The sequence below is a fragment of the Arvicanthis niloticus genome, chromosome 20, assembly GCF_011762505.2.
Source record: "Arvicanthis niloticus isolate mArvNil1 chromosome 20, mArvNil1.pat.X, whole genome shotgun sequence".
Taxonomy (NCBI): Eukaryota; Metazoa; Chordata; class Mammalia; order Rodentia; family Muridae; genus Arvicanthis; species Arvicanthis niloticus.
In genome coordinates, this window is record NC_047677.1 from 47,582,963 (window position 1) to 47,724,683 (window position 141,721).

General features: G+C 53.9%; 1 protein-coding gene across 1 annotated transcript; it reads left to right on the forward strand.

The window, feature by feature from the left end:
* Positions 1–16,199: 16,199 nt before the first annotated feature.
* On the forward strand, positions 16,200–104,668 carry Grm4 (glutamate metabotropic receptor 4). The gene is made up of 11 exons (XM_034524803.2): positions 16,200–16,772; positions 26,047–26,935; positions 58,201–58,417; positions 74,397–74,532; positions 76,872–77,026; positions 78,908–79,048; positions 91,279–91,479; positions 91,682–91,818; positions 94,695–95,630; positions 98,622–98,868; positions 103,698–104,668. The coding sequence occupies exons 2-11, from the start codon at positions 26,417–26,419 to the stop codon at positions 103,745–103,747; spliced, it is 2,739 nt and encodes a 912-aa protein (XP_034380694.1). The 5' UTR covers positions 16,200–16,772; positions 26,047–26,416; the 3' UTR covers positions 103,748–104,668.
* The last annotated feature ends 37,053 nt before the right edge of the window (positions 104,669–141,721 follow it).

Below are 141,721 nucleotides of genomic sequence, written 5' to 3' on the forward strand. Positions count from 1 at the left end.
AGACAAAGATCAGTGAAGACTTGAGACCAAGAAGTGTGGCAAAGCTATGCAAGCTTCCTTCACTGACCACTGACTTCCATTTGTGTGTGTGTGTGGGAAAACACCTTTATTTATTTATTTTATGTATGTGAGTACACTGTCGCTCTCTTCAGACACACAAATGGTTGTGAGCCACCATGTGGTTGCTGGGAATTGAACTCAGGTCCTCTGGAAGAGCAGTCAGTGCTCTTAACCACTGAGCCATCTCTCCAGCCCTTGAGCCCCATTGAATACCCCCTCCAAACATCACCTCGTGTCTGTATCTGACATCATTCTGCCAATCGGCCCGAGCTGTGGAAGTGGCAAGAAGACACCAGAACACAACTGGAAGGTTTTTTTTGGTGTGTTTCTGTCTGTGGAGTCACAACAAACAGCTCAGCTACACAATGCACACCAACACCTGTGTGTCGTTAGCGAAGACTCCTTCATCACGAGTCCTCCTTACACGTGCTTGCTTTCACCGGTGTCTGCTTCAGCCCAACCTTTGTGTCTGCTTCAGCAGAGTATCCTTTCACCTGTGTCTGACTCGGGAAAACACTCCTTCGAGTGTTTGTCCCAGCAAAACACCATCCAGCACAACTGACTTACCAAAGAAACTAAGTTTCCATTTTAACAGGGTCTCACTGTGTAGCCTTGGCTGGTTTCGAACTTGCTTTGCAGACCAGGCTGACCTTGAACTCACAGAAATCCCGTCTCCCTCTGCCTTCCCAGTGCTGTGTTAAAGGCATGGGCCACCACATCCGGCTTTATTAAGCAAATACAGATATAGCATTACATTTTTTTTCTACCCCGGGGCTGAGGATGCAGCTTAGTTAGTAGACATCTTGGCTAGAAAGCATGAACTCTGGATTCAGCCCCCGGCACTTGATAAATGGAGAGAGGTGCAGGCATCTTAGCACTTGAGAAGTGGAGGCAGGAAAATCAGAAGTTCAAGGTTACCCTGGGCTACATAGTGGTTTGGAGGCCAACCTGGGCTACCTGAGACCTATCTGAAAAAGATAGTGAAGAAAGATCTTTCTTAATGTCTAAGGCAGATCGACCAGTGGGCTGCTAGGATCTGGATCAACAGGCCTGGGGAACCTGAGGACTTAATCCCTTGTGCCAGTGCCATGAAGGTGTGCCTTCACTGATGGTGCCAGCCCCAACCGGCCTCTCGGAGCTGTACTGGTTGAGGAACAACTTAGTGTTTGTGAGCCTATCACTGAACTGGCAAGAACTGGCTCTAATGAAGTAAGTTATGCCGGATGGTGAGCCCGGGTCCCTTATCCTTTCCGGAAGCTTCCTCGGACACTGCCAAGCTGCGTGTTCGTGTTCTTTGAGCAAGAACTCCCCTGGGCCTCAGTTTCCTTATCTGTAAGATGGGCATCATAACAGATCTCCTCTGGTGCCACAGCGCAAGCATTCAGTGACCTACGGTGGGGACAACAAAGATGGGCAGCTAGCATGGATGTTGGATGGGGCCTCTCCTGTCACTTATGAATCACTTTTGAGAAAGAAGTGCTAAGGATGCCTAGGTGTGACGATACCTAGGGTATGAAGGCGCCGCAGGTCGGCCAGCTCTCCCCTGGGCCTGCGGAAAGTGGCTCAGCGCCCTTCCGGTTCATCGCAGGGTGCTAGGTAGTAGCAGAGGCGGTGTGTGGCTCAGTGTGGCTCACTTCCCGGAGTAGGTGTCCGGCCCGCAGAGAGGGCTTTGTCATGGTGCTGCTTCTGGGACACTGGGATCTGGTGTCTCACCAGTGTATCGAGGGTGATGATGGGGAGCCAGGGGCTGTCGCTGTTGGTGCTGTCACCCCAGTCCCTTCCTGCGCATGGGCAGGAGTGAGAAAATCTGTGTGGCAGAGGCTCCTCCCACTCCCACAGCCCCTCCCACCCGAAGCCCCTCCCACCCACAACCCCTCCCATTCCTACAGCCCCTCCCACCCACAGCCCCTTCCCTCTTGGAGCTCAAGTACAGAGAAGTGAGAAGGAGGGTGGCGAGGGGCAGCAGGGGCAGATGACCTGGCCTTAGAGGGCTGTGAGAGGGACCAAGAGCAGCAGGCTCGATCCGCAGGGTACCTGGGACAGGAGTGCCAGGACCTCGTCCTCCGCCTGGCTCCTCCCAGTGTGGACTCAGGGCTGCCGCGGGCCAGGTGTCAGTTGGGTAGTGGCTGTGTGTGGGGGTGTCTGGCTGGACACAGCTGCTAAAGCTGGCACTTCTGGGACAAATGGGCTTTTGTGTATGTGACAATGGCCAGGGCAGGGCAGCTTCCCTGGGGCAGTCCAGAACTAACTCTCTCTCTCTCTGTTTATTTTTATGAATTTCCTCGGAGGTAAGACGAGAGCCTTGGATCCCCTGGAGCTGATATTACAGGAGACCAACTAACATGGGTGTTAGGAACCAAAGCTTGGTCTCCGGCAAGACTTGAGCCATCTCTCCACCCCCATGGGTCTTTTTGTTGCGTCCTCCGTCCCTGGTGGGCACAGTGAATAGCGGTGAATGACGCTGGGGTGAAGGTCAGCCTCCTGACCTTGCCGGATGTGTCCTGGGTCCTGCAGAACTGGAAGTTCAGGTCATGTCTTGACCCCGCCTCCAGCTGTGACTCAGGACAATGCAATGCCACTCAGCAAGCCCCGCGGTGGGTGCTGAGCTGGAGGAACGCCATTAAATGGAACCAGCTGGGCTTGGACCAAGGCCAGGCTGCCCTGCATTCTCCCTCTGGAGGAGTCAGGACCAAGTGCAGCTGCCAGCTTCAGGCCTTGGTGACCCAGAGGCTGGAGGCCAGGGCAGGGCAGGCAGTGGATCCCCCACAGTAGCTCCCCCAGGTGGCTCTTAGCTCAGGCTGAGGCCACAGAATGGCCCCAGAGAGGGTTAAGCTGGGACCAGGCCCAAGTCACCTTGTGGCCAGGATCCCCACAGGGTCTGGCCACAGCGTTGTGGCAGCAGGCCTCGTGGAACTGCCTACAGCTTCCGTTCCTCAGGGCTCGCTGGTTTGGGTTGTTCCCTGGTCTGCTTTCTTTCTCCTGTAAGCCAGGTGGCTTCTAACACACAGAGATCTGCTCATCTCTGCTGGGATTAAAGGTGCGACACCAGGCCTGGCTCACTTCTTGTTTTCCAGGGGTTCGGCCTCTTCCCCAGGAACTGCCCCCTTGGGGGAGACCCCAACCCTTGCCCCATCATGGTAAGGAAAACTCAACAGGACTGTAGGGGCCCTCTCCTCTCTTCTTCCTGTCCTCTCTTCCTTCCTCTTATTTCTCTTCCATCCCCTTGATCTCTGTCCCCTGTCTACACTATCTTGCCTGGAGGAAACTTTTTTCTGGTTACAATGGAAGGTAAAGCCAGGGAAAGGAAATGACCCCAGGCTATGACCAAAAGGGCTGCCGGAGCGCCCTCTGCTGGCCAGCGGAGGTCAGAGCCTTACCAGAAACTCCCACCAGCCCCCTGTGGGCAGTTCCGTAGTGGGCGCAGGGCTGTTGGATTACCAAGGAAGGAGGGAACAGTTTCACTCCTCATGGGGAAGGATGTCATAGCTGCCTGGGTTCATGTGACCTGGCCAAGCCACTCCCACTTAAACACTCTTGCACCTAGGGACCCAGCTGACAGCTCTGATGTGGCTGGACCGGGTGCAGCTGGAGCCAGATACCAGGAGCCTGGGTCCTGCTCCACCTTATCTCGCCGCTCCACCGCATCCTGCCGTTTCTTCAGCCGCCCGCTGAGCTGTTCTCATGTGACTGGGTCAGTGAGCAGTACATTTAAAGAACACCCAGTGGCCCCTGCGCGTCGCCTGTGGCAGCTGCCTCGTCTTCAAGTGGCAACCTCCATATATTCTTTTGGTCAGTGTTCCTTCTCTTCCTAGCATAAGAATCTTGGATGCTTGAGCATGTCTATCATCTGGGCTGACCAATCACAGTCGTCCCTGGGAGTTTGCACTCTGCCCAGCGGTAGACGGGGTGCACAGCTGGGGTTCCTCAGCCTTGCAGTTTCTTAGGTGGCAGCTCTTGGAAGGACAGTGTAGCAAACACTAACGGGGTGCCTGGACTTACATACACGGGCACACAGCCACACGTGTGCACACACATGCACGTGCGCACCACACACAAGTTTATTATGTGTGAATTATGTGTGAACAACAATACCTCATCCCCGAGTCCCTTAGCAGATTCTCCTGAGAACATGGCTGCTGCTTCTCAAAAACCACCATGTGGCTCCAGTCTCCAACAGGCCAAAGATATTTCAATTCTATGGCTTAGCTGGTGGCTCTGGCGGCATCTCTTATGGCTGCAGGCAGGTGGCTGAGGCCTGTCTCATATCTGTTTGCCTCTTTCACATGCCATGGCTGCCTGTGATCTGGGCCAATAGCTGGCCGCTGGCCAGATCATATTTGAGTCACTTGCCGTGTGGTCAGGCCAAGACTTCCTCCCAACATGCAGCTGCATTCCAAGAAGCAGGAAGGGGAAGTGGCTGGCCCCTAGCACTGGCTTGGAGACACTCTGTCCTTATACAAAACTGTCACAGAGCCCAGATTCAGAGGCCCACTCAATCAGCTGGACTGCCAATTAGAGTTCCCCTGGGAATTAAGGTAGCTGGGGCCTTACTTTGAAAGATACCATATTCTCTATACATTTATTACACAACCATATCATCATTGTCATCTTGTGTGCAGGGTATGCACTTGTGTATCCCTTGGGGGAAATAATAGGTATTTTTCTCTATTGCTTCTGCCTCCTTCTTGTTGTTCGAGACAGGGTTTCTCTGTGTAGCCCTGGCTGTCATGGAACTCACTCTGTAGACCAGGCTGGCCTCAAACTCAAGAGATCCTCCTGTCTCTGTCTCCCGAGTGCTGGGATTAAAGGCGTTCGCCAGCTCTCTGAACACAGATTCTTAACACAGAATCTCTCACTGAACTGAGAACTGACTGTTTTCCAGCGAGGCCAGCAGCCAGCAAGCTGCAGTAAGCCACCCCACACCTGTCCCCAGCACTGGTGTCACAGGTCTGAACAGTCACCCAGCTTTTTCTGTGGGTGTGCAGAATCCAAACGCGGGTCTTTATGATTGCACAGGTTGCTACCCGCCAGCCATCTCATCAGCTATACTGCTGAAAAGGTGGTCCGTCATGAAGTGTGTTTCAGTATTGACCCTATGACTGTTGGTGATTCAAGGGACAGCTCGGTGGTTAAGAGTGCACACTGCGGGTAACACCGTGCCACACACCTTTAACCCAGCACTTGCAAGAGTCTGGCGGATCTCTGTGAGTTTGAGGTCATCCTGATTTACATATTGAGAAGCTGTTTCAAAAAAGAGGGTGGCTGAAGTGGAAACTTAAGGATTCCCTAGAAGGTGAGTTGTGTCGGATGGTGTTTTGCTGGGGTGAACACGTGACGGAGTGTGTCAATGAACACAGATGAAAGGCTAAGGCAGACCCATGAAGGAATGCTTGGCTGAAGCAGACACAGGAGAGAGGATGTTCTGCTGAAGCAAGTATGTGAAAGGACACGTGATGAAGGATTCTTTGCTTATGACAGGCATGTACTGAGTAGTTGAGCTGCATCTGTCGGGACTCTATAGAGAGAAACACACCAAAAAACTTCTGGTGGTGTGCTGCAGCTTCTTGTTGCTTTCTCAGACTCAGGCTGATTGGCAGAGTGATGTCAGCTGAGAGAGATTCTTGTGGAATTTTGTTAAGACTCGTGTGTCGTGTCAAGACCAGTGGAGGACACGTGGTATTTGGAGGGTGTATAAAAAGGACTCCACGGAGTGACAGAAGCTGAACTTGGCCTTGCCTGTGGAGAGCTAGCTGTGCAGTGCCTGTTGGTCTGGAGTCTTTGCTGATCTTCCCTTTGCTGAGAGAGGCAAAGCTGAGAACTTCTGGTGTCCCTCCTGTTGATTTGTACCGATTCAGCTGAGGCCTGGCTGTTCCTGCTGGGTTGACCCATGGCTGCTGCTATCCCAACACTACTGAACGGGACTGCTGGTGTATCTGTGAAGTGTTTGCGAGTGGATCGAGTTGACGCTGACTCCTGTGAACTGAACTGCTGATTTCCTGACAATGCAGACGGGATTTGCTCCAAGGAACAATTTCTAAACAGGTCCACTTCCCCCTTGTCCTTTCTTTCCCACTACCTCTGGTGGGTGGTGAGCTAAAAGGGAGGTTAAAGCGTTTAAGAACCATCATTAAAAATAAGGTTTGAAAAAAAAATTAAAGTTACAGGTGGCGGTGCTGGAGAGGTGGCAAACTGATTAAGGGCACTGGGTGCTGTTGCAGAGGACCTGGGTTCGATACCCAGCTCCCATCTGATGGCTCAGTTCTAGGGATTCTAACACCGTCTTCTGGCCTCCAAGGGCACTTGGCCTTCATTTGATACACAGACAGACATGCACACAGAACACCCACACACATTAAAACAAAGAAACTCAAGAGGGCTGGGGTCATGTGCCCGTGACACATGCAAAGACTCAGGCTTGACCCCAGCAGCACACGCAGAGAGCTGTCTTCTGCTTGAAGTCTGGTTGCTATGACGAACTACTCAGAGCTGCAGAGACTTGCAGCTGCCAGGCTCACTGGCAACCAAGACAGAAGATACAGACAAAGGCAGTTTCAGGGAAGAAGCGCTTGCTTGGCTCACAGTTGAAGGGGGTCATTCTACCACGGCAGGATGGTGGTGCCAGCATTGTAGGCTCACATCGTATCTACAGCAGAAAAAGCAGAGCCACGTGACCAGGACCAGTCCCAAGGGATGGTACTTCCTAATCTAACCTTATCTAGATGGTCCCTCACAGGCACACCCGAAGGTTCATCTCCTAGGTGATTCCTGAGGCTGTCAAGCTGGTGCCACTATTAACCTTCGTGAAGTCACATCTGTAACAGTGGCCTGAGAGGATGCAGGGTAGGCCAGACTGCCATGCTTACTCCTTTACTGGGGAAGAAGTCTCCTCACGTGAGTGTGATCACACGGTAATCCTGACTTATCTGTTCTGTCCATATAAAGCCCCCTGTTCCTTGTCTGAGGGCAGACCCTGGAACACCCAAGCCCCTCTGCCTACCTTCCCCATCCCGACTTCTGTTATTTGTACGTCTCTGTTAGTTCAAAGCCAGGTGGACCCGCATAATGAGATGGTGTCTCGACAAAACAACCAATTAATTAAAATAAAAACATGCCACAGTTAAAACCAAGAGGTGCGTGCAGGGGTGGTGGTGGTGGTACACACCTTTAATCCCAGCCCTTGGGAGGCAGAGTCAGGTGAGTTTGAAGCCAGCCTTGTCTACAGAGTGAGTTCCAGGACAGCCAGAGCTACACAGGGAAACCCCCGTCTCGAAACCGCTGCCTTCCCCATACACACACAAAAGAGAGCACTCAAAGAAGACATATTGAACCTCTGGCTTTAGGTGTGCACACCTACACAGGCACGTGGCTCTGGCTTTAGGTGTGCACACATACACAGGCACGTGGCACACGTGTACACACAGAGGCACGTGGCACATCTTTCTTGGGAATATCAGCCTGGCTTTGCTGGGACTGACAATGCCCAGGAGACTGAGTTCTCTGTCGCCTCCCCTGTCACCCCATGCATCTCTGGCGTTGCTGAAGGAGGGGGCTACCTCACAGCCTCACAGCCTGCCTTCCTGGCTCTGATAGCACAGCTGTGTGCACTGGGTCCCTGCTCCAAGGAGAGTTCGAGACTGGAGCTTTGTGTAAGTTTGCTGTCTGTGGCTGTGATAAAGACGGCGACCAAAAGCAACTTGGAGAACACAGGTTGGACTTGACTCAGGCACCTCATCAGAGCCATTGCTGATGGAAACCTAGTTAGGAGTCAACACAGAGACACAGAGGAGCGCTGCTCATCCTCCATGCCCAGACATTCACTGCCTGGCTGCCTTTTCTTTTTAGACATGTCTCCCTGGGTAGCTCTGGCTGGTCTGGAGATCTTTAAGTTCCCTGTCTCTGTTGGGATTGAACCCGTGCTTACTACCATGCCTGGGTCCAGCTTACATTCTTACACAAGTCCAGAGCACTTGTCTCGGGATGAAACTGGGCTGAGCCCTCAACACCAATCATTGATCAAGAGAATTGCCCCCCACCCCCCACCTTTCCTATAGGCCACACTGATGCTGGTTCCCCCCCTCCCCCGCCTTTCCTATAGGCCACACTGATGCTGGTTTTCCTCAATCGAGTTTGCTTGTTTCCAAATGACTGTAACTTGGGTTAAACGTACAAAAATGAACCCACGGGCCTTTTGCACAGATCTGAATTTGGCTGGTTTGAAGTGCGGCTTCAAACTTAAGAGTCCTTGTAGCTCGAATGTGTAGCAAGGGTGAAAACCCCGGGGCCTTGCCCAGGAGGAGGACTGGGGTTGAGAAAGGTTGAAGGTTACAACTTTCTGTCCGTCCTTGTTGGCTTCTACACCTCAGCATCGCAGCCCACTCAAGAAACCGGGGACCCGCACGGGTCTCTCTCAAAGGGCGCATGTGGATTAGAAAAGGCTGTCGTCATTGCAGGTGAGTGGCTGCGCACGAATCTGAGGGCGGCGGCCCAGCTGGGAAAATGGTCCTGAAATAGGGCCCCTGCCACCCCCGCGGCCTCCTCCCGGAATCTGTTCAGGTGAAAACAACTCTCTGCATCCGGGCGTCTCCCCCTCCTCCCGCTCCTGCCAGCTCACACCTGAGCCTGGGTCCCGCTCAGATCTGCGGACTTCCCAGCGGCCGGCCAGCGCGTGCAGTGAGGACGCTCGGCCACAGGGCGGCGCTGCAGGCCCGCGATGGAAGCGCACCCAGGCTCTTGCTCGCCAGCTCCTGAGAGCCCATCTCTATTTTGAGGGTGGTGGAAACGGAACTTCATCCTGTAGAGGACCCTTAGGACAATTCACATACGCTGCTACAGGTGCAGGGGGAGATTGGGGTCCTTCAGGGTCCCCCCACTCCACCCTAGGCCTCTTATGTTCTTTGCTGTCCGGCTGCTAGTTTTTCCCACACTTTATGAAGTCTAAACTTGGTGGTGCTAGCCCACTGATCATGTGCTCAGGTAACGTTAGTTACGCACCACAAGCCATAGAAATGGGGGAGGCACATAACTCCATCTTTGGGAGGAGGACCACGGATCTGGGTACCCTAAAATTCTCCACTTGGGCTTTTAAGGTTGGGGAGGAATTGGGGGGGGGGGTGAAGAAGGGGTCTGGACAGAGGGTGAGGGGAGCCCATGTGGTGCTGTGGGACTGTGAGGGTGTGGGAGTCCATGGGTGCTGCCCCAGATCAGCCCAGCCTGAGCTGTAGAGCAGTGCTTCTCCTTAGAGGAGACTAAGGTCTGAGAGAGAAGGAAGAGACACTTAGAACGGTTGGCCTGAGTGCATTATGTCTGTGGCTTGGGTGTGAACCTTGCAACATGTTAGCTTGGGGCAACTACACCCTCCTGTGGTCCTGAACTGGTGCTGTTTTGAGATAGGGTTTCCTTATGTAGGCCAGGCTGGCCTCAAAGTAGGTGCTTCTTGAGCCCTGAGCCCATAGAGGTGTACAAAGTGGTTTTACCCTGGGTGACTTATCCCAGGCTCCTTGGTCTCTGTTCTTGGGCCATGGTGTGGCTCATTCCTTACCCCTGCTCTTGGGAGGAAACCTGTGACAGCCTGCTCCTGGGCAGTGTGGAGGGAGAGCAGCTCTCTTCTGGGATAGCATCTTTGATATCAGGTGGGGATCCTCCCTTGGGATCTGCAAGACTCCTGCATTCCCAGGGTGCTGGGTGGTCTGAGCGCTGTGCTAAGCTGATGCGGCTTCTCTGGGTCCAGCCACTTCGCTAAACCAGGGTGGGCTGTGCAATCTGAGGCAGAAGGGATGTCGCTAGCTCAGGTGTGGGAAGTCAGGGATGAGCCGGTGTGTGGTACGGGAGGGAAGGTCCCGGTGCCTGGCTGGACCCCTTCTTCAGGGATCTGCATGCCACATGGGCCTAGTGACTTCGACTTGCCTTCTAAGTGTCCCCTGATCCCCTTGTTGCGGCAGTGACTGACTCATGTGGTCTTGGAGCCCACCTGAAAGCTCGCAAACTTTCTCTTCCCACACCCAGTGACACAACCCCTCCCTGGGGCATCTCCTCTCCTCCTCAGCCGTTCCTACCTTCTCCTGCCTGTCCCCCTCTTTTTCCATTGTGGGGGCCTCACGACCCACTCCAGCTGGTTGAAAGTCTATTAATATTTCAGTTTGATGAATTAAAGATTCTTCCCTACCCTCCTTCTGATGTCCCAGGAGGGAATTAAGAGTGCATCCGATCCAATCAAACACCATTAGAATGCAGCCCACGAGGGTAGGGCTGGTTGTGTAAGCTTTTCTTCCCCAGCCTGCTTTGTCCTCTTTGGGGGGTCTGTGCAGGGGTGAGGTGACTGAAAGGCAGCACCTGCAGGAAGGAGGGGCGGAGACAGAGGTAACCAGGGACTGGGGGGGGTGTCCTTGCAGCTGTGACCTTTGCCCCCTGCCAAGGCACAAGACCCCACTACCCCCTCCCATGCTACCTCTGTGGGGATTTTTTTTTTCTGGGTCAGTCCAGCCTTCCTGATGTTGTGTGCTCCATCTGAAGATAACCTCGGAGAAGCCTTTGGATCAATGGCCTCCTCTGGCGGCTGGCACTGAGCTGTCCCACAGTGTTCCCACTTTCTGTCCATCCTGGTCCCCTACAGGAAGGGGGCGTCTGTTAGTTCTATGGCCTCTGTCCAGCAGCTCTCTAAACAGGCCAGGGCTGTAGTGTGTGGTGGGGGTGGCTGACAGAGGGGCACCCCAATCATCTATCAGTTAGGCTGTGTGTCTGGGAGACAAAAACCACCAGCCCCAATCATGGGGGTCCTGTACTCCTGGTCCTTCCTTTTCTCCCCATGCAGGCCAGAGTGAGTGGCAGGCCATATTATGATTCACAGTTGATGGCCAGGCTGGGATAGCACCAGATGGGACAGCAGGCCTAGAAGTGTTGACAAGACAGAGGCAGAGTGTCCTGAGATGTGGGCAGCAGATAAGGTCCAGCAGGAAGACAGGATGGAGGGGACTTAGTGTGTGTGTTGGGGGGGGGGAGTCTGACATTGGGGGTATGTATGTGGGGTGGGGGAAAGCCTGACATTGTTCCAGGCCTCCTCTCCTCTGACCCCCTGGTAGGCCTGTGCATCCGTTCACCTAGACAGCTGGATGGTGTCCTCTCCTGTGCCTGTCACCTGGCAGCTCTTCTTGGTGCTCAGGGGCCCTGCCACTCAGCCAAGGAGCCTCGGAGTGTCTGGCCACCAGGCTGAGGGCGGGAGAAGCTTTTAAATGTTAATTGTATTTTGACATCTGGGCTTGTGACATCCATCCTAATGACATTTGGCTCGCGGCTGACAGCCCCTGGACGTGCGGGGAGAGCGAGAGAGATGATAAGTAGTTCTAAATTGCAGAGTGGCAAAGAAGCCGAAAAACCCTGAGTCTTAAGAAAAGAAAAAAAAGACAGGGAAGGCGGAGGAGAGGGTAGGAAGGAGCAGGGGAGGAGGCAGCCTTTCTTGTCAGGGAGATCAGCCACTCACTGGTTGGTTGGCAGAGTCAGAGGCCTTTGGAGGATCCAGGTGTGCCCAGCTATGTTACATCCCTCACAGCTGGATCTTTTGGTTTTTAAACCCTTCAAGGCCCTCGTTCAAAAGCTTCCTGCTCTGGAGGCCTGTCTGTCTGGGCCGTCCCCATTCCCAGCCCCCCTGAGGCTCCATATGTACTAGCTTTCCCGGTCCTTGGGTGCATGGGGCCACTTCCTCGGGGGGCAGGACAGATCTTCGTCCTCTAGGATTTCATGTCATGGCTTGCCATTGGAGCCAACAGTTTCCCAGCCTCCCCTGCTTTTCTTTCCTCACTACTGGGAAACTGAGGCTGACAAAGGAAATCCCTTTCAGACCAGGCAAAACTCAGGAGCAGCACTTGAGAAACAATGTTGACCTGGGAGCCCCCTTGCTTCCTTCTCCCCGCTGTCTGATATTCCTCCTGCCCTGGCCCCTGTGTGCAGTCTTCATGCTAGTGGCAAGGAGCCGAGAGACAGACCCTGTCACCCCTGACCTCTTGACCTGTATCCTCTTCCCGTGATGCAGTACACTGCTGAATGCACTCCATTGCGCACCCTCCTGTAGCGGGCGCTGTGGCTCAGCCGAGCTGTGCCTGACACCTGCCCTCACCTGTGCTGTTTGCCCGTCAGGACAGAACAGTGTTGATCTAGAGAGATAGCTAAGCCTTGTCCCTTCCTGTCCCTAAGACCGAGTGAGAAAATTTGCCAGTGTTTATGCCCTTGAGACTTGGTTTCTGCCTCTTACACGAAAGGGCTGTGTGACTCCAGGAACAGCAGGCACCGATTTCCCTGCGATCTTGCAACCCCAGGCCAAGGAGACCTCTGACCCCTGGGTACCTGCACAGTGGCTTGGCTCTCGGTCTTCCGCCAGGGGAAGTGCATTTAAATAGACATTTCTGCCTGAACGGCTGGTCCAGGGGAAACAAGATGGAAACCCTCCGGTGCAGAGGGTGAGGCGTGGCTGTGCCCTCAGCCATTTGTCGGATAGTGGAGTCTGTAAGTCTTCCCAGGGCCAAGCTCACCGTGACTCACTGTAATGAACCCCAAACACAGGACTTTCAAAGACAATCTCTCTCTCCTATTGGATTCCTCTGAATGCAGAAGTCCCAGGATGGCTTTGCGACTCCAGCTATGTGGCTGGCACGGTGGACAAACTCTTCTTTCTGTTTGGAGGTCAGGATGCAAGCACGAAGAAAGAGTTGAGGGACAGGCCAGCTACAGTGCTCAGTGGACAAAGGTGTTTGCTGCCAAGACTGAGCCCTACAGTCTGACCAGGACCCACACCGTGGAAAGAGAACCGATTTCCACACACAGATGGTGGCACATATTATTTAAAAATATTAAAAGAATAATTTTTAGGTTCATGGGTATTTTGTCTGTCTGTATGTCTGTGTACCATGTATGTGCTTGGGTACCCAGGAGACCAGAAGAGGGTGTCAGATCCCCTGTTACAGACTCAAGTTACAGACAGTTATGTGGCATCATGTGGGTGCTGGGAATTGAACCTGGGTCTCTGGATGAGCAGCCAGTTTTCTTAAGCACTGAACCATCTTTCCAGCCCCTTAAAATACATTTTTTAAAAAGGAGGCATGAGTTGGGCGTGGCAGCACACACCTTTAATCCCAGCACTTGGGAGGCAGAGGCAGGCGGATTTCTGAGTTCTTTCTGAGTTCGAGGCCAGCCTGGTCTACAGAGTGAGTTCCAGGACAGCCAGGGCTACACAGAGAAACCCTGTCTCGAAAAACCAAACCAAACCAAAGCCAAGCCAAAACCTATACCAAAACCAAAACCAAAACCAAAACCCAAACAAAACAAAACAAAACACAAAAACCAAAGAAAGACAAAAAACAAGTGAAGGACTTGCTTGGCACACATGAAGTCCTAAGTTCAAACCCCAGCACTGCAAAAACCAGGTGACAGTACCAGTGTCGTGCTGGGCATGTGGCTCTCTTAGTGAAGTGTTTTACTAGCATGCATGAAACCTGGGTGGATCCCCCCAGTGCTGCCCAAACAGTTGGATGCCTGCAACCCTACTATGCGGGGAGCTGGAGGCAGAAGGCCAGGAGTTCAATGCCATCTCTGTCTCAAAAACAAAACAAAATAGTGGGTATAGGTCCAGTACCCAGGAGGCTGAGCCAGGAAAATTGTTATGAGTTTCAGGAAGCTTGAGGAAGGAAAAAATCTGCTGTAGCAGGAGGCAGTTAAGTCAGATCTCAGGAACAACTTCCTGAGTCTACAGGGCAGAGCTGGGCTCCCTTCCTCAGCATCCAGAGGGCTCAGGGCTGGGTCCCTGGGGCCTCTTCTACCAGAGGGTAGCCTCTTGGAAAGGGTCCTTGTGGCCTCCCCACCTCCTCAAAAGGTATTGGAATGAGGTTTCACCCACTCTGGAATCTTGAGAGGCACCTCAGCCCAGCCATAGGTCTGACAGATGGAGAACCCCATGCTCACAAAGGTTGGGGACTTCATAATCCGGTGGCTCTCAGCACAGAGGATCCAGTCCTGTCCCTCTTCCCTTCTGCCTGAACCAGCTCTGAGGTCCAGGGTCTGCAGTTTGTTCTCATGAGACAGTGGTTTGAATGAGGAACTGGGAAAGCAGGTCCAGGCAGGACCCTGCATGACCCCTTGGAGGTCACTTCCGGCTACCACTCCTCCACAGGGGCAGGCTCCCTGTCAGAAGACACCATGGGAGGGCACGTGTGTTTGTCCATTCCTCTCCATGATGGGGCACCAAGAGCAAACTGGACGAGGAGTCAGGCCATCCAGGGCATGTGGCTAAGGGCTGATGGGGGAGCAAACCGGGCTTCCGTGGCGGTCTGAGGTGTCATGGCTACCTGGCAGATCTAGGTCTCGGCTGGGGACCTACAGGCTCTCCGGCCCAACCACAGGCTCAACATCTGCCAACAACAGTTTCTTTTTTTAATCGCTGAAAAACACAGCCTTTAGAACACACAGCTGGTGGGGGGTGGGGGATAATTATGGGCAATACTGAGGGGCAGGGGTAGGGAGGGCCCAATGTGATCATTTTGGGTCTCAGTAAACCAGGACCCGTGTAATTTTCAGTTTCCATCTATCCAGCCAACCAAAGGATGCTGGGGATCATGTTCTATACGGGAAGTGCCCCGGCTCCCACTTACAGGAGCCCAGAAAGGCAGCCCAATTCCATTATGTTGATTTGGTAGGAGGACCCGGGGGCTGGACTGCTACGTGGTGTTCAGCCACAGCCTGAGGATAGCACCGTGAGTGGGGCTGGCCCCGTGGTGTCAGTTACACACGCCAAAGCATAGATGAACGAACAATCTGCACACTTCCGTCAGCAACCGCAGGCTGACTTGGTAAAGGAGACATGAATTTGGGTCATTCCGTGTGACAGCAACGAGAGTACACAGTTTGTCAACAGTCATTCATTCACCAAACACTCCTAAGCTCACTGGGGTCCAGGCACGGTGCCAGGCACTGCATGAAAGATGGTCAACAGTCGCCGCGCTGGCCTTCATGGTCTGGAGAGCTGGTGATGGGGCCTGCATTGGTAGGGGACCAGGGAGAGAACCAGACAGACAGCTCAGTCCTTGCTATCCCCAGAGTCTCCCAAGCATTCCTCTAGATTCTCTGGAAATCAGGGGGTTTAGCAGCCAGCATGGCTGAGTGTCTCAGGCCTGGGCACAGTGAACACCAGGTGGCACTCTGTGCCCTAGCCCCAGCTGTTATCAGTTACCCTCTCCCCTGTTTCCCTGGCACTGTAGCATCTCCCCTGGACGAGGCTGGCCACTCCTCGGGGCTCCCAGGGAAGCCACTTCTGCAGTGTGAGCCTGTTTGCAGCTCTACAAGGATTGCATGGTCTGTCCCTGCCTTCCTCGTGGCCTGCCTCGAAGGCGCCTTTCCGGGATCACCAAAGCCCACGCGAGGGGAAGGGGCCAGCTAGCTGCCAACCTCTTGGGCTGAGGAACTCTTCTTGGGGCTAGTTGCAGGCCACCTGTTACACCGTGTTCAGTGGGTCCGAGGGTGAATTGCTCCCCTAGTTTGGGGGACGCGGGGTGTTAAGAGTTTCAGGGTGAGAGCGCTCTTCCCCACAAGCCGTGAGTCCTCGGGCAGGTGGATTCACGTCTCTGGGCCTCAGTTTCCTTCCTCGGCATGCTTGTGACAGAAGTGTGCAAATGAGCATGCCGCAGGGGGCACACGCCACGTGTGTGCATGAGGCTATGAGAAGCGGCTCCGAGGGTGGGGGGTTTCCAGTGACGCACCGCACCGAGTAGGTACAGCTCGCCCCTAAGGGTCCCTGTGCTCTGCTGTACTTTGCAGGGTGTGCGACAGGAAGCTGGGTTCTCTGACCCTCGACTTGTGAGGGTGAGGAGGGGTCTCCTCCACGTCTTTGGGGTGCCAGGGTAGTGAGCTGGCGCGCGCACGGGGCTGATTGGGGGCGGGGGGAGTGTAAGAGGGGAGGCTTCCCGGAGCGGGCGACAACGGGGTGCGGAGGGAGCGGGAGCCGCTGACGGGGAGGGCGTGGAGGGGTGGCGAGTCCCTGCTTCCGGAGGTGGAGGTGCGGGTGTGTGGGGGTGGACCCGGGCTCTCGCTCTTTAAAAGGCCGGCGGAAGCGTGGCGCGCTCGCCCCGCACTCGCGGCGCAAACTTGCGGGCTGGGCTCGCCCGTGCGGTGCGGCAGGGCGGTGGGCGCCGGGAGCCGTGCGGCCCCCTCGGCCCTCGGCCCGCGCTCCCGGCGCTCGCGCCCCTCCCGCGCCGCCCGGCTCCCCGTGCCAGGCTCGCACGCTCTCATTTTCTCCCCGCCGCTGCCGCCGCCGCCGCCGCCACCACCGTCAGGTGCCCGCACCCCGGCCGGCTGTGCTCGCTCCCCAGCCCCGAGCCTCGGCGCACGCAGCGCCCCGCACTGCCTCGCCCGCGCTCTTGGGCTCCGCGGTGGTGGCGGCGGCGGCAGCAGCAGCAGCACGGGCACCGTGGCGGCCGCTCCCAGCTCCAGCTTCCCGGGAGCAGCCGCCGAGCGCCACCGCTCGCTGCTCCGAGGCTCCGGCCAAAGCAGCCGCCAGCTCCTCCCCGCCGCGCCCGGGACCGCCGGCGGCTCGGCGCCCGGTTTGGTCCGCAGCGTCAGCGCCGCCCGCCGCGGCCCGGGCTCCCGGCACCGCGAGCAGCTAAGGGCTGGCCGCCGCCTCCCTGCGCTCCCCGGGCGCAGGCGACCCCTGGCCACGGCGTTCACCTCGCCGATGCGCGGTGAGTTGTGGCCCGAGGGGCACGGGCGGAGGGGACGATGCCTTCCGGCCTCTGGGAGCGCGGGCTGCGGCGGGGACCCCGGCGTTTGAGGAGGTGGCCTCCGTGAGCTCCCTAGTTCCGGGAGGAGGGCGCGGGACACGGGGACAGGGGCTTCCCTCCGGGCTGGGGCCGCCCCTCTGATGCCCCCTCGGGGATGGAGCACTGCTGTCTGTGGGTCTGGGGGCAAGTAGGATGGGAGCTGTGATGGGGCTGCACTGGTGACAGGTGGAGTTGGCCCCGATGGGGACAGTGACACCCGCGCGCCCCCTCTGCAGAGAGGCTAGGTTGTGGGGGCGCGGGGCGCGGTGTGCGCCTTTGCCCCGTGGCCAGAGGGCAGCGCCAGCCCCGCGTTGAGCCTCCCTGCTCTGAGAACCGCGTCCAGCCCCGGCACCACCTTCGCCACTGGCTGGAGCCGAAGCGCCTCCCGCCCGCAGCCGCCGCCGTGGTTTGCGGTGGCGCTGCAGGTCTGGGGTCTCTCCGCAGCCCCGGGACCTGGGGTCAGGCTTTCTCTGGACACTTGGGACCATACCCTCTCTGAAACCCTGGTGAACCGAGCGTCTCTAAGGGCTCTGTGTGAGCGCGCGTGTGGCGGGGGAGGTCCCTGCTCTGGGGTCGGTTCCCTGAGCCCGCGGGCGACCGTGTCCCCTCCCCGCGCGGGGGCGGGGCCGAGGTGGAGGCCTGACTGTGCGCTGCGCCCCCGCACCCCGCACCCGGCGCTGCGTGGCTGTTTGTGCTGAGCTGGGGCAGCAGCACAGCGGCGGGGAGTCCTGAGCCCAAAGGACGAGCGCCCTCTGCCCCTAGGCCCTGAGCTGACACTAGTCAAGACAATCCTTTCTGCAGGGGGTACCTGGTTTCTTTTCCTTGCTCTCCTCACTCTAGGCTGCTCCTAGCTAGGGAGAAAGCTGGCTTTTGGGGACACCCTCTGAACTGGCTTTCAGGGCGAGGGTTCGGCAAGCCACATGTGTGGAGTGTGATGCCACCCTTGCTGTGAGTCTGGCGGGAGGTGTGTGTGTGCGCGCGCGCGTGTGCGTGCTTACAGCCCAGCACCTACCCCCCCCCCCCGTCCCAGCACCTACCCCCCCCCCTGGATTCTGGATAGGATTTAGGGCAGGCAGGAAGGCCAGTACTCTGAGGGTGACCCCGCTGAGCACCTCAGGTTGCTAGAACTGTCTCTCTAGCTCAGCCTAACACCTAAGCAGTCCAGGTGGCTTGGTCTTGGCCCTTTCCCCTGGGCTCAGTTCCCTGTGCACGGGAGGAGGTGGCAGGCCTTTGGTGAAGAGCTGAGAACTTGGGAGCTTTCCTGGGCTGCTCCTATAGACTCAGAGACTCCTGTGGAGGTTGGGGGGGGGGGACACAGAGGACCAGCGCAGGCCCTGGGCAGGCAGTAGCCTACTGTGGGTGTTAGTTCTGAGTAGAAGATTGCTTTGAAGGACCCCCCTCACCCTCCAGCCTTGGTCAGATTCCTGTCTTGGGTGAGACCTTTGGGATCTGTGCTGAGTCTCTGCTCAGCCCTGAGTTGCACGTCTGCCCTCCTGAGTGAGGAATGCCGTTCTCATCTGCTTTATACCATCCAGGGACAAAACACCCCCAGAAATGATCCTTTGCCCTGGAAGCTGGCAGTGTTTAGCCTAGAGGAACATTCCATGAATGGTGGATTTTCAGGCATGTTCAGAGAGGGCAACCGGGAGCTACTCGGTCTCCCACAGAAAAGGCCCCGAGCAAGCCGCAAGATAGGACCAGGCCAGGAAGCTGAACAGCTTGCCTGGTCTCTAGTCTCTTCATCCCCTCCTCCTGTAATCTGTGTCAGTGGCTTCTGCATGCTTCTGCTGGAGGTGTGATTTCTCAGGAGCTTGGCAGTGAGCCTGTGAGTGAATAGTTTGCTGGTCAGAAGAGCCTGGAAGGCTATGCAGCCTTGTCCCTGTCCTGAGGGCCCCACAGCTGGTGAGAAGACATGGAGCAGAACCTATGGACTCCAGAGCCTTGTAATTATAGCTGACAGACCCATCCTCTCCCCACAAGCATGGAGCAGCAGCAGCCCCTAATTACCACCCACCCCAAGACATCTGCCCACCCTGTTGTCCTCCTCCCGGCCCGGAACCCAACTTTCCGGTGGGCAGGCCCTGCCTGGGGACCGGGCAGCTGGGCTGTCAGCTCCTGTCACAGGAAGGTTTGTGCACTTCTGCAGAACGGCACCTCCTGCCACCTGGAGAAGGCGTGAGGGAGCTGGCAGCCAGGCCCCTGCCCTGCTCCTGGTTTGACAGAAGACCTGCTAGCTGAGCAGGCCCAGCCGAAGAAGAAGCAGAGGGGCTTGGTGTAGGGACAAGAGCTTCATGCTACTCCCTACCGGACCCCTTATTTCCAAGAATGTCAGCTCTGCCCTAGTCAGCTAGGATTGCCAGAGGAATGCACTGAGAGGAAGCTGGAGGAAGCTGGTTATCCGGCAAGCACCAGGGCCCCTGAGTTTTGGGAGCCCTGTGTGAGAAGGCAATGTGCCTGTGATCCAGCACTGTGGAGGGAGAGACGGCCTCAGCCGGCCTGAGCCGGCCTGGCCTAGTGAGTGAGCTTTCTGCTTAGTGAGTAGACCTCTCTCAACAAACAGGGTAGAAAGAAACTGAGGGAGACACCTGTCTACTTCTGGTCTCCATATGTGTGCAAGCATGCATGTGTGTGTGCACCATATGCACACACAAAGATTACACTCCTATCCCATGCACACAGCTGCATTAAGACATGTCCCTGCCTGGGGTCCTCAGAGGGCAGGCTGGCTCCTCAGCCGCCCTTACCTGCTCTCTTGCTCCTCCCTCCTGAGCCTGTGGTTCCCCCTTCCCCAGCCAGCTTTGCTCCTGCAGAGAAGCAACTGCGGGGCTCCAAGCTGGCCTAGCTCAGAGCTTCTCCCACCTCTGAGCTCCATGAACCCACAGGCTGAGAGGCGGTTCTAGCGCCTCCCTGTCCTCAGGTTTCTTGGTAAAAGCAGCACACCGAGGACAGTCATCCCTTAAATGAAAGCTGATGTCCCCCATCAACGTATCATCTCATGAACGTCTCTGCACATCAGTCTCGTGGTGGCAGTCAGGTGCTAATGTGTGTACATGCATATATTAAATGAATTGGGTAACTCGGTGCATAATGGCATTATCGGGACCCTGTTCAATTAAAGTAGATATTATCTGCGGTAATTGGGAAATGACAGCTCATAATGACAGCCTGTGCCATTTTAGGCCCAAGTGAGACAATCTAGTTAAGCCACCACTCTCCTAGAGAAGGCAAGGCCACGGTCATTGTAACTGTTGGACCAGGAGAGCCCAGCTGCTCCTGTGGGTCAGACCAAGGCATTGTGAGGGGGACACGGGCCAGAGTTTTGGCCTCTCTGGCTACCCTTATATTCTTGAGTGACAGAAACCAGCCCTTGTACCTACTGTTTGGGGTAGGGCTTCTAGTTAAAACAAACCACTGCCCCGATGCAGGGCTGTCAATACAGAGATGAGAGTCAGGGACTTGAATTCTGCAGCTCCTGGCAGGCCCTGTCTGTCACAGACAGCATGGCCACTTCTGGCTCATGGCCTTTGTGTGGCCGTCGTAGGGATGGAGTCCTGTTCTCAGATGTGGCTGTGTCCACAGCTCTGCGGCAGGAGGCACTGGGTAGGGCTAAGACCCTGCTTCAGGCAGTGCTGGGGTGGGGGTGAGGGTGGGGGTGGGGGGAGGTGTTGGGTTTAGGAGGAGGGCAAGACAGGGCGGGAGCAAGAGCTGAGGGAGAAGCCCTGGCAGCACCAGCTGTCAGACACTCCTGGGCTTGGTCTTGTGCAGGGAAGCTGGGACCATGGCAGTGTTGAGGGGTGGGGAGAAGAGAGGGAGAGGTTTGGGCTGTGAACTCCAAGCCTGAAGGTTGGAGGAGGCAGTGTGAACTTTGATGCCCCAGAGAAGGCAGGCGGGGGTGGGGTGGGGGGGGAGGGCGTGTTTCTGACCTAGAGTTGGTGGGATGGATGGCTGAGACCCTGAGCTTTGGTGGGGAGACTTTCTGCTGACCTGTGACCTACGCAGGTGCCTGTCCTTCTGGGCTTCAGGTTTGTATTGTTACTGAGATCAAAGCTCCCATGTCTCTGTCTGCACAGTGGTCACGGAGTCAGACTTGACCTTAGCCAGTTACCCTCTCTGCCCTCTTCCCTCTGCTCCTTCCCTGTCCTCTGGATCTGCTGTCCAGACACAAAGGTTAAGCGCCAACCTCAGGGCCCCTGCCCCTGTGGTCCCCTACTGGCTTCTGCTCTAGAATGGAGCAGGTATCCTTCTCCGCTCTGCTTTCTGTTTCACAGCAACTAATCAGAGAAGCCTTCCCCAGTGACCCCTCTCCCTAAAGGGCTCCTCTGGGTACCTTCCCCTCCCTGCCCCTCCTGCAGTGCTACATGGCTTTTGGGCCCTCCATCATCCCCAGTGTCGGCTGCACAGGTGTATATCTCTGAGGCATAGCAGGGCAGGGGACAGTGTAGGATCACAGTCACATTTGATTGAATGGTCCCAGCAAAAGGGAGTGTTCCCTGCCCGAGCACACCCGAGGGTCTCAGGAGTTTGGTTCGAGGGCCGAGTCCTTCCCTGTGGACTGCAGACACTGCTGCTGGCTGTCTGTCCTCGGTCTGCCTCATCGGCGCTGCATGACTGGCTCTGGGAGGGACCTGTCTCTCTTCCTGTCATTGATTGAGCGTGTTATTCTGTGTCCTGAACCGTGGATGACTCTCAGATGTAAAGGAGTTGCTCACACGGGGCCCCAAGGTGCCACCCCCTCCCCACCCCTGGCACCAGCTTTAACATTGTTGAGACCAGTATTTGCTGTAGGTTTCCTGGGGGAGGAGGGGTCGTCACCGTCACTGGTAGGGCACAAGTAGAGGGCAATGGGTGGGTGCCATGTTTTCTTCTTCCTGGTTTCCATCAATATCAGGGTGAAGTTATTTCCTGTGTCCTCTCTACCTCCTGTCCCCTTCTCTCCTTCCGAACACATTTCTCCAGTCACCTCCGAGTCAGGACACATTTCTCCAGTCACCTCCGAGTCAGGCCTATGCTCTGGTAGAACCTGAAAGCTTGTCTGGGGGTATTGGATGTGAGTTTCCGGTTTGGTGGATTCCCAGTCTGGGAGCTTCAGTTATCTGGCTTATGGGGCTTCCAGAGCTGGGTACCAGCACCATACCCTCTGTCCCCAGCCTGTGCCTGTGGAACTCCAAGCTCCTGCTCTTTAATAAGTCTGATCAGCTGCGTGTGGGAAAGTTCCAGATGCCTCAATGCCTTGGGTCTGCCAGGCAGTCCTGTTTGCAGCCGGAAACCCCCAAGTTCCACCTTTAGAACCACTCTGTGTGTTATAAAGTCTTGTAAATGCAATGCCCGGCCCCTGGGGAGCGGTGCTGGCCCCCTTGTCCCTCCTTGGCATCCACTCTCCACATCGTGCTGAGGATGTGTGGGTGGCATACAGGGTGCAGAGTCTATGGAAGACATAGCCTGTTGTCCTGTGGGAGGTTGTAGGCCCGTGGGTCTGCAGTGCTGGTCTCAGGCAGGCAGGGTTGTTTTAGGCTTTCCCACTGTGGGTCAGGGGAGGTTTCGAGTGACCCACTTCCCATGTCCGGGCACTGGCCACGTCCCTTTGGTAGGATCCTTTGCTGGGCGTTGGGGTCCTGGGAGTGGCAGAGAGGTGCTTAGGCATGACGAGGAGAGAGGTCCCTGGTTCCCTTGTCCTCTTGCCTTTTAGGGTGTGAGATATGAGCCAAGAGGTGTCTACTCAGCTGAGGTATAGGACAGTCTCCTCTCAGACATCCACAGTCCCAGTTTGATGAGCACCTGGCTGGCCGGGAACACAAGGTATCCAAGATGGCACAAGCCACTAAGCTGAGGATCTGGAGCAAGGCTCAGGAGGATGTGGTCCGGGCTCGAGCTCTCCCTATAGCATCCCAGTGATGGCTTGGTCCTCCCCGAGCGCCCACATCTCTCCCAGGGCACACCCTCAGAGGATGGGGTCTAATGGCTGTCACCTCATCCTGTGCCAAGATACAAGGCCACTCCCTGTATTATTGGGTTGGTTTTGGAAGAATAAAGTCAGCTCAATGAAAGATGATGGAGTTTCGGTGAATCACGGATTTCCAGGCCTGGTTATTGCTCCGTGCTTAGTCTGGTTCATTCTGGATTGGGCCATGCCTGGGGAGGAGCAATTGAGGTCAGAAAGGCATGAAGGACCTGGGTGAGGGAGCTGTGCATTGCCAATGTGACAGGTTCCCGAGCCCTCCCACACTACTCTCGGGTGACACAGGCCCTCTGGGGCCTCACCCCTCCCAGACTGCAGCCCATTTCAAGTTCCCCTTACAAGCTCACCAGTGAAGAGAACACTCTAGAACATGCCTTGCCGTTGGCTTGTGAGCGCATGCTATGCTGGGAAGGCTGCTCTGAACCTCCTCTGTGCTGTCGCTGTCCACCCTGAAGCCAGTGGCTGGGATTAAGGAGGTAGACCAAGGCAGAGGCAGTGGTAGTGGTGGGGGGAGCAGGAGGAGGAGGAGAGGAGGGAGATGCAGCCGTCCTGGGGGCTCCTTCTGAGGAGAGTTGCCCCTAGTTGCTCTATTTGAACTTCCGTGACTATTTTGAAATTAGTTGGGGGAGAGAGTCTGGGGCCTGGGGGATGGACATCAAAGATTTCCCCCTTTCCCTGCAGGTGGAGACCGGCATTCCCAGGGCTGTTTTCACTTTTTCTTGTTCCTATTACAGCATCAAAAGACGGGGTTGGGGGGTGGGGGCTGGAGGAGGCTTGTCTGCCAAACCTTTGGAGGAGTGAGGCCGTCAGGCCTGCCAGGGGAACCAGGGGACTTGTTATGGTCAGGGACTGGGATCCAGCCCCAGGAGAAAGGCCTGTGGGAGGTTCGGAAGTGCTTTCAGGGCTCCTGATTCTGGCCCTGCATGTTGGGCTTCCTTCCCTCCATGCCCTGACGTTTCCCACATGTGGGCCGTGGGCTGAGTCTGTAGGAGAAGCTGTCAGCGAACCCCTGGAAAGGGCTGCAGGCTGTGTAGGTCCACTGTCAAAAGCTGTTTTATGCAAGCTCTCTGTACCAGCTGGCCCTGAGGTAGCTCATGCTCTGTCAGGGTGCAAACCCCACCCTCCCATGTGACACCCGTGGCACCATGTGACACCATGTGACACCATGTGACAGCTGTGAACTCAGAAGGCCTGAGCGACTGCCCACCGAAGCAGCGAGGGTGAGCAGACGGCAGGGCAGCCTGCACATACACTGGGTCCTTACGCTCTGTGTGGCTGAACCACTTAGTGCGACAGCTGCTGCCTCTGTGGGACAGGGCTGGACATTCCACACACCCCCAGGGCAGTGTGTCATGTTTCTCCACCGCCCTCATCATTGTCTGAACCATTCAGTAACCCCTTGCCACATGTATGGCACGTCCATGCCCTGGCTGTACACACACCATTTTAGTGATGGCTTCAGATGTGTCTGAGAGGCCAGCCTGCTGCCTAGACTGGAGCCTCCCCCAACTTACACAACTTACACGTATCTGAACAAGAGACCCAGAAGAGGGTAGGGCAGGGCTCTGGGACCCTCATGGTGACCCCAATCTCTTTCCAACTGCCTGTGATCTGTCTATTGCCCAACCCAGCAGTTCCCAGAGAGTCACCCAGAAAGCGATACCATAAAGTCACTCCTGAGAGGCAAGAGATGACAGACCACTGACCAACCCTAAGACACTGGCTGTTGTTCTAGTGCCAGGTCCCTGAGTCTTGGAGAAGGCGGTTCTTCCGGACCTCCATTTGCTAGACCTGACACGTCTTGATCTGCTGGGTGACTCTGGGAGAGTTATGGGATGCCCCGGGCTACCAGCTTGCCGGCAGAGCGAGGCAAAGTGGAATCTATCTTGGCTGTTGAGGGGCTGATGCAGATGGATCATTTGAGGTCTAGCCTTGTAGCTCAGTGGTGGAGAGCTTGCTTAGGTTGTGCTAGACCTTGGGTTCAACCCCCTAGCCCCTGCAACACTTAGTGTGAGGCCTCCATAGCCAGAGAAGCCCAGAGACTGAGGCTGTAATCAGGTCTGGCATCCTTCCCTCTTCTTGGGCTTTCAGTAGGACTGGCAAGTTGGGGAGGGTTGGTTACCAGAACCCTGCTGGACCTTGATGGAGGTACCCCATTACTAGAGGGAGGTTTTCAATTCAGACTCCAACTCTGTTTCTACTTGCACGGGAAACTGAGGAACAGCATAAGCTAAATAGCTAGCTGGCCTTCACTTGAGACACCATGCAGAAGGGGCCATGGGGTCATGGGGTCACCTCTTAGCCCAGCCCTGACTCAGCTACCAGCCATTTTCCTGGTGTCCTCTGAAGTGGAGGGAGACAGCTGCTGGCTTCAGGGGGGGAAGTTGGGTGGGAGAGGCAGAATCCCCAGGGGAAATTAGCCCAAATTAGCTGTGAGAATGAGGAAAGATCTTTGTTTTCTTCTCTACCCCTGCAGATAAATATTTAATCGCAACAACAATAACAATGAGAGTGGTGATATGCCCAGGCCCAGGGCGCAACCCGAGCCCCACTGGGGCAGACAGAGACGGAGGGAAGCTGGAGGAGGCTGGGGCAGGGGGACACGAGGGACAGGAGGAAGGAGCCTGGCTTTGCTCTCTGCCTGGGCACTTGTGCAGCTGGGGTGAACATGTGGAAGTGGGGGACCACCTCTGAATCCCAGATTCCCACTTCTTCCCAGCCTTTAGAGTTACAGCTCTTGGCCTGGGCGCAGCCAGTACCACATACATTACAGTCTTATGGGGCAGGCTGCCTTCGTCTCCTAGGTCCTAGGTTCCCCAAACAGCTCTGTTTCTTGTTCAGATCTATGAGCTAGAAACTATCTGTGGACTAGAGGTCTCCCAGGGTCTCAGTCTCCTCGTTTTCTCTCATGAGGTTGGACTGGCAGGGTTGGTATTTTACTACAACGTCTGAGGGTGGGGGTCCATTTCTTCCCAGCCATGGTTGCCGTCCCTAGGAGTATTCTCTTGGAGGCTTGGCCTCTGGGGACAGTGGGCCCTGACCAGCAAAGGTCTTCAAACGTGACCCAGTTTCTGCTTCCAGCTCTGCGTTCCCCCCCACCCCCGCACTGAAAAATCAAGAAGAGATTTATGGCAGCTTTGGTGATAACCTCTGAGCTCCCTCTGCCAGGCTCCCGATGAGAAATCACAATAGAGAATGTCTGTTTCCGGGCTGGGTTGATCGTCTCTCTCTCTTTCCCAGGTTGGTAGGAGTGACCGGCGCTGTTTTCTCCTTGATGCTAAGATCCTCTACCAGGATAGGAGTGTACCTCCTTTTCCACAGACAGACACAGAAATCTGGCCTTCAGGACATGGGGACAAGGATCTGAGATCTCCTGTAGCTCCAACCACTGGCTATCATCAGTGGGCTTGGCCTGTGTGGACCGCTGAGCTCGACTCAAGTATCAAAGCGGAGGAGGGGAGATCTCTCTGGAATGGGTCACCTCATCGTCCCTCATTGGTCATCCTGCTGCTGAAGCCACTCTGTTCATGTATACCCAGATCATGGGACCCAGGGCCTGCTAGTGCTAGGAGTGGGGCCCACTATTCATGGGTCTCTAGGCCTTTCCGAAATGTCCGGGAAGGGAGGCTGGGCCTGGTGGTGGGCTCGGCTGCCCCTCTGCCTACTCCTCAGCCTTTATGGCCCCTGGGTACCTTCCTCCCTAGGAAAGCCCAAGGGCCACCCCCACATGAATTCTATCCGCATAGATGGAGACATCACACTGGGAGGCCTGTTTCCGGTCCACGGCCGTGGCTCCGAGGGCAAGGCCTGCGGGGAGCTGAAGAAGGAGAAGGGTATTCACAGACTGGAGGCCATGCTCTTTGCCCTGGACCGCATCAACAACGACCCGGACCTACTGCCCAACATCACGTTGGGCGCCCGCATCCTGGACACCTGCTCGAGGGACACCCACGCCTTGGAGCAGTCACTCACCTTTGTGCAGGCGCTCATCGAGAAGGATGGCACGGAGGTCCGTTGTGGCAGCGGGGGCCCACCCATCATCACCAAGCCTGAACGAGTGGTGGGTGTCATCGGAGCTTCGGGGAGCTCTGTCTCCATCATGGTGGCTAACATCCTCCGACTCTTCAAGGTCAGTGGGTCTAGGGTGCCTGGATGATGACTCCTTCCGCCTCCTCTTCCTGATTGTGGGAGAACGTTCGAGAATGGGACAGCTTGGCAACTGATCCTGTGTTTGGAGCTGGAGCTTGGACTGAGGGTGGGCTGAGAACCCGGGGTTTGGTGCTGACCATGGTTCTGAAGCAGAACCCGCCCAGGCTCCTCCTTTATAGACCCTGAACCTGGAGGGGGCTGAAAGTATGTGAAAGAACCTTAATGAGAGGTAGACAGACAGACGGAAGACAGGCGGATCGATGGGAGGGCAGACAGACAAGATTCAGAATGGAAACCGCAGTGTTACAGATTGCCAGGGGAGGAAAAGCAAGACTTCTGTTTTGACATTGTTTTCAAATAATTGCAATTCCCAAGAAAGATGCGCTTTCTTCTGGTTAGTCCAGGAAGCCCCTGGTGGCCCTCCCAGCCCATCCTTCAGTTCCGGCTGGGGAAGAGTGTCCTGGTTTTCAGATGGGGGCGGGGTTGTGGGTCAGGAGAATGAGGAGAGAAGGGAGTTCAGCTAAACTCCAGACCCAGCCCTGCTACCTGAACACCCTCCCCTCCACCCTCCTCCTCTACGTCGCCCTCCTCTCCCTTCCTAGCCCCGCCCTGCCCCCTCCACCACCTCCCTTTCTTCTCTTCCCGGGGCAAGAGCTGCTGATTTGCAATTCAATAGAAGCCAAGTGCTTGGTAAGCTGCTAAAACAACTGAAAGCTACTGGGGAGAAGGGAAAAAAAAAACGGTACAAGCATTTTACCAATAATTATGCACCAGCTGCCCCCACCCCCAAGCCTGCCTCTTTTGCTCTGTACGTGGTCTGAGTGTGTGGGGGGTGGGGGTGGGGGTGGTGGAGGGAGAGTGGGAGGAAGAGGAAGGATCTGAGGAGGCTGCTGGTCCCCCTCCTTCCCCTCTGACTCTGACCTCCGGAGCCCCTTTGTTGTGGTCTCCAGAGCTTGCTGAGGTCTGGAAGAGGCTGCCTGAGCCACTAGGGGTAGGAGGAGAGGAGCAGGTCCCTCTCTCTCACCGGGAGCTCATTTGTCTAACTCCACGATGCGTCAGTACTGGGGGTGGTGTGTGTGCCTCTAAGGAGGGGATGAAAAAGAGGAAGGTTCCTGTCTGATGAGGTAGAACTAAGTAAGCCATGGTGAGTCTCAGGTAACCCCTCACTACAAAGTGTGCCCTGCCAGCATCTGCAGCCATTATAAGTGTGTGTGTACATGCATTATGCGTGTGTGCACATACGTGTGTGCTCCTGCTGTGACCTACTCCTGGGCCGTTGGTTTGACTTGATTTGGGTGTAGGAGCAGCAGGAACCTCTGAGGAGATGCGGCCCCCCTGCGGTGGACATTTCAAGGAGTCTCTGGGGGACCCTGTGATCCTGATGGCTCATGGGCTCTCAAAGTGCCCCACAGCACTGGAGTGAGCAGCCTGGTTGGGTCCTCCTGTGGAGAGGAGGGGACAATGGGAAAACTGGGGCTGGCTGTCCCAGGCCTGCTTCAGTGGTGGTTGGGACTGCTGAGTCACCCAGGCCCTGCCAGGCCTGGGAGGGAGGCAGCCTGGGCCACCCCAGTGTGTTGTTCCCAGTGACGTTGGCCCAGCCTCCAGCTCATGGCAGGCGAGCCTTGCATGGAACCCTCAGATTCTTCTCCCAGTGCTCTAGAATAAAGGGCCTTCCCGGTATCTACTTCATATGGGGGAGACCCTTTGTGATGGGGGTGTCACTCGCCCCCTGACATTCTCGGTGTTGAGGCTCAAGGTCCCTGAGATGGGGGTAGCTAGGATTTTGGTGATTATTTTATCCAAGGACAGACACAGTTGGCATGATAAGAGCCAGGGCTCAGGGCCTCCTTTTCTTCTGTCTCTGTGTCCCTCTTTCCCTCTGGTCAGATGTGAAGGTCCCTAAGACCACAGGGATTGATGTGTGTTGTGAGGTAGGCAGGTCACACTGACTGATGGTCTGGAAAGATGGGGGCGGGGAGGGCAGAAGGCTGTGGTCTGTGTTCCCTGGGTCTTTTTAGTAATATTAATGGTCAAGCTGGGGACAAGAGGCTTCTTCACTAATGAAACTGAGAGAGAGAGAGAAGAGAGATTGAACCGGAAATTCAAAAGCCATTTATGGAGGCAAGAGTGTTAACTTGGGGAGAGCAGAAGGAGAGCTGGAGAGCCAGCTCTGGGGTGTGTGGATGTCTGTTCCCCTGTGTCTGTGTGTGTGGGGTGAGGGTGGGGTCACCACCCAGTTCTGCCTCCCAGCCCTGATGGAGATGGATTCTTGCAGGGGGTTTGTGTTCTGCTGTCAGGATTGCTGCTTTCCTTTGAGGGGATTCCAGGGGGACAGCCCACCTGGAGGGTAATTTATTGGGATGCAGTCAGGTTTAGGGCGGTGTGCTGTAGCTGTCAGGGGCCAGGTCTCCTCGCTTCCTTTAGACTGTGTGCTCACACAATCACACTATGAGCAAAGTGGATGGAAACCCAGGCCATCTTTGGGGAGCATGTGCCTGACTCTGGGGATCTGCAGGTCTAGCAACTCCATCCTGTTCTCGAAAGAGAGGGAGGTTGCGTGTGTGGAGAACACCTTGCTGAGGGTCCAGAGTCGCTGAGGAGGTTGTTCATGCCATGTGGTGGTGACAGCACTGGACAGGGTCAGGCTTGAAGTTTAGTCCTGGGTCATTACCACTCCACTTACTGTATCAGGCATTGACATCTGTGTGTGAATGGATCTGGTGTTCAGGGTGGTCCCAACAGACTGTAGGTTCCAACCTGTGCCCCTGTAAGAACTCAGAAGAAGACAGACTCCCTGAGTCACTATTCCTTTTGCATGGCATGGAGGAGACGCCAGCCAGAGGCCTTGGTGGGCTTGGGCTCACCACATGGTCAGCCTTATCCTGTCTTAGTATCTTCGTTTGCAAGATGAATGACAACTGCAGCCTCCTTGGCCAGGTGGAGGGAATTAGGAGGTGGGGTCTGAGCAAGGGCAGCTCAGTGCCTGGCACACAGTCAGCCCGCAGGAAATGTCACACCCAGCTTGGAGCCGGGCTTCAAGTCAGCGTGAGACACTCCACCGAGGCAGAAGAGCCGGGAGCAGGCAGGCTGTAACAGACGGTGACCTTTGAGGCTGATCCCGGAGAGTTCCCGCCATCTGCCTGGCCTCTCTTCCTTCCTGTGGGGGCTTCGAGCTAAGTCCTGGCTGAGCAGCCAGTGTCTCCATGGGTAGTGACAGTGCTCTGGTTGGGTCTAGTGAAGGAGGCAGAGCCTTTGAGCTTCCCCAGCCTGGCCATTGCCTGTGGGGCTTTTTTTTTTTTTTTTTTTTGGTCAACTTGACACAAGTTAGTTGTCTGGCAGAGGGAATTTTCCTGATTGATGATTGGTGTGTGTGTGTGGGTTGTCCAGCACATGGTGGGCAGAGGTACCCCTGGGCTGGTAGTCCCAGGGTGTTTAAGAAAGCGGGCTGAGTGAGCTACGGGGAGCAGGCCAGCATGCAGCTTTCTTCCATGGCCTCTCCATCACTTTCTCCCCACCTTGAGTTCCTGCCCCAGCTTCCCTCAGTGGTGGACTGTTGTTACCTGGAAGTGTAAGGTGAAATAAACCCCTTACCTCCCCCCTACACCCCCCAAGTTCGTTTTGGTCATGGTCTTTATCACAGCAACGGGCACCCAAGACACACCGTGGTACCCAGCTTACGTACCGCTGATCATGGAATCTGGGCTTCTTGGACGCTAGGTGGCACCGGCCCACCCACTGCAACACACCCCAGCCCCTGGGGCTATCTCCTGCCTCAGCTACTCAAACCTGGTGCAGACTTCGCACTTGCCCAGCAGGGTCAAGTCCTGCTGTAGGCCTGTGGCCTCTGATACCCCCACCCACTTCCTGTTCTCTTGGGGCGCCCTCCATACCAGCCATGCTGTTCTCGTCACGCCCCTGAAGACATTGAGCTGTCTGCAAACCAAGAGCCTTTGCCCCCATTCTCCCTTGGGCCTGGGATCTTCCCGCTCTTATTTGGATACACACCTCTCTGTGTAGTCCTGGCTGGCCTCAAACTCACAAAGATCTGCCTGTGTTATCTCTTGAGTCCTGGGGTTAAAGGTGTGCTCTTCTGGCTCCTTCTCACACAGTCCTCAGCCTGGGGGGGTGGGGGGTGGGGATTCTGACCTGATTTCAGCCTCTCCTCATGGCTCCCTTTGTAGCTGCATTCACTGTTCATGTCCATCACATACATGTGGACATCTCTGTCTTCTCTCTCCCTTGGCTCGTCCCGATATGACGTCATATGTAGCCTGCTCCTGTTATTATATGGTCTCTGAGGTACAGGAGGTCTCGAGGGTCCAGCCGTGTCCAGTCCGGGCCTATGGGCTGTGCATGCCCCAGGAGAGATGAATCATAAGCTTACTTAAACCTGTTGAGGGGCCAGAGAGATGGATCGGTAACAAGAGCATTTGCTGTTCCTGCAGAGGACCCAGCTCAGTTCCTAGCACCCACACCAGGCAGATCTCATTCACCTGAAACTGTCTCCAAGGGATGCAATGCCTCTGTGGAAACATATACACACACACACACAGACACACATCCCACACCAAACACCATGCGCACACACCACTGACATGTAAATAAGTAATACAAATAATTTTTTAAAAATTATGGTATTTTGGGCCAGTAAGATGGCTCAGTGGGTATACAGGCACCTGTGGCTAAGCCTAATGGCCTGAGTTCAGATCCCCAAGATCCACATGGTAGGAGAGAACTGACTCTCACAAGCTCTGGTGCACGCACACTATCACACATACATACAAAGACACATACACACACAAATACATAAATAAGATAGTATAACATTTTTTTTTTAATTAGGTAAATTGCCTAGTTACAAAGTGTGAATTCTGTTGTGTTATCATGTCAAAAGTTTGAGTATACCTGGAATTTTAAAATGTTTTTTTTTGGGGGGGCAACCCCTCAAAATATAATGTGTCTTGATGTGAGAAAGTCCATGGAGGACACAGCCACACCTGCCTGCTTCCTGCTGTTGACCTACAGCTTCAAGAGCTGATCCAGGGACGGTGTCTGTCCTGGTGGGGTTTGACTATCTGCAGGGTTCTGGGTGGAGGCCAGAATAGTAGGTCCTGAAGGGTGGGGGCAGCTGATGCAGGCGAGGTCTTGGGGTCCCCTGTAAGTTTCTGCAACAGGAGGGAATGGCTGGGTCAAACTGGTGCCACTATCTGGATGTGGCCCCCCTCCTTTACTTTCTTCAAATTCTTAACGTCTCAGCTAACACCTCCTTGCTGTGAAAGGGACTGGTGGCCATCATCATGAGAGGTTTGTTTCGATAGATTTGCGCAGCCTTAGCCTGGGGTGAGCGAGGTAGATGAAGGGAGGCCCGAGAGAGGGGAGTGGAATGATTCAGCAGCAGGCACCAGCCTCAGCCTGGCCCTTCTCCCTGACATTCTCCCTGTGCCCCTAGTGGCAGGTGCTCGCTGTCCATCCTCTGTTTGCAGACATGGGGACTGGGCATGGTCAGCTAAAGAACATGCTCACAGTCACACAGGTGAGCTGTGGACCCAGGGTGTGAATCGGGCACCTGGACCCAATCCACCTCCTCCTCACCCCTCCCTGCTGTCTCTCGTCCCTCGAAGCGGGCATGGGGCTGCTCCCTGGTGGAAACCCCCAGTGTACACATAGAGTTCGCATGCGCCCTTCATCGCAGGAAGCATGGCGTCAGGCAAGCATGGCTTCGGAGCAGGAGCTGAGAGTCCACACCTACCTGATCCACAAACAGGCAGAATGTGTGTTCTGAAAGTTTTGAAACCTCAGAGCCCACCCCCAGTGACACACCTCCTCCAGCAAGGCCACACTCTCTAGTCCTTCCCAAACAGTTCCACCAACTGGCGACCTGGCATTCAACTATATGAGCCTATGGGGGGGGGGTCGTTTTTATTCATACCGACACAGTGGGCACCAGGGCACTTGTTAGGTTCTGCAGGAGGGGGCAGCAGAGCGTGAGGTGCAGGCCAAGCTGGCCTGAAGACTGACATCTGCTCTTCTGAGGTTCCAGTGCATGTTAATGTTACTCTTTTAGTCCCAGGAACTGGAGAGTCACTTGGGCTATGAGCCTGGCACAGGTAATCTCTGGACTAGGTGTACAGGATGTGGCAACTGGGGTGCAGTTGCAGCCCGAGAGGCTCGGGATGCCAACACTTCCTTTGGTCCCTCCCCCTGCCACCCCTGGGCTGAGAGGTTTTAATAGCTTTGCTCTGTCAGGAGGATTCCTGGCAAGGCATCACAGGTGTCCTGTATCTAGGGAACACTCCAGTTCTGGTTCCCAGAGGCTGTAGCCCTGTGTTGGGGTCAGAGGAAGTGTTGCAACAGCTTCCTCTTGGATCCCGGTGCTGCGGGCATCTGGAGACTGAGCCGGAAGTAGTTTCAGTTCCTGTGTACTCTGTGCTGAGTAAGAGGAAGCCAAGCCTCCTGGAGAGGCTGGTGGGGGAGCTATCAAGGCCAGGACGTGCTGGAGCTCAGGGGAGGGGCTAAGGGCCCCTGCTTCTGTCTTCTAGCTCCCGCTCTGCCTCAGTTTACTGAGCTGTAAGCATTCACCCGCACACCATATTTGTTATAACATCTTGTCTTGTATGCCTCAGTGGCTGTTGTCACCCTTAGCTTGGCTTTGGCACCTTGTGGCTCCTGACACGGAGGCCCTGCCCTGCGGTCTGACACGTGTGCTCCAGGTGAGCATGCCGCTCCAAGCAGGAGCCAAGTGGATGACGCCCCCGTCAGGGGGAAGCAGGCAAGGGATAGATGAACTGCTCCAACAAATCGTGCCGGGGTGGTGTGACCCATGGGAAAGTAAAGCAGGGAAGTACCATGGAGGCTTCAGTGGGCAGGAGAATGGCCGTTTTAGAGAGGGGACCTTTCTGTAGGCAGGTGGGGGAACGTGTTCTGGAGAGCGGTAACGGTGAGTGGAAAGGCCCCAGGCCCTCAGACTTGAAGGGTGGTGGCTGAGGCCTCAGAAACCCACGGTGGTTCCTTTTGGCTGTGGAGGTGGCAGGTGAGAAGGGTCCGGTCTCTAAGCTTGTCGGGACCTCTGTCCTCTCAGTGACAAAGTGCAGTGGTAAGTCTGTCTTGCGGTCTTGCTGTCTTGCTGTCTTGTACCCCAGCAGTGCCTCTGATGCTGGGGAAGTTTCTCTATGCTCCTCATCCTCCTTGTCCGTGAAGGGCCGAGTGAGTGAGACGCACGGGAAGCACCCAGGCCCTCAGGCTGTGACTCAGTGTCACCTGGACATCGGAACCAGGCATGTCACATCTTGCCCCACACTGAGGTCCCTGTGTCTTCAGGGGGTTGATGGGAACCAGTGGGGGCTGGCGGGTGGGATGGACAATGAACTTAGTGACATTGGTCTTTGGTCTCCTGCTCACAACTCTCAGATGGGCTCCATGATGCCTCTGTTCAGGTGAGCATGTGGTCTGAGCGGGAAGACAGGCAGTTTAGGCGTGGGAGGGGCGGGCTCGTCAAGCTGGAGAGGGTATCCTGAGGCCCCTGCAAGGGGACCTGCTTACAGGGACTCTGCTGTGTTTCCCATAGTGGCTGGCCCTGTGAGGGGATGGTTTCTTGGGAATGGCTTTTGGTCCTCTTGACAGTGAAGCCCTGGGCCTGGGGAGCCTGGCATCTCACTGCGGGGCCTCTGCTGGGTCAGCAGCTGTCTCACTAACTGAGGTTGTCTCTCTAGGTGGGCTATTACCCTGCTCCTTAGCTAATCAGGGATAGTGTTTCTTAAAACCAACCTTGGCAGTTGTCTCTTCTGCCCGAGGCCTTTCAAGGTTCATCAGCCTGCTACAGTTTTTCCGACTCTTCTGACCCAGCATATTAGGCAGCAGGGTGGAGGCAGCTTCTCTTGGCTGTTCCTCATGTTCAAGCACCTGACCAGAGACGAGCAGATCAGGGAACAGGCAGTGTGGAGCTGGCTGACAGACGGGTCAGTGCCTGGCCTAGGTCTTCAAGGTTAGGTCCAGTGCCTCCCCCGCCTGACTCCCTCTAAAGAGCTATGAATGTTTCACGTCCCCAGTTTATTAAACTAGCATTTTTATGACCCACACACGCTGGAAAGAATAAGAAGCAAAGGTCTGCTTGATATAATATTTGACCTTTCCCAGTGTGCCCCTGGGGGCCTGGCGGGGTGAGGGAGATGTCTGAGAGCCTCTGGGAGATGTTTGGGAGGGGCAGGGACTCCTTGGCCTGCCCCTCCTCTGTGTGTGTACAGGCTTATGCCTGCTCCTGCTCTCACCCCCACCCCCCATCCGCCTACTAGTTAGGTGGCTCAGTTCTAAGCCCTTTTCTGTGGCTCAGGACACCCCCTGGTTCTTGTAGCTCCAGAGGTTGCCCCTGGCTGGTGCCTTTCGGGTCAGCTGGATGGCTGTGGGTGGTAAGACTGAGTTGCAGCCTGGGTTTGAATCCTGGCTCTGATACCAGTTTTCAGAGCCTCAGCCTCGGAAGGATGTTGTGACTCACTGAGCAGTGGAGAGGGACAGGCCCAGCACCCAGGTGCACAGGAGTCATCCTGGTTGAAAGGCCAGCAGGCTGGTTCCCCCCACCCCACCTTCTCCTTCTAAAGTTCCTGGAGCTCAGACCTTCCCAGGACTCAGTTTCCCTGTGGTGTTGGCTGGAAGTAGATGCTCTGTTCGGCCCACTCTGGCCCTGCTTAGGTCCAGGAAGGGTGGGATGGGCCAGTGGCAGCAGGCGGCCCATTCTGTAGCCTTTCTCATGGGCACTGAAGCGTATCACAGGCAAGCAGTCCTGTAGGGTCAGGAGGCCTGCCCTGGAGGAGGGTGACAGGATCTAGTGGGGACTGTGGGGCTCTAGATGGCAATTACCTCTTATATTCTCTGATGTCCCCAAGGTAGTCTAGGTGGGGGAGGGGCAGCACCAACTTCTGCCAGGACCTGGGATAGCATGGGTGCTTCTAGATCTCTCTCTGTCTCTGTCTCTCTCTGTCTCTCTCTGTCTCTGTCTTTCTCTCTCTCTCTCTCTCTCTCTCTCTCTCACACACACACACACACACACACAGAGCAAAGTCTCCCTACATAGTCCTAGCTGTCCTAGAACTCACTATATAGACCAAAATGGCTTCGAATTCACAGAGATAAGCCTGCCTCTGCCTCTGCTTCTTGAGTGCTGGGACTAAAGGCATGTGTCACCACCAGGCTGGCTTCTGCTCTATCCCCTTGAGCCTAGGTGTCTTCATGTGTGACTGGTGACATGAGGCTTCAAGGTGTCCCACCTGTGGGAGGCTGCTTGGGCTTGGGGTGACTCTGGCCATGACGTGTGGGGAACTTGGGGACATCACAGGCAGCCCTGCTCTTACCAAGGGCTTGTGGAGCCTGAAGTGTGAGGACCAGCCGAGCGCTTTGTAAGTGCTTTGATTATTTTAAATTGCTTAAGTGGCTAAGATGGCCCTGAGAAACCCGAGTGCCCGGGGACACAGACATAAAATCAATTAGGAAGGTCCAACAGAGCTAGCAGGGCCTTCAGCTGCCCCCCCCCCCCCGCCCTGTTCTCCCCACAGGCCAGTCCTATCACTTCCTTGGCCCTGCTAGGATCTCTGCCGGCCCCTGCCGGCTTCCAGCATGGCGGGCCGCTGGGGTAGCCTAGAGGGTCTCCTGAAAGACTGTCCAACCAGCAGGCAGCTTGCAGTGTTACTTCAGCATTCCGGATTCCACAGGAGGGGCTGGTCTCATGGATCCTTACTCAAAAATCTCACCCCCCCGGGGGGTATTGCGTGGAGTCTTTCTGTGTTGTCAGGGCCTGAGTGGACTGGGTACTACCCATTTCACCTGTGTGGTTTCTGGGTACTGGTTATGATAGGCCCCTTTTCTTTGTGTGGCAATGTGACACTCCTGGCTTCTGTGTCTTCTCTGAACAAGATTTTCTGTCATGTGTATTGGGTGGTCTTGTCTCCCTGCTGTGCCTATTTCTGTGGGGCAGGCTCCTCTTCACAGGGTCCAGGCTGGACCAGATGGTACCCTTTGGTGGGCCTCACATCTGCATCCAGCCACATGCTTTCATAGGTGCCAGTCCTAGCCTGGCCTCCATGTGGCCAGGTCCTTATAGAATCTAGAGAGGAGAAAGGAGACAGCTGAAGAGATGAGCCAGGAAAATCCTGTCTGTTCTTGGAAGATTCCTGGTACAGAGACGGGCTCGCTCAGACTGCTGGTGGCTCCGCAGCCACAGCAGGGCAGACAAGCAGCCTGATTTGGGTGGTTGCCCTCATATACATCTCTGAAGCTGTCCACAGTCCTTGTGCTTGCTGTCAGGCAGGGCTCAGACACAGCACACAGCCCTAACATGACCCTGCGGTTCACGGTTTTCTTTTAAAAAAATAAAAATAAAAAGAAATCGACCACTATTGAAAAAAAATTATTTTATATGCTCTGAGTGTTCTGTCTATTTCTGTTCACCGAGTGTGCCTGGTGTCCAGAGAGCCAAAGGGGAAGGTATCAGGGTCCCCGGGAGTGAAGTTAAACCTGATTACAAACCTCATGTGGTCGCTGGGAACTGAGACTCGCTCGCAACCACCTGAGCCATCTGTCTGTGTTTTAAAAGCATAGACATAAAACATATCTGTGTATGTTTTAAAAAGAGCTATTATTTCGCTCTTAATTGTGTGTATTGTGTCTGGGTCTGTGCACACCAGAGCATCATCTAGGGGTGCTGGATCCCCAGGAGCCGGAGTTCCAGGCCATGTGTGCCGCCTGAAGTGGGTGCTGCAAACCGAACCCAGGTCCTCAGTAAGAACAGTATGTGCTTGTGTCACTGAGGCGTCTCCTCAGCCAGGGCTCAGGGATTGATTGCTAATGGCTGCTGTTGTAAATATCTAGGACTGCATAGGGCCTTTCTTTCTTCCTGACCACACAGGGCATGCCTTTATTTATTTATTTATTTATTTATTTATTTATTTATAGATAGGGTCTCTCACTCTATAGTTCTGGCTGTCCTGGAGTTTGCTATGTAAATCAGGCTGGCCTCAAACCCAGAGACTCCCACAGCGTTCTGGGATTGAAGGCGCGCACTACCACGCTTGGAAAAATTGTTTGTTTGAGACAGGCTATTATGTACCCCAGACGGGCCTTGAACTCACTGTTTAGCTAAGGATAACCCCGACTTTTAAGCTTTCTGCCTCCACCACCTGAGTGCTGAGATGACAGGTGTGTGCCACAGCAGCTGCTCTATGTCACATGTCTTGATCATTCCCACAACCCGCAGAGTCATCAAGACACTGGCCCCATTTTACAGATGAGAAAACAGAGGCTTGTAGAAAATGAGGAAGCCACACAGCCAGTTAGAGCCACAGCGGGGCCGAGTTGGGTTTCTTCCTGCTGCTCTGCCTCTGCAAGCCCAGAAGTCAAGAGGAGAGCCTCTCAAATCCAGCAGCTCTGTGTACGTGTATCTGCCTGAGACGGGACAGCCAGCTCAGAACTCTCTGTGTCTGCATAGCCAATGTTCCCTGGCTCCTTCCTGCTGGGGTTTTAAAAGCTGACAAGTTCGTTGTAGGTTTGCAGGAACACAGAGAAACAGCTGTCGGTGAAGTAATCGCCTGTGTGAGGACCCGGGTTTGGATTGTTAGCGTGCATGTGAAAAGCACATCTGTAATCCCTGCACTGGGGAGGCAGAGGCGGGCGGCTCCCCGGCTGGCCAACTAGTTAAGCTGAGTCTGTGAGCTGTGGACGCAGCGGGAGACTCTGTCCCAAGAGCTTAGGTGGCATGTCTGAGAGATGGTCAGCAGAGCTTTGGTTGCCCTTTCAGAAGACCCGGGTTCAAGTCCCAGCACTTACATGGCCTACAACTATCCCTAAGTCCAGTTTCAGAGGATCCGACGCACTCTGCTGGCCATTGTGAGCACTGCATGTGCTTGGTGCAATACGTATATTCATTCATACATACATACATACATACATACATACATACATACATACACACACACATACAACATTAGATGCATAAAATAAAGCTTAAAAAACTTTTACAAATTTGAGAGATTGATTGAGGAAGACACCTGGTATTGATCTCTGACATTAATAAGTGCGTATGTGCACACACACACACAAATATGCATGAACACATGAAAGCACGCATGCATGAAAAATAACATAAGGAGTCAAGGAGAGGGCTGGAGAGGTGGCTGGTTGGTTTAGGGCCCTGGCTGCTCTTCCAAAGGGGCTGGATTCCCAGCATCTGCATGGCAGCTCATAGCCAGCCATAACTCCAGCGCCTGGGGACCCAACATGTTCATCTGGCCAAGCAAGCATGTACAGATATCTACGCAGACAAAACACTCTTGTACATTAAAGCACATAAAATAGGCAAATAAAAATTGCCAGTTCCCTTGCCAGGTGGCAACCTGTCTTTCCCACAGCTCTCTATTAACTTAGCAGGTTGAGCTCACATCTGTGGCTCGTGTTTGCACAGACCACGGTGGTGAGCTCACATCTGTGGCTAGTGTTTGCACAGACCACGGTGGTGAGCTCACATCTGTGGCTAGTGTTTGCACAGACCACGGTGGTGAGCATTTCCTAACGTCCTTAACTAATCTTTGAAACATGTTGTCTGCTGGCTACATAGTCGCCACCTACTTGGTGGCCCTGGCTATTCCTGGTTCAAATCCTACTGGTGGCTGGTTTGATCTGTCATTTGGGGGTTGCGACACATGTCTGTTTTTCCAGTGGGCCGTCTCTCTACAAGGAAACGTGACAGAGTGGCTCCCGCATGGCTGGGGAAAGTGGCTGTGGGAGGGCATTTACCTCAGGAGAGCCTCGAGTCTGGGAAGGACAGGTGCTCAGGAGCGGGGTGTGGTGATAGAAACGGTGGGTGGAGCTAGAAACGGTGGGTGGAGCTAGAAACGGTGGGTGGAGCTAGAAACGGTGGGTGGAGCTAGAAACACTGGGTGGAGCTAGAAACACTGGGTGGAGCTAGAAACACTGGGTAGAGCTAGAAACACTGGGTGGAGCTTGGGAGTAGAGCATGGTGTCTCTGGCATTGTGGGGATGGGGTGGGGGTGGGGGTGGAGGGGTAGGGTATGGGGGCAGGATGTGGGCGATGAGGGCCAGTGAGAGGGTTGAGGGACATACTCAGCTCCTCTTGCAGCATGGGGGCTGACCTTAGGCTGGTGTTGAGGGAGATGAGCTGAGGGAAGGGTGTCTTGCTCGGCTGGACAGATGAGGAGGAAGTGAAGCCTCATGGGAAGGAAGCCTTCTCAGAATGGGCTAATATGTGGGGCACCCCACCTCCCTCCCGCCTGGCCCTTGTCTCTCTCCACGAGGCTCATCTTTTGCTGGACTTCTCTCCAAGCTTCACATGCACACAGTGGGGCCTCTGCTGTGTGTGTGTGAGATCCGTCCGTGGAGCCTCTGCTGTGTGTGTGTGAGATCCGTCCGTGGGGCCTCTGCTGTGTGTGTGTGTGAGATCCGTCCGTGGAGCCTCTGCTGTGTGTGTGTGAGATCCGTCCGTGAGGCAGGGTATGTAAGGAGTTCCCTCTTTTTATAATGGCTCGGGTACTATTTCACTGTGTCTTTGTTTGGATAATTCATAATTCATGTATCCATTCTGCTGCTTCTGAGCATTTGGGATGAACCCAATGTTTGGCTCGCATGAAGAACCCTGGACGTGTGTGTTTCTCTGGACTTCAAGGCTCCTTTCCCAGACTGGCTAGGTTGCTGGAAGTGCCAGCTCCAGAGCTGCACGTGCCCCTGTCAGCTTTAGGGATGCTGTCCATCATTTTCCCAAACAGATGATATCCTCTCGCTACCTTGTAACTTCCTCTCGTGTCCAGAGGCCCCTCTCAGGCGCCAGCTCCTGCGCTGGTCCTCAGGCAGCGCTGGGCTCTGAGGTCAGCTCTATGCATTGCGTCTGTTTTCCCCCAGCTCTAACGGCTGCTGTCTGGGAGGCAGCATCTTAGGAGAGGGAACTGGGTTTCTGTGCTGGATATGTTAAAATAGAAACATCCCAAGGAAACATCGCAAGGCCGGGAGACGGCTCAGGGTTAAAGTTCTCCTTTAGCTTAGCCCAAGAGTACGGATCTGAGCTCGGATCCCCAAATTCTACATTAGTGCTGAGTAGGCGTAATGGTAAGGATCCCCCCCCCCACCCCCCATGTCAGCTACAAAGAGCAGCCATATTGGTGAACTCTGGGTTTGATTAGAAGGGCCTGCCTCAGGCGGTTTTCTGAGTTCAAGGCCAGCCTGGTCTACAGAGTGAGTTCCAGGACAGCCAGAGCTACACAGAGAAACCCTGTCCCGAAAAACCAAAACCAACCAAACAAACAACAAAAGAAGGGCCTGCCTCAAGGAATAGGCAGGAAAAGGATGGAGGGAGACACCTGACTTCAGTCTTGGGTCTTCACACAGGAGCACACACATGTGCTTGTGCCCTCAAACACACGTGAAAAGTGTGCATCAACACATACATGCACACACCATATACAGTGAAAGAAGGTTGAAGAGCATGAAGGACCTCGGAGGACTTGGGGCCTGTAGCACTACCCACAGGTTTTCCCTCTGCTCCTCGCTCTCCCTGGGCACGTGGTGGCCACGCTGCTCTTAGATTTCACTTGGCCTCATGTTCTGATCTGGGGCCTAGTGAAGTAGAACTGGTGGGTGACCCAGTTAGTGTATGACCACAGTGTGTGTCCACGATGGTTCTCGTCATCTGAGTCTCTGCCCCAGAGAGTCAGGGGTGTTGAAGGTGCAGAAACCCACCTGTGTGTAAGTTCGCTTCTCCGCTGTGGCTGACTTTTTCCTGTTTTTTTTTTTTTTGTTTGTTTGTTTGTTTTGTTTTTTTTTACCTTTTCAAAGTCTTGTCCCAGGGGCCTGGGCCTGGGATGTGGCTCAGTTTGGTAGAGTGATGGCTAACACGATGAAGCCCGGGGCTCAGTTCCATACACCACATAAACCAGGCTCAGTGGCACACGGTTGTAATCCCAGCACTCAAAAGACAGGAAGACCAGAAATTCAAGCTCATTCTGGCTGTAAGCCTGCAGATAAAGACATTAGGAACTATCCAAATTATACCTCAGTGCTTAGTGGAATAGTACAAACCCATAAGAAAGAGCCATTTAAAGGACAGGATAAAATCTTGTTTAGTATTTTTTTTGAAGTTAATTCTCATTGACTGTGACCACCTCTGGGTGCAGGGAATGCCGCAGCTGGCCGTGGTCACTTGCTCCTTCTGGTGTCTGGGGTTGGTGTGTTGGGGCTGAATGCCTCCTGGAGTCCCTGATGTAGCAATGCTTTAGGAGATCCAACTGAGAGTTGGATCAGCTCCACCTCAAGGCTGGTTGGTCCCAGCCCCCTTTGGGAGTCGAGAAGGGCTCCATAAGACAGTGGTTGACGGCTCCTGGAGGAAAAAAGACAGAAATGTTTCAGCAGCCAGTGGGCTGAGTCCAGGGCAGCTCCTGAGAATGTTGTTCAGAAACCTATGCTTCTGAAGAAGCTCTGCTGAGAGGCAGAGGCGGGGCCTCGCGCAGGGCTCTCTCGTGCCTGTGTCGGTGGGCATGTGGCTAGACAGACGGTCTGGGTGCCTTGATATTTTAATTGAAGCCTGGAGAAACAGTTGCTCTCTCTACTGTGCTAACAATGTACAGAATAAATAATTCAACCGTGGCTGTGTTTTGCCTGCCGTCCTCGCCCATGGGGGTGGCCACACGTGAGCGCGTGGGTACACATACACACACACACACACACACACAGAGAGAGAGAGAGAGAGAGAGAGAGAGAGAGAGAGAGAACCAGGAGTAGACCGAGCTGCTATTAGGGGTCAGTGCTTGGACTGGAGGCTGAACATTTCCATGTTAACTGGACACTGGGCAGCTCTCACTTTAGAGCAGTGACTTCTGTCCAGATAGCCACTGAAGGCAGGTTATGTCTGGCAGGGCAGGGCAGGGCAGGGCTCCTGTGTGCTGTCCTCTGATGGCCTGAGATGTCAGTAACCAGGAGACAGGGACCCTCTTAGTGACCACACTCTCTGGTCCTGTTCCTGACCTGGCCTCCTTAGATTTGGCAAACCTCACAGAGCTCCAAAATGGTGGAAGGTGCACGCAGAGCAGGCATTGGGGCAGAGCGGGCATTGGGCGGGGGTGGCCAGAGCAAAGGAATCTGGTCTTCTGGGAATGAAGAGGTGACATGCTCCTGGTTGGTCACTGTGTTAGGTAGGGTAAGGATGGCTGTGACGGAGGTACAGGTGACAATCTGGACACTCAGAAGCAGAGAGCAGATCTGATGAGGGGGTGCATGGAGGTAGCTTCCTAGAGAAGGTGGCTACTGTCCCTAGACAGGGCTAGGGCCATGACAGGGTTGAGTAAGGATGGCATGTGTGGGTGTCTGCAGGGGACAAAACAGGGCTGCCAGGGAAACCTCCAGGAAGGGACATTCAAAAATAGACTCAGGGGAGGGTGGAGCTGGTGCAAAGGCCCTGTGGCTGGAGGATGCCTGACCCAGCCGAGAAGCAACAGGCAGCTGTTGAGGGATGAAGGGACCTAGTGGCGGGCCTAAGCCAGCCATGCCAGTGGGATCTGAGGCCCACTTTGACTTTGGGTTCCAACGGAGACTTTGGAAGTTTTAAGCACAGACTATGAGCAGATTTATGTGCTTTTTGGTTGTTTTTATTTATTTTCTTCTTTTCATGAGTCTGTGTGTGCAGTATGACTGCATACATTGTGCCTGCTCACATGCATGTGGGCACATGAGGATATGTGTGCCCATGTGGTTCTGGGGATTCCATGTCATGTGGCTTGTTCAGCATATAGTTTAACATTTGAGTCATCTTACCAGCCCATGGTGGTTTATTTATTTATTTTTTTTGAGACAGCCTTACACTGTAGCCCAGGCTAGCCCAGAGCTCATTCTGTAGCCCACCCTCTGATATTAGGGCATGACCCCAAATGCCCTGCTTCAGATTTATACTTTTATTTGGTTGGATTTTTTTTTTTTTTTTTTTTTTTTTTGAGACTGACATGCTATATAGCCCAGGCTGGCCCTGATTCCCTAGACCTCCTGCCTATACCTCCGGAGTCCTGGGATTACAGGTACACATCCCTTCAGGGAGATCATCTGCTTGGAGAAGTTTACCTGTGGTCACCTTTCTCCTCTACTCCCCTTTTTCCTTCTCCTTCCAGGGGGTCATCTGTCCCCAAACCTGCCACACAGAAAGCCCCAGGGGAGGCTGGAACTTTGACTCCCCCCCCCCACACCCCAAAAGCTGGGCCTGCAGCTGCTGACAGACAGGCCCTGCGCAGGGCTCCTCCAAGCTGTGACTCTCCTAAATATGTCTTTTGAAGCTGATGTGAGGTCGGTCTGAACTGTCAAAGTGTGGGGTGGAGGGACTGGCGGGGACAGACTGAGAGTCGTTGTTAGGCCACCGGTGACGACTCCGAAGGTGAGCGGGCTGAAGGTACCCAAGGGTCCAAAAGCTGCAAGAGGACAGGCTTGAGAGGTCAGAGGTGAGGGAGTGGGTACACCCAAGGCCTAGAGGGCGACACTCTGAAGGACTGGGTACTCTGGGCAGGGGAGACAAGGAGGGGGTGGATTCCAGTTTGCACGGCAGTCTTCCTCAGCTGTGCCTCCCAGAAGTTTCCCACCATGAGGCTGGGGCCCAAGGTGATGGTTCATGTATTCTTCCCTCACTGGGACCTTGGTGAGCACCAGCCCTGCCCCTGGTATCACCAGCAGCAGCAGGGCCCTCATCCCCCTCCCGCCTCCCCTGTCTGTGGCTATACGTGAGTGAACCTTTTGTTTGTTTGTTTTTAGTTTTGGCTAAGCATTAGAGATGGAAGTCGGTGTATATGAGTTGGGGGAGCCCTGACTCCTGCCTGGTGTCGCTGTCCCCATAGTCGGCAGCTGGCACAGTTATAGAGTTGTAGAAGGGCCATTGCCTCCCCGGGGTGGGGAGAGGCGGGAACAGAGAGCCTGTTTAATTTAATCCTCTGTTTTATTGCTTGTTGGATAAATAACCTTCATTAAGACAGAAGAGCGCGGGGCAGGCGGGGAGGGGGACACGGACAGGGAAAAGTTTGATTAATTTTGAGCTGTTTTCTCATCTGTTAATTTTCTTCCGGTACAGCAGGATTATTTAAACAAATGACAGACATTACTGTTCCCTTCTTCTCCCCCTGCAGGACTGTGGTCCTCAGGGAGGGTCCTGGCTCCTTTTTCTACTGTGGTTATTTAAGGACAACTTGGGGCAAGAAAGGAGGCTCCCCCATCCCACTGGCTGGTGAGGGTCCCCGAGTTCCTCACGCAGTATTTGGGGATGGGATGGAGAGGTGGCTGGCGAGGCAGGGCGGTTACACAGTCTAGGCTGCTCCAGAGCCCACCCTGCGCCTCTGGCCACTGCCCTCTTGGCTCTGCCCACCCCTGCCCTTCTTCTGCCCTGAGTTCTGCTGTCCCCTGCTGGGGCGCTCATGTGAGAAAGCAGGCTGGCAGCTGCCAGGCTGGGAGAGGAGACTGGGGAAATTAGCATCTCTCTCTCTCTCTCTCTCTCTCTCTCTCTCTCTCTCTCTCTCTTTGCATGGTATGTGTGCAGCACATATGCAGAACAGAGGTGTGTTTGCATGCATAGATTGTGTTGGTATAATCAAGGGCACCTCACCCCGAGCCCCTGCACCCTGTGTCGAGGTTAGCACATGTGGGACTTAGCATGCAGTGTGTGTACACACCTGTATCCTCACATGCGTAGGGGCAGAGTCTTGGGTGCCCTGTGTGCATGAACCCTTGTATTGTTGAATGTATGGGGGTGGTGTCTTAGGCGCCACTATGTCCCCAGGCATGCTCTGTGTCACACATACAGGCCTGGTTCACAGGGCAGGTACTGGCCAGGCTGGAGAGAGGGATGAACACGGAGCAGAGCTAGGGAGTGCCATGCCCGTCAGTGCAGAGCTATGCTCCCAATGCTGGGGGCACCATGCTTATCAGAACAGGGCACAGCCATGCTCCCAATGCCAGGGAGTACCATGCCCGTGAGCACAGGGCACAGCCATGTCGATGTCAGATCTAGAACTTCTGAAAGTAAGGAGAACTCAGCTCTGTGCTGCCTCATGGTGCCTATGAGTTACCCACTTGGAAAACCCTGTCAGAGACACAGTGGTGGAGGAGTCCGTGGTCAAGGGTGTGTGGGAAGAGGTTCTGTCCAGGGACACAGATGGGTCTGACACCAGGATGGGAACTTCAGACAGGCCACAGGTCCTAGGAAGAGCAGAGGGACCGGACAGGGCCTTGGGTACTGTAGCTTCTGCTGTGCTGAGGGTGAACTCAGGGCCCCGTGCATGCAGAGCGGGCTCTTACCGCTAAGCTATACAGCTCCTGTTTTCGGGGAGCTCAGGCTGGCCTCAAACATGTGATGCTCCTGCCTCAGCCTGAGTGCTGTATTCAGCTCTCACTCTCTTGTGATTATCCCACTGTCTGCTGTCCCTGGAAGACCTTGTCCTGCCTGCTGACAGCTCCTCTTAGCTCTGCTTCTTGAGCTGGCTTTGGAGACCCACTTGAACTGTATGGAGATTTTGGGGGCCCACAGAATGGAAAAGGCTCCCCTTTCTGCAGGAGGTGTCAGCTCATACCACTGATCGTTGGAGCCTGTGGGCACTTCCTGCCCACTCCCAGGAGGTTGGGACAAGACTCGGATGTGCTGGTGGTCCTCACAGACTTGGGAGGGGTGTGTGTCAGGGACTGCATGTCTGCATTTGGTGCCTGCGGGCCCAGATTTCAGCGGCAGCTGCTGAATGGCAGCCTGGGAACCTCTGAGTCTTGCCCTGGGGTTATCAAGTTATCGAGGGGAGATAACATCGGCCATAGCAGGGTGGGTCCCTAGGGCAGGCCTGAGATGAAATTGTGTTGCTTTATGTGGGTGGTGACCTCTGGATGTTTTGGAGAAGAGCAGTGTCTTGGGAAAGCCCTGCCCAGGGTCTTAATAAGCTTGGCCACTAAGTCCTTCTCTGCATTAGAGAGGGGCTGTCTCATACTCTACCATGTCCCAGTGTCTGGTGGGCACGTGGAATGTGGTGGCAGTGTTGAGTGGCACTGGTGGCAGTTTCTGCAGCAGAAGAAGGGGTTGGCAACAAAAGGCTGGGGCAGCCCACTCCCTGTGGCACCTGCTGTCCAGCAGCAGGTGTGGCCTCCTTGGCGTTTCTGGGCCGAGGACCTTTGGAGGCTGTTCCTCTCTGGGTCCCTGGGGTTCAGAGGTGACAGAGGCTCAAGCTTGTTCCCTGTGGAGATGGCAGATTTTGCTGGCATGTAGAATAGAAGTGCAGTTGGCTCAGCCACTCACCACCTGGGTGACATTAAACATGACCCTGCACCCTGGAGGGATGAGGAGCACCTGTCCCCTTGGAGAGATGAGAAGCACCTGTCCACTTAGGGAGATGGGGAGCCCCTATTCCCTTGGAGGGTTGGGGAGCATCTGTCCCCTTGGATGGGGAGCACCTGTCCCCTTGGAGAGCTGGCAGCAGCCTGTTCTGATTATTGGATGAGCCTGTGTGAGGAAGTTCTGAGGGCATGGATACCCTCAGGGCACACGGTGAGCAACAGAGGATTCCAGTTCTGTGAGTGGAGGTCTGAAGAACACCCGCAGGGGTGGGTTCTCTCTCTCCACTGTGTGGGTCTCGGGGAGTTTAGGCTGACAGTCTTCGCAACAGGTGCCTTTACCCACTAAGCCATCTTGAGGACCACTGTATAAACTTTCCTCCGACAGAATCTTGATGGGACCTGCGTAGGAGAGTCAGTGTCCATGGACAGCAGCTCCTTACTGGTCAATAGCTGTTCATATCCATGGTCTACATCCTGGGGCCATGGGAGGCTGGGGGAGGCAGACAGCATGTTCCCCTCAGGGTCCGAGGGCAGTGTGTGATGTTTTAAGCGAGTCAGTGAAGTAAGGGAGCATCAGGAATGAGGCCTGGGGATGCGGGGAAAGCACAGACCAGAGCTGGGGATCAAGGGAAAGGTCAGACTTGGGCAGAGCCCAGGAGGAAGAGACTGAGCTAGCTAGCTTAGGGTTTTGTTATGTCCTTCTGTGCAAATGCTTATGTGTGCAAGGGGGTGAGTGTGTGGGGTGAGTGTGTGTGTGTGAGTATGGGTGACTGTATGGGGTAAATGTGTGAGTGTGCGTGTGTGTGGTTATGAGTGTGTGTATGGAGGTGTATGTGGTGTGTTTGGGGTGTGTGTAAGTGTGCATGTGTATGGGTGTGCACATGTGTGTGTACGTTAGTTTGGGACTGTGTGTGAGTGTGTGGATGAGTGTGTGAGAGCATTGTGTGAGTGAGTGAGTGTGTGAGCATGTGTGTGAGTGAGTGGGTGTGTGACTATGTGAGTGTGTGTGTGTGAATCTGTGTGGGTGAGTGGAGCTGAGTGTGTGTGTGTGTGTGAGCATGTGTGAGTGTGTGTATGAGTGTGAGTTTGTGGATGAGTGTGTGAGCATGTGTGTGAGTGTGTGTGAGTGTGGATGTGTGTGAGCATGTGTGTGAGTGAGTGTGTGTGAATGTGTGTGGGTGAGTGGAGCTGAGTGTGGGGGTGAGAGTGTGAGCATGTGTGTGAGTGTGTATGAGTATGTGTGAGTGTGTGAGTGTGTGTGAGTGGATGTGTGTGAGTGAGTGTGTGTATGTGAATATGTGTGTGAATGTGTGTGTGTGAATGTGTGTGTGTGAATGTGTGTGAGTGTGTGTGTGAGTGTGGATGTGTGTGAGTGAGTGTGTGTGAGTGTGTGTGGGTAAGTGGAGCTAAGTGTGGGGGTGAGTATATGTGGGTTCTGGATGTTTCCAGAAGAAAGCCAGCAGCCTCAGATGATAAGCCAGGCTCAGGCAGTGACAAAGACTTGAGGTCTTGAAGATCCTCTGGCCTGGACACAGGAAGGACTTAGTGGCTCTTCTGAGGCTGCTCCTGCTCTGGACCTGCAGTCTGACACGTCCACGTGTTGGTGTCCCAGAGGTGGTCAGCTGGGTGGGAGTGCGAGGGGGAGTGCCCTGACCCTTGGGGTGCAGGGTTGAGGCAGGATGTGCTAGTTGAGGAGGCACTGGACGCAGAAGGAGACCACAGTGAGGTGGCATGGCGGGGATAAGCACACAAGAGAGGCCAGTTTGGGGAGAGCTGCTGGAGGCTGCAGCTGGACACCTGGCCTGTGCTTTTTTTTCTGCTTCTGGCTGCACCCCGAGTCCCTTCTCCCAGACAAACCCCAGAGCCCCAGTGGGGCTTCCTCTTGGCTGCCAGACCAGTCTGATTGTGGCCTGGCTGTGGTATAAATCACGGGGAGTGCTGGTGGTGTGACTTTTATCGTCTCGTGTGTTCAATGATGTTAATACATCCCATTATATCATTTTATATTAATATGGTGCAGTTCATCACATGCACACGTGCGCACGCACACACAGAGCCTGGTGGACAGCAGAGTGGCTCAACTCCTTGAAGGCCAGCCACGCCCTCGGTCGCTTGCGCTCTGCAGCTAAGAGAACCTCAGGGCACCTGTGCAATGACAACCACTTTGGGCATTGAACCGGGAGGTCCTCCTGGCCCTGCCCTCACTCCTGTAGCTCATGGAGGGTCACCAGATTTGGGACAGGTTTCCATGAGATCCTGCTTACTGGAGAGGCCCCTCCCTCTGTTCTGGATGAGAGCCAGGCAGCTCATTAAATTCTCACTAAACAGAGCAGGTGCAGTTGCGTGAAGCTGACTCCTCAGGGGCGCCAGGGAAGCGGCAAGAGCAATCCTGACCCTTATTTATGCTGCCTCCCAGGCTGGGACACAGGGCGGGTAAAAGGCCTGAGGCTGTGTATGAACCTGGGCAGGGTCTGTGGGCTGAGACTACTCAGGCAAAGCCAGCAGACCTGGGTTCAAATCCTGCCTTACAATTTGCTGTTTGAACTCAGGATCTATTTCCTCATCTGAAAAAGAGTTAACAAACAGTGATGCTATTTTGTGAGGAAGTAACAAGACGGTCCGTGTGTGTGTGTGTGTGTGTGTGTGTGTGTGTGTGTGCAGGACAGAGTTGATTCTTAGTGTGTCACAAACCCTGAGACTTGACTCACCTGTTCCCAGGGCTGCCGGGGTCAGGTGTAGGCAAACCCCATCCCTGTGCCATCCTCCTCCTCTTCCTGCTCAACTCCCAGCTCAAGCGCCGGGGTCCTGAGGTCACCTGGGCTGATCTAGTAGAACCTGGTGACCTGGGTGAGCCTTCCATGTCTCTAAGCTGGGCAAAGCTTTCTTTCCTCAGTTTATAGGGGTTAGAGCAAGAGAGTAGAGAGGTCCCACACTCGGTCATCCACACCCCAGACAGGCAGACACCTCTGCCTCTCCTACCTAGCCTCTTGGATGCCCCTCACTGTGACCTCCACAAAGACTCAATCTCATTACCATACCCACTTCGCAGATAAAGAAACTGAGGCTCTGTTACCAGCATCTCATCTCTGGGAGCTTGGTTCTAGCCCTCCTTGTACAGAGCACAAGGACTGTGGTCCTGGGCAAGCTGAGCTTGGCTCTGGCCTTCCCTGCCCACCTCCCCTCAGACTGACACCGACGAGGGGCACAGTCAGCACGTAAACCTGCTACCCTGAGTGTAATTGATGGATCTACATTTTGCTTGTGAAGTTGGCAAGTGCTGATTTGAGGATCTTGTTCACTCTCGGGCCCAGGGCCCGCTCCCCGCCCGCCTGCTCAAACAGTCTTATCTGTCTCCAGGCCCTTCCTCCAACGCACTGGTGCGGCTCCTTTGTCAGCCGATGCCAGGAGATGCCAAGAGAGCCGGGTTCCCTCCTCCCCCGATACCCCACCCTCCACATCCCATTCTTCTCCAGCTCCCAAGCCTCATGGTGGGGGTGTGTGCTGGGTTCCTAAGAAAATATGTACCGCTTAAAAGGGCAAGCGGGGACTGAGCACGCGCCTTCCAGGGACATATCTGCCCAGGGCCGGTTGCCTGTGCTGCCTGATTCCATCCAGGAAAACAATTCAGAACAGGAAATTAATCCAAGCGCAAGTTTCCTGTCTTGATAGGATGCTGGGAAGCTGGAGCAGAGGCAGGGGTGTCAGACAGAGTGTCACCGTGGGATCAGAGAGACAAAGGTCCGGCAGAGCCCTGGAGGATAGAGGCGCTGTGGAACTAAGGGAGTCAGTATTGGTTTTTGTGGGTACTGTCATAGGTGGCCACTTCCTGCAGTGACGGGGCATCGGGCAGGCGGAGTGAGGCCTCCTGGCAGCTGCCTATGCTGTAAATGAGAGGGACTAGGGCAGGTCACGTGACCTGCCCTGGGGCGCGTATCCTGCAGCAGGGGTGACCACTGCGAGGTCCTGAGGCACAATGTGCCTACAGGGCTCAAGGTAAAGAGAGAGGCCGGGGTGGCAGGAGCTGTTGGGAGGCCAAGGTGGGCGTGGGAAGAGATGGGGTCAGAGGTCATGCGTGTGAAAACACTCCAGATTAATTATTCTGATGGACTGCCTTGCTCTGAGCCGGAAGGGTACCTGGTATGGTTCACAGAGGAAAGCCAGTTGGGCATTCTTTAGGATATGTGGCTTGAGGCCCACGTGAGCACCCAGACCCCAGACAGGGTGTCTCTGTAGCCCAGGCTGTCCCAAAACTCACTCTGTAGACCAGGCTGGTCTCACAGAAATCCACCCCCTCTGCCTCCCAAGTGCTAGGATTAAAGCTGTGCCGATGGTGTGGACTGATGGTGTGGACTCTTGCCGAGCTATTCCCTCCGTGTGCTGCTGTGGCGGTTTGAATATGAGGTCCCTGGAGGCTCATATATTTGCATACTTGGTTTGAGAATACTCCGGAACTGTTTGAGAAGGATTTGGAGGCGTGGCCTTCTTGGAGGATGCTTGCCACCCGAGGTGGGCATTGAGATTTCAAAAGCTCAAGCCATGAACCATGTATTAAAGATACAGCCCTCGGGAGGCAGAGGCAGGCGGATTTCTGAGTTCGAGGCCAGCCTGGTCTACAGAGTGAGTTCCAGGACAGCCAGGGCTACACAGAGAAACCCTGTCTCAACAAACTAAACCAAACCAAACCAAACCAAACCAAACCAAATTAAACCAAACCAAACCAAACCCATCCGATGCCGTTTGCAGTTAGCTCTCTCTGTCTCATGCTCATGGCTGAGATGTCCTCTCTCAGTCCAGCGCCATGCCTGTGTGCCTGCTGCCACATCCCTGGCTAGGATAGTCATGGGTTCTAACCCTCTGGAACTGTACCCAGCTTAACTCTTCTAGAAGTTGCCTTGGTTTCGGTGTCTCATCACAGCAATAGAAAAGTAACTAAGACAGTTGCTAAGGGAAAAGAGAGGCCCACCCATAGCTCAGGCTGTGCTGTGAGGGACAGGTGCTGTCCTGACCTGTGGGACACTAGCAGCTGTAGACAGTGTCCTCCTAGGGAACAGCCCCCCCCCCCGGCAGCCTGGGGGGCAGGGTGCTTCTGAAGACCCTAATTAAATGCTCAGATCCAAATGGCCTGATGGTGGAATTTCTAATTAAATCAATTTCATCTCGTCTGGGAAGCAGAGGTTTGCATACGATAAGCATGAAATTAATAATTACGTTTAGAAATTAGCTGTTGCTCAAAGCAGGCCGTTTGCACAGCCCTCTGGGGCCCAGGGCCAGCCTTGCCCTGTCCTCTGTGTTAGAGACAGATGGACCACTTCAGCCAATAGATTGATGGGCAGGAGAGGTGGAGCTGAACACAGGAGGGCAGCTTCTCTCCTCTGTTGCCCACTCGCTAGCCCATGGGAGATTCCGGAAGCCACTTGTCGCTGGAGGCTATGGGCCTCTCACTAGCTGTGTAGACCAGGCTGGCCTAAAACAGAGATATGGCTTCCTCTGCCTCCCAAGCGCTGGGACTAAAGACTTGTACCACCTCGTTCAGCTCTATTTTTATTTACCTTGCAAATTACTTATTTGTGCTTTATGCCTGCATGCTTGCCTGTGTATTCCACGTGCACAGTGCCCATGGAGGCCAGAAGGGGGCGCCAGATCCCTTGGAACTGGAATTACAGACACTTGTGAGCCACCCCATGGGTGCCGGGAACTGAACCCAGCTCCTGTGGCTGAACAGCCCAGCATTTTTTTTTTTTTTTTTTTTTTTTTTTTTTTGGTTTTTTTGGTTTTTTCGAGACAAGGTTTCTCTGTGTAGTCCTGGCTATCCTGGAACTCACTCTGTAGACCAGGCTGGCCTTGAACTCAGAAATCCGCCTGCCTCTGCCTCCCAAGTGCTGGGATTAAAGGTGTGCGCCACCAGGCCAGCCCAGCATTCTTAATTGCTGAGCCACTTCTCGAGCCCCAGCCTCAGATTCTACAGGGGCATGCATGTTCTGTGTGTGGGTACATGTGTGTTAGGCACATTGTACAGAGGAGACTGAAGTCTTACGTGGCAATTACTGGTGTGGGTTCTGGAGTAAGTGGGTTCAAATCCTGCCTTGGCTTGTCAAGAGCTGTGGGACGTTGGGTAAGTAACTTGACCTTTCTGGATTAGTTTTAGATAAGTGAAGATTTAAATAGGCGATTGAAGGTGTTACACATAGAAGCCCTCTTAGGGCAGTAAGATATATGTAGGTATCTAAGCAGCGTTGGTTCTGATAATGCTTATGAGTCGTGTGCTCCTGAACGAACCTAATTCAATCTGGTCTGTCTCCCACTAGCAGAGAAGTATGCTAAGAGTGAGCCTGACACATCCAAGTTCTGGAGCAGAGGTAAATGCCAACCGCTGATTAGTGCCAACCGCTATTAGTGTCTGAGAGTCGGAGAATCATGTCACTGCCGACCGTACAAGTCAACATGGGCGTGGGGGGCGGTGCTTTGGTAACAACCACCCCTCAGACCTGTTTCAAGTGAAGGGGGTGCTCTGGTAAAACCCAGTCCTCAGATCTGTCCCCTGTATCAGTCGGCACAAGCGAGGGGATGCCGTAGGAGCAACCGTCCTGCCAACCTCTGGGATTTGCATGGACATAAACTCAGTCCATTGCTGACCCAAACGTCAAGTGGAGTGCTTTGTCCTGCCGCAGGAACCCACGTCAGGCTGGGACCTTGCTGGTGACAATAGCAGGGGGTACATATACCATGGGGTGTCTCCTACCTGCGGTGACACGCTCTGGCCCAGAGGCAACATACATCCCCTGCTCCGGACTCACTCAGCGAGCAGGGCATGTCATGTGACCTGGCCACCACAGGATCAGGGAGTTGTAAAGGTGACGTGTACCACAGGGTGAGAGTTGGCGCCGTGGGCAGTAGATTGTGAGCAACTCCTGGCGTTAGATACCTGTGTTTTTATTGCTCAGGTAATTGTCTCTGTCTCCAGTGCTGGGATCAACTTCACTGAGGTCTCCATGTCTCCCAAAGCTTGGCAGGTAAAGCACACGGCAGGGCCTCGGGAAGCCATTACGGAGAGAGCGGGTTAATGAAGAGCCACCAGGGTGTGCGAGAGCGTGGCAGCCACAGAGGCAAAGGACAAAATTTACTTGCCATGACACTGTGGCAGTTTGAAAATTCTCACGCGTGCTCCTGGTCACAGCGGGGATACTCTGCAGGCCCCCAGAGGAGCGAAAGGCACCTGCGTGATGCAGTTTCTGGTTCCTGGGGAAGAGGAGACAAGGATACCTTGGAGTTTGCACTAGTGAGCTGAGCAGGAGAGCTTTGTGCTCTGGGTCTGGCTCCCAGGAATTGCCTTGGATAGAGGCCAGGCAGAGCAGCCTGGTAGAGGCAGCCTGGGCCAGGCAGAGTGTGTAACTGGACCCAAAGTGGCCAGAGCTGGGGCTGGCCTTTGTGTGTGGAGGTTCAAAAAAACTTCCATGTGGCCTGGTGTGCCAGAGCCAAGTGACCAGCCGTGCAAGACCCTCACTGCAGATCCTTCAGGGGCTACCCAACAGGAATGATTGCTGTTGCAGACAAGCCAGCCCCCTGTGGAGCTAGTCTTGGGCTAAGATTTCACCCTCACTGCTCCGAATGGTTTCAGAGACTCTGGGGACTGCGCCTTAGGTGTGGCTCTGAGACTCATCTCATGTCCTAATTTAGCAGCCCTCTGGGCACCAGTGGCCACTTCCCTGGGCCTCTGAGTCTGACACTTTGGAGCCTTTTTCTTGGGCTCGAGCTGTGGTGTGCTGAGCCCCCTGTGTACTGGGCAGGGTCGGATTGCCTAGACTATTGGGGTGAGAGCGTGCTGAAGTCCTAAGGACACGTAAGCACCCCAGTGCAAGCACATGTGCATAAATACTGTCTTTGGTCTCCCTAGGTAGATCACCATCCTTAAATACACCTGCAGCTCCTTAGAATTTGACACTAATGTCACCCTGGCAGGGACCTCAGTCTCTTCTCTTTATACTCTGTCTTCTCATCCCCCTTTTGCTGCCTCCTTCTCTTCTTCTTCTTCCCCTCCTCCCCTCCTTCTCCTCTTCCCCTCCTCCCCTTCTTCCCTCTACTCTTCAACAGGATGCCACTATGTAGCCTAGACTAACCTGGAACTCATAGCAATCCTCCTGCCTCTGCCTCCCAAGTGCTGGGGTTTCAGGAGTGCCTCCATGCCCAGCTCCTCCCACTCCAGATCTGTCTGTCCCTCCCCTGGCTAGGCAGGTGACCCAGGGACAGGTGTCCACTGACCTAGTGACACTCTGCAGCCTACAGTGCAGAGTCTGTGTGACGTAGCGTGACATAGCCATGTGCTCAGGTGACTCAGCACGTTTTCTGGGACATGCGTGCATGCACAGAAACACCGGATTCCTGCTTGATTGTCACTGAAGCCGGAAGTAGCTTTTCAATTGTCTTGTGGAATGGACATCCTAGTCACTCCAGGAAGGCAGAGGGCACAGAGAATAGAATTTTCACACTCTTCCTTCTTGGTCACCTGCATGAATCAAAGCTTTCCTGGGGACTAGTAGCAGACACACTGTGTGTCTCCTGAGCACACTAACTCTAACATTAACTCTCAAGACTTAGCTAAGTGGCACTTGGCCACCTCCTGTCTCCCACGGAGCAGGGATATCCGCTAGAGCTCAGGGCTGGGTGGTCAGAGCTCAGTGGCTGATGGCACAGGTGACTTGAACAGGGGACATGTGGTGCTATGGGAGGTTGAGGAGAACCTGGAGGAGCCCGGAGGGCTGCCTGGAAGAGGTGAGGTCAGACCATGCAGAGCGTGGAGAAGGGTTGGGTCTGTGAGTCAGTCCGTGAATTACAGCGACTGAGCCCTGGGAGTGGAAATGGGCCAGTGATCCTGGTGACTGCGATGCTGGTCCTCACTCCAGGGCAGCATCCTCAGACACAGAGCAGGGCAAGCCTCATATCCAGTGGGTATTTTGTGTATGGCTAGGGCAGGGGGAGGCTGAGGGGACTGGCTGGAGTCTTTTTGGGGCTGCTGTGCTGAGAAGGGTCACCTGTGAGGAGAATTCTAACCGAGCATCCATCCTGTCCATCTTCAGGCTGAGACAGAGGAGCTAAGGACAAGGGCACACAGCCCATGAATCGGCATGCATGAGTCACTTGCCATTGCAGACTCTAAGATGGGGTGGGGGGGCTTTGCCCCTGCCCCTCCCCCACAGCAGGTTGGGGCCACTGGAAGAGAGGGAGCCTCTGGGAGGCCACATACCTGGACCAATCCTGTTGACTCTGGGGGGAGGGGCTCACAGGGGGTGTGTCCCAGCCTAACAGCAGGATACTGGGGGGGGTCTGTCACTCATAGTCTGGTTGGGAGGGTGTGAGCAGCAGCCTAGCTGGAGCAGGCATGAAGAAAGGGTGGGGTCCCAGGATGCCCACCTGGAGGAAGCATTGGACGGGTCCCAGCTGCCTGCACTCCAGTGTAGCCCCAGATTCATGGTGTTCTGTTGGGTTGGTGATGGGTGGCAGGGATTTGATTTTATTCTGTATAACACTCTTTTTAGGAAAATGGCTATTGTAAACATGTGCGAAGGCCCTGTAGAGAATGGGGCAGCAAGGTCCACAGACCTGCTGTCACAGAGCTAACAGTGATCAGCTCTGTGCTAATTGGGTTGTTCTTCCTGTCTCATAAAGCTCCCGTGAGGCAGACCCTAGATGTCACCTTGTTATCTCCTCTCTGGCATCTCCCCTCTCCGCCCCCACCCAAGACAGGGTTTCTCTGCATAGCCCCGGCTGGCCTTGAACTCACAGAGATCCACCTGCCTCTGCATCCCAAGTGCTGGGGACTAAAGGTGTGTGGCACCACCACCAGCTTTCTCCCGAATAACTCAATGCAAATCTCTAAACATTGATAGTCAGCTGGGATAGTCACTCCTCTGGGATCTCTGACCACGTCTGGAGATATAACGCTGGTCATTGTGGGTGGAGGTGCTTCTAGTACAGGGGGTGCAGCCTGGGTATGGAGGACATTCATGGTACACAGACACAGAACAGCTCCATGCAGGAGCCTTCCTTCCCTAGCCTGTCTGTGTGGTGGCTGAAAGTCCCTGTGAGCGAGCAGGGGTAGGGTGATGGGGGCTGTGGCTTCCTTGTTGTTGGGGGGGGGGGGAACAGGTGAGGAAGGTCACATGACTCCTTACTTGTACCTTTAGACAGCCACAGAAGGCTGATACCATTTAATGGTTCAGGGTTATGTTACTCTGTGTCTGGGAGGGAAGGGGCAGGGACAGAGGCCTAGGGTGCCCTGTGAGGTGGCTTTGCCAAGTCCTGTATCCAAAGAGTGAAGAGAAAGAACCTCTCTGAGGATGCTGCTCTGGCTACCTGGGGGGATGGGGAAGCATCTGAGGTCTGGGGTCTAGGCTGTGTCCTCCAGCTGGGCAGGAGACAGGTGACAGGCCACTGGGAACCATATCAATGAAGCTTCCTGGGTAATGGCTAGAGGGACTTGGAAATTGAGGCTCCAGGTATGCTCCCCCTTCTGGGCCATGTGTGTGCATACTCAAGTGTCCCACCTCTGCTATGTGTGTATTTTGTATCTGGGATATTCCTGGAGACCATTTGTCATAGATCCCATGAGGCCAGCTGGGAGTCTTCCTTGGGTCACAGGCAATCTCAGTGTTGTCTTGCTGGCCAGGCCTTGCCTGTACCAAGTAGAATTGTGTGGAAAGTAGGTGGCCTCAGATTCTGACTAGAGCTGGAGGTAGGGGTGGCCTACCTCTTCCCTTTCCTCTCAGTATCTGGGACAATATCCTCTCAGTATCATAGGATGGATGTGGGGAGGGTGTCTCCATGGGAGGTGTGACTCTGGGTTTAGGGGTCCTAGAGCTGTGGGTGGGTAGGAAGCAACTGCCCCGTTTATGCCTTTGCCCATCAATCTGTGTGTCCTCTTGCCCCCAGATCCCCCAGATCAGCTATGCCTCCACGGCTCCTGACTTGAGTGACAACAGCCGCTACGACTTCTTCTCCCGGGTGGTGCCCTCAGACACATACCAGGCCCAGGCCATGGTGGATATCGTCCGGGCCCTCAAGTGGAACTATGTGTCCACGCTGGCCTCAGAGGGCAGCTACGGAGAGAGCGGCGTGGAGGCCTTTATCCAGAAGTCCCGAGAGAACGGTGAGTCACGTGTGGGGACGGCCCCCCGCTGCTGCTGGGTTCTTCACTCTTCTCTGAGCTGGGTTTGTCTGGTGTCCCCTCTTCCCAACCCCAACATACTGTATGTTCCCATTATGAGTGAAGGCTGCAAGGCACATCCCTGTCCTCTCGAGGGCAGGGGAGGGAGGAAACTAGAGGGTTTTATTTAGGTGGGGATCAGGGACCCAGTTGCATGGGCGATCAGCAGGGGGCTCTTGAAACAGGGAATGCTCAGGGCTGGAGTACCCTCTGCAGTGGGTGGGCTGTGTCCTCTGCACTGCCTTAACCACTGAGCAGATGGCTGTCTCACTTGTCCCTGTGACAGGTGCTCTGGGGTCTTCAGTGAGTAAGCCATTGAAACAGCAAGGGTTAACATCAAGATGGGGACTCCAGCTATCGATCTGAAGGGGTGTCAGGAGAGTTCAGAGGTGTCCCTGGGCTTGGGGGACTCTGGATCCTGTGGCTTCCTAGGGTCTCCTGAACAAAGGAGTACAGGGGAGGCCTTGGTGCCCCTGACAGCCTTATCCTGTGGGCTCTAAGTAGCTCCTTGCTGTGCTCGACCTTGGCCAGTGTATATTTATACCTGCAGGGCCCAGACCTCTAATTGCCTTTCCTAAAACTGCAGCTTGGCCGGATGGTGATGGCCTGCAGGCATAATCCTGTGAGAGTTCTCTGATAAGCCCTTTAATTGTACTGGGAAAAGCTGCCTGGGGGGCCACAGCCCGGTGCATGGGGCAGTGGGAAGTGGGGTTCTCTCTAACTCTCTGGAAAACACAGGAGGGAGGCCTGGCCGTGCAGACTTTCCAGGGTCTAGAGCACTTGAGTGGTGGGATATTGGGACCTTGTCAGAGCCTAGGAGCCATGGCCTCTCTCTTTTCTCTCTTTTCCTGGGATGATAGATACCACACTGTGCTCTTGTCCTGAACAAGCGTGCTATTAAAAGCCCAAAGTGTCCTCCATGGGACTCAGGACAAGGTGCTGCTTAGGGGAAGACAGAGGGTTTAGAGTTGAATCCCTGCTGTGGTGGTGGTGGGGGGCCTGGAGGTGCTGGATCATGTGCTGCCCCATCTGTCTGGGTGGCCCCTGTCTTCTGTGGAGGCGGTACCATTTATACGAGCAGGCTAGCCTCAGAGGCTCATACCCTGTCACACGGAACAGAGAGGCAGGTGTGGGCTTTGACCTCAAGTTCTGGGACAAGTAGCATCAACTGGCTTCCTGTCCTTGCCTACTTTGTCTTCTGCCCACGCTGACCCCTTACTAGGGTGCATGGCCATCTGGGGTATGACAAGGACACATGTAAGATTGTGTGTATGGCCTGAAGGCACAGGAGAAGCTGGCGTGTGGTGTGCTTAGCTGAAGGCAGGACCATGGAGTCAGGTGTAGGGAACTGGGAAAAGAGTGAACAGAAGCTGTTTAGAAAGAATCCCAGAGTCTAGAGAAGCAACAAACCTGGCCCTGGCTCTTTCACCCTCCTGTCTGGCAAGGAGCGCCTCACATAACCACCTCTGCATTCCGTCCCGTGCCTCTGAGGTCCATCTGTCCAGCTGTGCACACGGGCTTTGATTCTCCTGGTTAACCTGAGACCACCTCGACACTGTTGCTAAATGGGACTTCTTTTGGAAGACAGTGCTGGTGGATGAAGAGGGAGAGACACACAGAGGGAGGAGAAGGGAGGAGGAGGAAGAAGAGGGAGGAGGGGAAGGAAGGGGAGGGAGGGGGGAGGGAGGGGGAGCAGGGGACAGAGAGAACTGCTCTAGCAGGCTAAATTGAAATCAGAATTGAACATTGGGAGAAAGAGGCCACAGCACCTTATAGCCTAATCCCCGAGAAAGATTAAAGATGTTTTTGGCCGCATACTGTATTGATTTGTCCTCTGAAGTATAAGTCACCTGGGAGGTGGTGGGAGGCTTGTGGGGGAGGGAGATGGAGAGGGGAGGGTTGTGTTGTTCTTGCTCACAGTCTCCTCACAGCGGTGAGCCTGTCAGGCCTCTGCCTCAGACATGGCTCTGGGTCCTTCAGAGAAGTATGATGTTAGCCATTTCAAAGAAAAAGAGACAGACCAGAGAGGGTAAGTGGCCTTCCCTAGGCCACACAGCCAGATTGAAGGACCTGGGGCAGGAGATTTGTCCTGTGGTGTTGATGGAGCCCAGCCTGTGCTGGTCACATTCCACCCCCATCCCCACAGCAACCATTAAAAATCATTCCTCACACTAAGTGTACTTAGACAACTGGCTGAAGATTACTTAGGCCCATCTTCCTCAGAGGAGGCACGGGAAGGACTGAAGGCTCAGGAGGGGACACCCAGAGTGGCTCGGGGGGCACCCAGAGGGCATTGTAGGGCTTCATCTTTGGGTTCAGGAAGGCTCGGGCTGTGTTTGGATCCAGCTCTGGCTACTATGTTGGGAGGTTCCCTCAGGGGTAGGGGGGACACAGGAGGGACCGTTGTGACTTCAGCTGAGGGTGTCTGCCTATTTTTGGCTTCAGCAGTTTCTGGACACCCCGCCCCCACTGGCTGCCAACTCCTTGGGAAGGTAGCCTGAGGCCTAGCCTGCTGTGCCCTTCCTGGAGAATTCAGAAGTGGGGGGCCCTGAACCTCAGACCCAGCAGGTCTCCCATTCAGTGTCTGGGGCCTGACATTGCCCTTGGATCACTATGAGTGGCCCTGCTGAGCTAAGTGGCCCTGCTGAGTGTGGAGGCCCACCAGGCCCTAGCTGGGGTCTTTGCCAGGCTGGGGATTGGCAAGGTGTTGGCATCAATGTGATTGCTTGTGATGACCCGGTCAATCCTGTGTGATGAAGATGAACTCCCATGTGTGCATGGCCCGCCTCGGGGACTTTGCCTGTCTGCTCTGATTTCTGTGATGCTCTGGCCTGTGGTAGGGTGCTGACACCACTCAGGTCGGTGAGTCCCTACGGCTAGATGTCGTGAGGCCCTGGTGTGTGTGTGTGTTTGAGCAGATGTCTATGGGCACGTGTATGTTCATGCATGTTTGTGTGTCTGCATGTGTCTGCATGTGTACATGTGTGTGTGTTTGTGTGTGTGTGTGCTTGAGCTGATGTCCATGTACACATGTGTGTTCACGCATGTTTGTATGTGTGCATGTACATGCATGCGTGCATGTGTGTATGAGTGTGTGTATGTGTGTGCTTGAGCGGGTGTGTATGTGCACATGTGTGCTCATGCATGTGTGTGCATATGTGCATGTGTGTGTATACGTGTTTGTATGTGTGTATGCTGCCTCTCTGCCAGCCTCTGAGAGTACCCAGACAGCAGTAGGAAGACAGTGGAGCTGTCTGTCCTCTGGTTTGCTGCCTTCTGTCCTCCACAGGAAGCCACGTGTACATTCTGAGGGACATTCCTGAAGATGTTTGGGGTAGACAGTTCCCTTTGCCTATGGCAGCCCCTTTGTGGCCTTGGCCTTTGAAACCCAGTTCTGGGTGGTTCAGAGCCCAACTGCTATGGCAGGAGGCTGGGCTCTAGTCCATGTGTGCGGCCTTGAACTCGAGGCCCTGGCTTCCTCTGTAATCTAACAGGAACGTGAGGTTGGATGGCTCCCAGTCAGGCTGAGTTCTAGATGCTGTTGTGGGATGCTGGCGCGAGCCTTGGCTTTGTCTGCTGCTGTGAAGGTGCTGGGGCAGGGGACCTCTGGACTTCCATGGTTGGGTCCTTGGTGTCCCTTGACTTTCCATCTCCACTCAGTGTTTGGAGGTCAGGCCCCATGGCGATCCTTGGCCCAGACCCCAGGTCACTGGTACTCGTGAAGTCAGACATTCCCCCAGCATCCTCCCATCCTTCCCACAGGTCTTTAAACCCACACTGTTATATTCATCTTTTCCCTCTGCGAAGCATATTGGAATAGAGAGGGTCCGTTCTAGCTGTTTCTGGTTGTCCAAGAACAACTGAAGCTTCAGACCTGTCTGATTAATGGCCTTCTCCCTTGTCTGTTAGCCTGTCTGGCTGCTTCCTCCTGTGGCCCCTGTGCTGGCTCTGTGGCTAAGTATGAGCTGTCACCTTGTCCCCAGGGAGGAGCTTGCAGCCAGTTTCTTTGCCAGGCTTCCATGGGACCCCGCTCTAGGCCTGGCACTGTGCAGTGTGCCTGCGGCTTTGTTCTGCCACCACCCTGTGCACACGTGTGAGACCCTAGTCACACCCCGCCCCAGACTTTTCAGTACTTAGCATGTGGGACCAGCAAGGGGCCGTGTGCCTTTCTCCACGCATTCATGTGTAGATACTGAAGCCGTTTCTGCCTTGTTCCTTCTACTCCAGATTTCCCTTTCAGAGAACTTGAGCATGAACAGACACTGCAACCCTGGCTAGCCCTTCTGCCAGCCCCTCAGCCAGCCCGTTCTAGTCTTCTGAGACTCCCTGGGCCGCACCCCACACACACTCATTTCCAGACATGGGTCATTGACAGTTGTAATGGAAACCCCTTGGTGCCAGGCCTAGCTTTAGCCCCAGAACAAGCCCTGTGAAAGTTGTGTGTGTGTGTTTGTGTGTGTGTAGGAAGGGAAAGAGAGAGGGAGGGAGAGAGAGAGAGAGAGAGAGAGAGAGAGAGAGAGAGAGAGAGAGAGGAGTGGAAGCAAGAGGCTCACTGGGGCACACTGGTCACCAGCACCACCTCAGGCTCAGTGAGGTGAGGGAGAGGGTAGGGCTGAAAGTGTAAGGGAGAGACAGCTGATGGTGTCTCTGACTGTGTACACCACACACACACACAAACACACACACACATACATACTCCATACACACATATACCACACATACAATACACATACATATACACCATACACACCCATTCCCTCCATACATACACACACACACAAATACACACACATACATGCACACATACCCTACACATATATCACACACATACCACACACATACCACACATACAATACACATACATATACACTATACACACCCAATCCCTCCATATATACACACACACACAAATACACACATACACATGCATACACCCCCCACACATATACCACACACATACCACACATACAGTGTACATACATATACACTATACACACCCACATCCCCCATTCATACACACACACACCACACACACTCTCACACAATGCACACACATGCACACACCCCCCACACCACACATACATACCATAACACCCATATTCCCCCATATATCCACACACCACACACACTCACACACTCACAAGCACACACATACACAGTCACATATACACACATGCACACTCACACCTACACTCACACATGCGCAGACTCACACACACACACACCACACACCCATACTCAAATACATACACACACACACACACACACATTTATATATATAAATATATTCAGGTGAGGGTTTGGATCCAGGAGTTCATGTGGTGAGAAGGTGAGAAGAGATGGCCGGGTTATATTATATTCTAGGTGTGAGCTCACAGAGTGTGGTCCTGGGTTCGCGTGGGCAGTGGTTGTTGAGGCCAGCCCAAGCTTCAGCACCTTGGAGAGCGTCATCTGGGCGGGGCCGCCGGTAGCCAACTTCCTGCTCCTAGGCAGCCTGCAGACGCTGAGCCAGCCAAGCCTCTGTGAAACGCAGGCACCTTTCCCTCTGCTTTGTTACTGACTTCTTTCATATCCGAACACATTTATTCCTGGACACTGCTGTGACCAAGCAGGTCCGGCTCAGCTAGAAAGCTGAGATGAAAGAGTTGAGGTGCTTGTCTCCAGCAATCAGCAAGCATGGTAGGGTGTGTGTGTGTGTGTGTGTGTATGTGTGTGTGTATGTGTGTGTGTGTGTGTGTGCGCTCGCTCGCTCCCTGTGATTGCAGGATGAGGAGGCCAGGCCAAGCCAGGCCAGGCCAGGCCAGGAAAGAGCTTCCTTTGGGAGACCTAGGATTAGGCCTGGCCCAGAGGGTGTCCTGGAGGGATCTGTTCTTGTTGCCTTCAGAAGGCCCTGTCTCTCTCAGAAGCAGGGCAGAGGGAGCAGGCAGAGTGTGTGGTCCAGGATCACATAGTGACTTCCCTGCGTGAGTGGGCTGCAGGTCCTTTTGGGCTCTTAGTTCCTCTGAAGTGGAGATAATTCTAGTTTTGAGTGGTTTTTAGAAAAATGATAAACACAGGCCAACCAGCCTCCAGGAGACCCCGAGAGGTTTAGAGGCAAAGGACATCCTCTGGGCACACTCACCCAGGGTGAACAGTTAGCCCCCTAGACTGGGGATTCTCCTTCTCCTGGGTCTCTACCCTCCTTGATTCACATGTGCCACATCTGGCTCTATTTTGCTATAGACAGAGTGATCATGTGGCTATTCTATGCAAATTCCATGCAAATTTCTAACGAGCCAGAAGGAAGCTAACGATGCCTTGGGACCCAAGGGAAGCCTTGGGTGTAGGAAGCAGCAAGGCAAGGAGAGAAGCAGGGGAGAGGAGGGAGGAGATGGGCGAGACCAGGAGGCCCTTGCCACTTCAGAGAAAGTCCTGCCTAGCCCTGTGTCAGATTTAGGAATATGGGGAGAGGGTCAGGATGAGTTACTAGCTATCTAGAAGACGGGAAGTGGAGGAAGATAAGGAAGAGGGAGGGGAGGAAGGAGAGGAGAAGGAGAGGAGGAAGGGGAGGAGGGAGGATCTAAGTCAGCGTGACAGAGGTAGCCAGGCAGGATCTGGCTCACAGGTAGCCTCAGTTTCCTTGTCTGTGAAATAGGCATGATACCCAGGATGTGAACTGGTTGGGAGGGGCCAGAGAGGCAGCCCAGGGTAAATGTTAGCTGTTTGAGGAGAGCCATGCGGTTCTGAAGAGGAGAGAGGGTAGAGGCAGAAGACAGTGAATGAGTAGGGAACACAGGAGGAGTGGGGGAAGGGCTGGTGATGGGGAAGGGGTTTAAGGACAGCCACCGTCCAGCTACAGTTCAGGTGTCAGCCACTGATCTGAGCTTGCTTGTTCTTCAGTGTCTAGCTGCACTTCAGACATGGCTAGGCTGTCTGAAGTGTTGGCAGGGCTCCTGAGTGGCCATTCTCTTCATGGGTGGGGAACAGTAAGAGGAAGCTGGGGTGTCCTGCTAACCTCCTAAAGGAGACTTTGGACTCCTGGGGAGGAGAGTGACTATAGCAGTGTGGAGAATGGGAGGGGCCAACCGGCTATGTGGGCCCACTGGAGAAGGGTGTAGTTGGGGCATGGTCAGCTAGCTGGGTCTGCCCGGGGTGTTATCTGCGATCCTGAGGCAGCCTGGTAAGGACCTTGGGCACCGGATGTAGTTCCTGGCTCACACTGTTCAGCCTGACTGAGCCCTTCTGTGGACTCTGGTTTAGAGTATAAAGGAGCTTTCAAGGCTGGGTGGTCCCTTCCTGCTCTTGGTATTCTTAGAGACATGGGTGATTACCACAACTTGGGAAAGTCCCCTGTGTCAGAGCTTGTGTTAATCTGGCACCAGAAAAGTCCCACACCAAACCAGAAGAGGTAGCGGATCTAACCTATACTGCCCAGCAAGCTAGGCATTTAGGAAAGACCCTCACCCCTCTAGAACTGAAGCTTGAAGGACCCTCCCTCCCTGCCAGGCATGTCTCCCCCCTCCCAGGGCTGGTGGCTCTGTTTAAAACCCCAAGCCTTCTCCCAATGGCTGCAGGGTCTCAGGCAATTTTGATGGGTCGGTTCCTGACTGGTTCTATCCATTTTTATTAACCAGAGCCCCAGGCAGCTGGGTTTTCTGCTACCACCCACCCCAAACTAGATCAGGCTGGTTTCTGCTGCTTTGGGCCCATGTCACCCTCACTGCCACACACCAAGGCTGTCTAGCTGTCCCCTTTCTGGGGCATGGGTCAACAGCTGCATTTTCTGCCAGGAAGCTAACAGTAAGAGGACTGCAGGGTCTGCCACAGGCCCCTGATTCTACCGGTCAGCTATTGCTGCCTTTTCCTAGCCTGGCTTATACAGAGGGCGGGGCTGGCTGGGAGGGCCCTGGAGGATTTCTTTACCAGAGGCTGGTGTGATAGGCTCAGGGGCTGAGCCGCCCGCAGCGAGACATGCTTGGGCTGCCTGCGTAATTACATCTCAACATTTTATTTTGCTTGGCAGTTCCCACTTCCCGAGGATGTGGGCTTCTAAATATTTCATCCCCGTCTTCAGCGGGCCCTCCCCACTCTGGCCAAACCACAGGCTTGCTGCTGCCAGCCCCTAACTCCCCGCTGCTGGGACCTGGGGGGGACCTGGAAAAGAAGGGGGGAAGATACAGCTCTTGGGGGACTCTCACAGAGGAAAGCTGACGGCAGGACAACACAGGGGGCCAGTTTTGCTGTGTTCGAGCATCGGACACTGTTCTGTGACCCTTACCTAGGTTTGCTTGTTCAGTTTTGTTTGTCTTGAGATAAGAGTTTCATCATGCAGGCTTGGTTGGCTTTGAATTCAAAGTGATTCTCCTGCCTCAGCCCCCTGAATGCTGGGATAATACCACACACACCTACATGGCCCATTCTGCATACTTTGCGATGGACAGAATCCCGAGAGGTTTACCTCGTCCAGACTTACACAGCTAAAAAATGGTAACTGGGACTTGAACCCTGTCTCCCAAGCTTAGCCCTCTCCCTGAGGCAGACAAGTTATACAGCACAAGTTAGGGGCATTCAGAGCCATTAGAGAGAGTAGAGGGGCAGGACTGGGCAGTGCCAAGATTTGGGAGAAGGAGGAGGGATCAGACCAGAGGCTTCTTGGGCAAGGCCGACAGGAAGGGGGTGGCTGTTTCTTGCTTCAGGACCATAATATTGGCAAAGCCTTGGCCAGACTAGGACCCTTTTATCCACGGAGGCCCTCCTCTTCCACAGGTAGACCAGTGGACTGGTCAGTAGGCCTGGAACTGCACTTAGCAGCTATGAGTACGTGGGAATCTTGGGGGGACCCTGGCTCTGTCTGCAGTGAATCTGGGGAGCACATGCGTTTCCCCCACCAACAGGCATGCTACTGAGGGTGGATAGAGGGTTGCAAGGGTCCCCACTAATTTTTTTGCTGATATCCTGTCCCACTTAGTCCCCGCCTTGCCGCCTGCCTCCAGCAATTCCCTTTTCTATATATTTCTGGCTTCCTTGCTTTGAAGGTGTTTTGCTTAAATGCATCTGTGCTAAGATATTAGGGCAATCGCTCAGTGGATTTCCTCTCAAGAGCCCAACATCGTGGTTAATGAAACTCTAATAGTCGGGGACAGTAGGACTTGTTCTGAGGCTTCTGCATCCTACCTCACCTAGGCACTTGGCCTGGCCCAGGGTGGATGTATCATACTCTTACTGCTGGGTGACTTGGCTGTCATTGGGCAGCAGTGGGTGGCTGAGATAGGACCAGGACCATCGATGGCCTCTTGGCCTCCTGTGTCACAGAGGCCCACTGCTCTTTAATATCTGAGTTCCTTTCTGCCTGACTGTGTGTCCCTAACCCCACAGAGACTGAGCTTGGGGCCAAGAGAGGGGACAGTGGCGATTGAAGGCTTTGCTTTAGTCCCTGGGGCTGTGCAGAAGCCTTAAGTGGAAAGCCATCGGTGGAGGGAAAGGCCGGGGTCTGTGAGTGCGGGCAGGGTCCAGAGAGCTGCCGTGACTCCCAGGTCCCAGCAGACCCTGGCGTGTATGAGGCTGCATAGCACCTGATGTGAGATGGGTCCGCCAGGGTCATTGGGTGTGCATGGAGAGGAGCGTGGGAGACCTAGGGAAACTTCTGGGGAGCAAGTTATGAGCCTCATGGGGGGTCAGGGCATAGCCCGTGTTAGCAGGCTCATTGCCTGACTGGCTAGGACATGTGTGTCCGTATAGTTTAAGTGACAGCTTGCCGTCTGTGTATGTGTCTGCGTGAGAATAGGACTCTGTTTATTACAGGCACAGCCGTGTGGCCTGGTGGGCCGAGCCTGTCTCCTGGTGGTGTGCACAGCTGTGCAGTGTGTTGCGGCTGCGACTGAGGTGTTGTCTGGGTTACCTGCACTTGTGCTGCTGCATGGTGCCTGCCTGAGCTTGCAGAGCCCTGTGTCAGGCAAGGGGTAGCTGCTTAGTGTGTGTGGCCCTGTGCAGGTCCTTACGGTGGTGGCTTTTCTTTGGGGTGGGAGAGCTGGGGGCATGTCTCTGTTGGGCCCTGGAGTGTAAGACCATGAACAGCGTGATGAGCGCACGTGTGTGCTGGTTGCTGTTGCCAGCATTGCCTCAGACAGTCCCTGTGCTTCCGAGCTGTAGCTCGGCAGCTGCCCAGCACCGAGTTTCCGGGGGTAGCTTTTGCTGAGCCCCAGATCCTGCTCTGCAGAGCTTGAGGACCCAAGAACTCTTGGGTTCTGACACAGTTGAGCAATGGTCTCCATTTCGGCTTCTTCCCAAGCGGCCCTTCCAGCCAAGGCTTTGCCTGCTCCCCAGGACAGTGGCTGCAGCGGTAGCACCAGATTGTCACAGACACTCTCCAGGGGAAGTTTAAGCTCTTCCTTATTTCACGAGGAGAAGGGTGGTGCCATGTGCCCCTGCGTGGCCCAGCTGTCTCACCCTGAGCATTGGGACAGGCTAGTGATGCGTCATCTTGCTGTCCTCTTGCCTGTTCATGCTGCGAGCACATGCCCCCCACCCCCCGCCCCCCGCCCCCCATCCCCCTAACCCCACCCCGCACTTGCTGCAAGGGAATAGAGCTGGGCAGAGAGAGTGGACAGAGCAGAAGGCAGGGTTGAAAGATGGCTCCGGGCATGTATCTCTACGAGTGTGTCGAGAACTCATGCACAGACTGTTCCTGGGACGGAGTGGACATCCGGGCACCACAGGATACCCAGAGCCTGTGTAGGACACAGTGGCAGCTCTGAGGGATCACTGCAGGCTCTGTGGCCATAGACACCCACCCCCAAGAGGGCATGTGCAGGTGGGATTCCTCCCAGGCCTCTGTCACCTGTGCTCACCAGTGTCCCTTTGCACTCTTATCCCATGTGTGCCCAGCAAACATGGACAGCTGCCTGTCCCCAGTGGGGTTTCTGGGGAGGAAGGGTCCAGCAAGGGAGGGGCTGGTGGGTAGTGATGGCATACCTGGCTAGTTGGTTCAGGGTTCTCCTGGCTGGGGGACAACCTCCCCAAAAGCCTATTGTAGTGCAGATGTCACACAGGCAGATCCTGGGAGGCCCGTGCAGAGGTAGCAGTTGCAAACCTGAGCAAACAATGCTGGTGTCACACGTGTTGGCATGTGTGCACATGTACACAGTGTGGACACAGCGATAAGTAGCTTAAGAGAGTAAGGCAGGCCGTACTGGGCCTAGTGGAGAGGAAGTTTGAGGCAGGAACAGGCAGAGTGATGGCGGAAGCCAGGCGAGTGAGCTGGAGTTCTGTGTGCTGTTGGGCCTGGAGGTAGGTGTGGGGAACCACACCTGGCTCTCTCTATCCCTACTCTTAGCTCATCTTGAAGCATCCTCAGGGGAAGATGAGATTGCTTTGGGGGGTCTGGAAGTGTTCCCCACCCCAAACTTCACCATAGCAGAACCCTGGCAGCCACCCACCTACTAAAGGGCTATTTTCCATCTCTTTTCTAGTGAGCAGGCTTGAGGCTGGGGTTGCTGACAGCCTGGCTCAGAAAAGAAGGAGAAGAGAAAGTGGTGTGTGTGTGTGTGTGTGTGCATGCTCTTGCATGCGTGCATGACCCCCCACTGCCTCCCGCCTGCCCTGCTTCCTGCAGGGAGCCTAGCATGGCCTGGGGACCCCTCCCGTGCTTTCTTCTCTGCAGTCTGCCATATTCTGCAGCAATATAGGTTTTTCCACTTGACTTCCTAGGGTTTGTCTTTTCATTATTTTTTTCTCTGTTTTTACATTTAAAAGCATTTTTCAGAAAAGGAAAAAAAAAAAAAAAAACGAGAAGGAGAGGAAGAGCCCACAGTCTGCTACCTGGGCTGTGAGAAATTGAGGGGGAGCCTCTGAGGCTGGGGAGGAGCTTGAGTAGGTGTGGGAGGAGTCTGAGCAGATGGGGAGGGCCTGAGCAGGTATGGGAGGAGTCTGAGCAGGTGTGGGAGGAGTCTGAGCAGGTGTGGGAGGAGTCTGAGCAGGTGTGGGAGGAGTCTGAGCAGGTGGGGAGGAGTCTTAACAGGTAAGGAGGAGCCTGAGCAGGTATGGGAGGAGCCTGAGCAGGTATGGGAGGAGTCTGAGCAGGTGGGGAGGAGTCTGGGTAGGTGTGGGAGGAGTCTGAGCAGGTGGGGAGGAGTCTGGGTAGGTGTGGGAGGTGGGACCCCAGATCTAGGCATTCAGAGGACACCAGGCTTACCCTTCTACTATGTGTCCCAGGTAAGGTAAAGTCCCTCTCTGGCCTCAGACCCTGTGTTCTGGTGTAGACTGGGGCCTCAGGGGTCCCTTGCGATGTATCTAATCAGAGGTATCTCTGGTGAGAGGCTGTGGTATCTGACTCTGGCCAGCACAGAGGGGCCCTGGCTTGCAGCTGGCACAGGGCAGTTGAGTCCTGAACAGCGATCTGGCAGCCAGGTTTCCGGTAGGAGGTTGGGTAGGGTCTGTGGATGGTCTCTAAAAGGGACCCTGCAGGGCTTTGCCAGGCTTGGGGACCTTAGCGTTCCTAAGACACATCCCGCTGGGTCCTGTGTCTTCCTGGAGCTGGGAATTGGTTATTTCTTGTCTGTCTACCAGTTTCCATTGTTCTATACCAGTGTGGACAAGTAGTTCTTGATGAAGTCCACTGAGAGGCTGAGGGTACTGGGAGGAGACAGTGCTCCAGGGAGGTAAAAGTGCAGTGTGGACCACAGGGATGGGGGCAGGGGCTGGACACAGGAACCCTGTAGCAGCATGGTTTGTGACCGCGTGCGTGTGCATGTGTGTGTGTCCAAAGGAAGGCCGTGTGATTGTGCACATATAGTCTGGTGTGCTCGCTCCCGACCGTGTGCACATACGTGTGTAATCTCTACCCACTCCACAGAAGTGGGTGAGACTTTGGCAGTGGGGACCCTTCCTCTCCTTTCCAGGGGAAGCTGTGGAGGGGAGGGCTTTCTGGATAAGGAGGGCTTCAGGAGAGAGGACCTTGGTCTGATGGAGGCTCTGGTCTCATTCTCCGTGGTGGCCTCTGCTAGGTTGTTTGGCAGCTCTGAGTCTCAACTTCCATGCCTGTCAGGAAGGGATATTCATATATGCCCTGGGGTTGGTGTGCGGGTTTGTGCAGGCCAGGTCTAGCCAGTGCCACACACAGGGTGGGTGCTCAACCAGTGCTGTGTCTCAGGGGCCACCTCAGTCCTCTCTGGCTGTGACAGTGAACCATGCCAGTCCCAGGAGCTGTGTCCCTCAGGAGAGACCCTGTGAGGCAGCTTTCTGTCCCCACTCCCTCAGTTGCCTGCCATTTTGACAGTGGGCAATAAAGTCATGATGCTATGGGCACTTGCTTTCCTGTGACGCAGAGTCACAGTGAAGGGACATCCACCAAAGTCCATGCCTAGGCACGTCCATACCCCTCTATTCAGACACCCCATCTCCAGACCCACCCCCAACCCTCCATCCCCGCTACACACACTATGGGCCAACAGGTGACCTCACAGCCTCCTCAGCCCCTCACCTAATTCTCTTCATAACCTGGAAGCCACTCCACCTTCGAGAGCCTCAGTTTTCCCATCTGTCTAGTGGGAATGTGGTGTGAGTCCTCCGAGAGGTGACTTCGCATGATCTTTGTTAGGACACGATCAGCTTATGTGGGATGCTCCGTAAACATCACACCATGCACCACACTCAGTCCCTGTGACTAACGTCCCCCTCCCTGAGCCACTGCCTCCTAACCCTCTCTTCAGCATGAAGTGAAGCATGCAGTACACGGCAGGACAGCATGCGTTGGCCCAGGAGTGTGATTTAACCTAACGCCCTCTCCCTGCTGGAGAGAGATATACTCCCTACTTCCCGCTTCCCTCCTTGAGCCAGGTGGTCCATCCCCGCCGCCTGGGCCAGCCTCTTCCTCTTGTCCATCTGCCTTCCCAGATGGGGACGAAGATATGTCGCCATTGGCCCATTTTCTGACTGGAGAGAGACCGTATGGCAGCTTGGCAGGAGCTGAGGCTGCCATCATTAGAACACCGCCAGGCAGTGAGGGCAAGAAGCCATTCCCGGCTCTGTCTGTGGCCTGGGGCTGGCAGGGGTGAGGCCCTGACCAGAGACCTTGGGCCTGGTTCCCTGTCTGTGTGTTCTCAGAGGTCCTGTCCTGCTTCATGCTTGAGATTTACTAGGTGTCTAGGATGACTTAAGGACTTTCCCTGCCGTCCCCTGTGTGTGTGTTTTATGTGTGTTATGTGTGTGTGTGAGGTATGTGTGTGTGCTGTCTATATGTGTGTGTGTTATGTGTCTGTATTTGTTGTGTGTTGTGTGTGTGGTGTATGTGTGAGGTGTGTGTTGTGTGTGTGTGGTGTCTGTATGTGTTGAGTGTGCTATGTGTGTATTGTATGTATGTATGTGTTGTGTGTTGTGTGTATTGTGTGTGTGTGTGGTGTGTATGGTGTACAGGTGTTGAGTGTATGTATTATGTGTGTTATGTGTATGTGTTGTGTGTGTTATGCGTAGGTGTTGTGTGTGTTATGCATGAGTGTGGTGTGTGTGTGTGTTATGCATGAGTGTGGTGTGTTGTGTGTGTTATGCGTTACGTGTGGTGTACATGTGGTGTGCATGTAGTGTGTGTGTGTGTGCATACACATGTGTGTGTCCTGGCTAAAATGGCCACCCTCAGTGAGTGTCTGCCCACGTGGTTGTCTCACCATCTGGAGAGCCACCTCCTGCCCTCTGACACTCAGCTGTGGCCTCTCCTGAGGAAGCTTCCTGGAGCTGCCACCTCCTGGTCCCCAGTGTGATCACTGTCCTGCACACGCTGTAAGCACCATGGCTCACCATGGCTAGTACCTGGGAGCATTACATCCATGTACAGAGGTCACCTGGGAGCATTACATCCATGTACAGAGGTCACCTGGGAGCATTACATCCATGTACAGAGGTCACCTGGGAGCATTACATCCATGTACAGAGGTCACCTGGGAGCATTACATCCATGTACAGAGGTCACCTGGGAGCATTACATCCATGTACAGAGGTCACCTGGGAGCATTACATCCATGTACAGAGGTCACCTGGGAGCATTACATCCATGTACAGAGGTCACCTGGGAGCATTACATCCATGTACAGAGATCAGGTGGGAGCCCAGGGGACACAGGATAGCAGCTATGGAACTGGCCATGATTTAAGAGGGGGCTGGGCCTAGGGGAGGACGCCCTTTTGGGCGGGCACCTATAGGAGGACAGACACCCGTGGGAGGGGGCATGGGTATGCTATGAGTATATGCACAGGGCAGAGGTCAACCTGTGCTCACCTGAGAGATGGGTCTCAAGAGCAACTGGACACTGTCTGGCTTCAAATGCTCTCTGGTGTCTGCTGCCGGGGGTGCATCCTGGGACACTGTGTTCACCCTGGCCCACCCCAGCAGCCCCACATGCAGCCCTCCCCCAGGACCTTTGTTAATACAGAGTCTCTGGGACAGGAGCCCTAGGAGGTGTGTGGGCATGGGTGTGGGGACAGCAGCCACCAGGATGGCCATCCGCAGATTTAATCCTTTTCAAAGAACCTTCTGAGGTGATCCTGATAAAAATAGCCAGAGCTTCCAGGTCCTCTCTGTGCACCAGACAGAGGGGTTGTTCACAGATTCCACAAGAAGCCAGTGAACTAGGTCGCCCTCTTGTCTCCACTTTATAAATGTGACGTCTGAGACACAGAAAGCTAGCGTGACTGCCCTGAGGTTACCCAGCAGTAACTGGTAAAACCAAGATTTTAAATGAGCAGCCTGCCTCTTGCTAGCCTCAATGAGGGGAAACTGAGTCACAGAGTGCTGAAGTATCACATCTGGAGTCGTCTGTATTCATGCTGTGGCTGGTGTTTGTGATTCTGGTGTGTCACACTGGGGGTCAAGTGGTCACAGCCTCCTGGGGTTTGTTGGTGAAGAGGAACGCTCAGGCCTGATGGCTTGGCCTGATATCGGCTGGGCCTCTCCACAGGAGGCGTGTGCATTGCCCAGTCGGTGAAGATTCCACGGGAACCCAAGACCGGGGAGTTTGACAAGATCATCAAACGCCTACTGGAAACATCCAATGCCAGGGCCATCATCATCTTTGCCAACGAGGATGACATCAGGTAGTGTGGCCATGACAGACAGTAGCCCAGGCATCTCCCACTGGATGCCTTCCTTCTAGGGAAATGGGGAGGGGCAAAGGGTGAATTAGAGTGGTGGGATTCCCAGGCTAGACCCAGCTGCTATAATGGGGCTCCTCTATATCCACCCTGCCAGACATGGACACTTTAGGTGAAAGGCTGCTCTCTCATGGACTTAATGCGTGCTACCCAGTTCTAATCCAACCTGCTGGAGGGGGTAGCCTCAGCCAACTTTCATAGTTTCTCTGAGGCTCTTTGCTGTTTAACAAAACAAAACAATTCCTGACCAGAAGTGTTTGAGGACCAAGCATAGCAAGGTGCTCAAAGCCACAGAGCAGGACCTGGCAGGAAGTGAGGCCACAGCTCCGCCCTGAACTCTGCTTTTGGTGAGCTCAGGACTCAGGGCTCTGGCATGTGCTCACTGTGGGAGGCTGGTTCTTTCCTGGACCCCAGACTCTGTAAGGACCCTGGAGACCCCACCAGTCTCAGTGTCTCTTTGTGTCACAGGTCACAAGCTCAAGGGCCCTCTACAGACCATCCTTAGAGACAGTCCCTGCTTCCCTCCTTTCTGCTTGCTTCTCACTTTACACACCCTCTAAGAACCCAAGTGTCAGGTCCCTGAGGTTTCCCTTTGAGAGAGAAGCCCATATCTGAGCAGAACTGGGGTGCTGGGACTGTTTTCACAGAAGAAAGCCAGCTCTGGACTCAGAGACCCCTTCTGGTGCCCTCTAAGGCCAATGCTGGCCCCTCTTCCCTCTTTTAACCTTCCCCACACTCTACCCTGGAGTCCTGAGCTGTGGCAACACAGAGAGGCCCTGGGGGCACGCCACAGGGATGGAGGAGAAAGGACCCGCTTAGGCGGGGTTCCAAGCAGACACAGCCTCCTATGGAGGCCCTCTGGCATGTACAGAGACAGTGTGGACCTCTTTAAGGGAGGAAGCTCCCCCAGAAGCTGCCGCCACAATGCTCCGTGCCCTCAGGGAAATGGTTGCTAGTGGCTGGGCTACTCTGAGCTATCCCCACTGGGTGCTCACGCCCCCTAGAGTCAGGCCCACTTCCGGTTTAGATCCCACTTTGGGCCCACTGCTAGTGAGGGTACTTCAGTTTAGATTAGCCTCCCGTTGGGAGAGAGGGTGAAGATCTGGATCTTTGTCCCTAAGGAAGGGGCTGGATGGGACTCTCCTGAGCCACACGGGAAGCCTGGCAGGAGGCAGGCTGTTTCTGGAAACACACTGTGTTTTCAGAAGCAGACCGAGGTATAAATAAACGCAGGTGACTGGCTGGATGTGGGATGAGATCCCTGCTCCTCTTGGGTCCTCAGATGCAGGAAGCATTAGCAGGATGGAGGCTGTGGTTCCATGGGCCGCCCCAGCTACCATTAGTGGTGGCCCAAGGTGGGCGGTGGCCTGCTAAGGGGCCAAGAGTTGGCAGAGAGACGAGAGCAGGCCCGGGGTGACCACAGGCTGGCTTGGAAGCAGGTTATGGGGCTTGGGGATAGCAGTTTCTCTCCAGAAGTTTAGTCACTGCCCGCCCCTAGGCTGCTGCCTGCCTAGGCCCAGCACCCCTGGGGCCATAGACCAGAGAAGAACAGGAATGGTCCCTGGTGTCTCTGTCTCCTACCTGGGAATTTCTGTTTCAAAGTCCTAGTTCCTCTCCAAGGGAACAGGGTTATAAGAGCTGGTCTTGAGGGCCTTCTGTTCAAGACCAGTGGAGTGCCATGTGCTCCCCTCAGCCCTGTGGTGGGCCTGGCATGTGACCTTTGACCAGGGCCCCTACCTGGAAGAGAGATGAGCACTGGAGGGACCACCCTGCTCTGGAGCAGCCGAGGAAGGGCCTGACTTCTGGAGTAGAAGAGGGTGGATGGGTGGGTATCCTGAGGGCATCTGTGTGCTGATGGCCTTGGTGTGGGGTGGCCTGGGACCCGGAGAACAGGACTTTGAGAGGACAGGTGGGGCAGATATTGATTTAAGGGGACATGGTGGTCTTCGCAGAGGCAGATGTGGGCCTTTGAAGATAGGCTGGATGGGAAAGGTCACTGTAGACTGTAGACGCAGGCTTAGGCGGAACAGTGGGGGAGCTGCAGGCCTGGAGTACTGGCAGAGGCGATTGTAGGCTTGTTAGTCAGGGGTGAGGGATTCAGATGTAGCCTGGGGATGGATGTGGGCTGTGAGGGGGATGGCTGTGTATGGGGGTATCATCTGTGGCTGGGAGCAGGGTTAACCATGAGTTCTGGATGAACAAATACGGGCAGAGGGTCCAGACACAGCCTGGGGCAGCTGGGTAGCCATACATGTCTGGGCTGGGTTGCTGTGTCCCGACAGGAGGGTGCTGGAGGCAGCGCGCAGGGCCAACCAGACCGGCCACTTCTTTTGGATGGGTTCCGACAGCTGGGGCTCCAAGAGCGCCCCCGTGCTGCGCCTTGAGGAAGTGGCTGAGGGCGCAGTCACCATTCTCCCCAAGAGGATGTCCGTTCGAGGTAGGCCCAGGAGACTGTGCCCCTCCCCCACCGCCCCTCAAAGTTTCCGGTCCACTTCCGCCTTCCCATTCCCTGACTTGTCTTGCCTCTTGGTTCATCTACAGCCTCCTGCATGCACAGGCCTCTAGCATGACACAATAAGAGTGTAGACCCGGAGTGGTCCCCTTGGCTTCTCAGCCGCTTTGGGTTCTGGGATGCGTGAAACCCATGTCACAAAAGTGTCTCTTACTGCCCTGGAGAGAGAGGCCCGCAGGGCCACATGTTTGGGTGTGGCCAGCTCAGGGCCAACAGCAAGGATTGGGCCTCCCTGCTCTATCTTTCCTCTCTTCCTTTCTGCCTTGTCCCACACGATTTCCTCTGAGGCAAACGAAGGCCACAGGCATCTCGGGTAGGAATAAGCCTCTCTGGCCAGAGGCTTGCAGGGTGTGAGGCATGATGTCAAAGGCCGGGTAACGGCCTGACTTGGCAGGACTCACAGTCTCACGGAGGGGAGCCGGCTCTCAGGGCCTGTGTTCTAAAACAGAGTAGAACACAGTCCTCGTAGTTGACAGGCCGGGAGAGGAGCTCAAGAGTCAGCCCTCATCCCTACTTCCCATCACTTGCAGAAGGTCACACGGAGTGTCCTCTCTTCACCTTGAGGCCCTGCCAGCACAGGCAGTGGAAAATTCCATACCACCTCAGCCACACAGAGCCAGGAGGAGCTCCAGAAACGACCCTAGCGGCTGACGGGTGCCCTGCGGCAGATGTCGCCCCTGCTAGCCAGGCTCCTCATTTTTGGCTTCCCAGCCACTCTCCACTGAGTCACCCATCCTGTAACACGGGTACAGCTGGGATTTGAACCTAAGACTTAAGTGCCCTTTCTCTCTGGGACACCGGGGGAGTTTGAAGGGTACTGGTTCTCATCTATATCTGTTTTTTTTTTTTTTTTGTTGCTGTTGTTGTTATTTTTGAGAAACTCACTAAGTAGCCCTGGCTATCCCAGAACTCATTATGTAGAGCAGGCTGGCCGTGAATTCACAGAGATCTACCTGCCTCTGCCTCCCTCGTGCTAAGATTAAAGGCATGGCCATCATACCTGGCCACTGGTTCTCCTCTGGTTGTCGTAGTAAGTGGGTGATGTCCTTGGAGTCTGTTTCATGGAGGGGCCTGGGATGCTATTCAGTATCCCATAATAGTCCCCATAAGAAAGAGTCACCCAGCTCCTCCATTGGCCAGACTTCATCTCCTCTGCTTCGCCACTGTCTCCCACGGCTTAGACAGGTCCTTAGCTTCCATCTGAGCCCACCATGAGGTGAGCTTCAGGTCTCTGGGCAGGGGAGGAGGCGCTATTCCATTAGTACCAGCCCTGAGGCAGAGTTGCCTGGGTGAGGGAGCTGGGCAGAGCCCGGAGGAGCAGGTGGTATTTGCCTGCAGTGGAGATGTTTTATGCTAAAGGAACAAGGTAGGTCCTGGTCTTGCTGTTTGCTGTAAGACCCCTTGCCAATCTGACCCCTGATCCAAGAGGGTGTCTCTGCCAAGTAGGCTGTGACCCTAAGTTTCATGTGCTCGCCGGGGCGGTGGTGGCGCACGCCTTTAATCCCAGCACTTTCTGAGTTCGAGGCCAGCCTGGTCTACAGAGTGAGTTCCAGGACAGCCAGGGCTACACAGAGAAACCCTGTCTCGAAAAAGCAAAAAAAAAAAGTTTTATGTGCTCCCCTGGGACCTAACCCGGCATTTTTTGTTTTGCATGGCATACAATGATACTATGCTTTGGTTTTTTTTTAAGTACCTGGGCCCCAGGTCAGAGGATGGCCCTTCCCCTCCGGGCCCCGGTTATCTCCACGTTTGGGTGCCTGTGGAGAGGACAGGAGAGGAGGCTCTGACATTCTCACTTCCTGCCAGGGTTCGACCGATACTTCTCCAGCCGCACGCTCGACAACAACAGGCGCAACATCTGGTTTGCCGAGTTCTGGGAGGACAACTTCCATTGCAAGTTGAGCCGCCACGCGCTCAAGAAGGGAAGCCACATCAAGAAGTGCACCAGTGAGCATGCGCCTGTGGCGGGGGCCTGTGGAAGGCGGTGCTTGCGGAATGTGGGGTCTGGGAGGTGGGGCCTGGGGAAGGTGGAACCAAGGGGGTGGGGCCTGAAGAAGGTGGAACTAAGGGGGTGGGGCCCGCAGAAGGTGGGACTAAGGGGGTGGGGTCTACAGGAGGTGGGGCATGTGGGAGGGGGCCTACAGGAGGTGGTACCTGCAGAGAGTGGGTCTTTAGGGATGGACCTACAGAATGTAGACTCTTGGGGGAAGGAGGAGTCGGGCTTTAGGGAGGCGGAGCCTGCAGAAGATAGGGCCATGGAGGTTCAGGCATTGCCTGCTGGCAGTAGGGCCTGGTGTTAGGCCCCTGAACTCCGGCCAGTTGAGGTCACAGCCCAGTTCTCAGGCCAACACTGGAAGAGCCAAGAGTCTAGCTAGAGGGGCTTAAGGACCAATATTCAGAAACTACTCCTCACGTTTGTGGACATGCAGTGGACTTGATCTGAGAGTGGAGTCTGTAGGGCTGAAGGGGGGGGGCTAGAGCTAGCGTGGGGTGCAGCCTGCAGTGGACCTGGGAGGACAGAGTGGGAGGGAGAACTGCACCGTGTTTCTTCTGGAGAGCAGAGCGAGAGGAGGAACCGGCTCTGGGCTCACCAGAGGAGCTGTCCAGCTCTGACTTGCCTTGGGAGTCACCGTGCTAGGCCGGCCCACTTCTGAGTGTACAGCGTACCTCTGACCCATCAGGGGCTTCCTAGGTCCCCCAGTAGACACTGGGCTGACTCAGACTACCTGGGCCTGTTCTCGTGGAAGATGAAGAACAAAAGAGTCTGAATCCTCACGGAGTTTTTATTCTAATGGAAAGACAGATGATAAACAAGATAAATAAATCATGGGATGTGTCAGAGGGAGATGTGCTAGAAACAGAACCCATTTGAACAGGAGTGGGGAGTGCCGTGGGGGAGGGGCAGCAGCCCTTTCCAGCCACCGGGGTGTGCTGTGGGGGGAGGAACTGAGCTCCCCCATGGAGGAGCCAGGTGGAGAGAGGTCTGAGAAGGGGTCTTTCCCCCCTACAGGTGCCAGGGGCTAAGGCCTGAGCTTCAGGCCCCAGCCTGCAGCTTGGCACTTGCTTCATATGTATTTGGACCCAGGTCTTGAGTGCTCTGGGCTACCTGCTCTGCAGCAGAAATCCGTTCTATGCCACTGGGCTCTAGTGCTGTATGCATGTGGCACCTCTCGGTGTGTGTGTGTGTGTGTGTGTGTGTGTGTGTGTGTAAGACTTCTGTCCTGTGTTCTCTGGAGTAGCCTGGGCAGCTAGCTTGGGCAGAGTGGGGCTGGAGATGTGTACCCCATGGAATCGTTGGCAGATTGAGGTTCCCTAGGGTGGCAAGAGGTAGCCAGATGAAGTAGGGGACTGGGGATCTGGTGAGTGAGGAATATGCCACCCCCTGGTGGCCACAGCCCACGTGGGCTAGCAAACACTGGCCAGTGGGGTCCTCCTGGGTCACAGCCAAGCTCACAGCCAAGCCCTTGGTGTCTGGGCAGCGTATATAGCTGTGTGTGCATGAGGGGTGGGCCTGAGCTGGGCAGGGCGTGGGGCTCAGGTCGTGTCCTACATGAGCCTGTTCTCACACTTCTACATGTTAGGTTTCACCCTCCCATGTTAGGTTTCACCCCCAACTCTAGCAACCCCTAGGATTCAAGTGTAAAAGGGGCCATGGAGATTCAGAGAGGCTAGGAAACATGTCAAAGGCTACACAGCACCTGCCAGGCAATAGTCACAGTAGCTATGCAAGAAGTACAGGCCTGTAGTACAGGCGTTCGGGGCTGGGGAGATGGCTCAGCGGTTAAGAAAGAACATTCATTGCTCTCGAAGAGGACTCAAGACCTGCTCCAAGCACCCACAGGGTAGCTCACAATGATCTGTAACTCCAGTTCCGGGGCATCCGATGTCTTCTTCTGTCTTCCACAAGCACTGCGTGTACATGCTGTACACACATACACGCAGGCAGGCAAATTGCTCACACACATAAAACGAAACCGTAAGTAAATCGAAGGAAAAGCCAGGCATGGCTTGCATTTGTTATCCCAGGGAGATATTATGATGAGGTGCAGAGACAGGTGGACCCTGGGGCTTACTGCACAGCTGGGCCAGCCTACTACCGAGTTCCAGACCAGTGAGAAACCCTGTTGCAAGCAAAAGGTGAAAGTCACCTGTGGAACGACACAGAGGTTATCCTGTGACCTCTGCACACGCATGTGCATGTATGCACACACATACAAAGAATACAGACATGCTTACTAATGGAGGCTAAGCCCTCACCAGCAGGCTAGTCATGTATTCTGTCCACCCCTGTGCTCTCCCTGTGTCTCTGTGGGGGTGACACATTGTCTAAACACCCTGATCATGGCTTACCAGAGTTGGTCCCCAGGGTGGGTGGGAGAGACTGGAAGCGGGGTGAGAGGGACAGTTGGGTGTCCTGCTTCAGTGTCTAGGTGAGGACCAGAACTTTCTGGAGTCACCTCCTGTCACAGGCTCAGCTCAGACTGGCTTCAGGCTGGATAGAGAGACCTCTGAGGCAATTGAAGGTGGAATCCCAGAACCGGCTGTCTGTTGTAGCAGGCAGGCAGAGGTCCTCTCAGTGTGTAGAGCCTTGCGGGGCTCCCTGGCCAGCTCTGTGACTCTCTGGCCTTTGCTTGCTCCTCTGAGAAGTTGGATCGATGTGAGCTGTCCCCAGGGGTCTGCAGGAGGAAGTGAGGTCACTGATAAAGTCACTTTCTGAGCTGAGAATCGGAAGCTCTCCAGCCTGGCTGTGCATTAGAGCCACCTGGGGAGTGCTTAGGGTCCCCATCACGGATCAGAGCCCCATCACTGGTGGGCTTGGCCTTTTAAAGCTCCCTTGGTGACTTTAATGGGAACGTGGGGCCGGGCATTGAATCTGAGATTTAGTCCACAGGTAATAAACTGGGGAAACCCACAAGTTCTCAAACTGACTCTACCAGGGCAGTCTGGTACTTTACCACAAAAGCTTTTATCTTATTTACAGAGGCCCTTGTAGCTTGGGTTGGTCTTAGAGTCTTGATTTAGTGGAGGGTGACCTTGAACTCCCGACCCTCCTGCCTCCACCTCTCGAGTGCTAGGATTATAGGCATGCGCCACCAGGTCTGGCTTGCTATGTATTTATTTGTTTGTTTGAGGCTGCAAGTCTCAGTCTGTAGCCCAGGCTGGCTTCACACTTGCAGTGAGCCTCCTGTAGCCCAGGCTGGCTTCACACTTGCAGTGAGCCTCCTGCATCAGCCTCCTTAACCACTGGAAGCACAATACCCAGCATGCTAGGGGTTGCTAAAAGTCCTGAGGGAGTCGTTCTGTGCAGGTACCTGGGACTTTGTAGCTAAGTGGGGGTGGGTGTGGGGGCGTGGGAGAGGGTGGCAGTCATTGGCTTAGGTACAATGGGATGGGCAGGGTGGCATGGGGGGGGGAGTACCTCATGGAAGACCCTGCCCATCCCCGAATGAGGATGCAGCATGAACAATGGAGCTGGTGTGAGGGTGCCAGGTGCTGACAGGGCTGTGGGTGTGGAGAGTATTTGGGATTTAAATAGTCAATTGGTCTGAGTCTCTTGGTACTGTTTCGTCTGCTGTAGAAGACGGAGAAAGGGCTGTGCCACCCCAAGGGTGAGTGGTCTAGATGGTCTCGTGGTTGCACCCATTTTGCAGAAGAGAAAACTGAGGTCACTCTCAAGTATCACGGTGCTAAAGTTGGCAGGATGCAGCTTGCCTCCGAGTATCATGGCCTTGGAGCTGAAGCAGGTGCTCTGTCCTCCCCCACATCTCCCTCTTCTTTTTCCTTCCTCTGACCCCAGGGCCTCTTCGGTCTGTATCTAGCACAGGCAGCCAGAAGTGAGGTCAGAGTTGTGTCTCCACTGCCCTGGAGCCTGGGTTCTAGCACTCTCTCAACAGCAGTGCTCTGCTCCTGGAAGTGGGGCTCCACGGGCTGGGTTCCATGGCCCTGCCTGCTCTGCTCCTGATCTCACAGGGAACACGGACCACTCTTGCTGTGTCCAGTCTGTGTTTTTTCTATCCTGGCTCACATGCGTGATGGGCAAGATGCTGCTGGAGGATGCTCAGTCCTAAGGCTTAGGGGAGAGTCCTTGTGGCTTGTGTGTATGTGTGGGGGGCGGGCAGGTTTGTTTGGTGGAGGGGAGGCCTCCCTGGGGACCGTGGAGGTACGTGGAAGTCCTGGGTACTTGGAGGACAGAGAAACGCATCCTTCATTCCCTGGGCGTCTGTCAAAGTGGTGGGGGCTGCGTCGGGGGCTCAGAGGTCTCAGCGTCACTGTCACTCAAGGCTGTGCAGAGAGGGCTGGCATGCAGGGACAGGGACGGGGCTGTGTGAGGATGCAGGTAAGGCAGGCAGCCATGTGGTCTGGTATTTTCCCCACACAGCTGTGAGTGCTTGTAGGCCCGGGTGTGTATCACGCTGCCAACACTTGCCAGTGTGACCTTGAGCAGGTCCTCATTTGTACCTGGCACCCTGCCACCCTGTTCAGCACTCCAGAGCCCTGGGACGGGAACGGCCTTCCCTCACAGCCTCCCCGGGACGATGGGAGCTGTCCTGCTGTCAGCCCATGGGCTGCTCACACTGAGCGAGAAGGGTCACACGGAGGGGCGGCTCTGTGGCTGTCAGGCCCAGGAGGGCAATGCCTGCCACCTGCCTCCTGCGCGCCCAGCCCCTCCCCAAGAGTGCGCTGAGCAGGCTTGGGAATTAAAGTCATAAACAAAGCAGATGTGGCATCCGTCTTTTTGACAGGGCTGCCAGCCAGGTGACGGCTGAGCGGAGGAAGGCTCGGTTTATGAGGAGATAGGAAAAATTTACTGTTGGCTGCTCCCAGGGGCTGGAAGTCCGGAGAGGGAGGGCAGGATGGGGTGGCGGGAGCTGTGTAGGGAGGGTTGGTTACCCACTGTGCTGGCTGCAGTTAGAACCGTCACAGCTCTCCCACCAGCTAGTTTAAACTGCATCCATTCGTGTTTTAGATCTGTCCTGGGATTTTGCATTTCATCTTTATGGTAACCCATTTTACAGATGAGGAACTGAGGCTAAGTGAAGTTAAGGACTTACTTAAGGTCATACGGGGTAGTAGCTGACAGAGCTAGGATTTGGACCCAGGGCTGCCCCAGGCTTCCTTGGCCTTTTTTTTTTTTTTTTTAAATGGGTTTTTTGTTTTGTTTTTGTTTGTTTGTTTTGAAACAGGGTTTCTCTGTGTATCCCTGGCTGTCCTGGAACTCACTCTGTAGACCAGGCTAGCCTCAGAAATCTCAGAAATCTGCCTGCTCTGCCTCCCAAGTGCTGGGATTAAAGGCGTGCGCCACCACCGCCCGGCATTCCTTGGCCTTCTTATAGGACCTTTCAACCATCTCCTCCATAGAGGGACTGAGGAAGCCTTCCTTCTGGGAAAGGGGGGAAGGGGAGTATTTTGGGAGCACCTACTATGTACCAGCTGTGCACCCATTAGGAACTCCTAGTTGTTCAGCTCTTTGGTAGACAGGGGATGCTGGGTCCTGACTCTAAACCCTTTTCTTGGTCTTTCTACCAGGAAATCACTGGTTTTTATTTAGAGGCCGAATGTGAGGCTGGGAGATGGCTGCGTCAGTAAAGTGCATGCCTTGCTAGCATGAGGAACTGAGTCTGATCCAAACCCATTTACACAAGTCAGATGTGTATATGCCCACAGTCCCAGGTCTAGGGAGATGGACAGGCAGATTCTGTGCTCACTGGCCAGTCAGCCTGGCCTACTCTGTGAACTCATGCCTGTGGGAGACTCAAACACACATACACACACACTCACATAGACACAGACACACAGACACTCACACATAAACACAGACACACAAACACACACACACACAGACACACACAGACACATACTCACAGACACATACTCACACTTACAAACACACACTCACACACAGACACACTCACACATACCTACCCACAGACATAGACACATACACACTCACACAAACACAGACACAGATATACACTCACTAACACACACACATTCACAAAGGCACACACAAACACACACACACAGACACACATACAAACACACACACTCACACAGGCACACACAAACACACACACTTACACAGACACACACACAGAGAGACACACTCACAAACACACACATTCATACACAGACACACTCACAAACACAGAGACACACATACAGGCACACACACTCACACACACACACATACGCACATACTCAGGTGCACATGTACACTCTCACACACTCATGGACATATAAAGACACATGCACATACAATACACATAGACACACAAATACACACACATGCTGGGTGGGAAAGAGGAGAGAGAGAGAGGGAGAGGGAGAGGCTGAGTGTGTGCCCAGCCTGTGCTAGTTGCACTGGGAGCAGACCTGCCTCAGAGATCTCTGGCAGCCGGGCCAGGGTAGCGGTGAAGCCTGACAGCTCCAGAGAGGAGGGAGCCCATCCTGAGGATGAGGGTGGGGCTTAGGAGGGAAGTTAGGAATTCTGGGAGCCTAGGCAGGTTGCACACTTAACTGAGGTGTTCCTGAGACTGCCAGCGGGCGACACTCTGCCACACACCTGAGGAGGGAGAGAAGGAGGAGGGTACCATGTGGAGAGAGAGCTGGGAGAGCCCATACCAGGGAGAGGGTAGTGTGTGCAAAGGTCCTGAGGTAGGCTCAAGCCCGACCCATGCTAGGAAGTCATGAGGCTCTCCCACAGTGCTGAGGCAGGGCAAGAGGAGGGAGATAAGGCTAGAGAGGTGGAGAGGGGTAGCCTGAGTTACTTGGTGACTAGCAAAGACTTGACAGGGGAGTGGTGGGGCCCACCCTGTGCTCTGATGACTGGGAAGGAGTCTGCTGGATGGATGGCAGAGATGACAGTGACAGGGTCTGGGTCAGAGGCATATCAGCGGCAAGCAGGGGTCGTGCAGGGATCAGGCTGTTGGCAGTCTTTCAGAATGGCTGGAGAGCTTGCTGGGGGACCTCAGGCCGGGGAAGGAGGAGAGGACAAGAAGCCAAGGATGGAGCCTGAAGTCCAGTGGCTGAACTCACCTCATCTGGGAGGGGCAGGGTGGAGGAGTGGGCGGAGGATCCCAGGGAGGGGTCAGCACAGATAGCTCTGAGCATCAGGAGTGAGCATGGTTGGGGAGAGCCCTGCCAGGAAGGGAGGGGAGCCCCTGGGAGGGAGTGGCTTCACAATGGGATGGCTTGGGGTGCAACAACCACCGAACTCAGCCAGCTTTGGCAGGCAGGCCTGCGGTGTCCTGGAGGTCTCCAGGGAGACAGGCCTCACACTTTTGCTTTCCGGTGCCATACCTGTGTCCCTCCCCACTCTGGAAGAACCCCACTCCAGTTCTTCCTCACCCCCTTCTGGATCCTTCTCTATATAAACACCCGCAGCTGCCTGATGTGGTGGAGCACATCTGTATTTTCAGCACTTGGGAGACAGGCAGGACGATCACCCTAGTTTCGGAGGTCGGCTTGGGCTATAGAGTGAGACCCTATTCCCCCCAAATAAACCAAACGCCCAACTAACCAAACAGAAACACGGACAACAGGTATGGAGTCAGGTGTGAGACCTGGTCAGCCTGGGGGGACTGAGGGGGACCTGAAAGTGAGTCTTGTCAGCACCTCCTTGTGGGATGGGTCAGCCCAGGATGCTGGGATGTTGGATAGCTCGTGCGTGCTGTCTTGTAGCAGTGTCTACATTGTATGTGTCTGTATATGGGTGTGTGTGTGTTATTGTGCGCACACACAAACATGTGAATCTGCATGTCTGGGGCTGGCAAGGGAACTGGCTCAATCCTGAAGGCGTCTCCAGGAGTGGAATTCAGGTGGCAGGGTGGGGCAGGTGGAGGAGTGGAGAGAGCTTCGGACTCTGATTATTTCAACCTTGAAAACTCATTCCGATTACAATTTACAACCTGGTGACAAAGGCTGCAGTCTCTGCAGTAACTACCGCTCAGGGCTTTGAGGGAGAGAAAATCCTCCCTCCGTTCCCAGCTGCCTGTCACCCGTGGCTGAGCCAAATGCATCTCTGCCTCACGGTGCCCCGGGACACAATTAGGACATCTTCAAACTGTTGCTGCTGTCACCGCACCATGTGTCTGGAATTTATCTCCTCCCGAGGCTCTTCTCAAGCACGTGTGCCTCACCTCCTCCTCCTCCTCCTCCCCAGAGCTGTGAGGCTTCTGCTGGGCCTGGGGTTCCACTCACCTGTGAAAGGGGATGCTGACCATCCCCCCACCTCCCTGCTTTAGACCTGCAGACAAGGAGTCTCTAATGTTGTCTTGGGCCGGGGCCAGGGAGGAAGAACAGCATGGAGACCCCTGGAGCAAGAGGTTAGGATTCAGGTCACCACCGACTGAAGGGCACTTTGGCCCTGTCATTATGGCCTTCTGGGAGTACAGGCCTGGAGTTCCAGGCTGGGAAGGGAAGGGAAAGAGAGAAGAGGAGAGATATAGAAGATAAAGCTGTACAGGGTTCACTCACAGTCTGGCTCGCTCTTGGTAAGGGATCTCGCTATGTGCCATCTGTAGCTGGGCTAGCCTCTGGAGGAGTCAGTGGCCAGCCCTGTGACTTGCTGGCTGGAGAGTCAGGAGGGCTGTGCATGAGTCTGTACCTAGATCCCTTCCTCAGCCACTCTACTAGAGACAGGCTTTCTTGCTGAGGCAGCTTCTGGAGGATGTCTTTGTCCTTAGCATCTCTTTATGACCCCAGTGGCTTATGACCCCAGTGTCTTATGACCCCAGTGGCTTATGACCCCAGTGACTTATGACCCCAGTGACTTATGACCCCAGTGGCTTATGACCCCAGTGGCTTATGACCCCAGTGTCTTATGACCCCAGTGACTTATGACCCCAGTGACTTATGACTCCAGTGGCTTATGACCCCAGTGGCTTATGACCCCAGTGGAAGCCCACAGTGGCAGGGGAGCCAGTGCTCCATCAGGGCTCTGTGAAGAGGTTCCATGGGAGCTGGGGCCAGGAGAGGCCAGAGGGCGGTTAGCCTCTGAGCCATTTTGTGATGTAGCAGCTTCTGGCTTCATTTTGTATCTTTGCCTGGTAATTTACTTTTTGTCAGATGTGTCATGAACAGAGGTGAGGTGGGCACTGTGACGGAATGGGGTTCAAGGCCTGAGTGGGGTGCCAGGAGGGCATGCCGGCTGGGATACCTAGGACAGGCTATCTGTCCTAACAGAGCCCAGCCCTCTCTGCTGATTTCTCTCCTCCTGGGCTCTCAGCGCCCCATGGTGGAGGCTTTGACAAGAAGACAGGATGAGCAGACTGGAAGATCTGCGTTTTTGCTGCTCCAGCTGTTTGCATCTTGACCTAGAACTGACAGAGCTGTTAGGAAATTAGACAGGGAGGCTCAGAGGCGGCACAGGCCAAGCGTGGTGGGAGAGGCATGCAGGCTAGCTCTGGAGGGTGGGGTACCTGCCCTGCCATCCAGAGGCCCTACCATGTCTGCATGGCTGGAGTACCCCCTCTCCTGGCCTCTGTTTTTATATTTGTGACAAGATGACTGAAGCAGGAAACCAACAGCCCAGTCCCAGGATATTGCTGTTGGACATCTCCTATGTTCACTCTCAACCAATGAATACCTCCTCTGGGTGAGCCAAGGCTAGTCCTGGCCAACAGGGCAACCCCTAGTGACAAGTGCCACAGCCGTCAGCCCTGCCTCCCAGGTCCAGGTCTGTGAGTGTCTTACCTGGTGTGAAGAGATTGGATAGCAGGGCACACACGGGAGATGGTCACTGAACTCTCCCTACCTCAGGTCTGCTTCTGAGGTACCCTGGGCAGGAAGATGGACATGTCTTCCTGAGTCCCCAGGGAACATGGGCTGAGTGATAACCCAGCCCACCTGGTCTTTGTATGTGATCTCACCTTTGGACTGTTCTTCTATACCCTTGGGCAGGGATCTGGGAGTGGGGCTGAGACATAGCCAGTGGCCTTTTCTGTTTTGCTGCACGGCAGCATGTAGGACTATGGCTTGCAAGCACCCTGGACTTCCCAAGGGTTCCATTTTCTCTCTCCTTCTATGGACACCTATGGGCCCTGACCCCTCTTTCCAGCTCTCTTGCCTGCTTCCTTCCCATGCTCAGCACTGAGGACAGCCTGGCGTTAGGATGCCCACATCTTAGCTCCTGCTAGGACCCTGCTTGTTGCCCGGCATTTCTGTGCCTCAGTCTCTCCATCTCTGTAAAGGAACTGGCTAGTCATGTCAGCGAGGTAAGGATTCACTGATGTCCTGAGACCGACATGGTGGAAATGGAGACCTGACCCCTCCAAGTTGTCCTCCGACCCCCACGTGTGGTCTGGGGCACACGAGCTCACACACACAATCAGTAAATGTAACTCAAGAGCTATGGCTTTCCTGGAGACCCCAGGCCAGTTTCTAGCTCCCACACGGTGGACTTGCGGCCATGTTTCACTCCAGGGGATGTGATTCCTTCTCAGCTCCACCTGCACACCCGTACATGTAGACAAAAGCACTCATGTACATAAATTAAAATAAATAATCTAAAAAAATAGAAATAGAAGTAATAACTAATCCAATGAGCTAATCCTGCAAAACCCAGCACATACAGGGCTCAGCACAGCACCTAGCTTATAGGAGCTCAACAGATATCGGAACACATAGTTTTTAAAAATCATCTATCATGTAGGACCCAGGCCAAGAGCTGCTACCTCTAGGGAGACTTCCTGGATGTCACAGTTCAGGGGTCGCTGCTGCCACTTCAAAAGCCCCCATTCTGGCCACCCATATCTAGATGACACTGGCTGGCCACCAACCTGTGCCTCACCACCCCACAATCTCACGTCCACTGGAGCAGGGCTGGTCGACCCCTGACACTGGAGGACACCCAGACCTGCCGGCTGGGTGGTGGTGGCGCACGCCTTTAATCCCAGCACTTGGGAGGCAGAGGCAGGTGGATTTCTGACTTCGAGGCCAGCCTGGTCTACAGAGTGAGTTCCAGGACAGCCAGGGCTACACAGAGAAACTCTGTCTCAAAAAACAAAACAAAACAAAGAAATCCACCTGCCTCTGCCTCCCAAGTGCTGGGACTAAAGGTGTGCGTCACCACTGTCCGGCCGGGATGAGTTTTAATAACTCTGTCTCAGAGAGTCTCAGCCAAGGGCACAAGCCGTGTTGTGAAGGACAGTCGTAAGATGACAGGTAGATCACATACAGAGACCAGGAGGACTGCGTTTACTTGTAGTGTATGAAGGGTTACAGGCAGGAGTGTGGGTGACCTCAAGTCGCCACGCTGGAAGGTCTGTGCTCAGACTGACTGAAAGATGGCTCCTCCTGGCCACATCAATGGAGGCTCCTTCTATTTATGTCCCTCAGCTTGTAGAACCTCTAGAACTTCCCTCGTAACCCTAGGGCATGGACAACAAGGGAGGAATTGCATCCAGGCGGCTGGGAGGAGTGTCTAGAAACACGTGAGGGTCCAGTGACCCTGGCCTCCCTCTTGTGAAGGGATCCAGCTGTTGTACATGGGCACAGCTGGTCTGTTGGAGATAGCAGATGTTTTGCTGGGAGGGTAGCACCTCACAACAGGAGGTATGTGGAGGGGGTGGGGGGCACTTCAGTCAGTAGTAAGAAGACTACTAGGTGAGTTCACTCACCATGGCTTGTTGGGAAGGCTGTCACTGAAGAGGTGAGACACGGGCGGGCCTGATGCTGATGTCTGGTGTCAAGTGTCTAAAAGCCACCGAGGGCCACCAGAGGCCAGGTTTGGCTTCTCTGGGTCTCCTGGGAAGAGGGTGTCACATTCTGGAGTGGCAGCCCATGGTGAGCTGATTTCGGGACACCATGACCCTCGGGAGAGATACAGCCCCTGTCATGGCTGTTCCCAAGCCTCTGGTGATTGCAGGTCAGCTGAGAGAGGGCTAGTAGATACCATGGTCCTAAGGATGTTAGCAGGTCTCTGCCTGCTGATAGTGGCTGAACCAAGGGGGCTTGTTCTGGCTGTTCTGGAGCCTTGTGAAGTATAGTGTAGGGCCGAGGCCTCTCCCTTTTATGCTCTGGGGTCACCCTCTCCATAAACACGTCATGGTGGTGAAACAGCCATAGGGTTTCAAATCAGGAGACCTGGCTGTGCCTAGATGGGGTAGGCTCAGGCTCACACTGCCCTGCCTGGCTCAGAGGGCCTCATGGGTGCCCGGCATGCTGCTCTCTCACAGACAGAGAGCGCATCGGACAGGACTCGGCCTATGAACAGGAGGGGAAGGTGCAGTTCGTGATTGATGCTGTGTACGCCATGGGCCACGCGCTGCATGCCATGCATCGTGACCTGTGTCCCGGCCGTGTAGGACTCTGCCCTCGCATGGACCCCGTGGACGGCACCCAGCTGCTTAAGTACATCAGAAATGTCAACTTCTCAGGTGGGGACATGGAACAGGACACTACTTAACTCTGGGGTGTCCTGGGCCATGTGATTGCAGGGTATAAAGGTCTGGGCTCTTGGGGTGGGAATAGTGCTCTCTTCAGATGTTCTGTGCAGGGATCTTCCCACAGATACCTCTGTCTTCAGTTTATAAACCTCCCTGTGCCTGGGTAAAGGCTCAGCGAAGTCCTCCCATGCAGGCATTGCAGGGAACCCTGTGACCTTCAACGAGAATGGAGACGCGCCGGGACGCTATGACATCTACCAGTACCAACTGCGTAACGGCTCAGCTGAGTACAAGGTCATCGGCTCATGGACGGACCACCTGCACCTCAGAGTAAGCATGAGGACAGGGAGGGGACAGAGTGCAGACACCCGCTGGGCTTGGAGGAGGTCACTGATGCCAAGCTATCTGAGAGCGAGTCTCTGACTGCTCAGGGTGTTCCTCGTCATGCCCTCCTGGCTTACCCAAGAGATGCCAGGGCTGTCCTTCTTGCTCCTGGGGTTGGTACCCCAAGCAATGAAACTTGTTGTTGTCGAGAGAAAGCACCTACAGTGAGCTGCTGGGGACTTGGTCTCTGCACTGCAAGAACAAAGGGGAGACATCTGTGTGTTCTCTTCCAGTCAAGGAGCCCCAGCAGCCCTGCCCAGCATGGGTCCCCTTATTCCGGGTCCCAGAGTCTTCTCAGTGCAGCAAATGTCTCAGGACATTATCCCTAGGGAGGGATTTTTCCCGAGGTCACACAGCTTGGAGGAGCAAAACCTGTTTTTGTAACAAGGTTTTCCAGATGCTGGGTAGAGGGGGGTCAGATCAGAGTGTGTTCTGTGCAGGGGACAGAGGCCTGTCCACGGCGGCGTGTGCACACGCACACCTGTCTATACTGCTACAGTCTAACCATGTGTCTGGCTGAGAGGGTGGTAGCTCTGTGAGGTGGACATTGTCCTGTTTCTCTTTCAGAGATGCTAGGCCCGAAGGCTTAGCAGGTATGTGTGTGTGTGTGTGTGTGTGTGTGTGTGTGTGTGTGTAGTTCTGAAGGTTTCCTTTTCCCTTCCTGCCAGTCTGTCTGCTCCCACATCCCAACTTGGCTCAGATCAGGGTACCCTGATCTGTAAGGAAGGGACTAAGTCACAATGGTGAGGTGAGGTGAGGGCTGGAGCCTTCCAGTTTGCTCCCTGGCTGGCTGACTTTAGGCTGCCTGAGGAGCCATTGCAGGCAGGCTTCCGGGAGCTGAGGGAGAGGACTCAGGGTACCAGGCTACCCGAGGGGATCTGCAGGTAAAGGAAGCTGTCCTAGTGAGGTGTTTCAGTATCCCCCGTGGGAGCCACAGGTGCTAACAAGAGGCAAGGTAGCTCCATACCAGCTGCCCTTAGAACACTTGGAGATCAGCGGGTCGATAGGCCAGGTGTTTTCTCAAGTCCCCTAGCCAGCCATAGCGGTGACCCTAGGACTGGACTATCTTCATGGGGGGCCAGGGTTTTCCCGAATATCCACCATCTTCCTACAGGATCAATGCAGTCACTGCTCCCTTTGGCTGCTAGGATGACACATCCCATGATACACAGAGCCCGAGACAACCTCTCCATTAGGCTTCCTCTCCACTCTGCCCTTTCCTACTTCCGTCTTTTCAGTTCAGGAGCCTCTGGACTGCCTCAACCAGGCACACACATTCCTGCAGGAGAGGGCACTCGGTAAGCACATAGACCGACACAAGAATACACAGACAAAGACAGACAGGCAGGCAGGCAGACAGACACAGACACATAGACAGACACAACACAGAGACACAGAAACAGACACCCACAGACATACATACAGACACACACACACACACATAAACAAAAACAGACACAGACACATAGACAAAGATAGACACACAGACAGACACACAGACATGCATACAGACACAGACACATAGACAAAGTCAAACACACAGGCATGCACAGAGACACAGACACATAGACAAAGGCTGACACACAGACACACAAAGACAGACAGACACATAGGTAGACACAATACAAAGACACAGAAATAGACACAGACATGCATACAGATACACACACATATACACATACAGACACACACAGAGAGATATACAGAGACATACAGGCACACACACAGACACAGATACACACAGACATAGATACAGACACAGATATAGACACAGACACACATACAAAGACACACAGGTACACACACAGACACAGACATACAGAGACACAGACACATACACAGAGATATATACACATACAGACACACACAGGCACACAAACACACATACATAGATACACACACTCATACAGACATAAACATAGACACGCAGAAACAGACAAAGGTACACGCACGCATGCACGCACACGCACACGCACACACTCTGTCCCACTAGACCAGGCTTGCTGCTTTGTGAACTGACTGCCGTGTGGCCCTTGGTGTGCTCCCTTTGACCAGGGCTGTGGTGTGGCCCTTGGCGTGCTCCCTTTGACCAGGGCTCCCCAGGTTCACCAGGCTCCAGGGTCCAGCACCTGCAGCTCTCTGGGCCACTGGGTTAGTTCCCTTAATGTGAAGAATTTGGTAGAGCGTGACAATCCTCCCTGGCTGGCTTTGCTTCCACCAACTGTATCTTCAGAGCCCAGGAGCAGTGCTCTCATTTTGAGCCTGGATGTAAAGGAATGCTAACCCCCAGGCGCTCATTAAATGTCTTCTGATTAAATCTTTGTTCCTTGTTTTCAGCTGAGCAGGACTCCGGAGTCGCTGGGCAGAAGCTCGGGTGGGGGCTGAGCTTTGAGACAGTCTGTCTCCCACTCCACCGTGCATGAGAACCACACGGGAGGGGCTTGTTCACACACACAGGGGTTAGGCGGGTTGAACCGGGCATTTCTAACTGGCTCCTGGAAACACAGTCCCCAGCCTCAGGGTTTGGAAGTCAGGACTCCTGGGTCTTTGCTCCGCATGGGTGCTTAATGTGACTTTAGGAGTCACCACTATGCTCTTGAGACTCAGTTTCTTCAGATGAGTGATGAGTTTGGAACTTACTGGTGTCTGGATCGCATGGTAAATTGTTTGATTCCAACTCTCAGTCAGTCAGCTCTGGTGAGGTCCAGATAGCTGGGCTTTTGGGCCTGTTCAGGTGTGAAGCCTGAGAGAAGATCTCGGGGGTGAGGTCTGGGAGCTGCTGGCATGTCCTGAGGCCAGCTCTGTGCTGCTGTCATTTCCAGATAGAGAGGATGCAGTGGCCAGGGAGTGGCCAGCAGCTGCCGAGATCCATCTGCAGTCTGCCCTGCCAGCCGGGCGAGCGGAAGAAGACAGTGAAGGGCATGGCTTGCTGCTGGCACTGTGAGCCCTGCACCGGGTACCAGTACCAGGTGGACCGCTACACCTGTAAGACCTGCCCCTACGACATGCGGCCCACGCAGAACCGCACGAGCTGCCAGCCCATCCCCATTGTCAAGTTGGAGTGGGACTCGCCCTGGGCTGTGCTACCTCTCTTCCTGGCTGTGGTGGGCATCGCCGCCACGTTGTTCGTGGTGGTCACCTTTGTGCGCTACAACGATACCCCCATCGTCAAGGCCTCAGGCCGGGAGCTGAGCTATGTGCTGCTGGCGGGCATCTTTCTGTGTTATGCCACCACCTTCCTCATGATCGCGGAGCCAGACCTGGGGACCTGTTCACTCCGCCGCATCTTCCTGGGACTCGGAATGAGCATCAGCTACGCGGCCCTGCTGACCAAGACCAACCGCATTTACCGCATCTTCGAGCAGGGCAAGCGGTCGGTCAGCGCCCCGCGGTTCATCAGCCCGGCTTCCCAGCTGGCCATCACCTTCATCCTCATCTCCCTGCAGCTGCTTGGCATCTGTGTGTGGTTTGTCGTGGACCCCTCCCACTCAGTGGTGGACTTCCAGGACCAACGGACACTTGACCCCCGCTTTGCCAGGGGCGTGCTCAAGTGTGACATCTCGGACCTGTCACTCATCTGCCTGCTGGGCTACAGCATGCTGCTGATGGTCACGTGTACTGTGTACGCCATCAAGACCCGAGGCGTGCCTGAGACCTTCAATGAGGCCAAGCCCATTGGCTTCACTATGTACACCACCTGCATTGTCTGGCTGGCCTTCATCCCCATCTTTTTTGGCACCTCGCAGTCGGCCGACAAGGTGGGTGGTCAGGGAGCGTGGCGGAGTGGGGAATGAGAATGGAACCCTAGGAGCCAGGAACTGCTTTCTTTAAACCTCGCTCTGTTTTCTCTCAAAGTTGTAAGGTTTCCCCCTTGCTCTCTCTCTCTCTCTCTCTCTCGATGGGGTGGTACAGGCAGAGGCCCCACTCCTCTGTGAGGTGCCCCAGGAAGCTGACAGCTTGAGAAATTGTGTTGGCCCCATCTGGGGGTTCCTCCTGTGTGTCTTATGGAGGGCATCTGGGTCTGTACCACAACATGGCAGCCAAGGCCCTCCCATCCTGGATTCCTGCCCTCCGAGGGGCTCTTCTTGGGATCTGGACGGAGATGCTAGGGTGTATGGAGCTAGCCCCTTCAGAATCCAGACAGGGGTAGGGTACATTCCGAGCTCTATAACAGGGAGCTTTCACCAATGTGTGGCCACGCTACCCAGAGCTAACCCTCTCCCAGCCTCCAAATGGAGGCAGAGCAGAGACATTGAGTTTTGAGTCACTTGGGACACCAGCCTCCTTAGGGAGAGTGCGTGTATATAAATGTGTGTGTGTGCAGACATAAGCATGGCCTTAGGTGCGCATGCACGCTCAGCGGTAGATGAACAGTGAGACACACACAGACAGTGGACATGAGGGACCGATGTGCCAAGGGATTCACAGCTGCCTGCATGGACGAGTGTGTGTGCACACAGGGGTTCAGGTGCTGGCGGGTACATACGGGTGGCCACGCAGTTGTCTGAATGGATCTGTGTATATTCATATGCACCCAGCTGTAGGGACAGGATGTAAGCCAGGCGTGCGTGTGAGGTCAGGTATGCGTGTGCAGGTGTTAGCAGGCATGCATGGCTCCCCTGGGTGTTGTGTGAGGCAGTCCGGGCTGTTCTGGAGAGCCAGTGATGGCTCTCCCACCTTAACCAGGATTCTTAGGGCTTAACAGCTGTGAGGTGTTGCTGTGAGCCATCTAACATGGTAATTATCTTTTTTGTGAGGCCACTGCTCAGCCAGCCTTGGGCAGGATGTGGCTGGAGAGTCAGCCAGGAGAGAGGGGGTTCCTGGGCTTGTAGATTCTAAGCCAAAGTGGGTGGAACTCAGATCCTCATGGCTTCCCACAGCCCTGGCACAGAGGCAGGGGACTATGGTCCATGCATACACCTGCTGCTACCTATGCTTTGTGCCCTGTCAAACCCTATTCATTAGGACAGTGGTGGCTGTAGCTGACAGGGCTTCCGAGAGGACTCCACAAAGCAGCTGCTGTGCTGGCTGGTCTGGTCTACCTGAGTTGGTGGCAGGCGAACCCCGAGGCCAGATGGTTAGGCAGTGAGGTCACATTGTAGGCTGGCCCTCACTTAGACCTCAGACTGTCCCAAGGCCTCTCTCCCTCCCTCCCATGCTCCTTACCCTGACACAGGTGCCACCTGAGTTCTAGGAGACCTCTAGACTGACTTCTCTAGAAGGGCTCACCAGCCACGACTCCTGAGAGCCACATAGACCTGTACACAGGGGACACCAGAAGGTGCTGGATCCAGAGACCCAGCTCCAGGGTTGGTGAGGAACTCTGGGTTCTGGGCCAAGGAGAAGATTCAAGTCTCTACCCTGAGGCGGTTAGGGACCCCAGAGCACTTCGGAGCAGGTCTTCAGTAACTTTAACTCTAGTCTGAGCTGCCATTAACCCTTCTATGTCTTCAGAAAGACTCCTGGGCTGAAAAGGGAAAACCCAGAAACAGTGACTCTGTTCAGCGCTAGGTGCCATTCATAACCCGGGGCAAAGGCACACACAAGGTTCCTGTGCACATATCATACAGAGTCCAAACTGTTACGAATTCTGCCTGTGTTAATGAATAGTGGGGGCCGGAAGCCCAAAGAGGGGAACAGGCTTGCCCAGAATCTCACTACGGACAGGGTAGAGAGCCTCTACTGTTTTAGGAGCCATGTGTCTTCAGAAAGAAGCATAGATGTGTACCCCACACTGTAGAGAGAAGTACAGGGTGCCTTTGGGAATTGGGGTAGTCTTTGAATAACTGAGTATCAGCCGCACTCTAGGGCAGGAACCTAGGCTTGGGGGCATTTCCTGTCTCCTCCATGTCAGCACCTGGAGCCCCAGCTGAGCTGAGAGGGGCATCTGGGGCCTGGATCACCTGTCACAAAGAAGGAGGTGGGAGAGAACCTGGGCAGGGCGGTGACAATTGCTGGGCTCTGTTTGGAGGGCTTCCGCCATTGAAGAATGGATTATCCGACACCCAGATTAATGGGCTCGCATTTTGCTAAACATCTGTCACCGTTAGTGCTGGCGAGCGAGCATGAAATGAGCTTTGACAGCATTGGTGCCACAGCCATCTTCCGCCGGGTGTCATGGGTCCCCAGTCGGGCCTGTTCTACGTGGGAAGCACATGGTGGGGGGATAGTCACCGGATGAAGGGCTGCTGGAAGCTGTTCCAAGGCACCAGTGGGGGCTCACGTCACTCACAGCCTTGGGCAGGGATTGCTCCTGTGAAGGTCAGCTCTGGTCCCCGGAACTATGCTGGAGACATTTCTCCAGGTTGGATGTAGGGGGGCTGTTTCACAACACCACCACACACAGACAGCACTTCCTGTACCCTTAACACTGTTAACTCCGCCCTTGCCACAGCTCTGTGAGGTAGGTACTGTCGTTTTCAGGCCTGTTTTGTACATAAGGAAACAGGCACAAGAACTGTCCTGCCCAAGTTCACATGCTAGGATGTGAGGGTCAGGAATTCTGACTTCCTTCTGCTCCAAGCCATCAGGTGCAGAATGGATCCGTACCAGCTGTGTGTTCCTAGATGGGTGCTGGACAGATCAGGGCCCTCTAAAATGAGAATTAGCTGAGCAGAGGTGGGTGGAGCCAGAGGGGGTGGAGCTGGAGCAGGGCAGGGTCAGGTGGGTAGATTCTTGGTAGAATGGGGCGGAGCTGAGGAGCATGAAGGCGGAGCTGGCTCTGACCCCTCCCTGCGGCCCGCCCACAGCTGTACATCCAGACAACCACACTGACGGTCTCTGTGAGTCTGAGCGCTTCAGTGTCCCTGGGGATGCTCTACATGCCCAAAGTCTACATCATCCTCTTCCACCCGGAGCAGAACGTGCCCAAGCGCAAGCGCAGCCTCAAAGCCGTGGTCACCGCCGCCACCATGTCCAACAAGTTCACACAGAAGGGCAACTTCAGGCCCAATGGGGAAGCCAAGTCAGAGCTGTGTGAGAACCTGGAGGCCCCAGGTGAGTGTATGGCCGCTTTCCTTTGACTCCTAGGCCCCGCCCCACCCCTTGCTCCGCCCCGCCCCTTTGCACCGCCCCGCCCCTTTGCACCGCCCCGCCCCTTTGCACAGGCTGATGAAGGCCTCATTACTACCTGCTGTCTGGTAGGAGATAGTAAGTTGCAGGTCATCACAGTTGTCCTGTTAGGCCCTTCCTTGTGGCTGGAGAGAACTCAGAGACCCTGGGAGTGACCACATCCTTCTGTGCTGATGACCTGGTTCCCGCAGGGTGCTTAGACCCCACCATATCCCTGTTCTGGCCTGCGTCTATCAGTTCTGAGGAAGGGGTATTGCCACAGAGGCCTAGTTCCTGTAGTAACTGAGGAGGGACCTTTGGCTTTGTCTCTAGCGGGTCTGAAAGATGGGGACCCTAGGACATGGCCATCCTGGGACAGGTGGGTGAGGCTAGAGTGGGCTACCCAAGGAGCAGCATTTTCCCCAGGGCTTTTCTGGAGCCTCGACAGAGGCCCCTGCTCTGCAGACTTGACATACAGAGCCAGTTGGTGGCAGCCAGGGACAGGCTCGACCTGGGCTGGATCCCCAGTTGAGACCCAAAGGAAGTGAGGGCTCCTCCTAATGTTATATGGCAGTGCTGACCTCAGCATGGAGACTTCCTCTGTGCAAAGGCCTCCCTGTCTCTTGGATGCCCATCCTCTATGTGGGGTATTATATATCTCACTTCTGATGTGTCCCAACCTTGTGTCAACAGCTTCCCCCACAATTTACTTCCCTGTTCTTGTTCCTCCTCCCAGAAAACCATGCGACCCTTGTCCTCTGACCTTGGTGCTTTCTTCAGATACTGCCTTAGGATGGATAGAGGCAGAGGGTCTTCACAGGACCCCCCTCTTGCTTCCATGATCACTTGAATGCCAGGGGTCCTCAGCGTAGCTGTTTCTATATTTCTGGCTTGAGCACTGGGACCCTTTCCTATGGACACGTGTCCATTCCAGCCCGATTCCTCCAAGGCCCCTATACACTGGTGCATGAGTGGCTCCACACACAAAGAAACGGGTATGCACACGTGCACACACATGCACATGCTGTCTGTCGAGAGTAAGATGTATCCACGATAAAACTCTGAAGGGTTATTAATATTTTGATTACACTCATCAACCAGTGGTGACCACAGGGTGAGGAGCTTGGCTGAGTTTTGATGGCCTCACTGACACTGACCCTCTGTCATGTTCAGCCTGATCACAAGGTCAGAAAAGGAAGTGTAGGTAGAGGGGAGACAGGTCCTCAACCCTGCTCCTGTAAGGGTGGGCCCAGCACCTCCTGCAGCCAGAGCCAGAGGTGGCAGCTCCCTTTGTCCCCTGTCTCTCTCAGTGACAGGGCTCCATGGTGATCAATTCTAGGGACAGCCTAGCCAAGGGGCTGTGAGAGGGAGGAGTGGGGAGGTGTCACTCCCGTGAAACGGGGACATTTTTCACCCTGTCAAGTCCAGGCCACATATCTTTAAACAAACAACAGAATAAATAATTTAGAGTGCTGATTGCCGGCCGATCGGTGCAGAATCACAGGGCGACAAGCGGCGACCGTTAGCCTTGTGCCTCAAGCTGTCTCGCAAATTGTTGTACGGTTGGCTGGTGACTGAGAACCCCTGGGGAGGGCTCTGCCACACCTTCATGCCTCCACTCACAAAGAGAACGATGTCAAGTCCCACCCTGGCCTCACTGCCAGAGCGGAGAACCTTTCTGCCCAGCTTCTCAGAGCTAAGGGTTTTCAGTTGCCTCTGGCCTGAGCGTCGCTGCTGTGCTGTTTACAGGGAGGGAGAATGGTGTGTGCTGTCACCTGGTTTATAGGTAGGGAGAACGGTGTGTGCTGTCACCTGGTTTATAGGTAGGGAGAATGGTGTGTGCTGTCACCTGGTTTATAGGTAGGGAGAACGGTGTGTACTGTCACCTGGTTTATAGGTAGGGAGAATGGTGTTTGTTGTCACCAGTTTTACAGGGAGGGAGAAGCTTTGTTCTGAGAAAGGCTTGTCTGTTAGCAGATTGCACGTAGTTTCTGAGCAGGTGCAGATTGTGTCCCAGGTCCTCTCCCGGATGGCTGATTCTTTCGGTGTGCTCATTTTCGGTCAGCTTGGTGTGCCCATTTTCCAGATGGTAAGACAGGCTTTGACAAAAGGCTAGGGGGTTCCCCAGCTTGCAGCTGAGAGCAGAGACTCCCATCCCACAAGCTCTGGAGTCTGATCCAGATAGTTTAGAGGAAGCAAGCTGCTCCGGCTGGGCTAGTGGCACAGGACTCAGAATCCCTTGCCATGTGCTTCTTTCTTCTTCCCTTAGAGCTCCTGATGCAGCAGGGCCTGGGCTGATGTTCTCCTGCAGGGAGTTGGCTCCTAGCGCTGCTGAGATTTCTTTCCATCTCCAGACCCCAACCAGGAGGGTCTTTCAGCTGGGAAACATTTCTCATTAGTTTACACAGGGATGATGGGGTCTGGGGAACTGGTTTGTGGCAGTTTAGATTGCTATCTGCAGTGGCTCTGCTGGGGCATTGGGGTTTAGCTGGTGGAGGTGTTCAAAGTTTTGGCAGTCCTTTGGGAAAAGAAGTCTAGGCACAAAGGGCTACCTTGCTTACTTATTCTAGCTATAGATAGGGAAACTGAGGCCCAGTAGGAAAAGGAAGGGACCACCCGAGGTCACCCAGCAAGAAGGAGGCTCCCACATACTAGAATGCATCTCATTCAGCACACCCGCTGTCCTGTGTCCCAGCCTCTTCTGAGTTCAGCCAGTCCATCCCAGGCCCAGGATGCCTCCTGGTTCTGTGGCATCATCCCACCATCCTCTTGGTTACCCAGCTCCCTTGAGAGATGCAGGGTTAGACAGATACCACTGTTTCTATCTTTCCCTGAATGCTAGGGCATATTTCCTTCCATTGCATCCAGCTTCTCCTTGAATACTTCTGTGGACAGGGAGCTCACTACCACATAATGTCCCTTGTCCACCCTCTCCACTGCCCAGGAGAAGGTTATCTCTTTAGCTGAACTGAACTCTGGTCTCTGTACCTCCTGAGGTCCCAGAAGGAAACCAAGAGTCTCAAACCAGATGGTTGCTCGTCTCTCTCTAATATCAAGGAAGGTGATAGGTGCATAGGAATGACGTGTAGGCCCAGGTTCCTTCCGTCTTGTTGCTCCTTTGGTTCCCTAGGGACTGGGGCTGGCTGTCTCACAACCATCTTCCGCAGACAGTGGTGGAAGCATGCAGCATCACTCCTAGTTTGCTCTCTATTGTTATGATAAACACAGTGGCCAAAAGCAGCTTGGGGGAGGTGCTTACTTCATCCTAAAGGTTATAGCGCATGCATCATTGAGCTAAAGCAGGAATAGAAGGCAGGAGCTTGAAGCAGAAGCCACAGAGGATGGCTCCTCACCACCTCGTCCTCCAGCTCAGGCTTAGTCAGCTTTCCTATACCACTCAGACCCACCTGCATGAAGATGGTGGAGCCTACAGTGGGCTGGGCCCTTCCGAATCACTCATTAAGACAATTCCTCGCAGACCTGACCACAGGCCAATCTGATCTGGCTAATCCCCCAACTGAGACTCCTTCAAATGACTCCAGGTTGATAAGTGACCCTAACTAGGCCACCATCCCTCCCTTGGATTTAATTAACAAGATTTACTGTAGAGCCTGCTCAGTTGCAACAGAGACTGGGAAACATTGTCCTTAACTTGGCAGTCATGTGCCCAGTGTAACAGGGAGGGCATCAGGAAGGTAGCCTGTGGACGTCCATGTTGCCCTGCCCCACCTTCTTTCTTCTATGCCACGTGTCCCTGGCCCAACCCAATGGGTATACCTCCTTTTCAGAGCTGAAAGACTCCCAAAGGAAACAAAGCAGTTCCAGAGGGGGACAGCATTTTCCCCCACTCAGCCCCCTCTACACCCCTACCCCAAGCACCCTGTCACTGCCACTGAGGGAGACCCCCCAAACCTGTCAAGGCAGGAAAGCACCAAGGGTGTGGCTGGCCTCACGCCTGTAGTCTCAGGTGCCTGACAGCTGGGGGCAAGCCTCCTTTGGTCTTACTGGGCCACAGTACAGACGGTCTGTACTCTGGTAGGTAGGGAGCTCACATTGCCTATGAGAGCTGATGCCACCACCTGGCTGGGCCCCTAGGGAAGGGTCCTTGAGGACGCTGTGGCCAGGAAATGGGAAGACCCCAGATGTGCCTCATCAGTCTTAGCTGGGGTGGGCAGCTAAGCCAGAGTGACCAGAGCAGAGAAAACCTGGTCGGAGGGGGATGGGCGCTCCAGCATCTCTGGGACCAGGGACTTGTGTTTTCCTTGTGTAACCCCACTGTGTGTCTCGGCTACTTGCCAGCCAAAGCCCCTCTATGACATGGTTTCCTCTCAGTCCCCGTCCCCTCTCCCAGGCCACTATTCTAGCATGCTGAGAGCTTCCTCTTTCAAAATATCAGGGGCTGAACTTCTGAAAGATTTCTCTTGGAGATGTTGTAAGATTCTATGATCGTATCATACATCCAAAGAACTATTTAAGCCATGGGTAGATGTAGGAGGTGACAAGGCCTCTTTCTATAGGGGAGGTGCTCAAAGATGGGAGTTGCATCCGGGTAACATTGTGAGGAGGAGGGACGTTCCAGGTAATGGTTCACAGGACCAAAGATGTGGTGGTGGTGATTCTGTGTGGGATGTGTAGGGTCTGGGGACTGCAAGAGAGGCAGCTTTGGGGAGGTGGGTCCTGCACCCAGTTGGGGTACCCTGGCGGGCAGCACTTCTGGAGGAAAAGGCTTTGGAAGAAGTTGTGCTGACTCCCTAAATCTTCTGGTCTCTCTCCAGCACTGGCCACCAAACAGACCTATGTCACTTACACCAATCATGCAATCTAGCGGGCTGCCGGAGCCAAGCAGGCTGAAGAACCACAACCTCTGAGGATGGTGCATCCGGCCAGGGCCATTCCTGAGGGCCCTGCTGACGTCTGCCTGCCTCGTGGACATCCACGAATGTGGCTTGGTGCTGAGGACAGTAGAAGCCCCGGCCATCACTGCTGGGCAAGCCATGGTGGGCAACCGGAGGAGGCTGAGTGGCTCGGGCAGCTCCAGGTTGTGCCACACAGACCTTCCTTCTGGACGATGTTGTGCCCCGCCCCAAAGCACAGAGGCTCGGTCTCGAGAGCCCTGCCCTGGCGTTTTCTCCCTCCTTCTGCCTCCGTCTGTCTTGTTGGTGACCCTGGTTGGTCCCCACCCCGTCTTTGCGTTTTTCTTCTGTCTCTGCTCTGCATGTGTTGTCCGTTTGGGCTCTCTGCTTCCGTATTTTCCTTTCCGCTGCTCCCGCCCTTCCCTGCCATCTGCCCTGGCCCCTCCCCCCTGTTCCCTGAGTTGCCCGCCCCCACCACGTCATTTTCTCTTCTCTTCTGTCCCACAGGACCTCATTTCATTCCAGCCTCACCCTCACCCCCCCTGCTTCATCCACCAACTCTTTCACATCGCAAAAGAGAAAAAAAAAGGGGGGGGGATCAAAACCAAAAAAAAAAAAAAAAAAAAAAAAAAAAAAAGCCCAAACAAAAACTAATCTTGAGTGTGTTTCGAAGTGCTGCGTCCTCCTGGTGGCCTGTGTGTCCCTGTGGCCTGCAGCCTGCTCGCCCGCCCTACCCGTCTGCTGTGTGTCCTGCCCGCCTGCCAGCCTTGCCCTTCCTGCCAACGACACGGAGTACAGTGCCTGGGTGTTTGGTGATGGTCTCTGATGTGTATGTAGCATGACTGTTTTTATACCGAGAACATTTCTAATAAAGATAAACACATGGTTTTGCACCCGGCCTGCGTGTCCACTGAGGGCCCCATGCTCAGCCCCCACTGGTGGCCAGAGGTCAGCAGGGGGCAGGAGGACTGTGAACTTCAGAAGGCTGCTGGGGGCGGGGCTCTGTGGAGCCTTTAGTCTTGGATTCCTGGTATCTCAAGCGAAGTGATCAGGACACTGCAGAATATTCCAGTGCCCATGGGGATTGGAGAGATAGCTTGGTGGTTAAATGTGTCTTTCAGAAGACCTAAGTTCAGTCCTCAGTGTCCACATCAGGCATAGTGCCAGGGGATCTTCTGCTCTCTTCTGGGATTCTTGGGTTATCTGTGCTTACCTGGGCACACACCTACACACATGTGTAATTAAAAATGAATCTTTAAAGAAAGAAACCAGCACCTCTCTCAGCACCTCTCCAGCCAAGGGCGTCCCTTACAGAATTTGGCTCAGGATACCAGGGTCCCCAGTACACCCCTGCTTTCCTACCTTCAGGTGCTAGCGTAACTAGGACCCATATGTCAGCATATGGCGCTGTAGGGGTAGGACTCCTAGTGGGTCTGTGTGTCTGTCTCCTCTGTTGTGTGTGCGGGCGTCTGTCCACCTCATATATATTTGTCCTAGCTAGTGGCAAGCGTGTGCTGCAGGCGTGCAAGCGTGTGTTGCTGACAGCTGCCTCCCTTGAAAAGTTGAGAGGTAGGCAGGGGGCGTGACTAAGAGGCTGGGCTCTGCCAGGAGAGGTCACAGGTGGCAGTGGGACCTGACTCCGGTTCTTGGTACTGCTCCTCCCCCAATTCTCCCACTCAACAGCTAATGACAAGGTTGTGGGGCACCATAGCCAAAGGGACAGAGGGGCCCTGGGCAGGGAGGCATCAGGGACCAAGTGTGAGACACAGCTGACATCACTGGGTGGTATCAGGTGTTGAGGTCCCTGAGCCAGCCCTTACTCCTTGGGCCAGTTCTGCTCAGCCCCTCCCATCACCAGATTTCTGAGTGGTACCCAGGATGTGCCAGGAAGAGAAGAGAACTGGCTGTCAAGTAGGATGGTTCCAAGACCACTCAGATTAGGTTTTGCACAGCACTGTGTTAGAACGAGGCTCAGTCACACAAAGCTAAAGTACCAGATCACAGATTTCTGGAAGCTTCCAGGTGAATAGGCATACGGGGAAGGATTGACTTCAAGGGAGAAAGGCATCCTCTGGGGGATTCCTACAGCATCCTGCCTTGCTCCTCCTCAGCTCTGAGGCTCAAGGCTTCCCAGGTAGAAGGCCTGCCTGGCTCACAGCTACAATGCCATGCTTGGCAGCCCATTCCCACCGTGCGTGGTGACTTCACTTTTGTTCTAGGGTGGAATCATCACCCAGTGGGGCCGTGTCTCTCTGTTCGTCTCATACTCAGGAGGGGACGGTGGGAGGGACCCCAGTCTTCCCTTATGTGAGCAGGTGCAGGATGAGGAAGCCCAGCTGCCAGGGAGCTGCCCCCGGGAAGCCATACTAACTCTGAAACATTGGTTCCTGAGGCAAGGTGGTGGCCACATACTGTTAAGTAGGGAGCCTTGGGCTGGGTGTGTCTGAACCCCTGAACCAGAATGTGGGTATTGAAAAGGCTGTTGTCAGGAGTAACCCGCAAGTCAGGGCTGCCTAGCTATCTGGGACAGTAAAGAAGGGTCCATACTCACTGCTGGGAGGCAGGAGCGGATGGAGCGCCAGTGTAAGCCACTCTGAGAAGGTAGGGGGAGCTCTCCCCGGCCAGCTGGCAGCTCCCATCCTAAGTTATAAATTGAATTTTATTATCATTTCCTATTGCTGTATGGGGAATGGTATCTCAGGCCTGCTGCACACTAGACACACTCTTTACCACTGAGTGCACCTTCAGTCTCTTTCTTGCTTTTATTTTCTGTCCTGAGACAGGCTTTCCCTACATTAAACTTTCAGTTCTGCTGTCCCAGCTTCTGGGGTAGCTGGGATAACAGGTCTGCATGCACCTCCAGCCACACAGACAGGTCTGTACCACCTCAGCCACATGGACGGGTCTGTACCCCCCACCCCTTAGCCATACGGACAGATCTACACCCCTAGCCACATAGACAGGTCTGTACTGCCCTCCCCCCACCATTCAGACAGGTCTGTAACCCACCATCCATACAGACATGTGTGCCTCCCACCACCACACAGACTGGTCTGTATCCCCACTCCAGCCACATGGACAGGTCTGCACAACCCCATCCCCTCAGTCATACGGACGGATCTGTACCTCCTTAGTCATATGGAGAGGTCTGCATCCCCTAGCCACATAGACAGGTATGTAACCTCCACAGGTCTATGCAATCCCAGCCACACGGACAGATCTGCACCCCACCCCCTAGTTCATAAGGGACACTGAGCCACACAGATAGCTGCTGGAGGTACCCAGGATTTTATATTTCAGTAGGAAGATGGAATCCCCGTAGGGCCTGGAACATTCCCCTGGGGTATCAGTCTTGAGGAGATTAAATGGGTAGATCCTAGCCCCAGCACCCTCTCTATACTTGCTTGCACAGCAGAGCCTAAGGCACGCCCCAGACCACAGATCTGCACTACCCTGGGGAGGCTGAGCAGCTCTCAGAACTGCCTAGGGATGACTGAGGTACTATGGGTCAATCATGGACCCGGCCCTGGGGTCGGTGAAGCAAGGGGGACCAGCAGTGCCCACCTACAAGCTTGCCTATGGTTCACAGACAGGACAGCAGCTACTGCCTGGGCCACGGCCAAGAGCTGCCAGATGACATGGACAGACACATGACACCTTTCCCCCACTTTCAGGACCTGGTGAAGCCAGCTTTGGAATGCCAGGCCTGGGGCCTCCTAGTCCTTCTGGCTCCAGGGCTGGCTCTGTTCTAGCCACTTCTCAGCCACTGGCAATTGGAGGGAGGAGGGCTGGGGGGGGGGGTCCTAGAGCTAGGATGGGGGTGGATCCCAATTAACATTGTGCTAGCTGTCCTGAACCACCTCTGCCCTCAGGACCACCAAGGAGCTACGGAGCCCTAAGGAAGGAATCTGAAGGACCTGGACCCCTTTATAGTCTCATGAGGGTCTCAGAACCCAGATGTCCACTGAGCATCCAGGATAGACTCAGGTGCCGCCCTGGCTTCTGTCAGCCTCTCTGTAGTACCCTGGCCATGCCTCAAGCCTCAGCCCTGGCCCCAGAGCATCACCAGGCCTGTTCCCCAGACAGCTCTCAGTGCTGAACAGCACACGCGCCAGGATCTCACTTCAGTTGGCAAAAGTAGCAATTAGCATCTAATGAGGCTTCTTGCTTTATTTTTAGGTAACCTCTGAGGCCCTGCCCGTGGAATTCAGCCACCATCGCTGGCACATAATTAAAGCATGTCACCATAATTTGCCTTTTTTTCCCCCTTACAAAGCCATAATTATGTTTTTATTGCAGGAGAAGGGGGGGAAAACAGGGAAAAAGGAAACAAAGACAGGCGGGGCCAGGGCAGGAACTGGGCTAGGCTTCCTTAGCTAGGGCCTCCCTGCCTTCTGGGGGCCACTCCCCCCTGAGTCTCCCTGGGAACTCTTTCTAGCCCTTCCCGATGTCTTGCCCAGGGAAAAGCAGACACTGTGTCCAAATGGATGATTCCTAAGTTGAGAGTGGGCACGTGGGAGCCCCTGCGTCTTCTGCAGATGTTGGAAATTTTCCATAATAAAAAAGTTAAATAAAACACTGCTCCCAGGAAGGAGTCTGCTGACTGTTTTCTGGGCCTCACCATGGCTCTCTAACCATGTGGTGAGGGTCTCATGTCTTTCCATCACTAATTAGTGTTACTGAGATGGGGGGTGGGGTGGGGTGTGAATGTCTCTTCCTGATGGGACTGCCTGGAACCAGACACTCCCATCCCCCACCCCCAAACAATGTCTCAGGCCCCCTCCCATTCACCCCCCCCCCCCAATCATTCTGATCATCTGGCAAAATGTGCCACAGTCCAGCATGGAGATGGCAGCCACGGTGAGGGGCAGGGAGCAGGTTATGTTTTCAAAGGGCTTTCCTGGGATATTCTCTCCTCCTCAGGGTTCCCTTCCGGGTTGGGGGTCGGGGGAAACTGGAGAAAGTGTGGAGCAGAAACACCACTACCCAGGTTCTTCCCAGGATGCACTGGGAATGAGGAGACCAGGGTTCCAGCTAAGGCTCTGCTACTGACCGTGCTGGCTGTCCTTGGACAAGCTGCTTTCCTTTTCTGGGTCAGATTCTTCACCCTTAAAAGAGGAGGGACATTCTGAGCTCAAAGCTGAGTAAGCACAGGATGGAAAGAGACTGGAAAGGTTTAGGGGGACAGTTACTATGGTAACTGGGCCCCTAATAAGGAGCAGGGGAGGAGCCTGGGTATACAAATGAGACCATCAGCTTTGGTGGGTTGGCTGAGACAGGAGGAGGCCTTTTTAGAGAAAGGGGGCCTCAGAAGGGGGTGGAAGAAGGGGATAGATTAGTTTCACGAGGCCCAGAGGAGGATGATGCTTTGCCTGCCATGGAAGAAGACAGAGAACTTGAAGCCTGAGCTAGACCAGGCTGCCAGGTCCATCTGCTGCCCATCACACACAGGAATAAGACGGGGACTCCCAGATTTTGCATTTTAAGTTTTAATTTTCTTTTTGCGTTAATTTATCTACACATGCTGTAGCATATGTGTGGAGGTCTACGGACAACTTGTGGGAGTTGGTCCTTCCACCATGTTGTTTCTGGGGGTTGAACCTAGATCCTTAAGCTTGGTGGCAAGCTCCTTTACCTGATGAACCATCTCAGCAGCCCCTGTGCTCAGCCTGTACTTCACTCTGCACAGAGCTCCTGAGTTGTGAAGGGCAGTGTCTCCAAGGAGCACCCCCTCTGCTGCCATCCTCATCTCTCGTCTGTGTCATCTGTGTGTTTACCACTGGTGGTGCTCCCCGCTAGTGTGATGCTCCCCTCTAGTGCAGTGTTCCCCTCCTCTAGTGTGATGCTCCCCTCTAGTGCAGTGCTCCCCCTCTAGTGCAGTGCTCCCTCTCTAGTGTGGTGCTCCCCTCTAGTGCAGTGTTCCCCTCCTCTAATGTGATGCTCCCCTCTAGTGCAGTGCTCCCCCTCTAGTGCAGTGCTCCCCCTCTAGTGTGGTGCTCCCCTCTAGTGCAGTGTTCCCCTCCTCTAGTGTGATGCTCCCCTCTAGTGCAGTGCTCCCCCTCTAGTGCAGTGCTCCCCCTCTAGTGTGGTGCTCTCCTCTAGTGTGGCATCCCCCTCTAGTGCGGTGCTCTCCTCTAGTGTGGCGTTCCCCTCTAGTGCGGTATTCCCCTCCTCTAGAACAGTGTTCCTCTCTATTGCGGTGCTCCCTTTTTTAGTGCAGTATTCCCTTCTAGTGTAGTGCTCCCCTCCTCTAGTACGGTGTTCCCCTCTAGTTTTGAACAGTTTGGTAATGCACCATGGGGCAGCGTTCTTCATGATGTTTGCGCTTGCTGAGTTTCTTAGACGTCTTCAATATTGTTTGTGTGCACAGGCGCATGTGTGGAGGTCAGAGGACAACTTTGTGGAGCTGTTTTTCTCCATCCACCTTTATGTGGTTCTGGGGATCAAACTCAGGTTGCCGGCTTGCACAGCAAGCTCCTTTGCCCCACAAGCCATCTCGCCAGCCCAGTCTCTGGGTTTTTATAGCTGCTGTTATACTTGAAAAGTCTGGGGCCATTATCTCCTCAAAAATGTTTTGGTGGCGTCTTTCATGTCCTCAGTTCTGGGGGCCTCTGTCACATCCCCAGGCTCTGATTGCCTCTGTGCTGTGGAGTTTCTTTTAAAAATCGTTTCTTTGTATTGCTTTATTTATTTGGGGGGACGTGCTTGGGAAGATGAGCGGACAACTTGTGGGAGTCTGTTCTCTGCCACTAGGTGGGTTCCAGGAATCAAGAACTTTACCTCAGAGCAATCCTGATGGCCCCCTCTTCTTGATTCTTTATCTTTCTGCGTTTAGTCTGTCTATCTCCCTATGTATCTCCCTGCTGTCTGTCTGTCTCTCAGACAGTCTCATTTAGCTCAGGCTGGACTCCTGTTATGTAGCCAAGGATGACCTCCAGCTCCTCATCCTCAGACATGTATAACCACGGCTGCTTCCTCGGTGGTTCCTGTTGTTGTGGTCAGGGTCCCTGACAGGTTAGCTTTGGCTCCCCGGTCTGCTGCAGATCACACCCAGCTGGTTAATAGCATCAGCGTAGGAGCGTCCCCACTCTGAAGCGTGGTGGGTCCCTTTAATGTCCTCTGTGGCTGTAGTTACAGATTCATCTCTGATCTTTTTGAGCACACATGTGATGATCGGACCGTTTGGCTATTGTTGGCTATCTCTGCTGTCAGGTCACTCCCGGCTGCTCTCTTAGATAATGTTCTCTCATCGGGACCAAACCTTCCCTGCCTTTGTCTCCTGATGCCAGACGTGACCCCAGATTCAGACACCATGGATGGCCTCCTCCGGTACCAGGTATTTTTGTCTACAAAGCACTCATCTGACTCCATGGGTATGCGCTGTTACTTGGAAACAGCGAGATGCTTTCAAGTCAGGCTTCAGAGCTCTAGAAGATGCTGGGAGCAGCAGCCTGCCCAGGGTCCTGTGCGCCAGGCAGGGAGGCCAGGTCTGTTTGTACTTCACTGTGCCCACATGCTGGGACAGTCTCTGGGAGCTGCAGATAGTGTCCTCATCTTGTGGGGGCTCAGCTCCTCTCCACTCCACTAGCCCCTCTCTGGACCCTAACTGTATGCCTCCTCCCCCAGCCTGTGGTCTCACTGGGCTCCAGCAGGGTTTCTGTGGCCTGAAGATCCATAGGACCACTGTAAGCTCTGCAACGTTGTCCCATCTCAGGCTGCCTGGTGCAAGTGGCTTAAAGTCTCGGGAGCTGTGGCTTCATGTATTCTATGCTCCCACTATTTCATTATTTCAGAAGAGTAATCTGGTCCCTTGTTATGGATCAAATATGTGTTCAGATACAGGGGTTCAAGGTCAGCCTCTCCTAGGTAGTGAGTTTGAGGCCAGCCTTATCGCCATGAGACATATCTCAAAACACTGGAACCAAGGGGATGAAGACGTGGCTTGGCAGGTAAGAGCCCAGACTGCTTTTGCAGAGGACCTGAGTTCAGTTCCCAGGGTCGGCAGGTAACAAGTGCATGTGAGTCCAGCTACAGGGGGCCTAAAGCCCTCTTCTGACTTCCCCAGGTTACCCTGCAGTTACACACATGCACACACACATAAATAAAAATAAAATATTTTTAAAAATCTTTTTAAAAAAAGATGGAATGGGTGCTGGAGAGCTGGCTCTGTGGTTATGAGCACTGACTGCTGTAGGAGGAGCTAGGGTGGGAGGAGTCAGGGGAGAAAGAGGCGGGGCTAAGGTGGGAGGAGTCAGGAGAGGAAAAGGAAGAGGAGGAGCTAGAGAGGGCAGAAATGTAGGAGGATGAAGAGCTACGGAGGTGTGGAGAGCAGTCCTGGGTAACAACTTATAGTTAGGTTAGCTAATTGGGAAACACCTCTAATTGTGTGGGCATATTGTTACTGAGCATTACCAAATATATAAAGCCTTTTATTGATATTTAAGCATTAGAGTCTTATTTCCTACCGGGCCCACGAGGATGGCGGGATGCTCTGGGCAAAGCCAAGCCTTGTGGAGACAGCGTGGAAGATTGGCAGAGCCATCTCCCACGCTAGCATCTCTGGCCACCTGAGCAGACGGCCTGAGCTGAGCAGCTGCGATATGCCGCCTCTGCTTGTGGCCGCAGGCCTAGGCTAGTTGGGAACATGGCGGCTCATTAAGAACAAGCAAGATTCCGGTTCCGCCAATTTAAATCTTTCTATCAACAGACTGCTCTTCCAGAAGACCCAGGTTCAATTCCCAGTACCCACAAGGCGGCTCACAACCATCTACAACTCCAGTTGCATGGAATCTGGCCTCGGAGGGTGCCAGGCACTCGTGCGGTGTGCAGATATGTGTGCAGCTAAAACATCCATACACGTAAAATAATAAAATACTTTTTACAATTAAAAAAAAAAAGGAAGCTTTATTTCCGAGTCCAAATTACATGCGTATTCACTTAAAATGCCGCGTTTAAAGCACAAATAAGTCTACTATGAGGATAGTTGGGTGCACGAATTACTTTTCTTATTGCTCTGATTAAATAGTCAGCTGTTTTAGTTGCTGCTTTATTGCTGTGAAGAGACGCCTTGACCAAGGTAACTCTTAAGAAGAAAGCATTTAATTGGGGGCCTTGCTTACAGTATTAGAGGGTTAGTCCCTGACCATCAGATGGGAAGCAGACGGGCGGGCGTGGCCCTGGAGCAGCAGCTGAGAGCTTCATTTACCACCTGACCCCCAGGCAGCAGCAGAGACAGATGGAGAGACAAGGCCACACCTCCTAATCCTTCCCAAATCAGCCAGGGACCAAGCCTTCAAACCTATGAGCCTCTGGGGGCCATTCTCATTCAAATCACCACACTGATCAAAGCAATTTATGGAAGGAGGGGATTCTTTTTCTGGTTTAGAGTTCAGGTGGAGAAGTCATGGAGGAAGGAGTGTGGGGCCCCCAGTCAGTCACACTGCACCCCCAGTCAGGGAGAAGAGGAGGACGAATGTTGCTGCTCACCTCAGTCTCTCCTTTCTGCCTGTATGTATTCAGACCCTGGCCTATGGAGTGGGGGTGCACACATTCACAGTGGGCCATCTCAGTTAAACCTCTCTAGAAATGCTGTCACAGATAAACTCAGAGATGGGTCTCCTGGGTAATTCCAACCCCCACCCAGCTTGATAAAGGTCAGTATCACGCTAGGCAAATCTGAAAAGGAACCAAGAGACCCAGAGACAAATACGATAACGTTGAAACTGAAAACCCAGCCAAAGGGTTAAACCACATGTTAGAGAGAGTCAAAGAGATAGCTGGTGGGCTGGAAAACAGACCTGAAGAAGTCCCTCGCCGTGACAGAGCACACAGAGAGAGAGAGACAAGGAGAGGCATGGGGGCAGAGGATGAGGTGTTCGAAGGAGACCCCAAGAGAATCAGAGATTTATTATTTAATGATGTATAGTGACAAGGAATTTTTCAATGATGGTGACAATAAATGATGATGATGATAAACACTGAGAAGGAGACAGAGAGGTTTTTAGAGTAAAAAGAAACCCAGAGCAAAATCATTGTGAGCTACAAAATCCCAAGAAGACACTCTCTCCCTCTCCCTCTCCCTCTCCCTCTCCCTCTCCCTCTCCCTCTCCCTCTCCCTCTCCCTCTCCCTCTCCCTCTCCCTCTCCCTCTCCCTCTCCCTCTCCCTCTCCCTCTCCCTCTCCCTCTCCCTCTCCCTCTCCCTCTCCCTCTCCCTCTCCCTCTCCCTCTCCCTCTCCCTCTCCCTCTCCCCTCCCCCTCCCCCTCCCCCTCCCCTCCCCTCCCCCTCCCTCTCCCCCCTCCCCCCCTCCCCCTTTCCCTTCTCCCTCCCCCTCCCCCTCCCCCTCTCTCACACACACACAGAGTCCACATGCACACACAGGCCTCACAGTGGGTATGAAGAGGTCAGAGGACGACTATTGGAGTCGACTCTCTTCCTTCACTTAAGTCCCAGGGATTGAACTCAGATCAGATCTTCAAACACCTCTTACCCACTGAGCCATCTCACAGGCCCCCAAGAAGAGTATCTTACAAGCACTCGGGGCGGGGGGCGGGGGGGAGGATATCAGACAAATCAAGCAGCGAGTTGGACCTCTCAGGAATATCAAAAGTTTAAGTTCATCCTTGGCTGGTAGTTCTCAAGTCAGCGCACACAGGGCACAGTCGCATGTGCAGAGAAGCAGGTCACCCACGCAGCACTGCCACACCGCTCTGGGTACCAGAGGGGCTCTGGAGGACAGAGGAAGGCTGAGTTCAAGCTCCAGGACCTTAGGTCTGTTGGAGCCTCTGCTGTCAGGGACTCTGAAGGAGGGTGAGGATGCCTGCTTGACCCTCACAGGCTCCAAGGAGAGGATGAGTGAGGAAGCTATAAGGGGCTGGAGGAGAGTGGGGCATGGGGTTGGGGGAGAAGGGAACAGCGAAGCAGAAAACCCAGGGCGATCCCTTACTTCTGGGTATGGACTGCATCTCCTGTCCCCGATGTGTGTGCATGTGTACACGCATGTGTGTGTGTGTGTGTGTGCGCGCACACACATGCTTCCACAAGCACCCACACACATTCACATAGTCACACGCACACGCATTCACACTCTCACACTCCCAGGAGCACACACATTCACATAATCTCTTTCACACATGCACACACAACACACACTCCTACACTCCCGTGAGTACACACTCACATTCACACAGTCACACAGTCACATACACACAGTGACACACTCCCATGAGTACACACTCATGTTCACACACTCTCTCTTACACACACACACTCTCACACACATTCACACAGTCACACACACACACACACACACACACACACACACACTCCTTAGTGACAATTTTAGAATTTTGGTTTCTTTTAGAACCACAGAACTATTGTAAGAGTGTGCTTTCATTTTAATCCCAGGTGTGGGATGTATGGGGCAGCATCAGACCGTCCGAAGCAGCTGACTGTGATTTGCTTCATGCTCTAGCAGAGGCGTGGTTTTGCCAGCTGCAGATAGTTTCTGCAGCTGTGTGACGTTTGGGATTCTGGGAACTTTTCAGAGGGTAGATAAATGTGAGGTCCCTGAGAGGTGGGTTAGGTGACATTCAGGGTGTGTGTGGGGGAAGGGAGGTTGGTTTTGGTTTGTTAGTAGCCGTGGTCAAAGAAGAAACGAGAGGAAAGAAATTAGATTCCAGGATCTCTCTACCCCCTCTATCCTTTCTCTCCTATATAGTGGTAGGGTGTGAAACTGGGGGATAAAGGCTGGGAGAAAGAACCCACAATGTCGCTAAGACCGGCTACAGGCTCCGTGCGCACACACACACACACACACACACACACACACACACACGCACACCGCCCTGATCTCCATTCTTGCTACGAGTTTCTCACCAAACAAGCTCCATTAATCGTCTAATAACCGGATTAATTAAGGGCGCTGAAAGTAAACAGCAAGAAGGTAATTTGCTCCTGATTACTGTGTAATTGCGGGAGGATGGGCTCATTTGCATATGCAAAGAAGGCTGCAGACTGAGAGAGTGACAATGGAGGGAAGCATGTCATCTGACCTCACCCCTGTAGAGGCTAGCTGGCCTTAGCCTCAGCCTCCCTGAACGGCTGCATAGGCCGCCTTCTCCCCAAAGCCGGCAGTCAGCTCCTCCGAAGAAGGGGTTCTCAAGATATGGACTGGAGAGTCTGCTCTTAGCCGCATTTGGTAGACTCTGGGCAACAGGTGTCCCAAACACAGGGCGATGTGCCACCAGGGCCTGACTGCACCTGCACTCCGAGGACTAAACTCTTCTGCATCTCCACTTTGGAGCGGAGATGAGGGTCATTTCCTAAAGACGTTCAGGTATTGCCAACTTCGAGACGCCTTCCAGAATTGCCCTGTCCCAGGAGCCCGCTTTCTTTTGGGTGGGAAGTTTGCTCATTTCTGTAGCAGGGCCGTCCACCACTCCACAGTGTGACCTAAATACCCTCCTTGACTCCTCCCAAGGTGATCTCAGGCTTGTGGGGTGTTACCCACGCTGGACGCCCTGGCCTATTGGGCCTTCCGACGCCAAATTGTTTTCTGATGGCGGCGTCTGTCTTCTCTTGAACTCAATTTGCGTTTTCAAAGCAGCTAATAGACGCATTAAAAAATCCATTTTCGCTCGGGATTGAATCTGACTGAGCCGGATCAATCCGCAGATGCTCCCACCGCCCTTGCATGTAGCCATGGAGACTAAGAAGCAGCTAGCCCAAGCCCACAGCGGACTCTGCAGGGCACGGTTCAACCCTGGGAGGACCCCACTCCCTGCTCACAGCGTGACTCGGCACACCTACATCCCACATGGGTCCTCTTCCAAGCGCCCATGAACCTCAAGGCTCCCAAGGTAGGTGTGTCGTTCATTGCATGGCTTAAGATCTATCTTTGGCTTGATGCAGCTCTGCGCATGCTCAGCAGGTGCGTATGCTTGGCAATTGTATTGAGAGGGACAGTAGGAACCAGGGCTCGTCCTCAGGGCAACATCTTTGTAACTTTGCACTGTAACCAAAATGCAGACATCTCCTTGCAGGACTGAGTGAGGTTGGGAGACCCGTTTGGATTGGCAGAGATCCATACCTGAGCTCTGGCTTCCCTGGGAGCACCTCTCGGAAACCCCTCCGTGCATGTCAACGGCTTCCCTACCTCTCAATATTGGGAGCCCCGTACTCTGAGTGCTGGGAGAGACAGGTTAGCCTGGTGTCTGCAGAGTCTCAACGTGGGGGCTCTATTGGCTGCCGCCTTGTGAGAAGGCAGATTCTGTCTTTGGTGGGAGACCCCTGGGCCAGTAGTCAGGGATGAGAGAAGCCACTGCAGGACTCTAGACTCCGTTCTATACAACTTGTTACTGTGGTCCTGGGGGAGCATCCTCTGCCATGTCAGCTGTCAGATGTATCCGGGACTGTCAATCATGGGGTTTGAAGTTGAAGAGGTAATGGGAGCGCCGGCCTGTGGCATAGAGTCAGAAAGAAGCTGGGCTGAGAGGGGCTGGACAATAGGGTGTTAAAGTGTCGGGGCTAGCCTAGAAACAGGAAACGAATACATGCTGAGGGATTTGTTGATTTGTTGACAGGCTCGAAAGTATCCCAGGCTGGCCCTAAACTCTTTCTATGTAGCCAAAGATGATTTAGAACTTCTGGGTCTTTTTGGTGCCCACAACTCTATGCGGGCTTCTATGATGTGCTGGGGTTGGAACCCAGGGTTCTGCTGGCCCAGCCATCTTGTTGGCCTTTCTGTGGTTGTCTTGATTCTCTGTGGCTCTTTCCACGTTCAGGCGTGTTTGATTTTTTACAGCCCGGCCCCGGTCTCTATGCTAAGCCTCTTTGCCCGCACAGCCCCAATGTCAAACAGGCTGCCCAGTAGACACAGGATGCCACTGTCATCTCAGCTGCTGCAAACTCTCCGGACACTTTATTCTCCTGGTTAGGTTTTTACTGGCATGGATCTTATTACTTAGCCTTGGCTGCCCCGGAACTTGCAGCCATCCCCTTGCCTCAGCTCCCAGAGTCCTGGGGTCACAGGAGCGCATACCTCACCTAGTTAACAGATCATTTTGGTGAGAACTGACACCCTATCAGTACTGGTGCTTCTGGTCTGGAAAGACAGTACAGCCTTCTCTTTTCTTTCCTTCCTCCTGTTTCATTTTGTTTGGGACTGAATCTCCCTCTGTCCCCCCAAGCTTGACTGATGGAGTTTTAGACATGCACTACCATAACTAACATTTAAAAACATTTAAATCCTTTTTAAAAATTTTGTGGTTGTGGTGGGTGGGGCTGCTCAAGCAGCAGCCCAGATGTGTGGGGGTGGGGTGGGGTGGGGGCAGGAGTTGGCTCCTTCCACCGCATGGGACCTGAGGATGGAAGTCATGCTATCAGGCTTGTCTTTACTGAGCCATCTCGCTGTGCCCTGTGCCCCCAATCCTTTCTTTTCCTTTTTTTTTTTTTTGAGACAGCTTCTTACCATGTAGCCCAAGCTAGTCTAGAGTTCATTATGTAGCCTACACCTCAGACTTCCATGATTCTCTTGCCTGCATCTCCTGAGCCAGGGGATGACAGGTGTGAGCCGCCGCATTTGCTAGTTGCCTGCTGACTTTAAACTGTCCCTGCTGTCTGTCCCTCACCTGTCCTTTCTGCCAGTGACCTGGTATTTTCTCTACCCTTTTTGCTTTCTGACCTTGGTCACTTGTGCCCTAAACTGTATTGGGTCAGACGCCAACAGGCCAAGACTGAGACTCTCACCACACCTCCCCCCACACCCAACTTCCTTGGCTTAGAAGGGCCAGCCTGGGGTGGGGGAGATGGGACAGTCCGAGTGGTGCCCCCAATTAGGGCCACCTGCTCAGGCTTCTTGGCTGAGCTAATTAAATCCTTGGCCGCTCCAGCTTTGTCTCCCAATCTTGGCTTTGTGCTGACAGAGGCAGTTTCTTCTCAGTCATTCTTAAAGGGGGCAGGCCCTTTCCCGGGGAACATTTTAAATACAATTACAGGGCGACAGTGATTCTAAAATACACTTTACTAAGCACTTTCCCTTTTATTTAAAAACACCCGGATGGCACTTGTCAGGGGCTAAGCACCTTGCAGATCTCGTTTCATCTTGTTCATGCACTAACCAGGTCACCATGACCATAGGGGGCACGCGGCACATGGGTGACTTGCGTTCAGAAATGACAGAGCTGGCTGGTGGGCCTCGGAGCCCATCTGAGCAGCCTGGCTATGCTGGTGGCCTGGGCTTCCCTGGGATGTGAACCCTCTGTAGGGCCCTCATTTGGCCAGCTGCCAGGCAGAGCTGGAGCATCTGCAGAGGGTGGGCAAGGCCCTCCCCTACCACTACAGAGGGCAACCCCAACCTCAGGTCCAAGCTCAGGCAAGTCTGGCTGGCATTGTTTGGTTTTTGAGTCTGCACTCTGGAGACTCAGTTAGGGAATGCAATGATGTTCTGGCCTTCTGGTTACCTGCTAGGTAGAAAGGTGCCAGGCCTGGCATGGGGTATGTGCGTGTGTGTGTGTGTGTGTGTGTGTGTGTGTGTGTGTATGACTGCAGTTGGGGGCCTTCAAGAGGAGGTCCCAGGTACAGCCCATTGAACCTGATCCAACATAGTACTTTTTCTGTGGTGCTGGGAGGGTGTTGGGGGGAATGTGGAGAGGAGAACCCCTCTGTCTCACCCTGTCCCTCCCTTCCAGCCTAAGACTTGCCTCCTCCTCTTTGCTGGTACCTTTAAGACAGCACACACTCTCCGAGCTCCTGAACTCACTCACTTGTCTGTTACTCTGTCATCCGCAGCAGCAGTCTGTCTCCTTCACAGTCAGTAGGGTGGGACTTTGATGCCATTGTGCCTCAGCAATGTGCCTTCCCACACAGCAGGTGGGTGCTGACCACTTGACTGATGGGAGAGTGTCTCCAGGCCCTCATCCAAGGCTCTCTGGGCCAGCTCTGCTATGGCACTCACTAGCCTGAGGGCTTCCTCTAACCACTTTCCAGAGGGGACTGGAAAACCAGGATTCGAGGCTTTGATGTAGAAAAGAATCCCAGGTATCTCCTGTTCTAAGCAGAGTTGGAGGTGTCTTTAAAGGTAATAGAAATGGGCGCACACCCTCCTCGCTTGCCTGCTCCCTCCCACTCCTAGCTGCTACCCAGCCTCCACCCAGGTTCCATCCCTGGCTTTCAGGATCCAGTTCATCTTTCATGACATCTCTAGGGCCCCATCAGAGCCTCAGAACCCTCTTCTGTGGAGAGTGGGACACCACAAGGGGCACTCAGAAAGGTGGCCTGGGAGCTCCTGAGGGGACATCAGAGAACTCAAAGGGAACAAAGATGGGGGCCAGTGCTCTGTGGAGGCTTGTCTTCATGGTCAACGTGACTGGATTCAGTCACTAGACAATTGATGGGTACACCTCATGGGGGTGCTCCCTCAGGACATGGGTATCTGTGAGAGTGCTCCCTCAGGACATGGGTATCTGTGAGGGTGCTCCCTCAGGATATGGGTATCTGTGAGGGTGCTTCCGCAGGACATGTGTCTGTGAGGGTGCTCCCACAGGACACGGGTGTCTGTGAGGGTGCTCCCTCAGGACACAGGTATCTGTGAAGGTGTTCCCTCAGGACATGGGTATCTGTGAAGGTGCTCCCTCAGGACACGGGTGTCTGTGAGGGTGCTCCCTCAGGACACAGGTGTCTGTGAAGGTGCTCCCTCAGGACACGGGTGTCTGTGAGGAGATCCAGGGCTCTCTGTATTTACTTATGATTCTCTGTGTATTTGTGTGTGTGTGTGTGTGTGTGTGTGCATTTGCACAAAGTGAAACTCACAGCACATATGTGGAGTGTTCCGGAAGCTCTGAAGAATGATATACCCAGATAACCCAGTCTTCACCAGAATAGAGAGCATTACCCACAGTCTAGAAATTTCTTTCTTGCCGCTTGCTAAGGAATTATTCCTGTGCATCGTGTGTGTTCGTGCATGTGTGTATCCATGAGTGTGCACATATGCCACGGGACACACGCAGGGGAGGGGTAAGAGGACTTGTGGGGGTCAGCTGTCTCCCCTTTTACCGCATGGGTTCTGGGGACTGAACTCGAGGAGGTCAGACTTGGCTGCAAGTGCCTTTACCCACGGAGCCATCTCAACAGCCCTACATCGCCTTTGGAGTCAGCATCTCTCCCTGGACCTGGAGCTTGCTAGTTAGGCTAGACTTGGCTACGTCAAGCCTGAGGACAGGGGTTTAGTCCCATGGACTCCATGGAGGAAGGAGAGAGCCCACTTCCACAGATTGTCCTCAAAATTTCACACTCTTGCCACAGGACGTGAGTGCCTGAGCACACATGCACACACACACACACACACACACACACACACACACACACGAATAATAAATATATTTAAGTAAATATACAAATATACATAAATAAATATAAGTTCTAAATAAATAAATAAATAAATGTTTTAAAAGATTCAACAAAAATAATATGTCTTGGCGGGGACTTGTGCTTGCTGTCACCATCCAGGGGCTGGTAGCACCAGGTCATGAACTGCTGGTTATCATAGGGTCTGTGCCACATGGTGGGAACCCACATTAACAGTGACTGAAACATCCGTGGGAGTCAGGCCAGCCACGCCACAGCTTAGTCACTCAGCTCCCGGCTCCCTCGGAGGCTGTCCGATGATCACAGTTTCGGAATATGATTCAGGACCTGGGCCTCACGTAAGATTGGTCAGGGGCAATGACAGCCTCTGGTCACTGCTGAGGGCACTGAGCTATGAACACTTAAGGGTTTTCTCTAGCCCAGGACAGAGCTGTCCACACAGCTCCTAGGCAGGCTCCTAGCACGGGAGCTCTCAGGGTTGGCCCTGGTCCGGATTTATGTTCATGCCCTGGCTCCAGGTTGTCATCTCTGTGTCCATACAACCCCCTCTAGCCCTCGGGGCCCCTTGCTGGGGCTGGGGATTTAGAGACAAGGTCTTATCTGGGTCTGCAGCAGGAGACACGTGGTCTTTTACTCTCTAGGTGAAATCACAACTTGACACTCCTATGTCTTAATCCTCTTAGGCTGGACTTGCTTCCGGCATTTGCCACCATGACTCTGATCCCGGCTGTCACATTTCAGGGTGGGGGGCCCTCATTCCCCAGTCAAGTCCCAAGAGTCTGAGCCTCTGCTCACATCCCGGGGTCCAGGGGTGTTTAGATTTGGGACTGGCACCAGCCATTACCACACTGGCATAGTGTGGCAACCATTGTTGTGCAGAGCTTCTGCCTTCTGGCACCTGCTGGGTGACAGGTGTCCTTACAGTTTTCTGCTGATGCAGAAAACCGACTCTCAGCTCAAGGAGAGTAAATACCAGTTTACTCTGGAAACACGAGTGACCATGCCGGGTACACAGATTTATGCTGCCTTAAAACCATGCTCCAACGATGCATAGCTATAAAGGAGAATGAGCGATGGTAGGAGAAATAGAACGGAATTAGGCTCCAGACCTGCAACATTCCAACTCTCCACAATCACATCTTTAGATTTTTTTTTTTTTTTTTTTTTTTTTTTTTTTTCTGAGACAGGGTTTCTCTGTGTAGCCCTGGCTGTCCTGGAACTCACTCTGTAGACCAGGCTGGCCTCGAACTCAGAAATCCACCTGCCTCTGCCTCCCAAGTGCTGGGATTAAAGGCATGCACCACCACTTTTAGAATCTTAACACAGATGTGGGCCCCGCCCTGCCCCACCTTGTAGACGAAGTGTTCTAGTCTTTTTGGAGGGTTTGCCTCTTTTGCTACTACATAACTGCAGGGTGTTTCTGTGCCCTATTTTGCCCTTTTTAGCTCTTGAATAAAGACACAGAGACCTCAGAGTTTTAATAAGCTGCTGGCACCGTGCTCGGCAGGTTCTCAGTATTCTAACCTCTAAGGCCGCCTGTTTCCCAAGCACGTGGTCCTTTACCTTCAATATGAGTCTTGCCCTGGCACGCTCTGTTCCACGTGTATCCACATGGCTGCTCTCTCACCACGGCCTCATGGCAAATCCTCCCGATCCATCCATGTTGGTCTCTCTACCTCCTCTTCCTTCTCTCCTCCTGGTCCTTCTCTCTCTCTCTCTCTCCCCGGGACCCCTGGCTGGGATGTGAAGTCCAGCCTTCCTAACTCCTCTGCCCAGTCATGCACTGAATCAGGTATTTATTGACCAATCAATCAGAGATGGTGGAAGACAATTTTTACATAACGTGGAGCCTGGAGATGCTTGGCCACGCCATCATCCGGACTGTAGATAGATACCTGGGCATAGAAACCAGATCTCGGTGTACAGGATTCTGTATCTGAATACACAGTGCACAAGATCATCCCCCAACAACTGAGGCTCACAGTTGTTAGTCCGTCCCGAGACCACACACCCCCAGCTGAGACCTGACTCCTTCAGTCCTCTGCAGCTGTGTCACCCACAGCCCTTCAAAGAGCTGGAGTTTAGTGACCCAGCATGGCCATTGCATCATCCTGTAGGGGACACATGGGGTCCTTTCCCACAGTCCTATGACCCAAGTCTTCGCTGCATCCTGAGCTCTAGAAACAGTGTACTCCTTGCTTGGGTCCTGGCTTTGCCCCAGGGCCTTCAGGACCCTGGACAGCGCCAACCAAGGTCGTTCAAAGGGGAGGTGGTGGGGACGCTGGTGAGAGTGGGGAGTAGGCAGAGTCTGAGAGGTTGGGGTAGAGTCAGGCAGCAGGGAGGAGGCCTGCAAGGCACAGTGTGCAGTAAAAGAACAAGACCCAGGGTGACAGCAGGATTTGGCACCTGTTGGAACACCTCTTGGCAGAAGGTCCTCCTCAGTACCAGCTGGCTCTAGTCCCATCTGTCCCCATTGTGCACCTCAAGGCTTGCCTGCTTCTCTGGGCACTGCTCCCACTCTCTTCAGACCCCAGGAAGCTTCTGACTCTGCATCAGGAGTCTGGCTGCAGCCTCTTCTGATACCCAGGGCCCATAGGTTTCCCTGCCTGCTCTAGGGTATGGCAGCTGGTAGATGGTGTGAACCAGGGAGTCAGGAAGGAGAAAAAGGAACCATGGCGGAATCTGCTGTCCTTAGCTGCTGCCTGGGGGTGGGACCATAGCAACTTCAGAACAAATTCCTGGCTGTTTGCCCATGGACTCTGCTCCCAAGTGTTGGTTTCTGACATGCTGGGATAGGGAAAGGAGCAGGGATCTGGTGGGGCCTCAGCTCATGGCGAGGAGGGTGGGAGGGAATCACCAGTGTTGACTGATTCAACCAACTTGCATACCAGAGGCCACTGGCACCCACGGCAGGTGTGCAGGAGGCTTGGTTACAATACAAAGGTGGAGCTCTCTAGCACAGTGTAGAGAAACCATGCTCCTCCACCTGCCACCCAGTGTCCAGCCCAGTCAGGTGAGACCCTTTCACAAGGCCCAAGGGTCAGTAGCAGGAGAAAGAACGTGGGGGAAACGGTGACTAGCCCCTCAGGGTCACCAGAGTCAGGGCCTGGCTGAGCCCTGCTGCAAGGGATACCGGCTACTCCTCAATTATCTGGGACTTCTGGCATCCAAGACTCAGTGGATCCTGTTTCTGTCCCTACTGAGCTCTTAACCTTTTGAGTTCCTGTCTCTCTGACCAGAGTGCAAGTGTCTTTCTGTCTTTTCTATTGCTGTGAATAGACACCACGACTGAGGCAACTTATAGAAAAGAGAGTTTATTTGTGGCTCATGATTCCAAAGGGCTAGAGTCCATGACTATCATAGCAGGGAGTATGGTGGCAGGCAGCAGGCAGGCAGGCAGGCAGGCAGGCAGGCAGGCAGGCAGCAGGCAGGCAGCAGGCAGGCAGGCAGGCAGATAGGCAGGCAGGCAGGCAGGCAGGCAGGCAGGCAGGCAGGCGGCAGGCAGGCAGCAGGCAGGCAGGCAGGCAGGCAGGCAGGCAGATAGGCAGGCAGGCAGGCAGGCAGCAGGCAGGCAGGCAGGCAGGCAGGCAGGCAGGCAGCAGGCAGGCAGCAGGCAGGCAGCAGGCAGGCAGGCAGGCAGGCAGCAGGCAGGCAGGCAGGCAGGCAGGCAGGCAGCAGGCAGGCAGGCAGATAGGCAGGCAGGCAGGCAGGCAGGCAGGCAGGCAGGCAGGCAGGCAGGCAGGCAGGCAGGCAGGCAGGCAGCAGGCAGGCAGGCAGGCAGATAGGCAGGCAGATAGGCAGGCAGGCAGGCAGGCAGGCAGGCAGGCAGGCAGGCAGGCAGGCAGGCAGGCAGATAGATGTGGCGCTGGAGCAGTAGCTGAGAGCTTGCATCTGATTCACAAGCACAAGACAGAGAGCTAACTGGGAATGGTGTGGGATTTTTGAAACCTTAAAGCCTGTCCCTCGGTGACACACCTCCTCCAACAGGGCCACACCTCCTAATCCCTCCCAAAGAGTGCCACCAGCTAGGAACCCAGCTATGAGCCCACGGAGTCTGTTCTTATTCAAGCCACCACAGAAGGGCACCAGAAGGCTCATGTCTCTGCCTTAAACTCCTTAAGTTGGAAGCAGCCCATTTCCTGCCATCCCTTCTGGAGGTCAGCATGACTTCCTCTCTCAGAGGGTCCAGGCCCTCACATGTGAACTGGGTGATCATAATGACCCACCTCAGACAGTGTCTCTTGGTAGTGTCAGTAGCAGGGACCAAGCTACAGGTTTGTGTGACTCCATCTCTATCCCAAAATCTGGTGGCTTGGCATGAAGGAAGTGTGAGGCAGGCGGTGCCGAAGGCCTTGGGTTCTCACAATCACACACCTGCAAGGAAGAAAGAACAGTCCTACAAAGGATGGCTCTGATGAGCTGACCCAAAACACAGACTTGATTAAATATCTCTCTCCTTTGGTATCTGGGCCTTTTAAATTCTAAAGATCACAAGGCCATGAGGAAGCCTTCACTGAACAGGAGGGAGATGGCGCTACCCTGCCTGTGAACACCCTTTTCACAGGGGAAGGGGTGCGGCAGGGTCTGTAAGATGGCTCAGCACGTAAAGGCACCTGTGGCCAAACCAGATAACCACAGTTCAATCTCTAGAACCCATGTGATGAAAGGAGAGAAACAACTCTAGCCAGCTGCCCTCTGCCCTTTACACACAGGCTGTGGCATATGCATACCCCCCTCCCCCCCCACACACACACTGCACAGACAAACCAGAGTCACTCCATCTTGGGTGTTTGGCACCTCTGTTCCTGACAAAAATGAACGGGTGTGTTTCTTTGAGCAAAAAATACCACTAGGACTTGCTGCCAATGATAAAGTTTGAGTTTTGAAGTTATAATTTGAATTCAGGAAGCAGCTAGTCCTTACGGCTTCCCCATCCTTGAAAGCCTTTCTCACAAGTGGCCAGGCACGCATGGTTACCACAGGAAGTGACAGCACACGTGAGTTGCATGAGGACATTGATATTATGGTGCATGGAGCCTGTGGTTGGATTTGTAAAGGTTTCAGGCTGTAAGCAACCCTCCAGGATCTACCATATGTTAAGGTTTGGCGTTGAACGCCCCAGCCACTGATGGGCTCCCAATGCGGGAGAGGTTATACAGTTTTTTAATCTCCTTCAACCAAAACAGCATATGGCGGGAGAGTTAGTGCAGAAGCAGCTAAGAACCCAGCTGTCTGTTAAGCCAGATGCTCGACCACCACAAAAACCATAAAATTCAAAGCAATGTGACGTATACTGGTTGGTTACTTTTCTCAGTGCCATGAAAGATTCCTGGTGAAGGCAACTTAAGGGAGGAGGGTTTGCTCGTTTGGCTCACAGTACGAGGGGACACAGTCCACCCGCACTGGGAAGGCATGGCGGCAGGAGCGTGAGGCGGCTCACATCCACAGTTAAGAAGAGGAGATGCAAGCTGATGTTCAGCTCACTGTCCAGGATCCCAGACACAGGATGACGTCCCATATTCAGGGTGAGCCTTTCCTCTTTGGGTAAATGTTTTTTGGGAAACACCAGATAAACCCAGAGGGGAGATGTTTTCAAGGGGATGCAAAAATTCATGCAAATTGATAGTGGAAATTAGTTATCACTCCCTTCTCTCTTGCCTTTAAAATAGTTATCTTTCATAAAAACGTTACTTTATTAGTATGAACTTGGGTGATTATTTTTATCTTAAATGAGTTAATTCATTGGATATTTTAAACACTTATTTATCAATTTCATGGTTTTGCCTGCATGTATGTCTGGATGTTGGACCCCCTGGGACCTGAGTTACAGATGGTTGTGAGCCACCGTATGGGTTCTGGGAATGAAACCCAGGTCCTCCGGGAGGGCAGCCAGCAGTCTTAACTGCAGAGCCATCTCTTCAGCACCCTGAATCAGATATTTAAGAGCGTCTCTGTTTTAAGCTTGACATAACAAATACTGCTGAAGCCATACAAATCAACACAGTGGGAAGCTTCAATAGTTTCTAATTTTGAGACAGGGTCTCACTATTTGACCTAGAATTTGTTATATTGACCAGGCGGACATCCAACTCACTGAGATCCCCCTGCCTCTGCCTTCCAAGTTCTTTTAGTCAAAAGCGTGTTCTACCATGGCCACTGCAATAAGGTTTTTTTGGACAGGATCTTATGTGGCCTAGGCTGGACTCAAACTTTATTTTTCAGTTTTTGTTTTTTTTAAAGACCTTGACCTTCTGACCCTGCTGTGATAGCGCATGCCTGACGTCACATCCTGTTTCATAAGGTGCTGAAGAAGGAATCCCGTGCTTTGTGTATGTTATACAAGTACACTACCAATCGAGTTACATCCTCAGCCCAGTTTTTCAGATCACAAAGGGTTCTGGCACTCTGGAGTCTGAGAACGGGCTAGCTGGGCATGGAGAAAAAGAAGAAAATGGGTGTACCGAAGCCTGGTAAAGTCAGGTGAGGGCCTATGGCCAGTCAGAGGCCCTGAGGAGGTGTCCTGGTAACACTGAGAAACATGGCTATCCCTATTACTGGGACTGAAAGACTGACAAGAAGATGCCCAACAGCAGGGAAGCCCCCCATATACAGGGAGTCCCCCTTACACAGAGAGACCCCCATATACAGGGAGACTCCCATACACAGGGAGACCCCATACAGCAGAGACCCCCATATACAGGGAGACCCCCATACACAGGGAGACCCCATACAGCAGAGACCCCCATACACAGGGAGACCCCCATATAGCAGAGAGACCCCATAAAGCAGAGACCCCCATATAACAGACTCCTAGGGACTACAGAAGAGGCAAAGACCATGGGCACCTGTACAACAGATAGACAAAATCCTGAGTTCCAGAAGGCATCTCCCCATGTCCCATGCCCCATGTGTCAGGTCCAGGGGTCTCAGCATGGCTAATAGCTAAGACTGCCTGCCCATTATAGAATGGGTGGTGGGTGGGCCACACCTTTTGGAGAACTTTGCCCTGGGGTCCCCTCCAATGCTGACTTCTCTTACATTGGTTCAAGCCACCATGTAGGGTCTGGGATGACATGACATGGCCTGGTCCAGTCTCACTTTCCCTTCAAGCCCCAGTTCAAACCCAGCTTCATTCCCAAGTGAATGTCCCTGAAGTGTCTCAGTTGCCTGAGGTACAAACAACCCCTCTGTTCCCACATAACTCTGTGCCTCTGTTATAGCTCTAGGCCTGCCTCTCTCAGTCTCCTGTCCTAGTGAAGGTGTGTGTCAGCCTCTCCTCACACTGGGCCCCATCCGTCTAAGACTCAACATTTACCTGATTCAGGTTTGTAAACATTCAGGGCTCCGTGCTTTGCCTTGGCCTCTTAGCGGCCAGATACTCTGATCCTCTCGTTTCCAAACCTCCAAGGGGGCCTGGTGCACATCCTGCCCACTTGTCTTCCCTAGTCCATTCTGGGCCCAGCTGTCCCCACTCACAGTCCCTACCACTCAGGTCACTAGTGACTGACAGGCTCTGCCCTGTGTTTCACATCCTCCTGTGTAACCAGACACTGGAGACTGCAAGGAGTTGGGAATGGGGCCCAAGGGCCTGTGATGAGCCGGGGTTGGGGGAATCAGTCTTAGCTCAGAATGAATGTCAGGAGTGAGGAGGGACTGGAAGAGAGGCCCACTATGGGAGAATTAGGCTTTACATGACAAAGGCCTCCCCCCATGGCCGCCCTTGATGACATGGCCGCCCTTGATGAAGGAGACAGGCCTTGCTTGTCCAAACTGCTTGAATTCATGGCGGATGAAGATGCACCTGACTCACTCAGGGTGGACTAGAGATTAAACACCTTTTGCAGGAAGGGAAGCTCATTGGCTAAAACACACAGGGCCCATCTAGATACCTCATTAGCATGGAGGCTCTATGCTACATGACTGGTTATAGTCACCTGCCCCAGGACAGGAACGTGGTCGGGAGCCAGTTTGAACTCCTGCCATTATCAATTACAAGTTTTATTGGGGTTCTGAACTTGGATACTACCTTACCAGTTCTTCCTTCTGGTGGCACAGTCCACTGTCCCCCACCCCCACTCCTTTCCCCTGTGCTGGAACGTGATGGCGGAGATGAATGTAGAGAATGTTGGTGGATGTGACATCATCTTCCCGCACCCTAGTATGGGTAACATCACTCTCTTGGGAGGCGGCCCCTGCCCTCCCACTGAGTGGCTTCTCATCCCTGATGGTTTGGTGTCCCCTGGAGCAGATCCTGAGCCGAGAAAGGATTTGTTCTTTCTGAGGTGAACCCCAGGGACAAGAGTGGGACAGATTGAGCAGGAAGAGGAAAAAGCCGGTCAGTGCAGAGCTAAGCTAGCGGCTGTGGGCACTGTGGCTCCGTGTCCTGGGAGCCTGAGGAGACTACACCTCAGAACTGTCCAGTGGGACAGATTGAGCAGGAAGAGGAAAAAGCCGGTCAGTGCAGAGCTAAGCTAGCGGCTGTGGGCACTATGGCTCTGTCCGTGTCCTGGAAGCCTGAGGAGACCACACCTCAGAATTGTCTACTGGAACTAGGAAGTTGTGGCTGTGGCCCACTAGCTTGTCCGCTACCAGCTGTGGGCAGCCAGGGCATGGCCTGGCCCAGGACCCCCCTGGCTGCCCAACAAAGGGCCGATTGATCTGAAGTCCTGAGGCAGAAAGTGAAACACAGAGATGGACACTCACCCCTGACCCCTGCCCAGCTTCAGCTTCCAGTAGTTCAGGAACGGTTGCTGCTTCTGTCTTTTAGGGGAGACCCTGCAGAGTCAAGGGGCTCCTCCCAGCTTGTGTCTCCTCAGCATTTACCACAGTCCTGTGTAGCCATCACCTCCGATGCCTTAACTTCTTTCAGAGAACTCTGAAGCCATGCAGCCATAGCCCAGATCCCACAGCTGTGCATGTCAGACCAGCACCACCCTCCATGGTTCCCCCACCCCCAACCCCCCAACCCCCAACTCAGGGATTCAGATCTGGTTGTCTTCTGTCTTAAGAGCGAGGCCTTTAGAGGCGGTTTTGGATTGTGCTGTCCAGGCCCCTTCCCCTTTTGCAGCCGGCTCAGGACAGAATCCAGTAAATAACATGCTAGCCATTGATCGGGAGGTCACCAGGGCCAGGGCCAATCGATGGCTGCAGACAGCTGGGCAGGTCCGTAATGAAGTCCCAGCTCCTCAGCGGGGGGTGCAGGCCGGCCTGGACTTAATCCCCTCACCACCTCTGCGGGCTTTGTGACAGGAGAGAAGGAGGGAAGATGGATGGACCAGCTCCAAGGCGTGGGAGGGAGAGGAATGTGAAGAGGGGGAGCCCACTGGGTCCCATAGTGTCAGCCCTTAGGGCTTTGGTCCATTTCTGCCTCCTCAGCAAGCTCTCTGAGCTACCCAAGGACAGGAGCTTCGCTCAGCTCTGTCTGCAGAGGCACAGTGCATCCCCACCTCAGGTTCCATTCTATGGGCACAAAACCTGAAACATGTGACCGAACAGAGCGTGGGACAGAAACAGGGCACAGGGCTTAGGACAGGGTCTGAACATTGTTGACCTGCATCTGAGGACTTTGAGCATCTCTGGAACTACTTTAAAAATGTATTTATGTGAATGGATGTTCCGTGTGCACGTATGTCTGTGTGCTACATGCATGCCTGGTGCTCAGAGAGACCAGAAGATGGCAGGCAGTAGGTCCCCTGGAACCAGAGTTCCTGATGATTGTGAGCTGCCATGTGGGCGCTGGGAACCAAACCTGGGTCCTCTCAAAGAGTAGCCATACCCTTCACTGTTGAGGTAACTCTTCAATCCCTTCTTTGAACGCTTACAAATCAGCAGAGGGTGGCCTTGAACTCTTGATTCTCTGTTGTTATTGGTTATTCAATAACTCTATTAGAGTTATCTATTGTAATCTATTTAATGACCCTATTAGCTGACCAGCCCCCCCAATAATTGAGACAAGTCCTATTAATTAATTAATTAATTTTTAAAAGATTTATTTATTTTATTTATGTGAGTACACTGTCTCTGTCTTCAGACACACCAGAAGAGAGCATCAGATCTTATTACAGATGGTTGTGAGCCACCATGTAGTTGCTGGGAATTGAACTCAGGACCTCTGGAAGAGCAGCCGGTCGGTGCCTTTAACCACTGAGCCATCTCTCCAGACCCTGATCGATTTATTTAATCAGCTTCAACACAACATGAACTGGGCGATTACCCCTAAGCTATTTTTCTACACCAGACTGGCTGTTTCCCAGCTGTGCTCCCCAAACAAACCAGTCATTGTTCTGCCTGTACTGGGTTCACTCCATCAGGCCATTCCCCGGTTCTCCATCTTTCCCTCCTGCCCCCTTTTCTCTATCTTGTGGTCCCTACCTGCGACCTCGCCCCCAGCCTAGTAACCAAAGCCCTGCCTACCTCTATTTTCCCCCATTAATTGGTATTACAGATTTGCCCCGTTACTCCTGGCTTGTGGTTCTTGGTATCAAACCCAGGCTTCATGCATGGTAGGAAGCCCTCTTAACTCTACAGCTTGGCTTAGTCAAGCCATCCCACAGACAGGGTTAAATACCAAGAGAAGAAATGTCTGGGCGTCAGACCCGGCAATGGACCAGGCCGGGTGGCCTCATACGGTGGTGAGTTCCCCATCACCCTAGGTATTCAAGCCGAGCCAAGGGGCTCGATGTCAGAGGGAGATGGAAGAGTTGCTGCAGAAGGTGGGCTTCTGTCTGCATGCCCACAGGCACTTCCTCTGTGTCTGCCTTAGTCTGCAGGGAGGCAGGAGTAAGCCCTAGGAGATGTGGCAGGGCCCAGTCCGTGAGGAGAACATCACCGAGTGAGATAAGGCCTCCCTGGACCCCTCTGGGTGCAGCTTGGAGTCCACACACTTAGCCCCAAGTTCACTGCTGACATCAGTGTTTGAGACAAGCACAGCCGGAGGACTGTATCGCAATCAATGCACTGGAAACCGCTAGGAGGGTCCCAGGCTAAGATTATTCCACCACTGATTTTTCTTCATTCTCTTTGCGTTGCTGGGGATGAACCAGGGGCCTCAGGGATGCTGCGGCATGCTCCCAGCTCCTCACTGGGGGATTCTAGACCAGAGCTCTACAGCAGAGCGACACCCCCAGCTCCTCCCTGGGGGACACCAGGCAGGTGCTCTACCTCTGAGCCATGCCCCCAACCCTTCCTTGGTAAATTCTAGGCAGGCCCACTACTACTGATCCCCCCCAGCCCTCTTGTATCTGTATTTGATTGTAAAACATTGTAAGAAGGGATAGACAGAAGAAATGGGAAGGCCCACCCCACCACCCCCCCCCAGCATTCAAGCAGTTATCTATACAAGCGAGCAACGGTGTTGAGTCTAAGTGTGGAGGCTACAGAGTAGGAAGGAGGGGAGCTGTCTCTGCTAATCCCGAGTTTCTGTTTTATATTCCCCGAAGCAGCCCTGTTCCCATCTTATCTGATGTGTTCATAATTGCTCTCTCCCATTATAAGGACATGGCACAAGCATGAACACGCCAAGGGCATCTGTCCTCGAGGAGCGCGGCTCTGATTTGTGGCACGCGCACTGCACGCATCTCTCTTTGGATTTTGTCATTTGCGGGCTCAGGTTGTGAGTGCCAGCCACCGCCACGGTGGGTGATCCAGGTTGCCACCCCTAGGCTTCTTCTAAGTAAGGTGGGGGAGCCACAGGGGGAGACTGGGGTTCACAGTGTTCTGTCTTCACACTTGGGCCCAGCTTGTGGTTCATGGCTGGAGAGACCCAATACTTCCAGTAGAGGAAGAGGAGCCAGGAGCTCTTGGCTATTCCTCTTCTGTGAGGGTAGGGGAGCAACAGCAGTGTTGATGGGGACGGCCAGTGGCCCGCCAAGGCCAGCTATAGTCCCAGACCCAGGAAACCATACATGTATCAGAATAAAGCCGGAGGCCCTGAAGGAGTCATTTGGCCAACACTGGGATTAAAGGGCAGAGGAGCCAGTCTCCAGAAGGGACTGCGATCTTGTTCTATGTCCTGACAAAGTGACCGAGAGGCTAAGTGTGACCTGGGCCCTGAACCTCCCCTTACCGCCAGGGTGTGGGGCATCTGAGGCGACTTCTGGGCTGTGAAGAAAGTCTTCATTAGCTTGACACTGAAAGAACCTGTCTGGTTCCTTTCCCACCACCCTCACCCCCCCACCCCCCACCCCCGGCAAACTCAAGAGCCCTCCTCCTTCAGGCCTGGGATTGACCCTGCCTGGGCCAAAGGGTTAAGGGGTCAGAATGCCAGCCGTAGCTTCTGTCACTCAGTCATCCTTACAACCCTTCTGCAAGCCTCTCCGGCTAGCCAGGTACTTCCCACATTCACACGGCGCTAAGATCTCCCTCTCCAGGATTCTCTTCACTGCCCACAACCACACTGCTTGCCTCTTGTTTGTTTCTTCGCATCAGAATACCAGCTCAAGGAAAAGGGCCTGTCCTCTTCGCTGTGTCTGCTGTCCCTAGCGCCATACCTGCACATAGTAGGGGCTCAACATTAATGGGATCTGGGGGTTCGTTTGGAAATGCACGTGCCTTTCTTTCGTTTGGTTGAGAAATGGGCTATCGGAACCCAGCCCAAGAGTGGATCCGTGTGAGGGAAATCCTGAGTGCCTGAGAGAAAACAAAACGAGTCTTGTGACCTCAATTTCTTCAAAACCACAGAACTGTGTTCGGGATGTGCTTCTGTGCCCTCCCGGGTGGAGCAGATAGGAGTGAGTTTACTTCAGATGATTCATTACAACCGGCTATTATTTGCTTATATGCCTCTACGGAAAAACATGTTTCTGCCACGTGCTGTTTGCCGGTCATGTGCATCTTAACCTTGTGAATGGATGCTGTACTTGTGAGTCTTGACCCTCAGAGTACAAATTGGGTCTGCCGCTCTGCCTAAAGTAGGTGGTTCCGTGAGACTGTAATCAGCCTTGGGTTTTTTTGTTTGGTTGTTTGATTTTTTTTGTTTTGTTTGTTTTGTTTTTTTAGGCTCCACCCTCCCAGGTTCATACCGCCAACTAGAGCAGCAAACAACGGGCAGCCTTAGTTTTAAGTGTAGCCATTGAACTTGAACGGGGACACAGAGCAAGGGTCGGAGGAGAGGGAAGGAGGCAGAGAGGCCTAAGCATGGCGGTGGTGGGAGCTGAAGAGCGTGGACACTCACCCTGAGTTTCTGGAAGCCACACTGAAGCGGGTGGGGCTCATGAATGAGAAGCAGAGAAGAGAAGGCAGGCCTGGCTCTGCCTCTCTCTGCAGACAGTCACTCCTTGCTGAACCGGAGTAGGGACTAGTTATTTTGTCAGGAAGGGGAAAAATCTATAAGAGATCTCTCCTGACTGCAAACGGTTTTGGGGCCCGGTAGCATACACCTACAGTCCCATCGCTCCAAGGCAGGAGAGTGGCTGTAAGTGGAAGGCTAGCCAGGGTTGCATGTATCTCAAAACAGTGACAGAGAAGCAACCTCAGAATCCTACTCAGCCATGCTTTTGTCTGATCTTCTGTTCCTGAGGCCTCATCTCAGGATGGCAGGCCTCTGCAGGTCTGCGGAGGCAGGGCTGATATAGAGAGGGGTTGCTGGTGAGAGGTGCAAAGACTTCTGGGAGTCTGGCCCCATGGGGGCAGCTCAGGCTGTGTGCTTCACAGCTGACAGAATTTCACTTTCTACCTCATTCATGGTTCAATGACAACCGTCCTCCCTCAGTCCCCTCCCCTCTGGCTCCACCTGCCCACCTCCCCGCTGTAATCCTGTTTGGCTGCAATTAAATTTTAAAGTCCCATCATCCCACATGCCAGCCTTTTCCCTGACAACATTATTTAATACACTGGACTGAGACTCTAGGGCCCCACTTGGGGCTGCAGACACACATTGGTAGGATACTAATAAATGCTGCTGTCCTCCGGCTGCCTCTCCTGCATTTCCTGCAGGGTCAGTGGTGGTGGCCTGCAGTAAGGCTGAAAAACCTGGGGACCTTGACAGTGACCTGAGGATCCTGTGTCTGCCGCCATGATTAGCTGAATGAGAAGGAAGACCCTGGTAGCCTCTGTCCTCTGGCCAGCACGATGGGGTCAGATGAGGGTCACAGAGGTGAGTGTGAGGGCCCTGGGGCTGAAGCTCGGTATGTAGCATTCTTCTCTCTTCCCCCCACAGTGTCACTTGTGTGTAGTTACGCATGGCTCTGAGAGTGACCAGGGTCCATGGTTGTGTGGGCTCCTGGGATTTAGGTGTGAGGACCTACAGCCTTGGGTGAGGATGTCGTCACCACCCCCACCCTCCATATTTTGAGCATGTCACTAAACTTCTCTGCCCATTTCCAAAGCCAGGGTATCAGCTTGTGACCTTGATGAGATAAATGGTTAGGTGACTCTGCCCAGCCCCTGCCCCAGAAGTAGATGCTGCAGTCCTCGTGCTGGCCCAGGGTGTCCCCTTGTGCTTGTCCTTCAGTCCTTCATAGTCTCTTTCCCACACTCATCCCCCACAAGCACAAACCCATTCTCAATAGCGTTTCTCAGGATGCAGCGGAAAGGCGCCCGTGAAGTTGAAAATTTCTTGAGACCAGCTCCCATCACTCGGTGGTCCATGTGCCAGTGCTCCCTCTTTGTGGCTGAGCGGAATACCACCTGCTGGTTTCCCCAAATGTGGCAGACTGTGGGTAGAACTGGTGTCACCGTCTTTGCCCGTAGGTGTTTTGTTTGTTTGTTTGTTTTTTAAACCACACAGAACACACACTGTCTTTCCTCCACCTGGAGGGGGGAGTTGCACATACATACACTTCCCTTTGCAGGAAACTGGAGCTGGGCGTGGTGGCTAACCCCTGTAGTCCCAGCTCTCAGGGAGCAGAGGCAGGTGGATCTCTGTGAGTTCACAGCCAGCCTGGTCTATATGAGTTCCAGGCCAGCAGGGGATACAGGGTGAGAGAGAGCCTGTCTCAACTAACTAACTAACTAACTAACTAACTAACTAACTAACTATTAAAAGCAAATAAGTAGGGAAAGAAAGAAAATAATAATAGGGACCGGAAACCAGGATACTACCCCCAGAGGGTCTGGGCAGTTTGTTTCCCACCAGTCATGTGTGAGCCAGCTCCAGCACCAGGCATTTACATTTTTTTAAATGACATCATTCTTTATCTATTTGTATGTGTACCACAGTGAGAGTGTGGGGCTCAGAGGATAACGTGAGGCTCCCTCATTCCACCACACGGGCCCAGGGATTGCACTCAGGTCGACAGCCTGGCAGCAGCAAGCATCTCTACCGGCTGAGCCGCTTTTCTGGCCTGAGTTTTACATTAGACCCAAGTGTTTCCCATGCGCCAGTCTGTGCACAGTGTGAGGTACGGGCTGAGGTTAACCTTTCTTTACAACGCCATGTTTTGGGAAGACGAACCTTTCTCCGTCAGCCCCCGCTGTACTTTGTCAAAGGACAATCAACGGGCAGCGCATGCTCATGAGAGTCTATTTCTGGCCTTTCATTCTGTTCCGTGGACCTGAGGTTTACCTCTTTGCTGGTATGCTTCCTCTTTACCAGGGAGCTAATTCTGTCTTAGAATTGGGTACTGTGAATCCTTCAAAGTTAATTTTGTCAGTCTCTTCTTGAGACAGGGTATCATTCTTTTGTTGGCCTGGAACTCACGATGAACCTCCTGCCTCAGCATCCTGGGTGCTAGATGACAGGCCTGTGCTACCAGACCCGGGTAACCTCTCCTTTTACAGAAGTTTTCTTGATGATCTTATCCCATCATTCCTCCACACAGATTCTAGAATTGCTTTGCGTCTACACAAGGGCCTGCTGGGACTTAGGCTGGAGAGCGGGTTGAATCTGCACTCACCTGCGAGTCTCCCACACTGTGCCTGTGCTGTGCCTCTCCGTATGTTTGGGTCTTTCCAATGTAGGAGCATGTTCCGTGTGTCTGTCTGAGTCTTTGATTTCTTACTCCAGTGTCTATTTTATTTTATTGAAATAGGGTCTCTCTGAGCAGCTCTGGATAGCTTGGAACTTACTGTGTAAAGCCAGCCTTGAACTCATAGAGACCTGCCTGCCTCTGCCCCCTGAGTGCTGGAATTTAAGAAATGCACCACTATCTAATATTGCTTTAGAAGTCTCCATCTTGGGGGCTGGAGAGATGGCCCAGCAGTTAAGAGCACTGACTATACCTGCAGAGGTCCTGAGTTCAATTCCCAGCAACCACATGGTAGCTCACAACCATCCGTAATGGGATCTGATGCCCTCTTCTGGTGTGTCAGAAGACAGTGACAGTGTACTCATGCATTAAATAAAAATAATAAATAAATAAATAAATAAATAAATAAATAAATAAATAAAATCTTTAAAAAAAAGAAGAAGTCTCCATATCAGGCACACATGCTTATCTGTGGACACGGGTGGAGTTGTGTGTTGACCTGTGTTCTGTGACCGACCTTGCTAACCCCTTACAGTTGTGTGGGGCTCTTAGAGGGAGGTTATACACATGGGATCTAGATAACCCTGTAAAGCAGACTGTTCTCATGCACTGTGCCCAGGAGAACCATTCCCTGTTGTGCGTGGCGAGAGGAAGGAGTGTGAACAGCCCCGCCCTGCTCTTAGAGAGAAACATCCCGCCTGCTTTTCTTTCTGCATAAAGTGGCTGTAGAAAACCTCTACCTGATCTGTTCAGCCAAGTTATCAACATAAACAGTTCCTTCCTCTTCCAGCCAATGTGGCTGTTACTTCCACTGCTCCCTTCAAGGTGAGCTCAGCATAGGTGGGCCTGCATCCTCCCCTCACATAGAAAGCCTGGTTCTCCTCTGATGTCTGGGGACCAGCCATTCCTACATCAGTCATGCTTCTGCCCTGGCCAGCCGGGCCTTTGTCCTCACTCCCATGGTCTCTTTTCCTTCTCGTCCCGAGTTCACCAGGTTCTCTAGTTTGGGGATGCCCTCTCTCCCAGCAGCTTTCTGAGAATGAGGAGCTGCTTCAGTTAGCTCAGTAGAAACTCTCTCTAGATGCCCAGATGCAGCAGCAGCTGGTGCAGGACATCACCACCTTCCCTGTCCCCATCCCAGCTGCTGTCGCTGTCACTGTGTGGTGGCCCAGTGCTGGGCTGTCCCCACTGCAGATGCTGACTCTTCAAGTGAAGTTTCTGCCGTCCACACTGCTCTGCAGTATGGCTTTATTGTGCTGTTTTATTGAAGGCCATTTTAAATTGCAGTCATAGCCTTGGGCCACTCCTGGCTGGTGACCGCCTGGGATGTGGCAGCGTCAATTCCCAGAGGTCCTAATGGAAGAGGAGAAGAGGCAGCAGACTTCCCCTGGCATCAGCCGAGCAGCACAGGCTTGCGGGTCTGTCCCTGCCCCCACTGTCTCTCTGTGTCCCACATCCCCACTCTATCTGAACCCCACCTTTGCTGGCCCTGCTGGGTCTCCTTGTCATCACCCTCTATTCCCTTTACTTGGAACCCCTCCCTCTGGCACCAGATCTCCCCACTATAGGCAGCATCAACTATTTCATCCATCCAAGAGACTCTCCTGAGGACTAGTCCCTTGTCATCACTGTCCCAAGCCTGCTTCAGCCTGTCTTCTTTCTCTGCCTAAGCTTTACTTTTTATTTCATTTTAATTTTCTAATATTTATTTATTTATTTATTTATTTATTTATTTATTTTGAGTATGGCTGTTTTGCCTGCATGTATGTCTGTGCACCATGTGTTTGCACTACCCGAGGCAACCAGAAGAGGGCGTGAGAACCCCGGGGACTGAGTTATAGATGGTTTATGAGTGTCCATGTGTCTGCTGGGGATCTAACTTGAGTCCTCTGGGAGAGCAGCCAGTGCTCTTAACTGCTGAGTCATCTCTCCAGATGTGGAGATGGCCATGCATACACGGTTTAACCACAAGGCTGAGGCCTAAAGAGGGAGCAGGATTTTGGTGTCCCTAGGGTTCAACATATCCCTGGTACCCTGGAATCACAGTGTCATATGCTGAGGACACTGAGAGACAGACATGGAGGCTCTCAGGTCGGGGACCCATTGGTAGGGTTGGGGAAGGCCCCAGGGAGTTATTGCCCAAAGTCTAGGAGGAGCCAGGTGTGAGGATGTGGAGGCAGAAACTGCAGAGACCCGCTAAGGATATTGGCTCTTTCCAGGGACACGTGCCTCTTTCCAGCAGGAAGATTAGCCAGGCAGGAAAGCCTCTTGTCGGTGATACCAGCCACAGGGAGGGAGGTCTGGTGTGGAAAGCACTTTATGCTTGGGGCAACAGGGGCCTGGACTTGCGACTTAAGCCACAGGGAGCCCTGAAGTGTTGCACACAGACATGATCCGATTTGTAATTGAGAAAGATCTCAGCAGCTGGTGTGCAGTGGGGAGAGCCAGGAGGGAGCCTGGGACCAGCCAGAGCAACTGCAGGATGTCACTGTCTCAGCAGCAGGCTGGGAGAGCGGACCGAGCGGGATAGAGGTGAGGGAGTAAAGGGTGGGACTGTGAATGGAACACATAGAGAATATGAGGAGGAATGGAGGGGGCATTCTGCTGGGGTGTGGGGTGGGGAGCTCCTGCCTGAGCAGGTGAGGGATCCCGGAGTTTGGGTCTGGGCAGCTTTGGGAGAGGATTTGGTTGATGTCACACAGGAGCATTGAAATTTCTTTTTATATTTATTTGTTAATCGTGTGCACCAGGGCATACGCATACGTGTGTACAGAGGTCAGAGGACATCTTGGAGGACTTGCTTCTCTCTAGTGGATGAATCCCGGGGATCAAACTCAAGGATTGAGAGCGAGCACCTTTACCTGCTGGGCCGTCTCACTGACCCCTCGTAAACATTATGAAGGGTTGCAAGCTGCCTGCAGTGAGCTCAGCACCACACACCAGATCACAAGGGAGTGACTTTGGTTTCCAAATCCACAGTTGTCAGAGGAATCTAGGGCCAGGAAGTTCAGGTACTTTTCCAAGACCTCGAAGCTGCCCTACCTAAAAAGCAGAGATGCCCCCAGGACTTGCTGTCTCATCGTGGCTACACAAAGAAGCAAGTGGGGGACTCTGCAGAGACCTATGGGACTTCACAGAGCACCCCTCTCTGCCCCCTGGGGATGGGTTAGCTGGGTCTGTGCTGTCCAGATTTGATTCAAGATGCCTGTGAGTGTTCACAGAACAGAGGAGGCCCAGGAATTTCTTAGCGGTTGCTCAGGTGTTTCTAAACTATACCCTAACCTAACCTCCAGCATTGGGTGTGGCCTCTAGCCTGGTGATGGTTTTAATTGTGAGCTTAAGACAATCAAGCATCACCCAGGAGAGGTGATTCTTTCCCTGAGGACTTGTCCAAATCAGTGGAGTTAGATGTTGTCTTGATTATGTTAATTAAGGTGAGAGGATCCACCCAGTGTGGGCGGTACCATTCCCTAGAAAAGGGTATCTTGGACTATAAATGCAGTGGAGCTAGCTGAACACAGGCTTGCTTGCATTCACTGCTCTCTAGACTGTGGGCGTTATGTAATGCGGCTGGCTGCTTCAAGTTTCTGCCCCTCTGACTGCCCCATGATGACCACGGGAAGCAAACACACTTCTTTCCTTTTACATTGCTTTTGTCAGGGTGTTTTATCCCAGTCCCAGGAAGTGGAATCAAGATGCCTTGCCCAGAGCCATAAACTCTAACCCTAACCCAAACCACACCTTATCCTCACAACTTACCCTGAATACTAACGTGAACCCTAAATCCTAACTCTAAAAACACCATAGACCCCAACCTTAAACCTGAATGCAGCCCGGAGCCACTAACCCTGACTCAAAGTCAACCCCCTAGCCCATGTTCACTTCCTCTAAGACCCTAACCCCGACTGGCCTCTCAGCACTAACCCAGTCCTGACCCTAATACTATCCACTTCCCCTAAGCCCTAACTTAAACCCCAACTCAAATGTTAAACTCTAATGCTAACTAACCCCCAACCCGAGCAGGTCCCCTGGCACAAAATCATAACAAGGATGGCTTTTACCACGGGCCGCTTGCACAGGGTTTCAGATTGTGATTTGCTTTTCCTAGTGACTGACCTTCTGAGGACAGACTGTTTCCTATCCATCTGTGGCTCTCACTTCTTTCTAGGTGTCTGACTAGACCCACCTCCTGGCCTGCCTTGTGGCTGTGTGTGTGTGTCTCTGTGTGTATGTGTGTGTATGTGTGTGTGTGTCTGTGTCTCTGTGTGTGTCTATGTGTGTGTCTGTGTGTGTATCTCTGTGTATATGTGTCTGTGAGTGTGTGTCTGTGTGTGTCTATGTGTGTCTCTGTGTGTGTCTATGTGTGTCTCTGTGTATGTTGTGTGTGTCTGTATGTGTCTCTGTGTGTATGTGTGTCTCTATGTGTCTCTATGTGTGTCTCTGTGTGTGTATGTGTCTGTGTGTGTCTCTATGTGTGTATGTGTGTGTGTGTCTCTGTGTCTGTGTGTGTCTCTGTGTGTCTGTGTGTGTGTCTCTCTCTGTATATATGTCTCTCTGTGTGTGTATGTGTGTATGTATGTGTGTCTGTGTGTGTCTCTATGTGTGTCTCTGTGTGTGTATATGTGTGTGTCTCTATGTGTGTATGTGTGTGTGTCTCTGTGTCTCTGTGTGTGCCTGTG

Bases quoted from the DNA above. Each gene is read 5' to 3' on its own strand.
- Grm4 (XM_034524803.2), top strand. From the start codon at position 26,417: ATGTCCGGGAAGGGAGGCTGGGCCTGGTGGTGGGCTCGGCTGCCCCTC. The intron at 74,533-76,871 runs GTAGTGTGGCCA...GTGTCCCGACAG, and splicing joins GCCAACGAGGATGACATCAG to GAGGGTGCTGGAGGCAGCGC. The intron at 77,027-78,907 runs GTAGGCCCAGGA...ACTTCCTGCCAG, and splicing joins CAAGAGGATGTCCGTTCGAG to GGTTCGACCGATACTTCTCC.